The following is a 111,704-nucleotide window of genomic DNA, read 5'->3' as shown; positions in this document are numbered from 1 at the left end:
AAGATTTAGCAACACAATACAATGGATGTTTCCTCACCTTGTTCCATTATATCCATGTGGGCTCCCCTGTACTTGTATACATTCATCTCCAGGTCTTATTTGGCAAAAAAAAAAAAAAAAAAAAAGTCCTTCCCTCGGGATTCAGATGACCTGCATCAAGATCCAGAAGCTTATGTTTGCTATGGCTTCCTTCATTCTCCCTTGTTTGAGTTTTATATCCTAATACCTCTCCATTTTTTTCCCTTCCTTGGGGGATTGAACCAAGGTCAATCATGCTCAGCAAGCTCTTTTCCTCTATGTTACATCCCCAGCCCCTAGTTCTCCCTGTGTTTCTTTTTCTCCAACATCCTTAAGGGTCCCATCCACTGCATTAACTTCTGCTTTTACTTCCAGGCAAGGATTTTAAATCTACACCCTCTCATGTCTTCTTCTAAATTTTAAATTGCATTTTTTTTGGTACTGGGGATTGAACTCAGAGGTACTTAACCACTGAGCCACATCCAGCCCTTTTACTTTTTGAGTCAAGGTCTCAGTAAAGTGCTCAGGGCCTCACTAAATTTCTGAGACTCGCCTTGAACTTAAGATCCTCCTGCCTCAGCCTCCTGAATCACTGAGATTACAGGTATGCACCACTGCACCTGACTGCATTGCAATCTTGATACGTTCAAAACTAATCTTAGCTTCTCTCCACACTGGCTCCTCAAATGTGTTAGTCCAAGATCAATCAGAGAAGCAGAATCAGTAGGGGATAGAGAGCATCAGACCAGCATGTATTTGTTACAGGCAATTTCCTGTATGTAACTGTGGGAGCTGGTTAAGCAGTCTGTGTGTGGCTGTTTTCTCAGAGTCTGTTGCTGGAGTCTGAATCTCATGGGGCAGACAGTAAAGGAGGAAAGACAGATGCAAAGTGGGAAAGATTAAGAACAAACTGGAACCAACAAGCCTGAGCTAGAACTCCATACTATGAGGAAGGACTGGAACTCAGCATGTTATTTCTTCCTCTCTCTGACCTTGCAGAAGTGGGGCTTCTTGTCACAGAGCCAAATGCACACACCTGGCCTAGGACTCAGAGACACTCGAAGAAGATCAGTTGTAGGCGCTGTGGTTGCTTCACACCAATGAGGTGAGTCAGCAGAGCAGCAACATGTGTGAGTTCCAGGATGGCCAGTGTTTCCCTTCCAGCCTCCAAATCTCCCCCAAACCTCCCTGAAATTTCCCCTGTGGCTGATCCTAATTGGAAACAAACAAGAGTGAATTCTGGGAATGTAGCTCAGCCTAGGCAAATTGATACATTACAAAGCCATCAAAATCCACCCCTGGTCAATTTGGCATCCATACACATCTCCTTAAAGTTGACTTACTCCTTGAATAATGATAGTACCAAAGTCGTACTTCTGTTTAACTTTATGCAACTAAGAAAAACATTAACCCTTTCCCCAGAAGAGAATACAAAGCTTTCATTTTGTTTTTTGTTTCTTTGGTAGTGCAGATTAAATCCATTTGGCATTATACCACTGAACTACAGCCCTGGCTTTTTAATTTTTTTAATTTTGAGATAGGGTTTTGCTAAGTTGCTGAGGCTGAGTTTGAATTTGTGATTCTCCTTCCTCAGCCTCCTGAGGCACTGGAATTACAGATGTGCACTACCATGCCCAGCTACAAAGTTTCTTTTTTTTTTTTTTTTTTTACCTAATAGTCAATGATTCTATTCCAAGCTGATTTACATACTTCCTTTAGAATCTCATAACTTCAATTTGCAAATACTGAAATACAAAGTAAACTCTTTTTAAGGCATCTTGTATTAGATGATAAGATGATGAGAAAGGGAAGAAAATAAAAATATCTGGTTAGCATATATACAAACATGATTGTATTGAAATAAGGATGAAATACTCATAACTATTATAGTCCTTATTACTGCAATGGTCAATTTGTCATATCTGATATAAACAACTACCTTCTTCCCATATTCTACCCATTGCTCTTCATTTTGGTACCAGCAAGTACCTCACCTGGTCATATTGCTTTTCTTGGTGAAGTGACACAAAGCTTTATTCTTACAGACTATTGGCTATTAGCAGTCCTGCCTAAATTGGATTATTATAGTTTTCTATTGCTTTTAATCTAAGGCATAGGAGTATTAAGAGGCACATCTGAGGATTTCCTGTATTCAAATATGTTCCTTGTTAAACTCATTGTGCAATAGTTACAACACAATTTCTCCCTGATAGGACCAAACACCCTAGCTAGTTACCTCTCTTTCTGTCTGTTAAATGGAATCATTGTTGTGTTCCCTATTGGAAGAATACCTCCCCTTGGAACTAGGACCCACAGAGCCTATATCACAGGGAAGGAAGCAACATTTTGCTTCTAAATCACTAGAGTCAAGGTCATTGTACTGTCATGTATAACTAATTAAAACAAATTAAAAAATTAAAAAAAAATAATAAATGAATCATGTCAGGGACTAGAAGGAAATTCTCCTTCAAAGAATAGCCTGACAGCCCCCTGGGAGACATCCTTCAGCTACCTATCTCCCTGGAACATCCTGCGGTTATCAGGATCATCAGACATCCTGCAGCTGGCAGTTTTACCACCCACATCCAGCAATTGCTGATTAGAGAGCTTCCCCATCCCCAGCATATAAATACCCCTGTGTGAACAATAAAAATTTGCAGCTTGATCAGAACTCCTGTCTTGCTGTCATCCTTTCGTGTCTCTTGTCCCTTCATTCCTCTCCACCTAGGTTCACTGCCCACATTGATGTGATGTGTCCTGCCGGACGGGACAGAATCACTAGAGTTAATAATGAGTGGTGGTCCTCCCATTTTTTGCTCCTGGCCTCCTGGATCTAAGAATGCTGACTCTAGGAGAAATAATCCCACACGTTGGACTCTGACTTAAAGCATTTGGGAGGACATTGTCCAATCCCAAAAGGTGTTACTACCTAGCTGGTGCCATATCTGTCTGTGTCTTCAAAAGGCCACTCCATTTCTATCAATTCAGCTGCTTCTGGATGATGAGGTTTTTAGTCAGCTTTTGACCAAAAGACCTGACAAGAACAATCTTAGAGGAGAAAAAGTATATTTGGTGCTCATGGGTTTCAGAGGACTCAGTCCATAGACAGATGATTCCATTGCTCTGTGCCTGAAATGAGGCATAACATCATGGCGGAAGGTGTGTGGAGGAGAAAAGCAGCTCAGCCCACGGCAATCAGGAAGCAGAGAGATATCCACTCAACTGGGGCACAATATAAACCCCAAAGCCACACCCCAGTGGTCGGTCTTCTCCAGCTACACCATACCTGCCTGAAGTTACCACCCAGTTAATCCATTCCAGTGGATTAATGCACTGATTAAATAACCCAACAATTTCACTTCTAAACTTCCTTACATTGCCTCATACATGAACTTTAGGGGGACATCTATCTCCTATCTAAATCATAACAATGAGGAATAGAGTAAAACTAGTAAATATCATGAACCTGGCTCTACTGCTGCACTTCATTTACTGTGAAAAGAGTTCTTCATGTGGAGGTGATGCTCTGTGGAATACCATGATGGTGGATAAGGCATTATAAAAGTCCATAGATAGTTGTTTGGGCAGAAGCATTGTGAACAGTGATGGCAAATCCATATCCAATTTAAGTGTCCATTCAAGTAACCAGGTGGACAACTCGTGGTCCTGATCACTGTGAGGATTTCCACACACACACACTTCTCTTTCAAGGATGTCATAGAATAAAGCTGTAGATGCTGCTTGTGTCTGTCTGCCTTTAATTGCTGTGACACAACATACCTGAAAATAACAGCCTGGACAGGAAAAGTTTATTCTGGGCTCATGGTTTCAAAAGTGCAGCCTATAGTAGGATGACGCCATTGCTCTGTGCCCAAAGTCCATCATGGTGGAAGGGCATGGCAGAGGAAAACTGCTCAGCTCATGGCCGCCAGGAAACAGAGAGTACAAGTAAGCCCCAGAGCCAGAGTCAAGATAGCCCCAAAGAAATGCCCCTGTGGACCCACATCCTCCAGCCATGCCCCACCTGCCAACAGTTACCACCTGTACAGTAGTCCTTTCAAATCATTCATCTATCAAATGGATTAATCCCGTGATTAGGTTAAGATCTCATAATCTAATCATTTCACCTCTGAATAGTGCTCCATTGCCTAATAGGAGCTGTTTGGTGAGCAACATCTCATATCCAAACCATACCACTGCTTTGTCTACTTTCAGATGGGGACTTTATGTCATGAAGAACCACCAGTTGGGCTGGGGATATGGCTCAAGCGGTAACACGCTCGCCTGGCATGCACAGGGTGCTGGGTTCAATCCTCAGCACCACATAGAAAAATAAAATAACGATGTTATGTCCACCAAAAACTACAAAATAAATATTAAAAAGTTTCTCTCTCTCTCTCTCTCTCTCTCTCTCTCTCTCTCTCTCTCTCTTAAAAAAAAAAAAAAAAAAAAAAAAAGAACCACCAGTAAAGAGTCCTTAGGTTTTCTTCCTCTGTGAGTTCATTATAGGGAACTGTCCATCAGGTCACTGGTGTGGCCTGGAAGAAGGCATTTGGGCCACCTTTTCATGCAATTTGCTTGTGTCTTCAGGGCCTGCTTGAGACTGATCACATATACACCTCTTCCATTTGATGATGGTGAGATTCTAGGCATACCCAATTCACGGATTGTCCAGTTGAGCTATGATGCTCAGATTACATGGTAACTTGGTGATTCATGGTGTAACACTCAGTGTCTCCTAAGGCCAAGAGACAAGTCAAAACTTGTTTTCGAAGAGTAGTTACCTGCAGAGGATGTCATTGTCCCACAAGGGCTTGCCATACACTTCAAAATGCACCTCTGTCTGTTCCTGGCACTTTAAACACTATTGGATCTCCTGGGTTACATGGCCCAAGGAGCAAAGCAGCTTACACAGTAGCCCAGATGAAAGCCTTCTCTTGTTCTGGGGCCCACGTGGAACTAGCATTTCCTTCATCACATTTATACAGTGTCTAACCAAAGAGGAAAGTAAGAGGGATTCTTTCATCCAGCTTCTGTTTTTAAAATTGCTCACCAGGACTTGCTTCTGACTAGCTTGACTGGGACCTGTGCTTACCCCTGTAATTATAGAGACCTGGGAGCAAAATTCTACTATTGATCCAGCCCAATTCATACAACCACACCTATGACCAAGGTTGGTGGGCTCTTGTGATTGGAGGTGTTCCTCAAATGATGTTCAGTGCCTACTCCTGAGCTTTTGTGGGAAGGTGGGTACTGGAGATTGAACCCAAGGGTGCTCTCACTGAGCTACATTCCCAGCCCTTTTTATTTCTTATTTTTAGACAGGGTCTCACTAAATTGTTCAGGCTGCTCTCGAACTTTTGATCCTCCTGTCTCAGCTTTCCTAGTCACCAGGATTACAGGCATTACAGGCATGCATTACCCCATCAACACGCCTGGCTGGATTAAGTTTTTTTTTTTTTTTAAATTTGTTTGTTTGTTTTGTTTTTTAGTACCAGGAATTGAACCAAGAGGTGCTTAACCACTGAACCACATCCCCAGCCCTTCTTATTTCTTATTTTAATAAAACTAAAAAAAAAAAAATTCTTATTTTAAATAAACTTATGCTAAGTTTCTTAGAGCCTCCCTAAATTGAGGAGGCTGGCCTCAAACTTGTGATCCTCCTGCTTCAGCCTCCTGAGCCATAGCACCTGGCTATCTGAGCATATTTCAAATGATGGATCTTCCTTTCCTCTTACAAGAGCAGGAAGGGACTTTCTTGGACCTTCATCATGAAAATTTGGGAGGATTTTTGAAGGTAAAGTGCACAGTAGTGTGTGGGTCCTGGCTATGCCTCTAGCCACCAGGAGTCTCTCATTCTCATATTATTCCACACTAAGCCTCCAGGAATTTTTCCAATTTGCCATTTAAGTTTATGGCTTCAGCATGTCTTCTGCTTCATATCCCAGCTATGACTCTCTGGACTTGTCTTTCCAGATGGTGAAGGATGGCAATTTGCCCTGAAAACTCAGTTCTCTTTTGAGTTGGAGAAAAGTCATCAATTTTCAGTATGCCCAGCTTTTTCTTGTTGTAAGGACAAGAACGATGCTTCTAAGCTTGTGACAACAGCAACTGAAAGTTGTTAATTTAATTTTTTAATCTTTGCATTCTTATAATTCTCCATCCACCTTATGACCACCTATTCCTAATTTATGAAAGTATTTTCCTTGAATCTTTACTGTAAACACCAAATATTTTCTGAAATTGCCTTTTCTTTTTTTTTTTTGCAGTTTTTTTTTTTTTAATAATAGAGATCTGTTTTCCTTTTAACTTTTAGAGTAAAAATATTCCCTTTTCCTTGTGCTGCAGAATGTTTTTCAATCTGGAGATCTTGGGTTGTTTGATTCTGAATATTTATCCTAGAAATAAAAGAAATCTCTTTAAATCAGAGGATTATAAACAGATACTATTGTTATTCAGTTCTTAGCTTCTTTGATCTTGACCTTGAGTGGTCTGATTTTAACTCTCTTAGAACCAGATTTTTTAAATATTTTTTTAATTGTCAATGGAATATATATATATATATATATATATATATATATATATATATATATATAATCTGAGAGTTGAACCCAGTACCTCACACATGCTAGGCAAGCGCTCTACCACTGAGCCACAGCCCCAGCCCCCTCAGAGCTAGATTTTTTAAAAAAACATTTTTAAGGCAGTATAGGGGATATTGGGGACTGAGCCCATGTCCTTGTGCATGCTAAATTAAACACAGGGGCTGGGGATGTGGCTCAGTGATAAAGTGCTTGCCTGGCATGTGTGAGGCTCTGGATTTAATCCCTAGCACCAAAAAAAGAAAAAAAAAAAAGTTAAGCACAGCCTCTACCATTCACTAAGCTAGATTTTTACTAGACACCAGTGAGCACAAGTTCCAGCCCAACTCACACTACTCATCTGGCATTCATTTAGCATGGTTCCATTAGATTTGCACCAAATCACCTTGTCCTTCTAGTCTTTAGTTCTTGGAAAGTCTGATATAGTCCTTAGTTTGTATGGGTACATTATGTGAAAGACTAAGCCCAGTGTGGTCCCAGGACTGATGTTGCTCTCTGAATTAATACTATCCACCTTAAGATAGGTACAGAAAAGTAGGGAAAGACTTTAGAAATTTTAAAAAAAAATTTTTTTGGTACCAGGGATTGAACCCAGGGGTGCTTAACCACTGAGCAATATCTTCAGCCCTTTTTTGTATTTTATTTAGAGACAGGGTCTCACTGAGTTGCTTAGGACCTTGCTAAGTCGCTGAGGCTAGCTTTGAACTTGCAATCCTCCTGCCTCACACTCCCCAGCCACTGGGATTACAGGTATGTGCCACTGCGCCTGGCAAGACTTTAGAAATTGTTATTGCAATTTGATAGAATAATTTGACACTTGTGGAACTGAATAATAAAACTTTGAGCTTTTATTTTGTATGTCATAGCATTGGGACAATTTGTCTCTCCAATGTATTCACTTTTAAGAATTTGTCCCTGGATATTTATACTAAAACATCCTAAAAAGTCAAAATACCACATTAATTAACAGGAAGCTATTCCGATTATGGAATTAAAGGAAACATTATATTAGTTAACAGGAAATTATTTTGCTACATTCAGTGAAAGGGAATTGAAAGAACTATTTCCCAATCAATCGTGCCACATAAATTTGACCAAATGCACGACAAACTTCTATTATGGTCTTGCACTTTGTTTTACATTTGCTTCAATAGGACCCACAGTTTTGGGTATGCATGTCAAAAGGTGACACAAAAGTTGAGATTATTGTGGTAGACCTGAGAATGTCAGAAGCACAGAGGCTGAATGTCATACAAAACTTATGAATTGGAGTAAATGGTAGATCTAGGTGGAATTATTTATTTCAAAAGAGACAGAAAATTTTATGTAGCATGATCCTGATGAATAACCAATAACAGATTGAGGAGTAGTATCTACAAAAACAAAACCCTGGATTTCCCTTTCCGGAGCATGGCTTTGATATATTTGAATTTTGTGGCTAACATAGGACTCATAAATTTGTTAAGTAATGAGCTGGCCCACCAAGTTGTACGAGATGTAGGTCAAAGTAATATTTGCGTATTTCATGACAAATGTTGTTCAATTGAAGAATCCCTGGAAGAATTTGACTCTTAGGGATAAATTGTTCAATTGATCATGTTTGAATTGATCATGTTTGAAATTGCTGAGGCAGGCTTTGAACTTGTGATCCTCCTGCCTCAGCCTTCCAAGTCACTCAGATTACAGGCGGGCCCCCCTGCACCTGGCAGAGTACTGCTTCCTATAATTCAATCAGATTCAGGTGATAAGAGAGAGCCAGATGTTCTTTTTCAGCCCAATAGAATGTGTACCAGTATTTATGAGACCTTGCTTTAGGGGTGACACAGGAAAGGAAGGCCACTGGACAGCTAACCTGGACCTGGAATTTGGGGTGCCCATTAACCCTTGTTCACAGGCCTAGAAAAATGGTTCTCAACTGGAAGCAATAGTCCCCCTGGGGGACATGTGGCAATATCTGGAGACATTTTTTGGTTGCCACAACTAGGAAGTGAGGAGTTGCTACTGACATCCAGTGGGCATATGCTAGCAATGCTGCTAAACATCCATCAATGCGTAGGGAAGCCCCTTCCCCAGCAAAGAATTCTATGGCCCCCAATGTCACTATTGCCTAGGTGGAGAAACTCAAATTTATCCTCCTCAACACTGCACAATGTTTTACCACTGAACAAGGAGGAACAAAAATATGCATGTAGTCAAGGTCACATCCCTAAGGATTCTGATTTTATTGGTCTGGAGTAGAGTCCGAATATAAAGGTCCCCTGGAGGCCTTTCCAGGATTGAAAACTACTCCCTAGAGAGTCTGGTCTGATAAAAGCCTTCACCTCCCCAACTTTCGTGGGACTTAAAAAGGGCTGTTGGCTCCTTGAGGAGGTATCAGCAAGCAATAGAAAGAATTTCCCCCAGACACTAGCATAAGATGAAAGTTCAAGGCCAGGGGCTTTTGTGAGAATTAGGAAAGGCATCCCTTCTGGATAAACACATTCAAAACCTTCTGTGCTTCCAAGGGCCTTGACCTAGCTAAGGACCCAGACAGCTGTTACAAAGAGAAAGATGTATCTCTACAGTGGATGTGGTCCCTGTCAATGCACCCAAAGGCAGATGGATTTTGGCTCTCTCTTATCCTTTCCTCTTGGAGCCTTTGGGCAGGGCCTGAACTGTATAACTTAATGTAGCAGCCCCCATTGGAATTTGCCTTAGTTAAGGACTCTCTGGCTGGGAGTTGTGGTTTGACTGGGTTGGGGGGGGGGGCTAAGGCAGGAGGATTGCAAATCCAAGGCCAGTTTCAGCAACTTACCTAGACCCTCAGCAAATTTGAGACTCTCTCAAAATATAAATAAATGAATGAATGAATGAATAAATAAATAAATAAATAGAACTGGGGGTGTAGCTCAGTGGTAGAGTACCCCTGGGTTCAATCCCCAATATGAAAAACAAACAAAAATCAAAACAAAAATTATTTCTCTGGGGCAGCAAAGTAGCACAGAACTGCCTTATGGGTTTACCAAAAACACAACAAAAATAAAAACTGTGGAGAGGCTTTCTCAAATGCCTCTAAGAAACCAAATCCATGCTGGGGGCAGCCTAGAAACCCTATCCTGACGCCAGGCCACAGGGTGGAGACTCTGGGCTGGTCCTGATGTCCTTGGGGTGGCTGAGAACAACCCAGGAAATATGGGGGATATGGCTTCGGGATACTGCAGCTGGATCTCTGAGGATGAGACAGGGAACTTTCTGTGCTTTGTACTCTGTCCCATCAGCTGAGCCTGGAAGGAGAGCCTTAGGTCCCATCCTAAACCACAGCTCGGCGGCGCAAACCGAGCCCCGCCTGAGTCATTCCTTTGCAAAAGAGAAGCAAAAAGCCCTGTAGCATCAACTTTGTCGCTGGCCTATCTGCACACCTGGGTTCTAATTCCCGCTCTGCCCATGACAGCAGGAACCTAAGCAAGTTTCTAAGCGGCATTTTCTTTTTGGTACGGTGGGCATAATGACAGCGAACTTGGGGCGTGGTCATTAGGGTTAATCAGCGACCTGGCTGTAGTATCCAGCCTCAGTGGGCCACTATGGACCTCTAGGTTGTTACTTCTCTGTGTGTGTGACTCAGGAAGATTTTTGCGCAGACGGCATCATTCTAGAGTCCCAGGATCTGCGAGGCTGTGGAGTCACCAGTGTATATTGCGGGTAAGGGGGACGTGCAAGTGGAGTAAAGAAAGATACTCTTGGAATATTTTGTTGGTTTGCTGGGGCACGTCCCTGGCGATCTCTGGCTCTGGGGCACAGCCTCCTTTCCAGAAGAATCGCTGACACAAAAGGAGCGGGTAGGTGGGTGGGTCGGAGCCCCAAACTGCGCTGTGTTCCAGGGAGGCGGAGGAAGGAGGGCAGTCCCCAGGCAGGAGGGAGGGGAAAGAGGGAGGGAAAAGAGGCGAGAGGAGGAGTTTTCCAGCCCGGCCTTGGCGGGCTAGCAGCGCAGCCCCCAGGTCTGCTCGGTCTCCTGCCGCCCCCTGGAAGCGCGCTGCGCTGCGCTGCGCTGCGCTGCGCTGCTGAGCCCAGCGAAGCGCCCGCTGGCCATGGGGGTCCCGGTACTCCGGTCCGCGCTGCTGCTGCCGCCCGCGCTGCTCCTTCTGCTCCTGCTGCTTGTCCCGCCGAGCCGCGGCTTTCCAGGTAGGAGCCAGAGGTGGGGCTTTCTCCCCAGCTGGACACCAGGGTCCCCGGATCGGCCGCTGGAACCTTTTACTCCTGATCAGGGAGGTGCGGGGGCCACCCTTTGTTTACTCCCAACTCGTCTGTCATAGCCGGGCTCGCGCCTGGGCACCTGGAAGGGAGAGCAGCCTCTCGCTTCGCCAGGCGCGGGGTGCCCTCGCGGCGCCCGGAGTCCGAGCCCGAGCTCCCTTTGCTTCCAGGGTTCCAAAGTTCAAATCACACCCTTGGTCGCATACGAGGCTTCGAAGAGAAAGTTTGGCTGCAGGCTTACTACTTTCTCATCACCCGGCATTTTGCCCCTCACACGGTTGCACACGGCCAGGACTCCGGGCCTGGCTGCTTGCCTGGAAGAAGTCCCTACTCCCTCCCTCTGGAAGTCCCTGGTCTGGGCAGAGAAAGCGATTCCTGTGGACCTCACGGGCGGAGCCTCCCCCGCATCTCTTAACCCCCCCTGCTGGGGATTCCAAGAAAGTCTGCTCCTCTGAGGGAAAGGTGCCAGCTGAGAGTGGTGACATGTGGCATGCACTTGGTTAGCTCCAGGGAAAAGAGGGAGAAGCGCCTAGCTCTACTGGGCAGGGGGTGCGGCTGCTTGTTGAGGGAGGGCGTGGTCTCCAGCATCTAAGGGAATCCTGGGGTTTACTGGGGGCTCTCAGGATGTAGGTAAAATTCTCTTTGGAAATACCCTTTAAAAAGCTCCAGCTAACTTCTTCAACAGTGAGATTCAGGGGAACAGAGCAACTTGCCATGTACCCCTGTGGCCTTGGAATGAAAAGGAAATCCATGCACGGGCTTTTAATTTAGTATTGATGGGAAAGTGGGTGACATGAACTATGAGGCATGTAAATATTTGGCTTTGCATTCATCAACACTGTGGGGTCTGGATGGCACAGGCCTTAATCTCGGTAACTCAGGAGGCTGAGGCAGAAGGATCACAAGTTTGGGACCAGCCTCATCAATTTAGGGAGGCCCTAAGCAACTTAGCAAGATTGTCTCAAAATAAAAAATAAAATGAAAATGAGCTGGGGATGTAGCTCTGTGGTAAAGCACCTCTGAGTTCCCAGCACCAATAAATATTTTAAAAATAAAGTGGGGCCTGAGAAAGAACCTCTCAAATTCTGATAAAATGAGTAAGGGTTCCCAGGTAGATGCTTAGAAGATGTAGGGGATGGCTGCTGGGAATCCTCTGCGTATTCCAAATGAATGAATGTGTAAAACAAATGTGTAGATTAATAAACAGGAACATTTGGGCTCTGAGCTGATGCTTCTAAGTTTTAAGCTTTTTTGTAGGAACTGATGCGGGACAAAGTGGAAAGGTGATCATCCTCAGTGCCAGGCAACTGTGATTCTCATGGTGTGTTGGTGTCCCCACTCCCACCTGCTTTGGCAGGAGTGAGGATAAAATGAACCTTGAGGGGAAGAGGAGGTCAGTAAGTGGACCAGGAGCAGCTTTTGGGGAGATGAGAAGGTGGAACCTTTCACACTGAATTGGGAGGTACCTGTGAGCCACCCTCAGAATCTCAGCTTCTGGCTGAGCCATTCTCAGGCAGGAGTCTCCTCTCCTTTTCAATCAGACCCTAACCCCCCTTGCTCTGCCCTCCCCATTCCTTTCTTTCAGCTTCTACCCTTATATAGTATAGCTTGCTGCCAAGACCCAGCACCCACAAGATCACACATTTGCCAGTTGGGACACTTACTATTCTTTATGTTTTGGGCCTTGCTCCTGGCTTCCCTGGCTCCCTCTGCCAGTCTGCAGGTCCCCTCCACGAGGAGCCACTGTGTTCCTCTTTGTCACCACTTCCATTGATTCCTAACCTGCCCTCTGAGTCTACTCGGACAACAGATGAACTAAAGCCAGCTGGAGCAGCTTGAAATGCACTCCTCTGGGGTATGTTGGGAAATGAGCTCTGCTGGGGCTTTTGAATCCAAAGGAGTAGATTTCAGTCCAAGCCAGAGGTTTGGGAAGGCTGGGGAGGGAGAACTCTCCAGACCCATGGGTCCAGAGGCAGATCACATCCATTGAGTTTACCCTAAGTGTGGGTGACAGATTTTAAAGATCACTTCAGAGTGTACATCATGTCTCTAGTAAGAGAGAAAGTAAGCAGTTTTGAATCTGGAACATCTAAAAGAGGGAGGTAGTGATCCAGGGCCTCATCAGCACCCCAATTATGTAACCATCTGAGCTTTTATAGCAAATCTGTCAGTGAGAATAAATCATTCCCATTCCCACCCCTGGAAGGTCTCTGGAGTTCTTCCATCTTCGAATTTGATGCAGCTTTTCTGGCTCTCTGATTTATTCTTTGCAGCCTAGCAAAGATGCAGTGTCTACCAAAAAAACACAGGAAGTCTACGGAGATTTCCTAGTAAAATTGTGTGTGTTTTGGGGCTGGGGATGTGGCTCAAGCGGTAGCGCGCTTGCCTGGCATGCATGCGGCCCGGGTTCGATCCTCAGCACCACATACAAACAAGGATGTTGTGTCTGCTGATAACTAAAAATAAATATTAAAAAAATTCTCTCTCTCTCTCTCAAAAAAAAGAATCTTTAAAAAAATTGTGTGTGTTTGATTGTGTTTGTATGCTTATGAGAGATGATGGAGGGTTTTGTTTTGTTTTGTTTTGTTTTTCTCATACTGGGATTGAACCCAGGGTGCTCTATCACTGAGCTACATCCTCAGCCCTTTTTATTTTTTATTTTTTAGTTAATTAATTAATTAATTAATTTCACTTTTTGGTACCAAGGATTGAATCCAGGGAGTTGAACTTCCTCTTTCCCTCTCTTCCTCCCTTCCCCACTACTCCTCCTCTACTCTACTGGTCTCCCTTCTAGTTGCACATGGCAGGCATCCCCCACCCCCAGTCCCCTGCCACCTTTCTCTTCCTTTTTCCTCTCTAGCTCCCACATATGAGAGAAAACACGTGATCTTTGACTTTCTGGGTTTGACTTATGCCTTTAACATAATGGTCTCTAGTTCCATCCATTTTCTTACAAATTACATAATTTAATTTTCCTTTATGGATGAGTAAAACTCCATTGTGTATATACACTCCATTTCCTTTATCCACTCCTCTGTTGATGGACACCTAGGCTGGGTCCATAATTTGGCTCTTGTGAATATTGTTGCTATAAACACGGGTACGAATGTATCACTATAGTATGCTGACTTTTTAATTCTTTAAGATAAATACCAAGGAGTGGTATAGCTGGGTCAAATGGTGGTTCCATTTGGAATCTCTTGGGGAACCTCCATCCTAATTTCCATAATGGTTGTACTAATTTACAATCCCACCAACAGTGTAAAAGTGTTCCTTTTACCCATATCTTCAGCATTTCTTATTGTATGAATTATTATTTTTTATTTTAATTGGTACTAGGGATTGAACCCAGGGGCTCTTAACCACTGAGCCGTATCTCTAACCCTTTTTAAAATATTTTGAGACAGGGTCCGGCTAAGTTGCTTAGGGCCTCGCTAAGTTGCTGAAGCTGGCTTTGAATTCACAATTCTCCTGCCTCAGCCTCCCAAGCCACTGGGATTATAGGCATGCGCCACTGCATGTTGCTGAGATGGGAATTTTTTAGACTTTAATTTGTTATATATGACAGCAGAATGCATTATAATTCATATTACACATATAGAGCACAATTTTTCATATCTCTGGTTGTACACAAAGTAGAGTCACACCATTCATGTCTTCATACATGTACTTAGGAATGATGTCCATCTCATTCCACTGTCTTTCCTATCCCCATGCCCCCTCCCTTCCTCTCCCTCCCTATTGCCCTATCTAGAGTTCATCTAATCCTCCCATGCCCACCTCAACCACATATGAATCAGCATCCTTAAATCAAAGAAAACATTCAGCATTTGGTTTTGGGGGATTGGCTAACTTCACTTAGCACTGTATTCTCCAACTCCATCCATTTACCTGCAAATGGCATGATTTTATTCTCTTTTAATGTTGAATAATATTCTATTGTGTATATATACCACATTTTCTTTATCCATTCATCTACTGATGGGCATTTAGGTTGGTTCCGCAGTTCATCTAATATGAATTGAGCTGCTATAAACATTGATGTGGCTGTGTCCCTGTAGTATGCTGTTTTTAAGTCCTTTGGGTAAAGACTGAGGAGTGGGATAACTGGGTCAAAAGCTATCCCATGGTTCCCTTCCCACTTTACCAAGGATTCTCCATACTGCTTTCCATATTGACTGCTTTCCATATTGGCTGCACCAATTTGCAGTCCCACCAGCAATGTATGAGTGTGCCTTTTTCCCCATATCCTCGCAAACACTTATTGTTGTTTGTGTTCTTTTTTTAATATTTATTTTTTAGTTTTTAGGTGGACACAATATCTTTATTTTACATTTATGTGGTGCCGAGGATCAAACCCAGTGCCTCATGCATGCTAGGCGAGCACTCTACCACTGAGCCATAACCCCAGCCCCATTGTTTGTATTCTTAATAGCTGTCATTCTGACTGGAGTGAGATGAAATCTTAAGAGTAATTTTGATTTGCATTTCTCTAATTGCTAGAGATGTTGAACATTTTTTCATATATTTGTTGATTGATTGTGAGATGGGAATTTTGATTGATTCTATTCCTTACTTACATGTGAGATTTTGGAAATTCACTCCACCTCCATCTGCAGAGCCAAAGATAGGGAATGAGCACTGCAGCCACCTAAAAAAGGCTTTCAGAATATTCTTAGGTGGAGAAAACTGGTAAAGTGGCTTTGCTTCACCAGTGAGAAAAACTGAGCAAGATTTGCAAAACACCAAAGCAAATCGTATCAGCCAAGGCAGTCTTCTGAAATGTCACATTTCGAGATAAGTATTAGGAGCAGAACACCTGGCTCAAGCTATACAATTAAAGTCTCACCAGGAGCAGGCTAGAAATTTCTATTTGGGTTTAAACATGTAATCAGCTGACAAAATTACTCTGCAACAGAAAGGAGATGTGTTAGGGAGTGCAGATCATTTTTGTCTGACATTGTATTCACTGATGACACTTTTGGTACAGTACATTGTTGTTACTACTTCTCATTTCACAGATTTGTGAGCTGAATAAGATTCTAGAAACCATCATTAAAGTGCCAACTTGAAACCTTCCCACCTCATCAGTCCTCACACCATAATCAAGGCACAGCCCTTCTCTTTTATATTATTGCTGTAACATTTTCCTTTTGAGTCTATCACTTGAACTCATTTTTTTTTCCTTTAGCCAGATACTGGTCTTTTAAGAACATTGACTTAGCGCCTTTTTGTTATACATAATATTAAGGTTCATCTGGAAATAATTATACAAGCATGAAATATAATTTGCTCTGATTTAGTCCTCAGTACTTCTTCTTACCCTTTCCTCCTCCCTCCCCCTGTTCCCCTTCATCTGAATCTATTCATCTTGTTAATGGGCACCTCGGTTGCTTATGAGCTTGACATTTGTGGATTGAGCTGCCTTGAACATTGATCCCTATAGTATGCTGATTTTGGAACTTTTGGATAAATACCAAGGAGTCGCTAGCCGTGTCATATGGTGGTTCCATTCCTAGCTTTTGAGGAATCTCCATACTGCTGTCCAGAGTGGTTGTGGTAATTTTCAGTCACACCAACAATGTACAAGTGTACCTTGTCCCCCACATTCTTGCCAACACTTATTATTATTTGTATTCTTGATAATTTTAGCACTATTTGGAAACTCAGAGCAGCAGATCCCTGTCCTCTCTCTGTGTGGTTATCTTGAGGTACATAGTTTGCTTCCAGCCTAATTTTTGAGCCCCTCTCCCCTAATTCCTATAACCCAGCAAAAATAGACTACCTGGTCCTTGCAGAACTTGAGTTACATCTCCTTCTTCTTGTCAGACTCTGTTTCCTATACCTGGAATGCCTCCCCCGACTTGCCACTTGTCTGCCCAAATTCTTCCCATTATCCAGCACCCCACCATACACACACATTCTGATGAAACCCTCCCTTTTTCTGTGATGCTGGGGATCAAACATTGATCTTGGTACATGCTAAGCATGTGCTATACAACTGAGTCACACCCCCCAGTCCCCTGAAACCTTTCTTTTTCTTCTTTTTTTTAAAGAGAGAGAGAGAGAGAGAGAGAGAGAGAGAGAGAGAGTTTTAATATTTAATTTTAGTTATTGGCAGACACAACATCTTTGTTTGTATGTGGTGCTGAGGATCAAACCCGGGCCGCACGCATGCCAGGCGAGCGCACTACCACTTGAGCCACATCCCCAGCCCCTGAAACCTTTCTTTTTCTAAATATTTTTATTAATTATTGATGGTCCTTTATTTATTTATTTGTTTATATGTGGTGCTGAGAGTCTAACCCAGTGCCTCACACATGCTAAGCAAGCACTCTACCACTGAGCTACCATCCCAGTCCCCAAAACCTTTCTTTGATCCCTGAAATGAGAAACCTTCTGCTTTTCTTTAAACACCCACAGCTCTTCATGGTTCTCTGGTGGTATTTATCACATATGCCATGCATTATAATAATCTTTGCACTCCTCTTGCTTCTCATAGATTCTGAGCTTTTAAAAGCAGGGCTGTGGTATGTCTTGCCCTTATTTGTATTTCCCACGATGCCTAGCAGTGCTATCTAGTGCCAAGTGGATATTTGTGCTTATTGAATTAACTATACCCTGCAACTCCAGTGTGGGGCTATTAGATGGGAACAAACCTGAAAGAAATGTGTGCAGGTAAACAGGGCCTTGTGCCACCATGAATCTACATAGACACTATGGCTTGCTGTCTACAGAGGTTCCTTTTAAATCCATGAACACTCTGTTTAAGCAATAACTTTCCCTGTTGGGGGCTGTAAGTTGAGAGACTGAGAGCAGCCACAAGCTGGAGTTTGCATTTATTATTTTTGTTGGACGCTTTGCTCCAGGCCTTTCCAAAGTAGTTGAATGGTTTCCTTAGTAAATGCAAATATGTGTGCTACATCAATTCCCCTTTCAGCGAACACAACTGAAATTGGCAATTGAAAGTGAAGAGAGAGTTTAAACAGAAGAAGGTTTACTTTTGCCAGGCTATAGCATCGGATGAAATTTGTAGCAGCCAAATGATGATTAATATTCAGGCTAAAGATTCACTTCCAAAATAGCAGCGTGAATAATCACCTCTCCCAAGTTCCAGTTTGTAGAGAGATTCTCAAGCCAGCCCCTTAATTCTCAACTGTGTGATTTCTTGACTGCTAACTTTTTTTTCCTGGTACTGGGGATTGAACCCAGGGGTACTTTACCACTGACCTATATTCCCAAATCATTTTATTTTTATTTTGAGGCAGGGTTTTACTAGGTTGCTTAAGGGCCTCACTAAATTGCTGAAGCTGGCCTTGAACTTGTGATTATCCTATGCCAGCCTCCTGATTAGCTGATATTACAGGTATGGATCACCACACCTGGCTTGACTGCTAATTTCTGTGGGCCATTTTTGGGGGGAGAAGAATGTGGTCTTTTAATCCTGCTCCTTCTCTGGGTAACTTAAGTTTTGAAATAGAATCAGTTTCTGTCTTCTCTCATGAAACCTGGGCTCTAGTCAGAGATTAAAAGTGGACATAAATGATGAAATAGTTAATATGGTTGCGATTTGAGGATAAAGAAGGTATATAATTTCTTCTCTTTGATATTTACCTGTCTTATGGGAAAGTAGACACAGAGTTATCTCAGTTGGCAAATGTTATAATACAAATGAGTCAGTTGGCCTTAGTGGTACAAAGAAGAGACACACAGGGATGCTCAACCTGGATACTGAAGTTGATGCCAAGAGATGCTGATGCCCAGATGGCAATGATTAAAGGTTCAAGGAAGGTTAGTTAAATCATCTGTGGGCTTCCCTAAGAATGTTTTCAAATTGAAATGAAAATCTGTGTGGCTGTCCTTTTTCTAGGGAGAAGGATCTTCCCCAATTGAGAAGCACTTATCACTAGATCATCTTCATGAATTCTATGAAAAAACATGTGCATTTCATGGACACAGAAGTCAACAAAGTCAGATGAAATTACCAGAGTAGGAAAATGTTCAATCAATGAGCAGGTGGCCTTTCCAGTTATAGCCAGCTGTACAGTTTCCAGTTCTCATTTAAAAAGCAGCACCAGCTGGGTAATCCCAGCAGCTCAGGAGGCTGTCAGGAGGATTTTGAGTTCAAAGCCAGCCTCAGCAATTGTGAGGCCCTAAACAACTCAGTGAGATCCTGTCTTTAAATAAAATACAAAATAAGGCTGGGGATGTGGCTCAGTGGTTGAGTGTTTCTGAGTTCAATCCCCAGTACCCCCAAATTAAAAAAAAATAATAAAAATAAATAAATAAAAACCAGCACCAAATTGGGAGTGTAGCTCAATGATAGAGTGCATACTTAGCATGTATGAGGCCCTGAGTTCAATCACCAACACCTTAAAAAAAAGGTAATAAATAAATAAATAAATAGCAGTACCCAACAAGACAGATATAATTAGTGATTCTAATTGCTTTCAGGTGTGATCTGGCAACTTATACTTCCCACTCAGGACAATGTCTGGGAGCTGGGGAAGGATCTTGAATCAATATTTGTGGGTTGATTAATTGAAGTAATTGTGAATGGAACCATTCTATTTCAAATATCCCTGCAGAATTTAATGAGAATTTCCAAGATGATACTTCCCAAAGGAAAAGAAATGCAAGATAGCAAAATGTCAGTGGAAATTAACAATGCCCTGAACCAAAGAATCCAACTGGACAGGCAACAAGGCAGGGCAGAGTCAATTGCTGAGACTCTTGGATATCATATCACCCAGGACATTATTCTAAGACATTTAGAAACACCAGGGAATTCTGGGGGTAGGCTTTCCAGACAAAAATTTCAGGGAAAAGCTTGCGCAAGACAAAAGTCATTGGTAGCACTGTTAAACGCCCAAGGTTTCCAGATGATAATTGATTGCACCTGGCTCTTACGGGGAGCATGGCGCACTCTGGCCTCAGAAACCTCTGGAGCACTCATTCCTGAGCTGAATGATTCACTCACCCGTAATCCTTAGCTCATATTGGATGCCTTGTTATGCATTGTTCTCCAGGGAGAAGATAAATGGGTTTGAATATAATGGTTTAGATTATCCCAGAGACTTGAGGTTGTAAATTGCGTATATTGGTTTTAAAACTTTTTTTATGAGTAATAGACAGATCCAAACATAGAAATTGAGGGCAGACTTTCTGCCTTGGCTTTGAAATATCATTGCAATACTTTTTCTGTCCTGCTCTTTTACTGACCTGTAGTATCAGCTTCACGAACCAGTGACTTGTTTTTCCAGCTGTCACTGACTATTTGCAACATCCATCCAGTTGTGCTTCATGAGCACTTTTTCCATGCTAGTTACTCCCCCAGATCCTCTAATGGTTAACCCTGGCCTGCCACTTATGGTGTGGGTGGCTGAGCTGAATGGACCTGCCAATTCCAGACATCCAAGAATGTTCGAAAACACCAGTTAAATTAGGGCCACAGGATGAGAATTGAACCAAGGGTTTGCAGGCATAATGTGGAATGGTGAGGAAGTGGTGGTGTGGCCATGTCCCCCACCTTCAGAAACTTCCCAGAGTGGCCATTCCTTATAGGGACTCTGACAGACATGTTGCCAATGACTCAGCATTTGTCAGGCCAAAGTTACATTTCCTTTCTCTGTCTTCCTTCCTTCCTTCCTTCCTTCCTTCCTTCCTTCCTTCCTTCCTTCCTTCCTTCCTTCCTTTCTTATTGAACCCAGGGTGCTTTACCACTGTGCTATACCCCCCAACCCTTTTTATTTTAATTTGAGACGGGATCTCACTAAGTTGCTCGGCTGTCCTCCAACTTACAGTCCTCCTGCCTCAGCCTCCTGAGTTGTTGGGATTACAGGTGTGCACCACTGGGCCCAGTTTCCAATGTTTTTGATAGCAAACATTGAAATTCTGTTTATACTTAGAGTTTAATTCAGCTTTTCAAGGGGAAAAATTACAGTGTTTCAGTATCAACCACTCATAAATCTGATGCCATATGGGCAGGTTGTAAAGTCTTGTTCCTTTTTTTATCCTCATGACCTAACAGGGAACCTGGTTCCTGGGAGACTCTCCATGGGTATGGGTGGCTTCTGCTGGGGATCATGCCCCTGGCTAGTTCTGAGCCCCTGGGTGGGTGTGTCAGGTCCTGCGCAGATTCCTGTAAAAGTTTCTCTCATCCATACCCAGGCTCTGCTACATGGGTTCCCTAATTCATGGAACTGTGCAGTGTCAGATTAAGAGGATGTCCAAGACAGTAAGATCCTCTGGCCTCAGTGTTTTAGTGAGAAGCCTCTGGTCTCAGTCACTTGAAGGTCACCCAGAGAGTTAGAAGCAGACTGAGCTGTACAGATAGTAGGATCTTCTTGCAGTTCTAGGGGGAAGGCAAAAGGGCGCAGTCTAGTACTTCCTGGAAAAGTATCTGTTGGAGCTAGATTTTACAAGAATAAATCACAGTGCAGCATTAACTGAGCCCCCTGACCAGGGGTCAGCCCAGCATTGTTATTTATGTGGACACTTGGCTGCACTCTCGGGTCTTATATCTGAGGCTGCTTGAATGTTTCTCAACAGTTCTGAGAAGTTGCTGCTCCAAAGCCAGACCTTGCTCCCTTTTGAGGACATCAGGGTCCACAAAGCTTTGTTTCTATTCTACTTGCTTTGAGTTCCTCACCTGATTTGTGATGACATCTTAACAGTTTTATTGGAATATAATTCACATACTACACAATTCACTCATTTAAACTGTATGGTTCAATGGTTTTAGTATATTCCTTGAGTTGTATATCCATTACCACAGTCGATTCTAGAACATTTTCATTACCTTGAAAACAAGCACTGTGTCTCTTAGCCTTCACTGCCCATCCCTCATCACCCCTATCTCTAGGCAACCAATAGTATATTTTCTGTCTCTATAGATTTGTCTGATTTTGACATAATGTTTTCAAGGTTTATCCAAATTGTAACATGCATCAATACTTGATTCCTTCTTATGGTCAAGTATTCCATTCTAAGCCAGGCATGGAGGTGCATATCTGAATTTTCAGCAGCTCAGGAGGCTAAGAAAGGAGGATTGCAAGCTTGAGGCCAGCCTCAGCAAGTTAGTGAGGGGCTCGTCTTTAAATAAATAAATAAATAAATAAATAAGGGTTGGGGATGTGACTCCATGATAAAGCACCCCTGAGTTAAAGCCCCAGCACTGAGAGAGAGAGAGAGAGAGAGAGAGAGAGAGAGAGAGAGAGAGAGAGAGAGAGAGAGAAAACAAACTCCATTCTATGAATATACCACATTTGATTCATACGTTCAGTTAATGGGCATTTGGATTATTTCTACTTTAAGTCTAACAGGAATAACACTTCAATGAAAATTCGTGTACAGGTTTTTATGTGGATATATGTTCTTGTTTCTCTTGGGTATGTACCTAGGAATGGAACTGCTGGGGTTTATGGTAGCTCTAGGTTGACCCGTTTGAGAAACTATTAGACTGTTTTCTAAGAAGTACTAGTCTGCGCCCTTTTACCTTCTCCCTAGAACTGCAAGATGACCCTACTATCTATTCGTTCTCTCCAACCCTTATATTTTCTGTCTTTTTTAAAAATTAAATGAGATCATTTTATCCCAGCTCACTAATAGCTTCCACTCAAGGTTTGAAGATACTTGTATCTTCTCCGCCAACCATGGTGGGATACTGGCAAGAGTCAGCCAGTGGCAATTGCCCCTTCTCACTGCTGAGTTCAGGGACCCTGCTAGCCTATAATGCACCTTTGAGTGAATTAGAAAAGGATTCCCAAGTAGTTCTATGGACACAGGGCTTGGTCAAGAGACAGATTTGGGGCTAGTTAGGAAAATTATGATAGAGGCAGGCCTGGAACTCAAGATTTGGAGAGTGGGAGGGCAAATTAGAGTTGAAACCCTGCTTGCTGTTTTGGTGGGTGTGACAGTGGCTTTTGTGGTGCAGGGACCTCCCTAGACAACCATATTTGCAGTCCTGAATGTCAGTGGTTTGGCCCCAGGCTTTTTGAAGCCTGTGACTATTTATTTATTTATTTGGTTTTGGTACTGGGGATTGAACCCAGGGCTCTTAACCACCAAGCCACATCTCCAGCTCTTTTTAGTTTTTAATTTTGAGATGGGGTCTCACTAAGCTGCTTAGGGGCTCGCTAAATTGCTGAGGCTAGCTTTGAACTCATGATCCTCTGGCCTCAGTCTCCTGAGCTGCTGGGATGATAGGCATGCAGCACCACACTCAGCCACCTTGTGACTATTTAAAAAAAGAACAGAATGAAAAGGTGTGCTTGCATGTCAGCAGGATCCTTGTAGCCTTGGGTCACCTGGTACCAAGTCAGAAATGCAGAAGCTCGGGCCCCACCCAAGACCTACTGAATCAGCATCTTCACTTTAACAAAATCCTGCTGATGATTCCTAGACACAGTGAAATGTAAGCAGTACTAGTCTGATGAAGTGAGTTCAACTGTTTGCCAAGACAGGGTGGCTGGCCTGTTTGTAACTGCCACACAATGTCTCACTTCCCTTTCTCTCCCTTTTCCTGTTGGCTTGCCTTCATCATTGAATCCCCTAGACTTCCTTTCCTAAGTTCCCCCACATTCCTGAGATAAGCACATACAGCCTTTAGGTTTCTTCTCCCTTCCCTAACTCAAAAACAAAACAAACCCTTCAGGGGACCTTGACTTCATCCCTTCTAAGTCCTCATGCCAGAGTGCAGCCCTGCCTGGCCTACCCTTCAGCTGGCTCGGTAACAGGGCCCTTTTTAGGGATTTTCCCTGCAGCTAAGATGTTCCTTGTTAACCTCTGCCTATTAAGAAAACTAGGCGAGTGTGATCAGGGTTCCTCTGCCTTTCTAACCAGACCCTGTCCCAGAGCTGAGCATTGCTGGAACTGAGCACCCGCCAGAGACAGAAGGACTACATATCTTCATATCAGAAGTCAATGCCAAGGGGGTTAAGGAGGAAGCAGGTCCTTAGAGAATGGGTGACAGTGAAACTAGTGGGGAGGTTGGGAGCACATCCAGCCCTTCACATTAAGCCCCCCAGACTCCACAAATTGGCAAATCAGAAAGAGTGAGCTGCTACCAACATTTAAAGGAGAACTGTTGCCTTTTTGGGGGATATGGGAAGAATTAGGGTCACCTGGGGAGTCTAATAAAATGAGGTTTCCAGGGCCCCACTTCTGGATTTTGATTTGATAGATCTGGGATAGGGAATAGTAATCTGGGGGGATAGTAATCTGGGGTGGGTGAGGGGTCTACAAATTAGTCCAGGCAGACAAGATTTGTCCTCCATCTGTTTTTCAGTTTTGTTGTTGGGTGTTTTTTTGGAGGGGGGGTACCAGGGACTGAACTCAGAGGTACTTAACCACTGAGCCACATATCTAGCCCCCCCTTTTTTAAATTTGAGACAGGATCTCGCTAAGTTGCTTATGGCCTTGCTAAATTGATGAGGCTGGCCTCATCATGCAATCCTCCTGCCTCAACCTCCCTACTCTCTGGGATTACCAGCATGTGTCACCACACCCAGCTCCTCCTTCTGTTTTTATATGATCAGTTGAGCTAAGAATGGTTTTAAAAATTTTTAAGTGGTTGAAAAACTGGAGTGAAGAAGACTAGTTTGTGGCACATGAAAATTACATAAAATTCAAATTTCCTTGTCATGGGAACACAGCTGTGTTTATTCATTTCAGTATTTGCCTATGGCTACTTGGTGATATAATAGAATTGAGTAGTTTTGACAGAGACCATATGGCCTATAAAGCTACAAAAAAAAAAAAAATCCCTCTTCTTTACAGAAAAATTCTGCCAACCCCTAACCTGAGGCCTTGTTACTGAAAGTGTGATCCCAGAACTGGCTTCACCTGAAAGCTTTAGAGAAATGTAGAATTTTGAACACGAACTCAGACCTATGAAATCAGAATCTACCTTTTAACAGAAGGCCTGAGTGTTTGGAATTGCTTCTTCCCTAACATGCAGCTCAGCTCAGGATTCACGTTGGAGGTTGAGGCCAGCATGTTGTAACTCACTTATATAATGTACTGTTAATTTATGGGGCACAGAGCTGGGTGTCTCATTCTTCAGGTTTGAGGCTTTTACCATCTGGAGATCTTAAACCCTCTAGAAACTAGGTCCTTGTTTTATTCTTGCCGATCGTTGGCTAAGACCCAGTGTCCTAATCCAAGCTGCAAAGGGACTGGCTTTTGCTGCCTGCTGACAGATTTCCTTAATGCTGCCTGGATTTCTGGAAACAGGCTGGTCCCTCCACATCTGCTTCCCCTGCTAGAATTCTGATACGTGGTATGGCCCATAGCCCTCCACCGCCTTCTATTCACTTCCATGAAGCATTGCTTCTCAGAGAGGTTCATAGATATTCTATGGCCAGCATGATGCATTATATAAAATTCAAATTTTAGAAGGTTGGGAAATGTTGGATGCTATAAATATTGTCTCCTCCAAAACTCCTGTTAAGTTTCTCTTTCTTTCTTTTCCTTTTTCTTTCTTTCCATTTCCTTTTTCTTTTTCTTTTTTTAAGTGGTACTGGGGATTGAACTCAGAGTCACTTGATCATTGAGCTACATCCCAGCCCCTCCTTTATTCTTTATTTTGAGAGAGGGTCTCACTAAGTTGCTGAGGCTGGCCTTTTGCCTGTGATCCTCCAGCCTCAGTCTCCTGAGTTGCTGGGATTACAGGCATGTGCCACTACGCCCAACTCATGTTGAAATTTGATTGCCTATGTGGTGATGTTGGGAGGTGAGACCTTCAAGAGGTGATTAGGTTATTAGGATGGTTTAATGCCTTTCTCATGAGAGTGAGTTCTTGTTCTCACAAGATTGATTAGTCCCTGTTAATAATGGGTTATTATAAAGTGAGGCTACTGTTTTTTTTTTTTTTTTTTTTTTTTTTTTTTTTGTGTGTGTATGTGTGAACACATCCACCCACTTGTCCTTCCTCTCTCCTCACCCTGAGTTATAGCATCATGAGGCCCATACCAGATATGGCTGCCCAGTCTTGAACTTCCCAGGCTCCAGAACCATGAGCCAAAATAAGCCACTTTCCTTTATAAATTGCTATGTCTCAGATGTACAGTTGTAGCAAGACAAAATGGCTAAAGACACTGGATTAAGTAGGTTTTTTAAATTGTACAATACAACTGCTCATAGTCATTGATATGCTAATGTATCTTGTTACTCTCTGAGACAGGACAAGGAGAAATAACGAAGACCACAATCTCTCTCTGTTTCTCCCCGTCTCTCTCTCTCTCTCTCTCTCTCTTTTCGTACCTGGGGATTGAATGCAGGGGTGCTTAGCCACTGAGCCACATCTCCAGCCTTTTTTTTTAAATACTTTTTTTAGTTATTGATAGACCTTTATTTACTTATACACAGTACTAAGAATCAAACCCAGTGCTTCACATATGCCAGGCAAGTGTGCTACTGCTGAGCCCCAGCCCCAGCCCTCCAGTCTTTTTTATTTTTTATTCTGAGACAAGATCTTGCTAAGTTGCTTAGGGTCTCACTTTTGCTGAAGCTGACTTTGAACTTCTGATCCTCCAGCTTCAGCCTCCTGAGCTGCTGGGATTATAGATCTGCACTACTGCATCTGGCTGAAAACTACAGAATTCAAAGTACAGTCCCCAGACCAGTAGCAACGTGGGAACATATTAGATATAAAATGTCCAGGCCTCACCCCAGAGCTACTGAACCAGAAGTAGGGCATAGGGGAACTTGGACCCAGAAATCTGTGTTGTAATCAATCCCCTAAATGATTCTGATGTACACTCAAGTATGAGAACCATTGGTGTAGACATTTCCACATCATTTTCTCAGAGTATCTCATTAGACTAATGTTTTGTGTTTATTGTTTTTAATGAGAACTGTATTTTTAATTTCAGAAGAGAACATTTGGGAACATGACATTGAATTTATCAAAGTATTTAGTGGTGGCAATGACTACTGTGTACTCAAAGGGGGGCAATCTTCGGGTAGAATCATCTGTCCTACATCTGTCCCTCCAAGCAGTTTCTGTGCATACTTGCTGAAGAAAAGTTTCCTCAAGTTGAAAGCCACTAGCCTTTGTTGCAAACATATGTTCTTTAAAATGTGTTTTTGTGTATTAAAATATGAAGAAAGCTGGGGAAGAGCCCTTAGGATATTTCCCTCTTCTCTGCACATTTCTTCCTTTCAGAATACTCTCCTCTCCTCTGAAAATTTCCTCACCCAAATCCCAGACTCATCTTTCTAGGCCAGCCAAGTCCAAATGGCTTTTTGCTGCTATCTTAGCTCACAGTGAGTAACCTTCTTTCTGTGGGAAAGCCCCTGGAGGTATTTATTTATTACTTATTTATTGGCACCAGGGATTGAACCCAGGGGCATTTAACCACTGAGCCACATCCCTTTTAGTTTTTATTTAGAAGCAGGGTCTCACTGAGTTACTAAGGGCCTTGCTAAGTTGTGAGGCTGGCCTCAAACTTGTGTTCCTCCTGCTTCAGCCTCCCAAGCTGCTGGGATTACTGTCCTGAGCCACTGCACCCAGCTTCTGGAAGCATTTAGATTAGAGGTTATGGCTCTCAGCACAGGGGAACAGCTCTTTAATTCTCAGACTTCGTCTCACTACCTCTCATTCCAGAACTTGTCCTTTGCCATTTTTCTCAGGGCTACAGTTGACACAACCTTGGGCCTGCATGTGAACACTTTTCCTTGTTTGCTCTCAGGTTTGTAACTGCTGTGTTGTCACTTAGTTTGAAAGTCTTGGTGACGCTGAGTGTTACAGGTGAGGTAGGAGGAACCACTAAGTTATTCTACCTCCATTATGAGTTGGTGGCTGAGGGCCACAGAGGGGAATGAGGGATGAGAAAACCACCCAGACCTAGATATTCAACAGAAATAGATGAGGCAACTCACAGCCTCCATTTTAACATTTCATTTGGGGAAGAAAATAGAACTCTTATGTTATAGTTTACTTTTCTTGGCCCTGTGATCTGAATAGTTCTGCTTATCTTTAAAATGGTTCATTTGAGTTGGGTGCAGCAGCACATACCTCTAATCCCAGTGAGTTGGGAGATTGAGACAGGAGGATTGCAAGTCCAAGGCCAGTTGGGCAATTTAGTGAGACCTTGTCTTAAAATAAATAAAAAGGGCTTGGAATGGAGCTTAGTGATAGAGCAAAGCTGGGTTCAGTCCCCAGTACTTCAAAAATAAAATAAAATAGCCCTTTTGATGTTTCAGGCAAGCTGGAACTCCCTTTGATGAATGTGCTTTAGTAGTGCTTTTAAAAAATTATAAAAATAGAACATGCTCAGTGTGAAAATATTCAGAGGCATAAAAAGTTAATGTGATGGATTCAAACTAAAAAGTTTCTTCTGAGCAAAAGAAACAATCTGTGAGGTGATTAGAGTGCCTGCATCTTAGGAGCAAATTTTTACCCTTCACACATCAGATAGTCAATTAATCTCTCGGGTAAATAAAGAACTCAAAAAGCTAAACACCAAAAAAACCCAAATAACCCAATCAATAAGTGGGCCAAGGACCTGAACAGACACTTCTTAGAAGATGATATACAATCAATTAACAAATATATGAAAAACTTCTCATCATCTCTAGCAATTAGAGAAATGCAAATCAAAACTATTCTAAGATATCATCTCACTCCAATCAGAATGGCAGCTATTATGCATACAAACAACAATAAGTGTTGGCGAGGATGTTGGGACTGCAAATTGGTGCAGCCAATATGGAAAGCAGTATGGAGATTCCTTGGAAATCTGGGAATGGAACCACCATTTGACCCAGCTATTCCTCTCCTTGGTCTATACCCAAAGGACTTAAAAACAGCATACTACAGGGACACAGCCACATCTGTGTTTATAGCAGCACAATTCACAATAGCTAAACTGTGGAACCAACCTAGATGCCCTACAGTAGATGAATGGATAAAGAAAATGTGGTACATGTACACAATGGAATATTACTCAGCAATAAAAGAGAATAAAATCATGGCATTTGCAGGTAAATGGATGGAGTTAGAGAAGATAATGCTAAGTGAAGTTAGCCAATCCCAAAAAAACAAATGCTGAATGTTTTCTCTAATAAGGAGACAGATGCATAGTGGGGTAGGGAGGGGGAGCATGGGAGGAATAGATGAACTCTAGATAGGGCAGAGGGGTGGGTGGGGAAGGGAGGGGGTTAGAAATGATGGTGGAATGAGATGATCATTATTATCCAAAGTACAGGTATGAAGACAGGAAATGGTGTGAATATAATTTGTATACAACCAGAGATATGAAAATTGTGCTCTATATGTGTAATATGAATTGTAATGCATTCTGCTGTCATATATTAAATAAATCAATTTAAAAAATGATAGGAAAAAAGTTAAAGGCAGGCCCACCCCTCATTTTTCTCCTGACTCCATTCTCTTTTTTGGAAGTTGCCACTATTAGTCATTTGATATAAATGTCAAGATATTTTTCTATATGTGTGATTTTAATTTTAACTTAATTTATTTATTTGGTACTGGGAACTGAACCCAAGGTGCTTAACCCCAGCTCTTTTTATTTATTTATTTATTATTTTGAGACAGGATCTCATTAAGTTGCTTAGAGCTTCACTAACTTGCTGAGGCTGGCCTCCAACTAGCGATCCTCCCATCTCAGTCTCCCAAATTGCTGGGATTACAGGCATGTGCTACCATGCCTGGTGATGTGTATGATTTTTAAAGAAATAACAAGTGGAAAGGTATGTGTTTCCACATGCAGCAACAATGATGAATCTCACACACATATAGTTCAGTGGAAGAATCCAGACATAAAAAAATACACATGACACTTCCATTTAGTTGAAGTTCAAGACCAATATGGAAAACTAGTTCATAATGTTAGAAGTCAAAATAGCAGTTGTCTTGGGGGGAGGGGCCAAAGGAGAACTTCTAGAGTGCTGGAAGAGTCCTATATCTTTTTTTTTTTTAATACCAGGGATTGAACTCAGGGGCACTTGACCACTGAGCCCCATCCCCAGCCCTTTTTTGTATTTTATTTAGAGACAGGGTTTCTCTGAGTTGCTTAGAGCCTCGCTGTTGCTGAGGATGGCTTTGAACTCATGATCCTCCTGCCTCAGCCTCCCCAGCCACTGGGATTACAGGCATGTGCCACGGCACCCTGCTAGAAATTTCCTATATAAAAACACATTGAGGCTGGGGCTGTGGCTCACTGGTAGAGCGCTCGGCTAGCACATGCGAGGCCCTGGGTTCGATCCTCAGCACCACATAAAAATAAATAAATAAAGGTATTGTGTCCAACTACAACTAAAAAATAAATACTTTAAAAAAACACACATTGAGCTATATACGCTTAAGATGTTTGCACTGAACTGTATATGTTTAACTATACTATAGAGAAAAAAGATGAGCAGGGGATGTAGCTCAGTGGTAGAGAACTTGCCTAGCATGCATGAGGCCCAGGGGTCCCTCCCCAGCAACACACACACATACACACGTGCCCAAAAATATGCGTGGACAAGGCATAAATGGGCTTAAGAAAGTTCTGCAACTTCCATGCCATCACCAGTCTTCCAGGGGACATTTGGAAATATGTGGTGGTGATTTTGGTTACCACAATGATGGGAGAAGGGCCCTCCTGGCATTTAGTGGGCACAGGCTAAGGGTGCTGAACACCTTAAAATGTGTGAGAAAGACCTGCACAATGAAGACCTGGCCCCCTCAAAATGCCCTTAGCACACATTGATTTTTAATATTCAGAGTGTTCTGCTGTACAGATGTTCATAACAGAGGTATACCTTTCAAGTAGTTTTGTCTAGATCTTTGCTCTGTCGTTGTTTAAATGGAGATGAAGCCTCAAGAGCTCATGTAGATGAGTGGATTCTTGATTTGCTTTTGCCTTCTGAATAGAAATGTGAAAAAGTGAAATCACCTCATTTGTCAGGAAAGAGAGACAATTCGACAGTCCTCAAATGTGAAGATGGTACAAAAGAGAGCTCTTTTCTAGTTCAGCATCTCCCTCCAATATCTTGGCTCTCAGGGGCCACCATCCTCCACTTTGGCCTGAGGTCCTCCTGCTGAAGGCCCTGCGGCATGTTCCCTTCCTTTCTGGAATTTTCAGTACATCCCAGGTGATCTCTGTGGAGGACAGTTCGGACTTTTGAGGACCATATGCCACATCACAAAATTGCTTTTGTTCCGCTATCTAGTTTTATTTCAAAGGCAAATCCTCTTTTTTGTCTGTGTTGAATGAGGACAGTCAAACTCCAAGTCTTTGGAGATGCCCCATAGTGGGAACACGAATTAGCATTTGTTGGGGACCCCTGCTTTGAACTGACCTTCTCAGATTGAGATGACTTTTTAAGTGTGTGTAGTCCTGGGGATTGAACCTCAGAGGCACCCACCACTGAGCTATGTCCCCAACCCTTTTATTTATTTTATTTTACTTTGGGACAGAGTCTCAGTAAGTTGCTGAGGCTGACCTTGAATTTGTGATCCTCCTGCCTCATCCTCCTGAGTAACTGGGATTAGAGTCATGAGCCCCCACATGCAGCTAGATACCTGTCTTTTTCCTGTTTTCTCAGCTCTATCCAATGAGTAGGGACATACTTTAGCCCTTCATAATATTAAAGGATAGAAGGAGACTAAATTGGAAAAATATTCTTTTTCCTTTGGACCAGAATAATGCTTTCATTTTAGCCTTTTAACTTTTTTTTGTTAGCTCTGTAAAATATGGCCACAATTAACATTTCACAAGCTACATGCTGCCTTCATTTTCTTTGCTAATTAAAGGCAGAGTGCCTGTGGACTGTGGGTGCCATCCACTCTGCCTAGAGTCTTCCTTTTAAGCTCTTGTGCAGAAGAGTTGGGGTAGAGGGTTGTCTTAGATGAAGCAGCTATGGAGGCAAACTGACCCTGAGAGCTCATGTCTGACAGGAATCAACAGCCCACTCTACTGCCATATTTCTCTGGAGGAAATCAAGTTAAAAATAGATATTTAAGAGTATCCTTAATGGAGAAAGAAGTCACATTGTTGTAGGGACAAATGAGGCAAGGCACCGAAAGATAGCAGGAAACAGTTTTATTTGGCGGTAGCCAGGTTCAGAGGGTACAGCCTTTGCTGTAATCAATCAATCCCCTGAACCCCAGGTTCAGGGAGTTTCAGAGTTTTATACCTAGCATGTAAGGGGAGGGGCTCAGAAGTTCACAGTCTGCAGAAGTTCACATAAAAGCATCTTTTTCTTTCACTGTTCTGGGCAAGTTAACTCTTTAAGGACAACACCTGAAAAGGGGAGAGCCTCTTCTCCCCTTTATTTCTTCCCCCTGCCAGCTGTTACCATGGAGCCCAATTTGTAACTTATCTTAAAAAGGTAGATATCTCTGTGAAGGCCCAGCTCAAGGCCAGAGGCCTTGTTTGCACATTTCTTCAAAGTACTATACTGGATTCGTTTGTGAAAAACTAGTAAGGGAGTGTCCAGCACCTGGAGTGCTGGTATCTTCTCAGCCAGTGGCCAAGTAAACAGGGTGACATGAAAATAGGAAGTTTATCTACAATGGACTCTTTTGCTGACAGTCCTAAAATCAGCCATGGTGAAGAGGGCTTTTCTGTGGAGAAAGGGGGTGCCACTTCAACATAAGGGTAGTGGTTGGCTGTAAGAGAGGGAAGAGGAGTCCCCAATAAGGTGACCCACAGCAATGGTCCAGTAAGAAGTGACCACATTGTCTTTCCTTCCTTCTCTATTTCTCTTCTCCAATCCATCACTGTGTTCCTGGGCTCACCTCCCAAATGAACTACTGTACCTTATCTTAGGGCCTGCTTTGGGGGGAGCTCACATAGATGATGACTAAACTGGAACTTAACTCAAAAATTTGGTTTCCCATTTGAAGTTCTTTCTACTGATAAATTGGTTCTTGCTGAGTAGAGCTATCTGGGTTGGTCAGTGAACTATAAGAGGAGCTTCTATGATGTAAACTTGGAAATTGTTTTACTTATGTAGTGTTTTACTTATGTATTGTAAGAAACTACCCCAAAACTTTGTGATTTAAATAAGCAACTACATATTTGCTCATGATTCCATAGTTTGGGCAGGGCTCTGTGGCAACAGCTCATTTCTGATCCACGTGATATCCTTGGTGAGGGTGGCTCATTTGGGGCTACAGGATCCAAGATGGCTCCACTCACATGTTTGGCATTTCATCTGCAATGACTGAATGGCTGAGATGGCCAGGCCTCTCTCTCCAAGTTTTTGTAGTCTCCATTGTCTATATTTTCTATATCTGTCCATGTTGTCTTTCTGTCCATTAGGGTAAATGGGCATCTTTCCATGAAGCTACCTTCCCAGTGGATGAAAACCAAAGCTGCCCAAATGCTTAAGGCATAAACCCAGAACTGTCACAGCATTACTCCTCTCAAATCTATTATTTAAAGCAAATCACAAGGTAGGCCCAGATTTGGGCTGGGGGTGGTAATTCAGATTCTGCTCTTCGTGGGAGGAGTGGTTTGCATGTGCAAAGTAGCAGGAAATGATGGTGGTCAACTTTGCAGGTCATCCACTCCAGGGCTGATTTGGGAGGACATATTAGACATATGAGTTTAATTTCCTAGAATGTTTTCTGGATGCATTCTGATTAAATGTTGGACCCCTGGCTAGCTATTCAAGTGTATTAGGCAATTTATCTATGGAATGTGGCATGCCCATGTTCGTTGAAAGTCCATAGAATTGAGGCAATCTACAGCCTTGGAAATGTCTGAGGTTCATTTCCCATTGTTTTCTGGTATTGGTGCCTCCTCTCTTCCCCACTCCCTGACTTCTCTGTCATCCTTAATCAAAAGCAAATACTCTATTAAATGAAAATTAACTCAAAATTGATCATAGACCTAAATATAAAACCTATAAGTATAAAACTTCTGGAGGATAACATGAGAGAGAACCTTTGTGAACTTAAGATAGGCAAAGATTTCTTAGATATGACATCAAAAACTCGGTCTGTGGAATGTATAATTGATGAATTGTACTTTATCCAAATTTAAAACTTTTGCTCTTTAAAATATACTCTTAAAGGGCTGGGGTGGTGGCTTAGTGGTAGCACACTTGCCTGGCATGTGTGAGACACTGGGTTCAATTCTCAGCACTTCATATAAATAAATAATATAAAGGTCTATCAATAACTAAAAATTTTTTAAAAAAATATACTGTTAAGAGAATGAAAAGACAGACCACAGACTGGAGAAAATATTTGCAAATGAAATATCTGATAAAGGACTTTTTCCAGAATATATTATAAAGAACTCTCTAAAGTCAATTACAAGAAAATAAGTAATCCAATTTTTAAGGCAGGCAAAAATGGTTGGACAGACATTTAAACCAAAGAAGACACATGGCAAGATGCTCACCATTGTTATCCACCTGCTAGCTGGATGAACTTGGCCATCTTCTCTTTTCATCTACCAAATATGAACAAAGCCACCTGCTCTCCTAGGGAGGTGATTTGTAATGTACAGTGCAAATATAAGTTATGACTATTACTCCCCCCTCCAAAGCAAGTTACACACATTTATGATCCTCTGAGAGGGCTGACTAGCCATTTTCTCTGTTTCTCTTACTGGACTTTATGTGACACACATCCACAAATTGCTAGCCATGACCACTGGCCACTAGCAATTTGAGGCAGATCATTTACGGTAAGTTCAACTGAACGTGGGTGTCTCCCATCATGCTTTTCCAAGCTAGTCTGGTTGTTAGGGCTCCCTTAAAAATCTCCCACTGCCTACTTTCTGCCCTCAAGTATCCTAATGTCCTTTCATTTCAAGGAACTTGCATCATTTGGGTTCCATAACAAAGGGCTTTAGTGTTCTTGGTACTACTGATACATAAGAGATTTGCTTTGACCTTGATTTTTTCTTTGAATTCATTTGTAATCAGTGGTAAAGCCTGAGATATTTTATATTTTCATGTTATTTTTCTTTAGGACTTAATGTTAAATTCAATGTTGAGTGTTTAATAAGAATACCGAATATGTGAAGAGTAAGTAACAGAATATTTTTCATCTAGTTTCTAAATTTGGAACCAGAAACTTGGATGAACATCTGCAATGTCCCAAATAATTTTCCATTTCTGTGAATCCTAAAGGCTCCTCTTCATGTATTTAACATTCCTGAAATTATTGGAATCAAAAAATGTGAGGAGAACCCACAGGGGTTTTAAAAAACAGCTTTATACTTGAGGTATACTTGGCATGTAATAAACTCCATGAAATTATCTTTATAACTTTTTCAAAAATTAATTGGCAGTCTTTTGGGTAGATCTGTTTCTTGTTCTTTATTCTGATCCATTGATCCATGTACCCAGCCTCTTGCCAACACCAATAATGTCATGATCATTGTAGCTTTGTAATAAGTCTTAAAACTAGACAGTGTGATTCTTCCAACTTTATTTTTTTTCCAGAATTGTTTTAGTTATAAATTCCATATAAATTTTAGAGTTGGGTTTGTCTATATCTTCAAAATATTCCTGCTTAGATTCTTTTTTAAAAATAAATGCCATTTACATGCTTAAGTACTTTTTAAAAAAATACCTTTGTTTTATTCATTTATTTATTTTTTTGTGGTGCAGAGGATTGAACCCAGTGCCTCACATGTGCTAAGAAAGGGTTTTACTGCTAAGCCACAATCCCAGCACCCCCACCAGTCCCGCTCAGTTTCTGATTGTAATTATTTTAAATCTATTGGTAAATGTGGAGAAAATTGCTGTTTTTACTATTTAAATCTTCCAACCCATGAACACAGTATAGCTCTCCATTTATTTAGGTCTTATTTGATTTCTTTTATCAACATTTTGTAGTTTTTGGTGTACATACCCAGTACATGTTTTGTTAGATTTATGACTATTATGTTTTCTGGCACTATTAGAAGTGTGTGCGTGTGTGTGTGTGTGTGTGTGTGCGCACGCACATGCAAAATCCACTCTACTGGTTCATTGCTAGCATATAGAAATTAGTTGATTTTCATGGTTTGACTTCTTAACTTTTCATTCCAGTTGTTATTTTGTACATTCTTTAGGATTTTCTGCATAGACAATCATGTCTTGCATAAGTAAGGACAGGATTATTTATTCCTTTGCAATCTTTATGTCTTTTTTTTCTTATGTTATCATGCTGGCTGGGACTACCAGTATAATGCTAAATAGGAGTAGGGAAAGTGGTTGTCATTGTGTTATTCCCATTCTTAGGGGGAAAGCACCTTAGTCTTTCACCATGAAGTATTATACCAATTTTAGGTTTTCTATAGATCCCTTTCATCAGGTGAGAAGTCCTCTATGTTTTTATCATTTTGGCTGGATATTACATTTTATAAAATGCTTTTCCTGTACCAATTGATATGGTCATGTGAATTTGCTTGTTCAGACCATTAATGTTGTAGATTACTTTGAAATTATTGAGTTTTGAATATTAAGCCAGCCTTACATCTTCAGGGTATATACCATTTGGTACTTGTATGCTCTTATTTTTATATATTCCTGGGTTTTATTGGTGGTGTTTTGTGAAAGGCTTTTGCATATGTGCTCTTGATATATATTTTTCCATAGTTCTATTTTCATGAAATGTCTTTGTGTAATTTTGGCATCAGAGTAATGCTGGACTCATAGAATAACTTGGGACATATTCTCTCCACTTCTATTTTGTGAAAACAATTCTATAGAACTGATGTTATTTCTTCTTTAAAGTTTTGGTAGAATTAGAAAAAAAAAGACTTGGTAGAATTCACCAGTGAAGTCATCTGAGCCTGGAGTTTTTTGTTTGTTTGTTTTGGCATTCATTATATCTGTACTTTATAACAAATAAAAGTGGAAACAATAAGCAAATGAGATAACGGTTAAATAAATATTACATCAGGTTGATAAAATATTATGTAACCATTAACATAAACTAGAAAGAACAGATAACATGGGGAAATTTTATAATATATTAATATTTTTTTCAATATAATCTTGTGTTATACTTTATTTGTCAAAAAGTGTAATACATGGAAATTCCTTTTTGGGGGGAAGGATTTATTTTTTTTAATTTTTATTTTGAGACAGGGTCTTGCTAAGTTGCTAGGACCTCACTAAGTTGCTAAGGCTGGCTTTGAACTCACTATCCTCCTGCCTCAGCCTCCTGAGCCACAGGGATTACAAGCATGTGCCATCGCACCAGGATCTTATGATTTTTATTATTTATTTATTTGTTTAGCAGTGCTGGGGATGGAACCCAGGGCCTCATGCATGCTTAGGCAAGGGCTCTATCACTGAACCATATCCCCAGGACACTTTTTCTTAACTATGGTAACATGTATACTGTTAGACTTTGATAAATAACTTTTGGCTTGATTATGTTTTAGATGGTAAAAAGTCTGTTTTTTTGTTTATGATATTAGGATTGGAACCCAGGACTTTGCACATGCTAGGCAAGCACTCTACTAGTGAGGTGTATTTGCAGAACCTGATGAAAAGTTGTTTGCATGAGGTTTTATAATATTAAAATTTAGAGAAATGTTTGGGATGCTTATCATTAGAAAACTCTGTTTTTCAAAGATATATCTACTAGAATGGGAGAAGGAAAATTCACAATCTAAAAAGTGAGGAATAAGCTAGATGTGGTGGCACACACCTGTAATCCCAGCAACTCAGGAGGCTGAAGCTGGAGGATCCCAAGTTCAAAGCCAGCCTGGGCAACTTAGAGAGGCCCTAAGCAACTTAGCAATACCCTTTCTCAAAATCTAAAAAAAAATAAATAGAAAGGATTAGGGATGTAACTCAGTGGAAAAGTACCCTTGGGTTCAATCCTGAGTTCCACTCTCCCCCCCAAAAAAGTCAGGAATAATGATTTTTGGAGTCGCCCTGAAAGTTCAGGAGGATGATATATTTGTACCCAGCACAGATTCAAGTTACCTCTGTTCTTTGAAGTAAACCCAGTCCCACCCAAAGTCTTTTATTTTATGAGGAAATGTCAATAAATACATGTTAATAATGAAAGGAACATAACCATGTACACGACTATGCATCAAATGCTATATGTCCATCTTATTTATTGGCTTACCTGACCAAGTAATGATGAACAATACCGCCTTGTAGCCTGAGAAATGGAAATCATGAAATCAGAAGAGATTCAGTAAAAGATGCTCTTCTGTTCTACGCACAGAGGAATTGTGAGTTGCTTCCTTCCTGGTACAGTCACGAGATGCTACTTCTTGCAGCAGACCCATGAGCCATGTGGATCATGTGATAAGTGGCCCTAATTCAGGTGTTTGGCTCGATTTCCTGCTCCACCCAAGCCATTCTTTCCTTCCTTTTGGTGGTTCCGGGAATTGAACCCAAGGCCTCAAGCATGCTAGGCAAATATTCTACCACTGGACTTCCATCTCCCATTCAAGCTATTTCTACTCACAGATGAACTAGCCATACCTCCTTATTTTGAGCAGATATCTGAACTTGACTTCAGCTTAATTCCAGTGACAGCTGAGGTTTGGAAAACAACTTTTGTGTTAACATCCAAGTTCTAGTCAAATCATCAATATAAGTTAAATTCCCCAATTTAATAGGCTCCTTTGAAGTCTTCTCTTTTGAAACAACATAGCTGACATGTAATTCATCATAAGCTCATAAAAACACTTCGGGAATATGAACCAGCACTGAGGTTTAAAATGGAGTCCTACTGCTGTAAGTAGAGCATCTAACCTTGGCATCTGAGACCTTCTGTCCTTTTCTCCAGCCGCTCTGTCATTTCATCAATTTTAGCTCCATCCTCATGTGATCCTGCTCATACTCTTGGTATCCAGTCTTTCCCTCTGATACAATGCCTTTTTCTCAGTTTAAAAATCTTTAATAGAATACACCAATTTTGTATTTAAACAGGCAGAAACTAAGCTTCCTGAGAGATGGTAGGGCTGGCCAAAGCAACAAAACCAACTAGTAGGTGAGCTAGATAAGAATTCTTAGCATTCCACTACATTGTTTTACTCCTATTCTTCTAGAAAGACTCTTGCTGGTCCCAGAGTCTCACTTTTTAAAAAAAATGTTATGGACTTTATTTATATGTGGTGCTGAGAATTGAACCCCATGCCTCACACATGCTAGGCAAGCACTCCACCACTGAGATACAGCTCCAGCCCCCACAGATTCTCACTTCTGAAGATAGCACAGAGCTTTTAATCCACTCACAATATTTTTTTTTCCCAATACATTAAAGGTATATGAAAAAAAGCCAACTTGCCATGTTAGAAATAAAGATGGTAGCAGAGTTCTGGTCATGTTCTGTTTCTTGATCTGAGTGCTGTCACATTGTGTGTGTTTAGTATGTGGCAATTCGTTGAACTGTGTTTTGGGAAACAATCAAGTGTTTATTCAAAGTACAGAAAAGAGAAATAACTTCAGTAGAGGATAGATTGGGAAATGTTGGGAAGAGAGGAGACAAATAGTTTATGGCATATCCCTGTTTTTTGCTTGGCCTCTGCAACTTAATATTCTACTGATGCCCTTCATTATGTAACAAGTCACCTCTCTCCTCCCTCTTAACAATGCATTTTCTTCTTAAAACCCTTTTATTCTGCTCTCCAGGGTGCTTTTGCTTCCTGGCGCCTGCATAATGTTTGTATCATCCGTTGTGCAGAATCCTACTTAAAAAGAGGCATTTGCCACAGCCCAGATCCACGATGATAATCATGCAGTGATCTTGGCCCCCACCCCAGGGTGCTTCTTGTTTAATATTTGCCGCGAGTTATTCTAACAAGCCAGGGCACATCTGTATCCATAGTTTCCCTGCATGTCTGTGCTGTGATCCTCCAACAAGATGTGTGATAAAGTCTGCAGCTTATTTTCTAAATGACAGCACTGAAACCACTTGTTTTTCTCTCTTTCTGTCAAACCTGAGACACATGAAATCAGACATATGAAATCTCTGAGGCTTCTCTTTTTACCCTCCCCATCTTTCTTTTATAGTAGGGGAAGGGCAGGAGCCCAAGTGTGTAACCAATAGTGGATTGGGAGAGCCTTCCCTCCTCCCTGGAGGTGAGGAAATGACCTTTGGGGGGCATCCATCACTCTGCCTTTTTATTATTTCTCTCTCTTAAAGAGTTTCAGAATCTAGTTTCATCCCTATCTCCATCTTTCTGTCTGCCACTTCTTTCTCAAAGGTTGAAGGGCATGCCTTCCCCATGCTGACTGTATAGTTTAGTGTGGGGAAAAAAATACAAGACTTCCTGTTTATAATCTCAAGTAAATTCTTTCTTATATGTTTCAAACCAATTACCACCTACAAGGATTTGTTCATCTGTTATTTTCGCCCATCTCTAGTGAACACTGTTGATACCCTGCACAATCTTCCCTCAGCCCACCTCTTGTGAGTAGATATTTCCCACACATACTGACTGCCCCTCACCCCAGATGTCTGCATGTCTCAGAAGCTTTGCCTCCAGGCTTTCTCCAGTGCTGTGGGAGCTTGCTCAGCAGAAAGTTCTGGAAGATGGGTTATTTACCACCCAGGGGCCAAACTTCAGTCAAGAAGGGGCAGGGATCAGTGGATAAAATCCTCAGCTTCCATGTCCCTGGACTGCATTTCCCCAGAGTTTTCCCAGTGGGAATAAGTCCAGGTTGTCCCCAGAAATAACCTGCTCATGAGCACAATTTTATGGACTTTTTCCATTCTCACTTTCTGTACCCCTTACTTCTGGGGATCACCTCACAAATGAACCATGTGCACTCATGTCCTTGTCTCAGGAAGGGTATGTTTTGAGAGAATCCAAACTAAGATTCTGTCCACCTTCGGCTTTGTTCTGCAGATTTATTCTTAATTCTTTCACTCATGGAACTACACAGAGACCTACACTTTTCAAGAGGACATTTCCTGTTAATGGGTTGTGAAAGTCATTTAATGGATCATGAAGAACACTTTATTCAAAATGAAAATGGGAGAGAATAGGAAATATGGAAAGGCATCACACTTTCAGTGTTGTTCTGTGAAACTTATATTTCATTTTTTTCATATAATATGCTTTTTAACACAATGCCTTTATTTTTTTATGTGGTGGTGAGAATCGAACCCAGGTCCCGCCCGTGCTAGGCAAGCACTCTACCGCTGAGCCACAATCCCAGCCCAGAAACTTATATTTCAGTTATACAAATGTATGTGTGTACCGAGTCATGAAATAAAACTTTTTCCTTATTGTAGGTTGTGACCAAGAAAGTTGAGAAATCACTGATCTCCATAAATCAGCACTTTTTAAAAATCACTGTGGCTTTATGCACACTAAATGTGCTAGAATGTAAGAGTCATTCTCTTGAGTAAACTCAGGAAACGAGGTTAATTTGCTCTGATTTGTTCTTTGTTTGAACCAATACTGATTCCAAATTATATCACCACTCTAAAAATATCTTTCTATTTTTGCTGGTTAATAATATGTTCTAAAATTAAAGCTGAGAGTAGAATTGAGAATAGAATTGAAAATGTTCATGTCTATGGTTTCCATACTTTGTGTTTTTATAGGTTTGAAAATTGCCCATTTATAGACTTTGACACTTCCTTTGTTTCTTTTGGGATCTGGAATGTCCCTCAAAGGTCCATGTGTTAAAGGCTTGGTCCCAGCTAAGGTTGGGCCTACTTGGAAGAAGCAGGCCACTGGGGATGTGCCCTTGAAGGGCATATTAGGACCCCTGCCCCTTCCTGCCTGCCCTCTCTTTCCCTTCTTCCCTTCCTCCCTTCTGTCTGCCATAATGTGAGCCACATTAATCTTCCACCTACTCCCCACCATAACATTCTGTCTTACCATGAGCCCTGAAGCATTGGAGTTAGGTAACCATGGACTGAAACCTCTGAAATTGTGGGCCAAAATAGTTTTCTCGTTTAAGTTGTTTGCCTCAGGTATTTTGTCACAGTGATAAAAAGCTGACTCACACAGTTTCCCTGAATTTTTCAGTGGATGAGTAATTGCACTATCTGTCCTCTATATTCTTTTAGATCCTGAGATATGGTTTCCTTGGATCTGGAAGATTTGACCTCAGGTAAAGCAGCCAGCTGCTCTTGAGTTTCAAGCCACTCTTCCTTATTAGTGACATTTCCTACCATGCATATTAAAGCAAGAAAGATTTTAGGTAGAACTTAAGGAAGAACTTTTGTCTGTCTTGGAGGTATGATGTTGAGAATAGCTTGAGAGTAGCCTGGGATGGCTGTTATTTCCAAACTGTGGGTTTTCACTGGGACACTCTCAGTCCTTGAAGCTTGTGCCTGCATCAGATGATCTTCCAAAAGCAATTCCAGATCTAAGGCTCTCTAATTTTATTGGCAAAACATGCCTTTTAGTTGGAGTCCCAAATGGTTCTTCTTAAGAACTTCTAGAATAAACAAGTTCTGATAATTGCAAACAAATGAGAGACAAACCTAACAAACAAACTCTTTACATCAAAAACAAATTAATTGCTGTGGCTTAATTTTAAAAAATTAAACCTTGAATAGAGCAGAACAATATTTATATGATATGGATCAAGTAGAAAATACAACAAATTCTACTGAGCTTACCTGCCAGTTTAATAAGAACATTGTACAAAAAGAACACATATATTACCCTGAGGACCTTGCTATTCCCCTCCTGCATTATATCTCTTTCCCTGTTTCCTCAGAGGTAACTAATACCCTAAATTCTCTGCTTACCATTCTTCTGATTTTTGTTATGGTACTATTGAATATGTTCATATTTCTAATAACACATTACTTACTTTTCCATGCTTTTGACCTTGGTATAAGCGGGCTTGTACTGAATGTATTCCTCTGCAACTTGCTTCTTTTCATTCGACTTGAGATTCATTCATATTGTTGCATGGGGTTGTGGCTTAAACAAACCACATATACATTATTTCTAGGATTCTATGGTGTAAATATATCATAGTTCACCCATTCAACTCTTGATGCTGGGTTGTTGCTAGTTTTATATTATTAAAAACAGTGCTGTTGGTAAGATTCTTGTCCATTTCCTTGGAACAACATGCAGAAGTTTCTCTAGAATAAGCCTATGAGTGGGTTTGCTGGATCATAGTGTATGCATATCTTTGACTCTGTTTAGATTTATTTATTTATTTTTTTTATTTTTGAGAAGAGACTTGCTAAATTGCTGAGGCTAGTCTTGAACTTGTCACTTTCTTGCTTCATCCTCCTGAGTTGCTGGGATTACAGGCATGCACCACCGCACCTGACCTTGACTTTGTTTAGTAATGCCAAATTGTTTACTAAAGAGGTTACAAAAATTTGAAATTGGACTACCAATATGTGTTTCTATTGCTCAATAACACTTGATCCTGTTAGATTTTTTAAATATTTATTTATTTGTTTGTTTATTTATTTATTTTTATGTAGTGCTTGGGATAGAACCTAGTGCCTCACACGTGATAGGTAGGCAAGCACTCTACCGCTGAGCTATAAGCCTAGTCTCTCTTGTTAGATTTTTAGACTTTTTTCAAACTAATAGGTGGGAAACAATGATATCATTAGGGTTTTAGTTTATTATTAATGAGATTTTTGTAATAATGCAATTGAATAATAATATGATTATGAATTCCCAAGGGAGGGTTTTGTCATCTTCCGATTGGTGCCAGGGTACAAGATAAGAACTTTTCTTTGTAATTCCCATACAAGGGGTGGATTTATTTCCAGTTCACCATACACTGAAAGTGTATGGTAGAAGTGTATTTTATGGTTGGGGGTGAGAAGAGGGGGGAGGCCTTTTCTAAAACTGCTGATCTTGAGTGGTCCCTGGAGTTTGTCTTCTATAATCCAGACCTAACCAGTATGTGGAAATCAAAGTGCAGTTTTGGCAGCTGTCCTTAGAATGAAAGGCAAGCCTCAATATCTGCTTACCTGGCCAGCATCCTGCTTTTGCAGAGGTTTTGGCTCTGAACATTCTGAACATTGCTTTTCTGCAAGCTCACAGTAAATTTTGAAATCTTTAAAAACATGTTTCATCCAGAGTTTTTGAGTTGATTTTCATGTGAGCACAGTCAGGCCAAATGGCTTACCATACTGCCTAAAATAGAACCCTAATTGCTTGATTTTGAAAGTGATTCCCTTTCAACCTATCGTTACTTTTCAGTGCATTTTGGGGAACTGGGCTGGAGCAATCTAGTAATTTGATGAGTCGAAGTGATACTGGTTTTGGAAATCTTGTTCCCTTGGTGTTGAAGATTAAACATCTGAGAAATGCTGAGGCAAGCATAGAAAGCACGTTTTATTTAAGAAAGAGAACTGAGATAGCAGACTTCTCCAGAGAGAAGTCGGGGCCCAGAGTTGGGTGCCCATGGGCGGGAGGTATGTCTTGCCCTTTTATAAATCTCAGATTTTCTCTCCTTCCCCACTTCCTTTTTCCTAAGGGCAGGAAGGAGCAGCCCAGGGGATAACATTAGCAGCAGCTTGTGCTAGGAAGTTCTCCAGAGGTGTTAGCAACCTGTTTTCTTTTCTTTGATAATCAGCCCTGTCTTTCCAACCCAATCATTTACTATCAAAGCTGACTGCCTATCCGCTCCTTCACCCCTGTCTCAGAGGGACACAGGAACCTCCTCAAACTGCCCTCCTTAGATTCACAAATCAGAAAATTCTCGGGGGGGGGGGGCGGGATAGTGGCTCAGTGGTAGAGCACTTGCCTAGCATGCGCAGGGCCCTGGGTTCGATCCTCAGCACTACATAAAAATAAATGAATGGAATAAAGATATTGTGCTAAAAATATATATATATAAAAAGAAAATTCTCAGGGGACATAGCTAACTCAGAACTTCTTTGAGATTTTACAATAAAACAAAAAAATGATATTTGCTAATACTTGAGAGTTTTGTGTGTATGTTCACCAAGGGAAGCGGAAAGAAGCCTGCTTAGGATGTTTGCCATTTACTGCCTGCGTTAGTTTTTCATTTACAACTACTTGCTCAGCATTTCATTGAAGAGGGGTAGTTGTAGGGCACATCAGCATTCAGGCTCTGAAAATGTCCAGTTTTTACTTTCCTGATGCATCCTTAACAAAGAAGAAACTCCCACACCCTATTGGATTGCAGCTGTGTCAATTTGAGTGTGACCTGACTAGATACACCCAAAACAACATTCAGAGACCCATACCAGCAAAAAGTCACTGACAATTCTTGTAAGGGGTGCAAAACAGCTTGTATGCATGTCCTCTTCTTTTTAGATAGGTTTTGCATGAATACACTGATTAATTTACCTAATTTATGTAAATCATCCAAGGCATTGCCTGGAGTAGTGTATGTTACTGAATAGTAGGTCCTTCTTCTTCCTCCCTTGCAAGTTATAAACACCTGTGTTGGGACTCACTGGTGTCGATTTTGGCCAACAAGGCCTAATAAGGTGGTTTTGCACAAAACTGCTCCTGGGTGGTGACAGGCTGAAGAAATAGCTGTCAGTTCATTTCATTTGCCCTTTCCTTTGCTTTCTTTTTCTTCCTCTGCTTCTCTCTCTCTCTCTCTCTCTCTCTCTCTCTCTCTCTCTCTCCCCCTTTCAGCAAATGAAAGAGAATCGAAAAAGAAAAGGAGACAGACCTCAACAGATTAGCTCTACTTTATTAACCAGTGGAGGGGCTCATTCTCAAGAGGAAAATGCCAGCTGGCTACAACAAAGATCTGAGTTTTATAGGGTTTAGCAGGACCACATCATGGAAGGAGTTGGGGCAATGTCATCCTATCTAGCTACTTCCTGTTGGAGAGGGGTGGAGTAGGGATTTCCCTATCAGAGATATGGAAGAGGATAAGGATGTGGGAGGTATTTTAGACTCCTATACAGTCCTGGAAGTTGTGGTTTGAGTGGGGTGTAAAGGGAGGGAACTTTGATGTCCTTGTGGGTGATTCATTCCTTATGGAGCTCAGGAGAGTCAGGTTGTGAGTGAAGGAAGTAAATAGCTTTTGCATGTTCTTGGGAGGTGGTCTAGGTTAGATGGGTCACCTTGTCAAGAAGTTGTTTCTGTATAAAATTAAGAAAACAGAGAAGAAAGGTTATTACAAGAAACAATGAGTATTAGAGGGGTTAAAAGAGGGAGAAGCCAGGAAGTCCATCATTTTATGTCTCCCAATGAGGCCCACCAGGCCCACCACTAATTGGCTTATTCTTGTCTCTGTTGTTCCATTCAGTTCTGTAGTTGCTTAACCTGTCCCTTACCAGTCTTGACTGATTGACCTAGAAGTGACATTCTTCCCTGAGGAAGAGGCAGAGGCCACTTTGTTTGGCAGTAAAGAGATCTAGGCCCTGATGATTTTGCAAGACAACCGATGCCAGGGATCCAATTGATTTTGTAAAGTCAGCACCGAATCAGTGACCTGTTGGATATCTTCAATAACCTGTTCTGACAACTTTTTAGAGTAATGAATAGAGGTTCCTAATCCTACTGCTCCTGTGCTAATCCTGGTGGATATCTCTAGCCGTATGAGTAAGGGAAGAACTTGTCCCTTTTTGTAGGTAGGTAGATCTCCACAGGTAGGAGACAATGTTACAGATGTTTATCAAAGACTATTAGATTTAAACTGTTAGAAATTTTTTAAAAAGCCTATCAAACATGTACATTATGGCTTAAATATATGGCAGGCCTGTACAGTTGGAAATATTAGGTGTAAAGTCCAACAGTCATGGTGGACACCGAAATCAAAGGTTTCAGATGGCTACTTGTCCTCAATGGCTATCAGATTTATCCCCAACACCACCATGACTATGTCCTTCTTAGGATTTTGTAAAAGGAGATTTTCTAATGTATTTGAGAGTTAATCCTTGAAAATTGGCTTATGAACAAAGACAGAGTGTAAAAATCTCTATAGTTCGATAATATAAGACAGATCAGAAAAAGGTATTAATTTAGGTGTACAGGATCAAATGTGATTTCACCATAAAACCATGAGCTCAAAAATATAGAAAAAGGGGGGGGGGGCAAAAAAAGAAAAGAAACAGTCATAATTACTCTAGTAAAGGAGCATGCAGAACATCTTTATCATCTCAGAGTGCATTTTTGGGTCATATTAGAGTCAGTCCAGATATTTAAAGAATGTGAGAGTCCTGAAATCCTCAGGTAAAGAGTCTCAAGGTAAAGAAGACATGTATATATGAGTTCATCCCACTTTTCCTTTCCTGGACTGTACCATTTATGGAGAAACGTGTTAAGAAAGCAGAGTGGTAGAGTGCAAGAGCAGATAAGATACCCAGCCATTTGGGTCTCACAGCAGCTTTAAAAGTGACACAGGTTTTTTGATAGGCAGGGGAACTTTGGTAGATAAGGGAAATTGATTTACATAAATTAGGTAAATTAATCAATGTATTCATATGAATCCTATCTAAAAAGTCACTTTAAAAATGACAGTTTTTTTTTTTTTTGTCTTAAAGTCTTAAACCAGTTTTGGGCAATTGCCTCTGCAAGACTTGTAAGTTTTGCAAGCTCTACAAGCTCTGTAAGCTTTGGAGAGAGAGATCTGGCAGAAGCTAGATAAGGGAAGCTGCTGTTTTGAGCAAAACATCATGCATAGGGCATTTTAACCATTTTTCATTTCCCCAGTTGGTAATCAGGCCAGGTTTGGATACAGAAAATTATTAGACATCTCCTTTAGCTCAACTGTGATTAGGTCATCCCCAACTATTATTTTTGAGGACAAGGCTCCCCTCTGAACAACAATTTTTGAAAAATTAAAGAGAACAGAACATGGGGGCCTGTGCCAAGAAAACTGTCTCTTTGGCTAGGCAACATCTCCCTGATCCCAGAGCCTCTAGCAGTCAGCAGTTTCTGCCTTTCCTTCCATGACCTCTGGTTCGGGCCTTACTTAGGCTTAAGGATAACTAACTTCTTGATGGCTAGTTGTGCCCTTAAAATTTCTTTCATGTTCCCTTTGTCCTTTTGGGTCCTCATACTCACAGGACCATGACTTCATTTTATGTTCTTCAATGTGAAGTGGGAAGCAAGCCTGTTAGTGCTCTGAGTGATGTCTGCACTAGAAAAATAAATAATTTGGATTCTTAAACTAGGACAGATAAACTCTAATTAAGTGAGACAGATTTTCTGGTCTTTTCCTGCCAGAAGAGGGGAGTACAGAAAAAAAATGAGTCTTATGAGAGACTAGAGAAGGTAGTCTAATTTTAAAGCTAGGGGAGCTCTATCTTGACAATCTCTCATAATGAGTCCCTGTTTAAGAAGCATTATGGGACAATATGGACAGAATTGGGGTAGAAGCATTTCTGAAAAGGGAGAGAATTCTTGGCTCATGCTTTGGGAATTAATGGAAATGTTATGGAGCTGGAGCCTTCCAAGAAAGTGAGGCACCATGAAGACACTCTCTTCAAACCCCTATTCTTGTGATCAAGTCAGAAAGATTTCAGACATGTCACTCAGAGTAACAGGGATGAGTTTATTGAAGGGACAGGGAAAAGGGAAAGGGGACATTCTCAAGGGAGAGAGTGGGTTTTCTCAGAGAGGAGAGGGACAACGGGCCTCTCCTGCACTTCAGTTTTATTGGGGATCCTAGAGAAGTTACCAGAGAATCCAGCCCAGGTCCATCTCTTGACTTTTGACTGAAAGCAGAGTGACATCAGACTTTCAAGTCCCCACTGTCATGGCAACTCTAGGTCACCTTGGCCCATGCTGACTGGTTCTAATTGGATTCCTAACCATACATTCTTACAGATTTTATGGCTAGGAGGAATAATCCTTATCTTCCAAAGTTTCAGGATCTGGTCACAAAAGTCTCCTCCTTCAAGGTAACTTGTGTTCCTCTTATCAATATTATTTTGGGCCTGAGTTTCTCCTGCAGTGAACAGGTAGTTTGCTAAGGAATGTGACATATCCTGTCCACAGAGGCCAGGCAGGGCTGCAGGTAAATTTCTTCTTGGAAAAGAAAGCATGTGAGGGTCAGCACAGTAAGCCCATTTGATAGAATTATTATACTCAACATTTAGATTTTTTAATGTCACAGATGTCCTCATAAGCTGGAGTTAAGATGTCTAATGCCATTTAATTTTTGCAAAATACGTTTCTTTTGGCATTATCTTTGTGTTTAGTAGAGATCCCTTTGTGTCAGTTAGGGCTTTCTTGGTCCACATTACATCTTTTAGAACAATATGAGGTAAATATTGGGGCTAGATAATCATACTAGCAACCACAGAATCACAGATCAAGCCTACCTATATGGGAGGTTAGGAAGATCTGTAGGTCTCAATTTGACTCAGAAAGAAGCTTGTGACTCTGACAGTCTCTTTTGATAGTTATCAGGCACTCCTGTCTATAAAACTTTCCTTTATAGCCTCCAACTTTACTTACTTGTGGTGAGGACTCATCTGCTATTTGGAGGGCAGTAAATGAAGAAGAGGGTTGGGGGTCAGAACATTATCTAGGGAGCTTATGGAGTGGGGAGCCAGTGAGAATTAATTATAGATCAGACCAAAGTTGGCATAATGGGAGCCTTGAGTGAAGGTAAAAGAAAACTTGGAGGTAAGGAACCTCAGGTCATTTTTCCATTTCATTGGAGGAAGTCTTGGAGGATTTGGGGGCCAAGGATCCCAAATTTCAAATTTGGGCTATTAACCTAGGTTATCTAATTTATATTGAGCCATCTGAGTACTCAGCCTAATAATGTGTTTACTTTTGAGATTGGATTGGAAATGGAGGATATTAAAATTTTTTGATGAGACAACATAAGGGCAAGTCCATGGGATGGACTGGTTAACTCCCATATTGGAGAGGTTTGACCAGGGTGGTGGTCAAGATCAAAATGTCCCTGGATATCTTTTGTCACCAGATAGAATAGTTTCACTGAGATGAGAGGGTGTCCCCTTCTACAATCCCTATGGTGGAGAAGCCCCAGGGTCCAGACAAGCCAAATGGCAGAAGGTCTAGGGCAGGGTGCCTTTGTGAGAGATTAGAAGAGATCTTACTTCTCAGAAGATTGAGGAGATTGGTGTTGCATGCAGGAACAAAATGGCAGAAAGTGGCCCCTGATCTAGAGGTCTCAGTGTATAGGAAAGGAAAATAATTGAACGAGGTAAGGTTAGAAGGAGTTTGCCATCAAAACCAATAAAGGACCTGATACAGGTTTTTGCTCCATCCACATAAAAGTGAGGCACCAAAACTCCAGCCCAGAAATGGGGTCGATTTCAGGTCACATACTGGCCAACCTTTAGTGGACTCTGGAGGGTTTTAAGGGTCTCCCTCTATTATGAGAAAAGAAGGAAAGAAGAAAAGGTGCCTTCCTTTTAAGAGAGGAGAACTAAAAGATGACAGAGGTTTGTTAGGACAGGAAGGGTGGGAAGCCCCAAACCCTGTCCTGGGTTTCAGCACCAATTGAAAGAGAATACAAAAAGAAAAGAAATGGAAACAGACCTCAATGAATCAGCACTGCTTTATTAAGCAGCGGCGGGGCACATTTTCAAGAGGAAAATGGCAGCTAACTACAACAAGGATCTGAGTTTTATAGGGTTTAGCAGGGCCACATCATGGGAGGAGTTTGTCACATACTTTTGGTGAGCTGACTTTTGGCAGGCAGGAGATCTTTGGCAGAAGTTGCAAAAGGGAAATTGCAAAAAGTCAGAGTCCTCAGTTTCCTTTTATCCCCAAGGTTTATAAGTATCGACCTCCTTCACTTTCTTCCTTTTGAAAGGAAAGCAAGGAACTAGGAGACAGGCAAGTGAGAAATGAAAGATGGAGACCAGACAGAGATACACATAAGAGCTTATTTGTCAGAACTGACAAATAAAGGCACATCTCTCCATAGATGGAGAGAGGCAAAACAGACTTGGGGTTCAGGACTTTTATGGGGCAGGCTCAGGGATTAGAGCAGGGTGGGTCCTAATGAGGGCTGTGAAGGGTGGGGTTGGTATGAGTTAGTGGTGAGCCTTTCTCAGAAAGGCCCTTGGGTGGGAAAGAGAAACTTTTTCCTTAAAATGGTGGCTGTCATTTAAGATGGCCATCCAGATGCTAAGCAAGGACCTTACATTCCCCCCATTTTTGTTTGTTATTGGGCCCCTTAAGGGACAGGGGTGTAGATCAGTCTTCTGTAGCTTCTTCCTGCTGGGAAGGGGTAGCATCTGGACCCTTGTTAGGGGCGCAGGGTGTCATTGAGGCAATGGTGATGTCCAGGAGGTGCTGGGCAATGCTGACTCTGGATGACCCAATTTTGGTGAGGGGTTGGAAGTTCTATAACATAAGCTGGTTCATGATTTGGTTAGAGATCCTTTGAATTTGGTCTTGAATAAATCTAATGACACGGGGACAAGCATTAGCAAAAGGCCTATGACAGGGAGAGAGGTCAGGAAAAGAAGTGCCTACTGGAGAAGGGGGTTACTGCTGCCATCTTTCAGTTCCATGGCAGAGGGAAGCTTTGAGGCCTGAAGGAGATCAGAAATAAAGGGGGCATTTGTAATTAAAGGTCCCATGGTGGTAAGGAATCCATGCTCCTTCCAAATAGCAGAGTGGGAGAGAAATATGTAGAAAGCTTGTTTAGAGTCAGTGTAGACATTGAGGGAGGCTCCCTTTGCCAAAGTGAAGGCTCTGATGAGGGTAACAAGTTCAGCCTGCTGACTGGATGTATTACTCAGGAGGAGAACTGAGCCATTTCCAAAACTGAGGTTAGAGAGACTACAGCATACCCTGCCCAACCAATTCCCTCCTGAAGGAAGGAGGAGCCATCTGTGAACCCTGTGTATGTTGCCTGGAGCAAGGGGCCTTCCTGGATGTAGGAGGGATGTGGAAGAAGCTCCTCCAGAGTTTCAATGCATGAATGGGTAACAGGAGAAGAGGTGAACACCTGTGGAAAGTAAGACTGGGATCTCCCACCAGAGAAACCTGTGGAGATAAAAGGTGACAGGGGATAAGGAATGGAAGCTCTTTTGGTGAGGAGTTCCTTTATGGGATGGGGAGCCAGGATGGGGAGTGGAGCCCCAAAGATGAGTTTCTTTGACTCATTAATGAGAGGCTGTGGCCAATGTTTGTAGGCAAGGGGCCCATCCCTGAACAGTAGGGTCAAGACCCTTTTATAGATAAGCCACAGGGGCAAAGGTTAGCCCCAACATGTGTCTGAAGACCGGTAGAGCAAATCCCTGCTTTTCACCCACATAAAGGTGAAATGGGAGGGCATGTGAGATCAGGGAGATAGAAAGTTTTGAGTCATTCTTCTGTGTAGAAGGGAAAAGGTAAATTGACACTTTTTTTTCCTTAGGCCTCTTATCAAGCCTGCTGAGTCTGTCCTTTGTATTTCAATGTTAGCTTCAGTGTGGCCTTGGCCAGGGAGATTGCTGCCTAGAGCTTTACAATGTATGAGAGTTCTGGGTCTCTTGTTTGTCTGGAAGTAGGGTCTCTGGAGGAATCCAGAGCTATAGTGGCAAGTAGAAGCTGGGTGGGGGAGCAAGAGGAGCAAAGGGAAGGCTTAGAATGGAGAAAGGAGAAAGCCTACACATAAGGGATTTTCTTCCATTTTCTGAGTGCTCACAAAAGTTATGAAGATTGGAAGGTTGAATTGGTCAATGGGCCTTTAGATCAGGAGCCAAATGGAGTGGGGCTAAGTGGGCAAGGAGGCAACCAAGAGGTGAGTCAGATGGGATTTGGGAGTTCCTTATGGTGAATTGGAGTCTGGGACTAAGAGAAGGGAGTCACCTGCTACTTCCCTAGTCCTGGGTTTTGCCCTTAGAGAGTCTTGGTTGCCTGGCCAGGGCTTTCATGAGCTCTGCTGAGGAGCGAAGAACCAAGACCTGAGAGTGAACTCACCAAGGGGAAGGGATTGGGAGTTTCCCATGGCGAGTTGGAGTGAACTCGCCAAGGGGAAGCTATGGGCAAGAATCTTGATGCTGGGCCAAGATCTAAGTTCTAGAGAGAAGAATAGTCACTGCCATCTCTCAAGTGTAGACTTGTGAGGAGGAGGGGAGAGGAAGGGTGAAGTCACTTGCCCAAATGACGCCTGAGTGTGGATGAAGAAGAAGAGCGCTAGGTGAATGGAAGAAGATGTGTGGTCATTGTCCTGGGTCCTTAGACCAGGATCCCAAGGCAGCTCAAATCTCCAGAGGGGAGAGCAAAGCTGATGGGAGAATGTGATGAGTCACTGGCATCAATGGAAGAAAAGTGGTGCAGGACTAATCACACACCCCTGGGATAAGAAGCAGGTTTATTGTCAGGAGCCTGACAAGGCTGCTCTGCAAAAAGACAGGGACAGCAGCAGCAAGGAGGGAGAGCAGGTATTGTGATTGGGCCAGAAAATGGAGGGGGTCTTTAAGATGGATATAAATGGCCTTGTGGTGTGAGGTGATAGAAGGACTGGAAACATCCCAGACAGTAGGGTCCACCTCAGAAGGGGGGAATGGGAAGGCACTGGCATACGGAATAGGGGATGGTCCTAAGGTAAGGGTGAGGATCAGGGCAGCAGCAGGGGAGTCTGGATGGAAGTGTATATGAGGGGAGAAGGAAAGCGTAGCCCCCAACTTTGTGAGGATGTCCCTTCCCATAAGGGGAACAGGGCACTGTGGAATGACCAAAAAGGAATGAGTAAAAATTAGAAAGGCAAAAGCTCAAACAAGGCTAGATGTCTGTAAGGGCTGGTAGGGTTTACCCTCTACCCCAACAATAGAGGTCATAGAATGAGTAATAGGCCCCCAGAACTCCTTGAGGACTGAGCATGTAGCCCTGGTGTCTAGGAGGAGGGAGACAGGCCTACCTGAAATACACAGAGTTATCCTGGGTCCCCGTGGAGTGATGGTAGTGGTCGAGTGATGGGGACCTGGGCCTCATCAGTCCTCTGAAGCCAGTCCTAAGAGTTAGAAAAGGGAACCAGAAGGGCTGGATGGCTGGGGGCCATGATAGCCTGGGGACAGTCTGTTAGCCAGTGTCCCTTCTGATGGCATTTAGGACAAGATTCTGGAGGCTTGCGAGGCTTAGGACATACACAAACCCAGTGACCCATCTGACCACATTTAAAACACGGTCCAGGAGATCCTGAGGGACCCTTCCACAGGCCAGTGGGACCAGAGACAGATGCTAACGCCAGATGGACAGCTTGAGTGAGCATCTGATATTTCTGCCTCCAGGCCTTCTGGTCTCTCTTGTTATACACCTTAAAGGCCACTTCCAGAACCTCAGCTTGGGGAGTTAGGGGCCCCCTCTCCAGGTGCCTTAGTTTGGCCTTAATATCAGGGAAACTCTGGGAGAAAAAGTAGGTCATTAGTAGTTGTCTCCCATCTGGAGTGTCAGGGTCCAGATTAATATATTGTAATACAGCCTTGGTCAGGTGGTCTAGAAATGTTGAAGGGTTTTCATTCTTATCTTGGAAGATTTCCTGGAGCCTTATGGGCTGCCTTTCTAAGTCCTGCCATGAGGCAAGTAATGAATTAGTTTCTACTAGTTACTCCTCCAGGCGAATTATAATCCCATTTGGGGTCCTGATCAGGGACTGCTTCAGTGCCAATCAGATGGGCAGGGATGGCTGATGTACCTCATCAGCATAATTTCTAGCTTGCTCCCAAACTCACCTATGCTCCTCGGACAGGAGGGTGTTAGACAAGATCATATGGACATCATGGAAGGTCAAATCATATGGTTGGGTCAGATATTGAAACTCTTGATATAGGTGGTGGGGCTTGAAGTATAGGACCCAAGCCGATTTTCTATCTGTGAAACATCTGACAAAGAGAAAGGCACATGAACCCAGCCATCCACCCCAGCCACCTCACGTAGAGGACACAGCAGCAGCAGCCCATGTGTGTGTGGCAGGAGGAGAGACGGGTGAAGGGGCCAAGGGGACAGTTGCTGTGGAGGCTTCATTAGAAAGAGAATTGTGCTATGGCGGGGGCTCATCTGCTGGGTGGGTAGGATCTTCTGTGCCTCCCCATAGGGGAGGTGAGAGCTAAGAGGACTTGTGTGGGAGAGCAAAAGTTGCAGAGATAGGGCTTAGAACAGAGAGAGAGGAGAAGGCCTGAACATATGATATCTCTTTTCATTTTCCCAAACTCTCACAATAGTTGAAAAGATCCCTGATAATATTGGGATCTAGAATGCTGTTAAGCGACCATTTAGAGTCATTATCCAAAGGATATTGAGGCCAGATCTGATTGCACAAATGGATAACTTTTGGGGGTTTTAGGTTTGGGGTGAGAGACAACCTAGGTGAGCCAGGAGGCAGCCTAGGGGACTATGGGAGGGAATGGATGAGGAGCTGCCCATGGTGAGACATATGAGGTGAGTTTAGAGGTGGGGTGTCCCCCAGTCTCTAGTATCACCCAGTCAAGAGGATGATTATGCTCAGGGGGTCGTCACCACCTCTTGGTAAGCATCATGGCAGAAGCCTGTAGAGACACTTGGGCATCTGGCCGGGACTATGTAGTAGGGGCAGAAGCTCATAGATGGGGCAGAAGCCCATAGAGATTATCCCACGGCCAAGAGGTAGTGTCACAAGGAACAACTCCCAATCATCCTGGGTGGTTTTTCTCAAAACCCAGTATCCAAGTAAAAGACCACCTATAGACCAAGTGGACAGTAGGGATCAGCTGTAGCTGTGAAAGCCGCGGCTGCAGGTACCCCTGGCCACATGGTAACCCTGGGAGTGCTGGACGATCCACAGTCACTTCCTGGAAACCATAGGTCATTTATGTCAACCGGAGACAGGGGTCTTACCTGGAATGCCCAGTGGTGGGTGCAGAGAGGGCATTTGGCAGAATGGAGGACCTGGTCCCACAATGGAATTCGGATTGGGACCCGGGGATGCTCAGTGACCCTCAAAGAGGGGAGCAGGCACACTGGGGAACCCAATCCCGGGTTTTGGCACCAATGAAAGGAAAGCAAGAAACCAGGAGATGGCTGAGTGAGAAATGAAAGATGGAGACCAGGCAGAGTTACACACGAGAGTTTATTTTTCAGAGCTGACAGATAAAGGCCATTTCTCCATAGATGGAGAGAGGCAACACAGGTTTGGGGTTCAAGACTTTTATGGAGCAGCCTCAGGGATTAGAGCCAGTTGGGTCCTAATGCAGTGGTTAAGGATGGGGTTGGTACGAGGTAGTGGTCAGAAAGGCTCTTGGGTGGGAAATTGAAATTTTTCTTAAAATGGCAGCTGTCACTTAAAATGGCCGTCCAGATGGCAAGGACCTTACACCTTTCCTTTCTTTCTTGGTACTAGGGATTAAACCCAGGAGCACTCTACTACTGAGCTACCTCCCCAGTCCTTTTCATTTTCTTGTTTTGAGACAGGGTCTCCCTAAATTGCCCAGGCTGGCCACAAACTTTTGACCCTCCTGCGTAGCTAGATTATCAGCATGCACCACTGTGCTAGGCTTTCTATGCTTTTTTCCTTTTTTCTTTTTCTTTTTGGCTTTTTTCTTCATACCTTCCACTTTTATCTGCTCACCAAGATGCTGGAAAATTGCTCACAAAGACTTGACTCTGGCAAAGTTCCCTTAAAAGCATATACTTTCTTTTTCACTGGCCCATAGTTTAAGAATGGGCCTCATCTCTGCAAATGGGCACTTCACTAGCCCCACCAATCCCCTCCATGCAAGCACTCTTGTCTTGGCCTTGAGGATTACCAATGGATTGCTGGAGAAAAGACAAAGGGAGCTTGTCATGGAGGGCCCTTCTCCAGTGAGGGGGCTGGGAGGAGTCAGCATGCCTGTAGGCTCCTATATTAACAAGTTGTAGAGCATCCCTTTTTTTTTTTTTTTTTTTTTTTTGGTACCCAGGGGTGCTCAACCACTGAACAACATCCCCAGCCCTTTTTATTTTTTATTTAGAGACAAGGTTTCACTAAGTTGCTTAGGGCCTAGCTAAGTTGCTGAGGCTTTGAACTTGCAATCCAACCTCCTGCCTCAGCCTCCTGAGCCATTGGGATTACAGGCATGTGCCATCACACCTAGGATGTTATTCTTTGTTTGTTTTGTTATAGATTTATGGTTGTACATAGTAGTTGGGTAGTTGGGTTCATCTCAAGAAATTCATACATGCTGAGGCTGGCTTTGAACTCAGGATCCTCTTGCTTCGGCCTCCCAAACTGCTGGGATTACAGGCATGTGCCATTGTGACTGGCAAGTTGCAGCATCCATTTTTCACTTGAGAGCAGTGGATTTTTTTAAAAAAGGTAATTTGTTTCCGCATCATTTCTGAGCTTCAAAATCTTGGCTCACAGGACTCTCAATAAGAAAAACCATGACACACACATAAGAACCCATATCCATATTACACTCTTTGTCAGACTATAGGTCAGCAGATCAAGACTGATAACTAGTAGGATGATTATACTGGAAATAGTATGTACCCTATTGTTGTGTCCTGGGGCAGGGGGCAGCAGGCTTGGGAGGGAGGAGAAAGTCCTCTCCTTTTAGTGCACACAGAACACCCCAAGGCATTATCTAGAGTTCAGCTACTTTATGGCTTGTAACAACTTTACTGAATTCTCCAGAGTACCTGATCACCACTGATAATATGGTTTTTAAGGTGTGTTAGTTAGCTTTCTGCCATTGTGACAGATACTCTAGATAAATCAACTTAAAATAAGAATTTATTTTGGCTCACAGTTTCTGAAGTTTCAGTCCATGGTCACTTGGTCCTGCTGTTTTGGGTCTCTTATGGCACAGTGCATCATAGCAAGAGCATGTGGCAGAGGAAGCTCTTAACTCATAGTGGCAAAGAGAGAGAAAGGGGCCTGGGACCCAATATCCTCTTCAAGGACACACCTCCAATGACCTAACTTCCTTCTACTAAACCCTGCCTCTTAAAGGCTCTACTACCTCCCAAATGTACCACAGGCTGATGACGAAGCCCTTAACAGCCTTTGAAAGATACTTCCAAACCATAGCACAAGGAAAAGTGCATTTCAGGTTACAAGCAACAAATTGGAAGTACACAAAGGCACTGCCATCTGTAACTGGGAGGCTACCTGACAACCCTGTCATCATCGTCCTGATATCCTGGCAGGATTGCCAACAATCCTATACACCCTGTGGGCCTCTCTTTGGCTGGGCAGAGGGCCACGTGTGAATAATGTCAGAAGCCTATAGATCTAACATGAGGATTCCCCATAAGATTCAAGAGGTTTCCATAATGAGATGGAAGCCATTTTGGGGACCCTGAATATTTAGTTGTGTTAAGGTGATGTAGGACAGATGAAGCTGGACACCTGAGAAATTTTCAGGTATCAGGTTTAATTTAGCTGCAGTGGTCCAGAGGGGCTAATGCTTAAAAATCTGGAAATTCTTTAAATTTTATACTCAGTGGGGTGGTTACATGTCAGTGCATGGGCATATAACAGTTAGTCTTTGTCCCATATTCTTAGGCTAGACAGAGGTTTTACAAGTTTTTGCCAAGAAAACAGAGATAGTATCTTTTGCATAGCAACAAGCTCTCTTTGAGACAGACTGTATCACACCTATTGTCTGCAAATCTGGCACTTACAAGAAAGAGGAAGCTTCAAACCACAATGCCCTCTTCAGACATCCTGCTGATAGTCTTTGTAAAAATCTTTCTTGACAAGAGGAGAAGCTTAATTATAGCAAGGGTCTTTTGTTTGGATGGGGGGGGGGGTCCCCTGGAGAAGCTTATATGTTACAAATGTGGTGGGGGGGTCTCTTTGGTGGGGGTACCTGGTCTACTTCAAAGCATTATATAAAATATGAGAGTGGATAAATGCCTTACTTGATATGTAGTAGTCTATGGAAAAGACTATTCTGATTATCAAATTGAGATCCCTAGATCAGTTATGCAATACATTTGTTTTCAAACTCATTGCTAGCTACCTGCAGTAAAAAAAATCTTTTACATTACAATCCAGAACACACGCATCCAGACACACAGTATGTCATTAAATGAAGACTCCCATCAGTGGTGATTTGTTAGAGTTTTACTATTATTTTAGGTATCATTAAGAAAGAGTAGTGCCAATTAAATTATGCTATTCCATTGATTATAGAGCTCATCCTGAGTACAGAGAAATTAAAATGTAAAAAGGGTATTTTTATGGTCAATGAAATATAATGTGTGTGTACATTTATAAATGAAACAAGAGTTCATGAAACAACATGATCATTGTTTTACTGTGTAAAAGGTCAGTGTGTTAACTTGACTATGTACAGTGTGTTATAAGTATTTACTGTGTTTTTCCAATTCAAACTGAATGCATTCTCTTATTAATAAAACTGATCTCACTAAATTTATGGAATAGCTCTCTAATGTATTTTTAAATCTGAGCTACAGTGTGGCTTTAAAATATAGAGAATTGAAGGTGATACACCAAGACTGATTTCTTATCTCAAGCCAGATGCCATGCTATATATTTTAGTCATTCATTTCATTCAAATGTGAATTGAGAGTCTGCTATTTGAGACAGAACTCTTGATGGCACATGACAGGAATTGATCTTAAACTAGCTCTGGAAAACTTGGGGGAAGATTTTATTGTTTTATGGCAGAGGTATGCTAGTGGGGCCAAAGAATACTGGGGCCAAGAGCTAAAATATTATGGGATATCTTTTTCACTTTTTCTGTTTTGTCTTTGCTTTTATTTGATAGTTTCATTTTTTTCACATCTCTGAGATGTGACCTTTGTCACTGACAACTTTAGGCCTCACATCTTCCTTGATTTACCACCAGAGAAAATCCTCTGAAGGATCTGATTGTCCCAGCTTGGTTCACATGATCATCCCTGTGGTCAAGGGACAAGATAAACTCATCTCCACAGGAACCACATAGGTGACATGAGGAGTAATGAAGTTCTCCAAAAGTAGGAGAAATAAGGAAAACAATTTCATTTACAATAGCCTTAAAAAATAAAATACCTATGAATAATTCAAACCAAGGTGTTGAAAGACCTCTACAATGGAAATTATAGAACACTGAAGAAAAAAATTAAAGAAAACCTTAGAAGATGTAAGGACCTCCTATGTTCATGCATGGGCAGAATTAATGTTTTTAAAATGGTTATACTACCAAAAGGATCAACAAGTTTAGCACAGTCCCAGTCAAAATACCAATGACATTCTTCACAGAACTGGAAAAGCTAGTCTTAAAATTCATTTGGAAGAATAAAAGACTCAGAATAGCCAAAACAATTCTAACCCCTCCACACACACAAAAAGCAATGCTAGAGACAACACAATACCTCACTTCAAATTTCACTGTAGAGCTACAGTAACCAAAGCTGCAGGATACTAGCATAAAAACAGACACATAGACCAATGGTATAGAATAGAAGTGTTACGGTTTAAATATTAGGTGTCCCCCGAAAGCTCATGTGTGAGACAATGCAAGAAAGTTTAGAGGTGAAATGATTGGGTTGTGAGAGCCTTAACCTAATCATTGTGTTGATCCCCTGATAGGGATTAATTGAGTGGTGACTGTAGGCTGGTAGACTGTGGCTGGAGGAGGTGGGTCATTAGGGTATACATTTGGTGAGCTGATCTTACTCTCTGCTTCCTGGTGCCATGTTAGCAGTTGCTTTCCTTCATCACACCCTTCTGTCATAATGTTCTGCCTCCCCTCCAGCCCAGAGAAACAGATTTGGCCATTTATGGACTGAGACCTGAAATCGTGAGCTCCCAAAATAAACTTTCTATCCTCTAAAATTGTTCTTGTCAGGTCTTTTGGTGATAGCAGTGAAAAAGCTAACTAAAACAAGACACAAAGATAAACCCAAACAGATACAGTCATCTGATCCTTGACAACAGTATGAAAAACATATGTTGGAGAAAAGACAGCCATTTTAATAAATGGTGCTGGAAAACCATATATCCATATATAGAAGAATGAAACTAGACCCTTATCTCTCCTTTATCCCTGCATAAAAGACAACTCAAAATGGATCAAAGACCTAGGAATTAGACTAGAAATTTTGCAACTACATAAAGAAAATATAGGGTCGACACTCCAAAATATAAGCTCAGGCAGTGACTTCCTCAGTAGAATCTCTAAAGCTCAGGAAATAATGCCAAAAGTTAATAAATGAGAGGGCATCAAATTTTAAAACTTCTGTATAGCAAAGGAAACAAGAATGTGAAAAGAGAATCTACAGAATAGGAGAAAATCTTTGATAGCTGCTTTTCTAACACAGGATTAATATTCAGAATATATAAAGAACTTAAAAAAAACAAATAACCCAATTAATGGGCAAATGAATGAAACAAACACTTTTCAAAAGAAGAACTTCAAATAGTCAACAAATATATGAAAATATCTTCAACATTGTTAGCAGATAAAATGCAGATAAAAACTACACTGAGATTTCCTCTCACTCCAATCAGAATGGCAGCCATCAAGAATTCGTACAATAAAACTGGGCATAGTGGTACATGCCTGTAATCCCAGTGGCTGGGGAGGCTGAGGCAGGAGGGCTACAAGTTCAAAGCCAGCCTCAGCAACTTAGTGAGGCCCTAAGCAACTTTGTGAGACCCTGTCTCAAATAAAATATGTATTTTAAAAAGGTCTGGAGATGTGGCTTAATGATTAAGAGCCCCTGTGTTCAATCCCTGGTACCAAAAAGTTCATACAATAAATGCTGGAGAAGACATGGGTAAAAGGGTAAAAGGAACACTTTTACACTGTTGGTGGGATTATAAATTAGTACAACCATTATGGAAATCAGGATGGAGGTTCCCCAAGAGATTCCAAATGGAACCACCATATGACCCAGCTGTACCACTCCTTGGTATTTATCTTAAAGAATTAAAAAGTAGATAAAGGAAATGTAGTATATATACATAATGGAGTTTTACTCATCCATAAAGGAAAATTAAATTAAGTCATTTGCAAGAAAATGGATGGAACTAGAGACCATTATGTTAAAGGCATAAGTCAAACTCAGAAAGTCAAAGATCACGTGTTTTCTCTCATATGTGGGAGCTAGAGAGGAAAAAGGAAGAAAAAGGTGGCAGGGGACTGGGGGTGGGGGGATGCCTGCCATGTGCAACTAGAAGGGAGACCAGAAGAGTAGAGGAAGAGGAGTGGGTAAGGGAGGAAGAGAGGGAAAGAGGAGATACCGAGGAATGAAACTGACCAAATTATACTGTTATATAATGTGCATGTATGAATATGTAATAATGAATCCCACTGTTACCTGTAATTATAATATACCAATAAACATGAAAAAAAGAAAAGAAAAAACACAGGAGTCATTTTCCCCTGAAAACACAATAGATGCCAATCACACTTAGAAAGTGGTGGCACCAGGCATTGTGTGCTTCCTCAACAGGTATTGTACAAGGCCTGCAGATTATCATTTTGAAAACCAGAATTGCCATCAGTTCAGTTCCACCGTCCTCTTCCCCCAGAACTTGAGCCTCCCAGTGAAGATCATAACTGACAGCAGCCAGTGTGTGACTGTCAGTTTGAGAGCACTGAATGGAAAATGGATGCTTCCAAAACAGTGAGGCTGGGCTGGGGCTGTGGCTCAGTGGTAGAACACTTGCCTAGCATGTGTGAGGCACTGGGTTCGATCCTCAGCACCACATAAAAATTAAAATAAATAAAATGAAGGTATTGCATCCATCTACAACTAAAAAAAATTCTTAAAAAAAGAGTGAAGCTACACAAATTGGTGTGAATATACTTTGTATACAATCAGAGATATGAAAAATTGTGCTTTATATGTGTAGTAAGAATTGTAATGCTTTCCACTGTCAGAAAGAAAGAAAGAAAGAAAGAAAAAAGAGTGAAGCAACCCAGCAAAGAAACCATTCTACCCTCTTCCACAGGCAAAGTCAACAAGACAAAAACAAAAACAAACCAACAAACAAAAACTGAAAACCCCAAAACAAAGAAAATTAAACCTCTGTGAAAGACTTTAAGCAAACTTTAAATTTTTGTCCTTGGATGCTGGTGTTCTGTCCTCTATTGGGGAATCAGAGAATGTTCCAGAAGGCAGAAACTCTAGGTTTCAGCTAAACAGGCTGCAACCTGTCACTGATGAAACCTGACATTTCATGATGTTCATTTCAGGGCTGTTTTCTGGAAGTATTCTTTCCTTACAATCTCTTCTTATTCTCTGTCATTTAATCTACTGTATTAAAATATTCTGTAGGTGGCAATTAAAGATTTGCTGCCTACCATCTCAGTACACTGTGTGATGATTTTCTTTTCTTTGTACCTCTCTTTTTTTGAATCCAGTTATTCTCAGTTTTGCTATCATGTGCCAGAATTTTGTAAATTATACCACTGGTTGACTGCCAAGAACTATGTATCCATCACCATTTTATTTGGGCAGTTTTTTTTGAACCTTAAATACAGTATCTGTTTCTGTAAGTACAGCCTTCACAAGGAGGGAGAGGTATGTCCCATTTTTGACACTGGGGAAACAGCTTGAGCAGATGAGCAGATTAAAGTCTCAAGGAGAGAAGAATCCTTGTGAAGGCTTCTTAGGGAGAGAGACACTTTGTTGGTTTCAGCAGGGCAATAGAGGAAACAAACCCCCATCGTATTCCCAGAAGAGTTTGCTAAGGCAGAACTTCCAAGGCAGAACCTACACACATTTGAAACGACTTCTGAAAATCCAAAACAACATGAGTACAATGCAAAAAACCTAAACAGAGCACATCAAAGTGAATGGAATTTAAAATGACTAGAAGAGAGACTAAAGGATCTGGGCTTTGAAATACCTTTTAAAACACGAACAGAACTGCAAAAGCTTAAAGATAGAAATAAGTTCGTACAATGGGGTTATGTTCAGATAAGTCCATTGTAAGTTGAAAATATCGTAAGTTTAAAACGCATTTAATCCTCCTAACCTACCAACCATCCCAGCTTAGCAACACAGCATAATGTAGAATGTCTGTTATTTCCCCCTTGTGACTGTATGGCTGAGCAGGAGCTGTGTGGTCTCCGCTGCCCAGCATCCAGAGACAGGATTTGACTGCATATTGCTAGCCCAGGAGAAGACCCAAATTCGACATCTGGATTTCCATTTCTACCAAATGCATGCATATCACTTTAAAATATATATATATATATATATATAATTTTTAGTTGTAGATGGACACAATACCTTTATTTTATTTATTTATTTTTATGTGGTGCTGAGGATCAAACCCAGTGCTCACACATGCTAGGCAAGCGCTCTACCACTGAGCCACAACACCAGTCCCACATGCATATTACTTTTCCACCATGATAAAGTTAAAAAATGGTAAGTAGAACCATCATTAGTCAGGAACCATTTGTAGCTGTGAAATTGCATGAGATTTAGGGTCAGAAGAGTTCAATTCTTGTTTCCTCTGTGATTGCTATTTTATTCTCTGAACTGAGAGTATAGTCGTGAACATAGTAGCAAACTGCTCTTCTCTGGTTTACTTGCATCTAGTTACTGAATGATACCTATCGAGTGAATGGAGTTAAAGAGGACTTACAGAGGCAATGGAAATTAAAGAACCTGATGGATTTAAAAGTCATCGCCATGCTAATTATTTATTGCTAATTGGAGAAGGAGGAGGGCCAGTTGATTTGCCTGAGTACCATTATCACAACTAGAGTTTGAAGATTAGAGTGTTCTGGGCTGGGGCTGTAGCTCAGTGCAGAAAAATAGTTTCTTCAGTCAGAATCATACACTTAATGGTGGAGCAGGAACTTAATGAATCCAAGGGCTCATAGAATTGCATCCTACCAGAGGGGACAACCAAGAGTAGTTGAGAAAACTCTGTACCTGCTTGGCATTTCATGGGATGTAACATCTATGTCCTGAACAAATCAGGGGAAAAGGAAAACTTCCACCTTCAAGCACCACCCCCAAGGCCTTTCTCCGATCCTCAGATTTCCTTCATGTTGAGGGAAGAAGCAAAAAATTAACTAGACAAATCTATAGGTTTCAAAGTGTTCTAAGTTACTCTGCTTCTAGAATTTTTTTTTGTTCTTGTTTGATTTTGTACCAGGGATTAAACCCAGGGTGTTAACCCCTGAACCACATCCCCAGTCCTTTTTGTATTTTATTTAGAGACAGGGTCTCACTGAGTTGCTTAGGGCCTCACTAAGTTGCTGAGGCTGGCTTTAAACTTGCGTTCCTCCTGCCTCAGTCTCCCTAGCTCCCAGCTCTAGTTCTTTTGACTAAGACTCACATGGAGAAATACACACCACTGTGAACTGTTATTATAGTGAATATATTATTTATTATCCAAATCAGGAAAATTTTGAGTGTGAAAGTACTCATAGTCATAATGGTGAATAACAACCATGTGACATAATGGACATGCTAATTAGCTTGATTGTGGTGATTATTTTACAGTGTGTACCGGTATCAAAACGCTACTTTGGGGCTGGGGATGTGGCTCAAGCGGTAGCGCGCTCACCTGGCATGCGTGCAGCCCGGGTTTGATCCTCAGCACCACATACAAACAAAGATGTTGTGTCCGCCGAAAACTAAAAAATAAATATTAAAAATTCTCTCTCTCTCTCTCTCTCTCTCTCGCTCGCTCTCTCTTTAAAAAACAAAACAACAACAACAAAAAAACGCTACTCTGCACATCATAAATATTTACAGTTTTTGTTTATACCTTGGTAAAACTGGGAAAAATAATAATTCTGGGACAATAGGCATAAGATTATACTGTGCCGTGAAAACTGGGACCCTCCTGCACACAACACATACACCTATAGAATTGAAACAAAAACTGCACCAAGTAGTATTTATCCCTACTAGATGCAGTGCACCCTGACATTTTCAGATCCCATTCAAAACACTGTTCATGATCCACTAAATTGGGCTAATAGTTTGAAATGTTGATTGTTGACTCATGTAGGGGCTTTGAGATGGTGGCAGAGAAGAAGAGGCATCTAAACTTGTCCCATCAGAAGATTCTGAATCTTCTCTCCCAAATAAAACTTGGTAGTAAACATTTTCTTCAATCTCTTCCACATGATTAACAGAAGACTTAGATCAGTCTTCCTGGCTCTTTTTATTCCACTTGAAATAGGAGGTCTTTCTTACCTTAGGTCATCATCTGTTACTCTGCCACTAATTTTGAAAAGTGTCTCATTAATAGTTTCTGCTTTTCTGCATACCTGTTCTGAGCCTACATCTTCAAGTTGAAGACATAGTTCCTACCACCGAGTGATTTATACACATGATTTATCTCCCTATAGGATATCTTTTTTGTTTGTTTATTTGTTTTGGATACTAGGGACTGAACCCAGGGGCGCTTTACCATTGAGTCCCCCCAGCCCCCCTACACCCCCAGCCTCCCCCCCCCTTTTCTCTTTAAATTTTGAGACAGAGTCTTGCTAAGTTGTTGAAGGTCTTGCTAATGGCTGAGACTGGTCTTGAAATTACAATCCTCCTGCCTCAGCCTCCCAAGTAGCTGGGATTACAGGCATGTACCATTGCACCCAGAATGAATCTGAGTTTCTGCTTTCTTAGCCAAAGTATAAATTGTATTTGTGTGGAGAAAGCACTAAAGCGTTCTTTCTAAAGAGTGGTAATGTGAACCATATGCAGGCTGATTAATAGTTATATCATAATAAAACCTCAATTAACAGAATCCTAAAGGAATGATGGCTTTTTGTAAATAGAGCTATACTAGGAAACTTCTCTTTCTCCGTCTTCCACCTTTCTATTTTTCTTCCTTTTTAATTTTAATCCTCTGGAAAATCTTTTGGTAACATACATGAATTTGTTTGCTCCTTTAGTAAGTGCAACCTATTGAACATAGTAAGTCTGTCTGATCTTATTGTATCCTTCAGGATGTCTATTTTTTAGATCAGTCATTTTTTTAGAAGTGATGTATATGTTCAGGTTGGATATAAACTGGAAATTTCCTGGGAGTGGCAACTAATACCCTTTTATTTTCTTTCTGCTTTTAAAAAAAAATCTCCTATTCATAATAAGCAGGAAAGTTTCCATTCATTTGTATATCCCTTTGGATGCATTCAGCTGAAAGTAACAACCAGTGCTATTCTAAAACTGAAGGGATACTTAGTGTTGACCTAACAACTATGGAGGTGAGAAGTCTAAAGTTAACCTAGTAGCCAAAGACTCCAGATTATTTTTATCCATGCACTCTACCATCTTCACCCGAAAATATTTAGTCCTGAGACCTCTTACCTCATGCTTGCAAAATGGCTACTACAGTTTCAAGTGTTCCTCTTTACACCATAGTCTCCAAAGCAGGAAGAGAGGAAAGAGAGAAGATTTTTCTCCTTTTACAGTTCTCTCTTTTGTCAGGGAGAAAGATCCTTCTGGTGAGACCCCCCTTCTCCAAAGCAACTTATTTTCATTTGTCAAATTCTGGATGATATGCCTATTCCTGATACAATTATTGGAAAGGGGGGATTAAGTTTTGATTTAGCGCCATTATGGTTCATCTCCTGGAAAGGGGCAGATTGTAGCTGAACCTAATCTGACATATTTTATTAAGAAGAGAGAGGGCTTGGGTTGTGGCTCAGTGATAGAGTGCTTGCCTAGCATATGTGAGGCCCTGGGTTCAATTCTCAGCAATGCATATGAAAAAAAAATAAAGGTCCATTGACAATTTCAAAAATCAAAAAAAAAAAGAAGAAGAAAGGAGAGAATGGCAGCTGGATAGGCAATCTGCAGCTTCTACCACACAGATTCTTCCCTTTGCTTTGGTGAGGCCCATTTTGGCATACCAATTGAAGAGGCCATTTGCTGTTTGCTTATCAATAATCCCAAAGCCTATTATCTCATTTGTGTGAAAATGCAGAAGGAGAAGGCAGTAAGTTCTAGGGAAAAGAACATGATAGATTTGGAGATCAGGCAGACTGGATTTGAATCCCTGATTTACCACTTAACCATTTACCAAGTGACATAACCTTGGACAAGTAGTTTAAGACCTTTTAGACTTGTTTTCCCTACTAGTAAATCCAAAATAATGACATTGACCTGCCTGGGTTATTATATAGATAACAGGAGATAATGCATAGAAGTTGTCTAGTGTAGTGTATATCATAGGTACTCAGTGTGTGTTATTTCCTATCCAGGTGGATTCCATTGCTCAGAAATCAACATGCTATTAAGTGAGGAGATAGACTAATTAGGAAAAAGACATTTGGCAGTTTTTCTTTTCCTTATTCTTCCATATGCATGCACAATGCTTTCTCCCATCTTCAAAAAACTTACAGATAGATAACAGTGTGGCCTGTGTTAGGGTAGTGTCCAGTTAGTAAGAGAAAGCTGCTGTGTTAGATTTCTGTCCCTGTGACAAAGTACCTAAGAAAAATAAACTTAAAAGAGAAAATGTTCTGGGCTGGGGATGTGGCTCAAGCGGTGGCGCGCTCGTCTGGCATGCATGTGGCCCGGGTTCGATCTTCAGCACCACATACAGACAAAGATGTTGTGTCTGCCGAGAACTAAAAAATAAAAATATTAAAAAAACTCTCTCTCTCTCTCTTTAAAAAAAAAGAGAAAATGTTAAATTTGGATCATGATTTCAGAAGTTTCTATCCATGGCTCCATTGCTTTTGGGGCCTGTGACAAGGCAAAACATCATAGTGGGGAGGGCATGGCAGAGGAGGCTGCTCGCCTGGGGGCAGCCAAAAAACAGGGAGATAGAGATAGAGACAGAGACAGAGAGACAGAGGGACAGAGGGAGAAAGAGGGGCCAGGGTTTCAGTATCCCCTTCAAGGGCACATGCTAAAAGACCTAACTTCCTTCCACTAGGCCCCACCTCATATAGGTTCCACCACCACCACACTGGGGACCAAGCTTTCAACACATGAGCCTTGGGACAATATTTCAGATTCAAACTATAGCAGCTAATAAAATCATATACTAGCTTACTAATTGATTTGCTTAAGTATCTGTTCAGTTTTAATATAAGAAACAGAATTCCCTCTAGGTATTTTAGGGTAAAGGGTGTGTGTGTGTGTGTGTGTGTGTGTGTGTGTGTGTGGTGGGGATTGAACCCAGGGCCTTGGGCATACAAGGCAAGCACTCTACCAACTGAGCTATATCCCCAGCCCAGTAAAAGGGATTTAATGCAGGAAATAAGGCACTTACAAACACTTACAAAATCAGAAGGGCTGGAGCAATGGAAGATCAACACAGTTTCAATCCAGATTCTAGAAATTACTTCTGTCATTTAGAGGTTAGGAAACTGTTGCTGCTGTGACTTACTGCCACTGACAGTGCCACATCCTTTCTACCCAACAAAGCTGGTGAGGGGACATTGGGCTTGGCTTCCCACTGCTGCCAACACACTCATTAAAACGTACAAGACTATGAAAGAGAATAGTGCCTTCCCTTTCATCTTCCAAATCTTTAATGAATCCTCCACAAGCTAGGGATAAGGGAGTCCTAGGAACTATACTTTCCAACCTTCCAGACTCCAAAATAAAGAAACAAGGATACAGAAGATACTGAAAATAGGTGCCTATAGATAACATTTAGAATAGCTCATTTATTCATAGATACTTACATATAGGATCCTTTTTCACAAACAATCTTTGGTTGAAAGCTGTCTACTATATTGTTTGACATGCCTGTTTGTGTGGGTGGTGTTCTTTGTTTTTGTTTTGTTTCAGGAACCAGGGATTGAACCTGGGGTGCTTAACCACTGAGTCACATCCCCAGCCTTTTTATTTTTTTATTTTGAGACAAGGTCTCACAAGGTTGCTAGGTTGCCCACTAGGAGGCTAGCTTTGAACCTGCCATCCTCCTGCCTCACCCTCCTGATCCACTGGGATTACAGGTATGCGCCACTGCAACAAGTCAGACAATCAATCTTAAGTGTCGTGGACAGTGACGCTACAATGCTCAGGGAAAGATGAGATTGCTAGGGAACTAAGGCTGCACTCATAAGACAGCACTCACAGACAGCCTGACAATTGAGAATCTTGGCACATTGGTTACTTTGTTTCATTATAGAAAAGTTGGCACTGCAGGCCCACTCTGACCATAGACTTCCAAGATTGCCCAAGACAGCTGCCACTTCCATACTGTGCATCTACCCTTATGCAGAGTATGTGCAAAGACCTCAGGTGTGGGGAACTCTGGGTCCTAGGGGGAGGAATAGTCCATTGTAAGTACCTTGGGATTTATGCTTTCATTTCTGTTTACTTCAAGTGCATAAAAACACTGCCATTGTTTTTATAGTGCCTCAGAGCCACTTGAAACATACTATATTTCTACTAAAATTAATTTAGAAATAGATGACACTTGGAACAATGAACACATGTATTTCTAATCTTTTCTGGAGGTTTCCTGCCTATCAGCTATAAGTAATGACAATTCCTGAGAGGCAATACAATACGAGACAATGACAATAAGAGGCATCCTGCCAACCAAAGGCTGGAGAAGTACAACCTGAGTCTAATGTCCCTAAGTGCTACTGATTTAGTGAACCAGTAAGTTCTATAGAATTTCAGAGGAGGAATGAGTTTTGGAGTTTTAATATTTCTTGCTCTCCAACTTTGGAGAAATTTGTATAGAGATTTTTTTAATCAACTTTTATCTTTAGTTTTAGATTTATATAACAGCTGAGAATATAGTGGAGAGAGTTCCCATACTTCTGTTATTAATATCTTACATTAGCATGGCACATTTGTCACAATTAATGCACCAATGCATTATTATTATTATTATTAATTATTATTATTAATGCATTATTATTAACCGAAATCCATGCTTTATTTAGAATTCCTTTTCCTTTTGCAGGATATTGCATGGAAATTCAGTGATCATGTCTCTTTATTCTCTTCTTGACCGTTGACAGTTTCTCATAATTTCCTCTTTTTTCTTTCTTTCTTTTTTTTTTTTTTTTTGGTACCAGGGATTGAACCAGGGGTGCTTAACCACTGATCCATATCCTCACTCCTTTTTGTTTTTTATTTGGAGACAGTGTCTTGTTAAGTTGCATGAGGTCACACTAAGTTGCTGAGGTTGGCCTCGAACTTGCCATCCTCCTACTTCAGCTGTTCAAATCACTGCAATTACAGTCCTGCACCATTGCATCCAGCCTATTTTCCTTGTTTTTGATGAGCTTGACAGTTTTGAGGAACACTGGTCATATATTTTGTAGAATGGCCCTCAGTTGGAATTTGTCTATTTTTTTTTTTCATGATTAGACTGGGGTTATATGTCTTGGGGAGGAAAACCACATAAATAAAGTGTCATTCTTATTATTACATACTGTCAGCATGACCAATCACTATTGATGTTGATTTTGATTACCTGGCTAAGGTGTTTGTCAGGTTTAAGTTACTCTCCGCCACTGCTCCCATTTCCAAATTCTACTATATGGAAGGAAGTCACTATGTGCAACCCAACTTAATGGGTAGGGAGTTAAGCTCCTCCCCCTTGAAGATGGAATATCTACATAAATTATTTGTAAGTCTTCTGCATGGAAGATTTGTCTGTTCTCTACTTGCTTATTCACTTGAGTATGGATTCATGGACAGTTATTTTATATTTTGGGTTATAGTCCAATACTACTTAATTTTGTGGCTCAAATGTTTAGGTTTTGGCCAGTAGGTTCCTGTGTCCTTTTGACATATCCCCATCATCATGTGTATATTTATGTGTGTATTTAATGCAGTACTTCTTTATTTTATGTTTTATAATTCTTATTTAGGCTATAAACTCCAGGAAATAACTGAGTTAAAGGCCTTCATATTTAAAAGAATTTGATGCTTGGCTGTAAGTTCTTTTATATAGAATGAATCTATCAATTCATATACACTTAAATATAAGAGTGCTTATTTTAGCAGGGAATGGTGGTGCATGCCTGAAATCCTAGTGGCTTGGGAGGCTGAGGCAGGGGGATTGTGAGTTCAAAGCCGGCCTCAGCAAAAGCGAGGTGCTAAGCAACTCAGTGAGACCCTGTCTCTAAATAAAATACAAAATAGGGCTGGGGATGTGGCTCGGTCAGTGGTCACGTGCCCCTGACTTCAATCCTCAGTACTAGGAAAAAAAGTGCTTATTTTATCAACCATTCAACAGCAGCAATGTTCTAATTTTATTTTTAATTTGATAGCATGATAGGTTTACATGATTGTGTTTCAGTGATTTTAATTTACACTTTATTTTTGAGTTTGAACATTTTTTCATTTGGAACTTGATCTTTTTGCCATTTGTTGATTTTAAATTTTGATAAGCTTTAATGTTTGGGATCAGGAAAGTTATCATTGAAATGAGACTTGAAAGACAGATTTGGAAAGCAAAGGAAAGGTCATTCTGAGGGAAGAACATGGTGCAATGACCCAGAAACACCATCAGAAACAATATCATATCATGGGGTATTTGGAGAGCAAGTCGGCTGGATTGGGGCCGGACTGAGTGTACCTTAAGTGTGATATTGAGGACTACATTTAATTCTTTAGACATGGGCAAACACAAAAGGTATTTGCATAAGTGAATTATATGATTTGAGTTTTAAAAACTAACTCCCAAGGTAATGTAATTTCAAGGATATCGTGTGTGTGTGTGTGTGTGTGTGTGTGTTTGGAAGGAGGTGGTATTAGGAGTGTGAACAGAGACTAGCAGTGAGAGATTGAGTAGGAGGCTATTGCAAAAGTCTTATTGAAACTGCTAACCTGCAATGGGTAGAAAGTTGGAATTAGGGGTTAGGTTGTGGCTCAGTGGTAGAGCATTTGCCTAGCACGAGTGAGGCACTGGGTTCAATTATCAGCACCACATATAAATAAATTAAATAAAGATCCATGGATAACTAAAAAATATTATCAAAGATAAAGTTGGAGTTAGATAAGAGTAATAAGTTCCAGTGTTCTATCAATAGTAGAGTGATTATAGTTAACAATAATGTATATTTCAAAGTCCCTATAAGAGAGGATTTTGAATGTGTTCACCACAAAGAGATGATGAATGTTTGAAGTGATGGATATGCTAATTTCCCTGATTTGACCATTACACAATGTGTACTTCTATGAAAACAACATGTTGTATTCTAAATATATATAATTATTATGTGCCCATTAAAAAATAAAACAAACCAAAGAAAAAAGACTATTGACTTGAAGTAAGATAGTGGCATTTAAAATGGAGAGCTGGAAGTGAATTTGACTGGGGTAGATTTGAAAGGTTTAGGCCATGCAGAATATAATATATGAAGAAGATAGGAGAATAAAAAGCTGGGATTTTTACATGTGGCAGATTAGCTTGAAGGTGATGTTAACTGATGTAATAAATGGGAAACAGTTTGGGGATGCACAGATTTGGTGGTGAAGAAAGGAATCTGGTTTTTAACAGGTTGAGTATGAGTATGGAAATAGCCAGAAAACAGTTGAAAATTCTAGACTGACTTTTAGGGAAAAAAAAGTTCAAGGCTAGAAATAATGACTCTGTCCTCAGTACAAGGAGTGTATTTGAGTCAACTATATGGGTAGGATAGCCCAGGAAAATAGTCTTGAGATATGTAAAGGACCAAGACTGGACCTCTGAGAAATATTTATATAAAAATAGCAGGCTGATGAAGAGGTGCTCTGCAGGGCTGGGTGGGGTGCCTCACGCTTGTAATCCCAGCAGCTCAGGAGGCTGAGGCAGGAGGACTGAGAGTTCAAACCAGCCTCAGCAAGTTAGTGAGGCCCTAAGTAACTCAGTGAGACCCTAAATAAAAAATAAAAAGGGCTGGGGATGTGGCTCAGGGGTTAAGTGCCCCCCAAAAGAGGTGCTGTGTAGAGAGTTTGTTTAGAAAAAAGGAAGAGAATAAGGAAGGCGTTGTTGTTTGGAATCCAGTGCAGAAGAAAGCTTCATGGAATAGACGGATGGTTATTCATACTAAATGCTGTAGACAGGTTAACCAGGATGATAACTGATGGAAAGTGTGTGTGTGTCTGTGAGAGAGAGTGAGTTTGGTGCTCATGCATCTGATGTGTGTGTGTGGGGGGGGCACACACACACACGCACACGCACCCATGCATGCTTAATTTGGATAACTGAAGATTCACATGCAGTTCTATTGTTTCCTTGGCATAGATTCCCAGCAGCGGAGTGACTTGGATCAAGGGGTTTGAGCACAGGCTTTTGATTCACATTTCTGGGTTTTATGTTCACTTTTTAAAAAATATGGGACAATGAATAGTCTGTAATTTTGTACATGCTTGGGTGGCCAGAGACCAGGTGAGGAAATCTGCAACAATGCAAAATGCAGAACAGGGTTTCTCTAGTTGGGGAGTCTTTTCCAAATGGACATGGTCCAGCTGTCATCACCTCTTCACTTTCAATTTCCACACTCTATATCTCTCATCCAGAATACCAGTGGAATGGGGACCGTTGCTTATTAGTTCATCCTGCCTGGGGATTTGAATAACTTCATAGAAGAGAGTTTTTCTGTTACAATTTTCTTTTCTGTTACAATTGCTGGTACCTGTAGGCAAATGTGTGGTCAATATGGTGTTAACTTGAGGGTTGGTGATCAGACTCTGAAATTTAGAGGGAGGTTCTCTAAAGTTCAGATTGCTGTTTTGAAATTTAGAAATTGCTACCACCTCGAGGATTAAAGATCCACTGATCCCTGGAATTCAATACTTTTTTTGGGGGGAGGTACCGGGGATTGAATTCAGAGGCACTTAACCTCTAAGCCACGTCCCCAGACCTGTTTTGTATTTTATTTAGAGACATGGTCTCACTGAGTTGCTTAGTACCTCGCTTTTGCTGAGGCTGGCTTTGAACTCACAAAAGCCTCTTGAGCCACTGGGATTAAAGGCGTGCGCCACCACGCCAGGCTGAAATTCAATACTTAATATTGCAAAAACAATTCAGGTTCGACTTCCAAGTGAGTTCATTTCAAAATAATACACAGACTTTCTCCCTGGGACTTTGGTTATTTGGAGAAGTACAAAGACTCATTATAATATTTTTTATTTTATCCATGGCTTGGTGAGAGGTTCTGAATAAACATCTAGATCATCTGCTTCAGACCTTATTTCCTAGAAATATACCAAAGAAGATTTGAATTATTTTTTTGACATTTAGATAAGACATTTGACTTATCACCTTATCACTCACCCAAATTCATTTCACAAGAACCAGTTTTCAGATGCCAAAAACACGTGATCCTATTGAGTTTCCTTTTCTCCTGGAGAAACTGTGGGTTGTATCTGAGTCACACATTTTACTGCATCTTCCCTGGCATGAGATTCATATACACTGGCATCTTCTCAGAGTGAAGTTGACTCCCTCTCATTCCTTATTCCAGAATTTCAGTTGGCATATGGTGATTCCAAAATGGTTCAAGGCTCATTTTAAATGGCTTTGGCAATCTCCGCCCAGCCAGGTTCACTCTGAGAGGTCCCCTGTCCCTTCATGAATGGCAGCAGAAACTTTTGCTCTCCGCTCTGCGTTCTAATAGCACCTCTTGCATGGACTAAGCCCAGACAATGCTTTGAAATACATGTCCATACCTTGTGGCTTTTCTTGCTGCAGTTTCTGTTCTTTTTTTTTATTGTAGGATCGGGAGACTCACCGCTAGAAGACGATGAAGTCGGGTATTCACACGCTAGATATAAAGGTGAATGCTTTGCTTATGTGCTAATGATGATCCGCTGATGCCAGGAGAACTTTCCATTTTGCCCTGTGGAGTAGACTGTAATAAAGTGACCAGACGATGTGTTTAAGTTCTAATTCACTGTCCAAGGGGAAAAAATTAAAAATAAGCGCACATGTGCTCCCATTAAAAAAGAAAAAAAATGCCAAATAAAGAGAACAAAAAAGCGCATTTGGAAATCTCCTATGTATTACCCATCAGTACCTAATGGTCATTTTATTCTCCTAAGTTTCTTTACTGTCCTCACTCTGCAAAGGCAAGCTCTAGCTGACAAAAGTGAAAATCAAGCCCTGAGTTCTGCCTGATTCATACATTACAGCCAGAATCATCCAGAGTAAACCCTCCAAGGTCAAGTCTGGACCCAGTGCTGCTAATGTACTGAGCTGAATGGGGAATGAGAAAACTTGATTTTCATAAGCTCCTTTCATCATGCTCTTTCTGAGCCCAGCATGGCTCCTAAAATGATAAGTAAAGTGTGTCACTCAAATGAGACTTAATGATAAAGGCCTCCATCTCTATACATTTCCAACAATCCACCCCCAGCAGGTATAAAAAGCCTAATCAAGACCCTTCTATGCAGGCTCAGGTAAGTATGTTCACAAATATTTCTACTGATGAAACATTGCTCTTAGACCTGGAGAGCCCTGGGGAAAATAAAGGTAAATTTAGATTCTCTCTCTTTCTCTCTCTCTCTGAAACTGGTTCCTCTTACCTCTTACAGTGGAGGGAGAATTTGAAGAAAATTGGTTAATAAAGTTATATTGTGGCATTTTTCCCAGGAAATTTGTCCCCATTTTTGCAAAAGGACCCTGCCCTTCTCTGTTGTGATATGTCTGAGACATAGGAGAGCCAGGGCAGTATGGTCAGCCTAAAGAGCATCCTTCAGGAAAATAACTTCTGTTATTTTCCACAGAAGTGAGCAATCTTTCTAAATAGTGCCTATGTGCAGGAATGCTGCCCACTGTAACCATGTTTCCTTAGACTTCTGAATGCAGAAGTTGTTCCTATTTGTAGCTCCTATCTTCATAGCTTCTGGAATTAACCAGTCAAGTACAAATATGTCAATCAGATATGTGGGGTAAGGAGATGCTCTGCTTCATACAACTTTTTAAAAATTCAGGGTTTTTAAAATAAAACTTTTTTTGAATTGCTTGTTGAAAAATCTTCCTACAATACACACAGTGAACCTTCACATATACAAAACAGGTTAACTATAACCTCAGATCATTGTTCCCAGTATCCACCCTAACTTTATAGCATTGCAAAGTGGAAGGTAGACCACATAGCTAGCATATGTCCCTGTCCTAGAGCCTGCCCTCTGTATGTTAGGAATAAATCCTTTTTGAGAAACTGTTTCCATTTTCAGTAAAATTGTTTATCTGTAGTGATCATTTCACTATGTATATGTACATCAAAAAATCATGGTGTACACTTTAAATTTATACAATAAAATCTTTACATTTTTTTTCAGTGCTGGGGATGGAACCCTGGGTCTCATGAATGCTAAGCAAACACTCTACTACTGAGCTACACCCCCAACCCTTAAAGTCTTCTAGTTTTAAAAGTTAGAGATGGCGTGGCGGAAGGCACATGCCTAAAATTCCAGCACTTGAGAGCCTGAAGTAAGAGAATTGCAAGTTCAAGGCCAGTTTGGGCATATTAGCAAAATAAGAAAATCAAAAGGGCTGGGATGTAGCTCAGTAGTAGAGCACCCTGGGTTCAATCCCCAGAACTGTTAAAAAAAAAAAATAGATGTGAACCTTTATTAGCTCTAGACTCTCAGGTCCCTGCACAGTGCCTGGCACAGAGTATATGCTCAGTAAGTGTTTTCAAGTTAAATTAAAGTAAAAGAAGAAAGAAAGAGAAATTTAACTGCCACTTATTGGGTTCCCAGTATGTGGCAAACATCACTTTTGATTCTTTTTTAAAAAAAAAAATATTTATTTTTTAGTTTTAGGTGGACAAATATCTTTATTTTACATTTATGTGGTGCTGGGGATCAAACCAAGTGCCCTGTGCATGCTAGGCAAGAGCTCTATCACTGAGCCACAACCCCAGCCCACTTTTGATTCTTTTACTTGAAATCTCATCATATATTCATACTAATTGAGGGAAGGGGGAGGTATGTAGATATGTCAGTATTATCCCATTTACAGATGAAGAACCAAGGACATAGAGAGTGGGTGACTTGTCAGAGTCACACAGCTAGCCAACATTACACTTGGGTCTGAAAAGGTGTTTTGGTTCACAGCCAGAGTCAGCTAGTAGCTCATTAGACTGCTACATGACATTGCCTACCTCCTGAACTCCATTTAGCTAGAGTGCTTTCTTTCCACATTGGCCCAGGGGGTTGAAAAGGCTTTCTAGAATAATCGATTTATATTCTACTTAGTAAACCCCATCTTAACTAAAGCAGCACAAGAGCTTTCTTTTTCTAAACCTCTGTGTTGAACATTTTGTTAATTCCCATTAATTCATGCTGCTTGCAGGCACTTTGAATTCAAGTCATTCACTGACATTTTAATTACTATCACTGCAGAGCTGTTGAACTGTCAAAATATCTTCCAAAGATTTGTCTTGGAAAGTAACCCAAAAGAAATTTCTTTTGCAAATAAATGAAAACAAGATTCCCTGCCCGGCCCCCACCATGTTGACAACACTACAGCTTTCTTGGCCAGCGCTGCTAGGAGAATTTGAAGACTCAGAATAGGAGGCAAAATTGGCTAATTGCATGTGAATTTGTGATGTGTGTATATGCTGCTTATATTTGCATGTATCACAGATATATGTAGTACATATACAGACTATATGCATAAAACCCTTAGAGGAAGGAAACTGTTTAAGGAAGTCTGCAGAACTGGTGTGAGCTTCCTCGAGTTTATATCCACATGAATTTAATCAGCTCTCAGGGCAAGCTGTCAGAATATCACTTTAAATCAGAAAATCCAGGGAATATTACTCAAGTCCTGAGCTTAGGACCTTCTTGAAAACTGTCTGCAAAACATTATATGATAAAAGTATTAGTCAAAGGAAATATGAAAGCACAAACGTTAAAAAGTGATGCATGCCTAAGACCTAGACAGGACCTTTTTTTTTAAATATTTATTTTTAGGTGTAGATGGACTTATTTCTTTTGTTGATTTTTTTGTAGTTGTACACAATAACTTTATTTTTCATTTATTTATTTTTATGTGGTGCTGAGGATCAAATCCCAGGCCTTGCATGTGCAAGGCGAGCACTCTACCGCTGAGCCACAACCCCAGCCCCAACAATGGCTTTATTTCTATAAGGTGTTGAAGTCCCGCTCGTGCTAGGCAAGCGATCTAACGCTAAGCATAATCCGGGCCCTAGACAAGACCTTTGTTTTTTGTGGTTGACAAGCGGTGACAAGCTCAGTAAAATCCTGGGAAGGTGAACTGCGGCCTATCCTCCTTCCTGGCCACACGATGGCAGACTTACCCCACTCACTGACAGCTCAGGTGCTGTGGCAGTGGGACAAGACAAGCGCTGTATGGTAGGGGCTCTTGTTCACATTCAATGTGTCTGGCAGAGTTAAGGGAGATTGTCACAGGCCCCTATGGATTGTGGGAACTTCTGCACCAAGAAGCTAGTCTTGCCCTTGTGTTTAATGGCTTTCAAAGAGCCAAGGGACAAGTTCTGATTTATTAGTGTCATTCTAGGTGTGCTCTGGGCAACAATAAGACTGAAATCAAAACACCCTGCAACTTTGCCATCTGGAAAAGTGTCACTGTCTTACCTAAATGGGGCATAATTAGGGACATCTGAAAAGGGAAGTTGCTTCCCTATGAGGAGCAATTGTTCTGTGGCTTGAAGCCAAAATTATATGCTGTTGCAAACACCTGGAAATTGTAACTTAAATCAAATTAACAGAAAACATTGTATGTGATTTTTTTATAGTGATATGTATATTACTGACACCCTCACATACACTATGGCTAGGGTTAGAGTTCACAATCATATCAATGGACCCTGAAGAGATTTATGTTTCCAGTTAAGGGAAATACTAGAAAGACAAAGCATTTATTGAACATTTACTATGTGCTAGGCACTGTGGTCAGTGATGAACAGACATTTTTAAAATTTAGTCCTTCTAACAGCCCTATTGGCTATAGGCATAGGTTAGAGAGGTAGGGTAACTTGTCCAAGATCACACAGCTAGGTTTTAAGGAACTTGGAATCACATTCAGCTCTGTCTGACCCCTAGATCATACTCTCCTTGTCCAGAGACATCCACAGTAACTGGGTGCTACTGGAGGTCCAACATTTGGAATGTAAACAGGTTGGGACTGCAGGAGTGAGAGGATGCGTTTTCTGAATATGTTACTTCCTATTTTCCCCTCCTTTGTTTCTGCTACCTGTAGACACTCCTTGGTGCTCCCCCATCAAGGTGAAGTACGGGGATGTGTACTGCAGAGCCCCTCAAGGAGGATACTACAAAACAGCCCTGGGAACCAGGTGTGACATTCGCTGTCAGAAGGGATATGAGCTACATGGCTCTTCCCAGCTCATCTGCCAGTCAAACAAGCGGTGGTCCGACAAGGTCATCTGCAAACGTGAGTAACCCAGTCCTGTGCCTGGTCCTCAGGGACAATCAGAGTCAGAAGTTTTTTTTTGTCTGAGATAAGGGCTTTTCAATGAATGTTGATGAGCAAAGCTCCCCTTGTGAGTGGCAGCCAGTGGGTTTCTAAGACATGCTGGACTTGACAGGGCTCCTTTCAGAAAGGGTGCTGTCTGGGGAAAGGACAGAAGAGAGTGTGGCAAATAGTTGATGTTTGTTCAGTAAATTCTGGGTCCTAAAGAGATGTTGGGATTGAGAAAAAAAATGACACACAGAGGCTAAGAAAGCTGTTTGTGGTACAGCATTGTTGAGGCACATTTTAGATGCCCTGGTTACTCAAAGCAGCCACCACTTACTGAACACGTAGTGTTTGCCTAGCATTTCACAAACATTCAAATTTTGCAATGATCCCTAGAAACAAGGGTGCCAGTCTTTGTTGGGGAAACTGATACTCAGGGCTGCAGCCAGTTGATCCAGGCCATGCAGATTATGCAACTGGGTGACTGCAGTGGACACTTACCAATGTTTCACCCAAATCTCCCCAGTGCGTTTTTACCAGGCTGGTTCACCTGTTCCCCAACTTCTGAGCACCTTGCCCTTAAAGATTTGCTCAGAACCAAGAGCAGTGGTGCACGCCTATAATCCCAGCAGCTTGGGAGGCTGAGGCAGCAGGATCATGAGTTCAAAGCCAGGCTTAGCAAAAACGAGGTGCTAAGCAACTCAATGAGACCCTATCTCTAAATAAAATACATAATAGGGCTGGGGATGTGGCTTAGTGGTCGAGTGCCCCTGAGTTCGATCTCTGGAACTCCCCGCAAAAAAAAAAAAAGATTTGCTCGGTCCACCTTGTTGCTCTTTCAGAGGACTCCTCTCTGTTTTTTCTTACAAGGGAAAGCATCCCCCACAGGCAGAGAGCTGCGCAATGTCTGAGTGGTAAAGGATTAACAAAGGCCAGCCTCCTTGCCTGGAGTCAGACAGGCTCAGAGCTATCAATCACCCTGCAGGCTGATATTGACTATGCTGGGGATCACCCCCTGCTTGGCTTCCTCCCCTTCCCTGTCCTGCTTTCCCCTTCTCTTCACCGGTCTCCCCTGGGAGCACTTTCTTACTAAGCCACTCACAGTCAAATCCTCGTCTGAGACTTTTCTGGGAAATAGCCTCTGACAGTGGCTTGGCTGAGATGCCAACCTAAGCCAGTCTGGCCTGAAACTTTGTATCTCTTCTGTGTGACATATAGCCAGCCATTGCTTCTCTACTTCCATCTGTTCCATTTCAATGAACTTTTCACTGTATGCTTATAAAAGTTTCTGGATTCTGAAACACTATGGACAAAAATGAAAAAATACTGAAGATCTGATTTTCCTTTTCAGAAAAGCGATGCCCTACCCTTGCTATGCCAGCAAATGGAGGGTTTAAGTGTGTTGATGGTGCCTACTTTAACTCCCGGTGTGAGTACTATTGTTCACCAGGATACACATTGAAAGGGGAACGGACAGTCACATGTATGGACAACAAGGCCTGGAGCGGCCGGCCAGCCTCCTGTGTGGGTAAGAAAATTCCATAGTCCCCAGGAAACACATGCTTGGGGAGGAGCAGAGGGTGTTCAGATAGTGGATTTTAAAGGCAGCATCAATATTGCATGAGTGAAGTGTAAGCACCAACTTTGCTTAGTAGCTTTCTTTATCCCGGGCTTGCTCGCCTTAGACTTAACCCTGGTCTCTGTCTTAAGACTGACTTCAAGACTGATGGCTTCCATGTGACTTTTGTCTCTTTTCTGGCTGGCTATTCAGGCAGCTACTGGCGAGCAGAGGTGTGGTACACTCCTACCAAGATAGTCCAGGGTCCTATAGCATTGAGCAGAGTTTCCAGGGACAGTCATAAACATTTACAGAGATAGTCCTGCAGAGAGCATGTCCTGAAATGCAAATTCTCACACCCCCTTTATCTGCTGAATTGAAAAATCTGGGGCACTGAAGTTTTTTGAAGTTCCTTCAAGTGGATGAGAACCACTGTTCCAGGGGATCATTTACAGAGATGAAATGATTAGCTTATGAAAGTTTCAACCTAATCAGTGGATTAATCCACTGATATGGATTAACTGGACAGTAACTGTAGGCAGGTAAGGTGTGGCTGGAGGAAGTAGGTCACTGGGGGTGTGCCTTTTGGGGTTATGTTTTGTTCTTGGTGAGTGAAGCTTTCTTTCTGCTTACTGGTTGCCATGTCCTAAGCTACATTCCTCCACCAGACTTTCTGCCATGATGTTCTGCCTCATCTCAGGCATAGAGCTATGGAGTCCACTGACCATGGACTGAACATCTGAAACCATGAGCCAAAATAAACTTTTTCTCCTCTGCGTTTTTCTTGCTGAGTCTTTTGGTCACAGCTTTGAAAAAGCTAACTAAAACATAAACCCTGAGAGCTACCAGGAACTCCCTTAGAGAACATTCTCATTCCATTCCCCATTCTACAGATGAGGCCTGAGAGATGGATTGACTTGCTTGAGGTCACACAGATCCCAGCCTGGGACTACATCTCCAGGCTCTCAGGCCTAAAGTCCCTGAATCCAGAGATAGCTCAGGTCCTAAGACCAGATAGATCTGACCTAAAGGATCAGAGTGAGGGAGGAGGGGTGGGCAAATCAGCTGGCCTTAGAAGCCTGGCTCCTGGGTACTTTGTGTTTGCTTGTTGTCCAAAGAACAGTTTAGTTCAGTCTGCTAATGTGCTTTACCCCCAAAGACTCCTTCCTGACTACTCAGTGTCTGGGGCAGTTACTTCAACAGTAAGACCAAAATCTGATGTTATCCTCTAGGGGCCAGCATGAGACAACTTCCCTGGCCTGGCTTGGGTTGGCATCAGCCATTCTCACTCTGAAATTATGTGCAACCAAACTCTTCTATATCCAAGTCACAGCCTAGATTGTGTCTTGAATTCATTTGACAAAAGCAAAGAGTCCAAATAAAATATCTAATAAAAGTAGAAGGGAGATTGTTGAGAGCCACAGCTGGAAGTTTGCTGGGGCCCCTTCTGGCTGTGGCCCCCAGCAAACTTCCAGCTGCCAGCAAACTTCCAGCTGCCAGCTGATGATTGGCTCACAGCGGCCCCAGCAACTTCTAGCTGTGGCTCTCAACAGGAGATCTTAGGGTAAAGGAAGAGGATTAGGGCAAGTGAGGTATTTGGAAATGGAATTGATCAAATTATGTTATATGCATGTACAGATATGCCACAATGGAACCTACCATTCCGTGTAATTTATATATATATATATATATATATATATATATATATATATAAAATTCAGGTAACTGACTCAGATTTATTCTAGGCTTCTCTTCTGGCATTTAAGTGGGCACTTCTATTGGTCAGTAATCAGGGCAACAGAAACCACTTTAGATATTTCAAACAGAGGAATTTTATATAGGGACTGGAGCAAAATTGCACAAATCCTGTTATCAGCAATTAGTTAGATAAGGAAGCCACTACTGACCACAGCTGTAGGAGCAGAAGTAGGATCATAGTGTCACCCAAAAGTCCATAAGCCTACCTTGATGCTGACATTTCTGTAACTGACATCATTACTGATGAAAAGGAAGTCAGGAGCCCAGGAAACACTCATTGAATCTACTACTACCGGAAACACTGTGGCTCCTACCTCTTTCCCGCTTCTAATCCATGAGAGTGTCTCCTACTGGCAAGCCTACATGGCACCCAGCTGGCAAAGAACTCTGCAGGAGCCGGGTATGGTGGCACATGCCTGTAATCCAAGTGGCTCAAGAGGCTGAGGCAGGAGAATCACGAGTTCAAAGTCAGCCTCAGCAATTTAGAGAGGACCTAGCAATTCCAGGAGACCCTGTCTCTAAATAAAATACAAAAAACGGGCTGGGGATGTGGCTCAGTGGTTAAGCACCCCTGGGTTCAATTCCCAGTATCAAAAAAAGAAAAAGAAAAAGAACGAAAGAAAGAAATCTGCAGCAATATCATTGTGATACTCTCCGCGCGCTGTCAGTACAGAGACATTAAAGCAAAACTAAGTACCAACAGAATGTTTGGCCTGGTCACCCTCCTCTGAGGATTTCAACTTTTCTTCTTGAGTCTCATCATGCTCAGTGAAAATAAAACTGCAGAGCAGTCCTGCTCAAGGGGTACAGGTGGAGTGTGCTGCAGGGGTGCGCTTTGGACGTGCGCTTCTTAGGAGACATAGCCTAAGGCTAGATGTTCAGATCATAAGGACACCTGACAGATGTTGCTTTTAGTATCTCCCTGAGCTTTGTACGTGCAAGTTAATTCTTGAAAACAAACCAAAGGGGGAAACATGAATCTCTGTTCCCTCCTTTTGAAAGGGGCAAATGTCATGGTGGGAGGAGAGGAGAAACTCAAAAATCTTTGGGTTAAGCAAGCTTTGGCAGAGCCTGCTAGGGACCATACTGTTCAGATTTCCAGATTGTGTGCAACAATGGAAAGAAAATGCTGGTTGTTCTCAAAAAGCAACAAGCATGTCTAAAGCTGGACCAGATGATCCTGGAACTTTCCCAGAGGGAGAAAGAAGAAACTAAGAAATGAACCCCAATTTCAGGAGATTTATTGTACAATTTGCCAGTATAAGGTTCAGGCATATTTGGGGAAAGAGCATTGTGCATGCAATTAGATGGCCAAAGCGGGCACAGGGAGCCACGGGAAAGCTTGGAGCTCCCAGGAAAAAGAAAAACAGGGAAAGCAAGCCGGCAGTGCTTTCTTTGATTTGAGTACCAGACATGTTGGAGCTTGTCCCCAGCGAATTTTACCCCAAAGGTATCATTTACTTCTCTGGCTTTAAAAGTATTAAATTAGCTTAATAAGTTTGTTTGTGTGTTGGCAGGGATAAGGGTTCCTTGAGCATAACTTAGAGCCTCAGCCTGTTTTAGCAGCTGACCCATGGGGGCTGAGTAGTTCCCAGGTTTCCACACAACCTTGAACCAGAATATCTTGGCCAGAACTGTGCTGAGTGCTGAGAAAGTTGCTCCAATTCTCTTCCAGAACAGTCTGGAAGAGGGAAGTCTGGGCTTTCTTTGACTCTGAGGTGGTCAGTCCTGTGGTCTGGCTAATTTGAAAGTGCCACAAGTTAAAATTAATTCTCTTATTCAGACTTATTCAGACTCTACTCTGGCAGTGGACTCAAATTCATGGTTATTACAGAAATAGATATAGATAATTCAATGTAGGAGAAAAAATATATTGTAAATTGCAGAATCTCCACAACCTCCACTGATATATTTTTAAAAATCCTTTAGAATGTAACCACTATTGTTTTGGGGGGTATTTTTTTTCTGTCTCTTTCTATTTTCAGTTAGTTTTGGTTACATTGAACAATGGATCGTTGGAATTACATCAAGTTCTCATTTAGAGACCAGATTTTCAGTAGACACATGATCTCTCTTTTAGACTAACACATCTTCCAAGGCCAAAACAGGAGAAAAAAATTGATAGATTTAAAATCATGGACAAAGAAAACCCAGCAAATGTCTTTCAACATGTAGAAGGCACCCATTTAATTGTTTTACTAAAGGACGGGGTAAAAGTCAACATGGCTTTTGGAATTGCTCACTTATTGTTTTATGTTTCTTATAGAGTAGAACATATAGATATTCATTAACACAAAGGAAATTCTGGGGAAAAAAAAACTCTAACACTTAAGATATGCAAATTGATAGCACATTTTTCTCGCTTCCCAACTGTCTGACAGTTTGATTTACCCAATGACCCATAGGAACATTTTCAGGGCTGAACTGATAAAAACAGTTGATAAAAACATCAGTGGACTAAGAACAAATGTGTCAGTACATTGTTGCAGGGCCCTTCAATGATGCTAATTTTTTCATGGATTGACAAATACATATTCTTTCCGAATTTTCAGGAATCCAATTTCAGTTTTAAAACCATTTGATCAATTGAGGTATTGATCTAGTTTTTACTTCTATGGCTTGCCAGTGCAAACTGAATAGGTACACTTTGAGGGGCCCAGTCTAATTTTACGGTATGACCAATGAAATTTTAGCTGGGCATCTCAGGTAAAGATGGTGACTATTAATTGCAGACTTCATTGCTCCCCTTCGTTGTTTCTGGAATGTTCTCTGAAGTCTTAGAATGCCAAAGAAATGGAACACTTCCCAGAGCCATCTACAGGGACTGTGCTCTGGTTAGGGGAAACAAACAATTGAGAGAATCATCAAAGGGCAGGTTCTGCTGTGCCTTGTGCAGTCACTGACTTCCTAAGCCTCCACAAAATGAACTCTTCTTTCTTCCATCACCAACCACAAACTGATATTTGTATCAGTGATCTATTCCTCTACAATAGACCACCCAAAACTTAGTGATTTCAAACAACTATGTTATTGCTTAACATAGTTGAGCAATGGTTGGAAATTTGGGCAGGATTTCATTGGGATAGCTCATGTCTACTGTTCATGGTAATAGTTGAGATGACTAGGGATAGAAGATCCAAAATGGCTTCCCTCACATTTCTTGCATCCCAGCTGGGGGAAGCTATACAGGCTGGGGTCTGACTGAATTAGCCCCCCCCCCACACACACACACATACACACACCTTCTCTACATGGTCTTTCTAGTCCATCACTTTAGATGGCTTCCAAGCCAGTGAAAGCAGAAAGTGCCAGACTTATGAAGAGCTTAGGTCTGTAATTGGCATAGGGTTACTTTCTTTGCATTTTATTTTTAGTTGGTGAACAAGTGATTGTCCTTTTGAAACTCTTCCTTATTTCTGCCACCTACAAGGTTGGACATGTTAAGGATTTCCAAGTAAATAGTTAAGCTGCAGTAGTTGAAACACTGTAATATATTACTTCTCCTCTTTTATATTTTTTAGTTGTGCATTTTTCAGGCAAAGATGGTGACTTTTAATTGTGGATTTCATTGCTCCACTTCTTGGCTTTTTTCATTCTTTCTGGAGAGTTCTCTGAAAACTTATGGCACCAAAGAAACTGGAACACAAAGAAGGGAGATGGTTTGTCAGATGTCTCCAATGAATGAGACAGAGAGCAGAGGACAGGATTTTTACTAAGGCTTCAGGGTTTCCACACAATAACTGGCTCTTCAGGCATCCTGACTCAACAAGGAATAGTAATTATGTTTCTATAGTAACTTTGTTCATTTCATTCATGGAAATTTATCATAACTTATAAGAAGCTATGGTGACCCAGGGCTGGGGAATAACAGGCTTAGGTCTTTAGAGCATCGGCTGATGGGCAGGCCAGCTGGTCTTATCAGCTGAGAGGGATGGCAGCTGTTTGAGGATGAATTAGAATTGAGTCCTGCTGTTGCTCTTCAAGGTTTTATAAGGAGACGGTGGCAGGCAATCCCAAAAGAATATGTATGCAAAGGTTGGAAGAAAACACCAGGCCAACAGCCAACAAACTCACAGAAGTGTTTGGCTTATTAAAATAAATTTAAAATATGTAATGGTGCCTTAAGATCCCGGACCACAAAGAAATCCTCCAAGAGAAGAAATGCTTCCCAGGCTATAAATGGGAATGTTATTAGCACTGCTTAGTCTAATGGGTGGTTGTTGGAATTCAATTCAATGAAATAATGCAGGGGGAGTGCTTAGCATGCGGTGGGCATATAGGAAGGGTTCAGGAAATATTAGCTATTATTTGTAGTGACTTATTTATTCTTTTTCTGGTTTGGAAGAATGCTACTTCTGAAAAACTAGGCCAGTTTCCATTGGTCATTGTTAACGGGACATAAGCTGGCTGTGGGAGGCTCTGACACTACTTAGATGACATACTTTGGAGTGCGTTTGCTCACACTGTCACTACATAGAGTTGTTATAGGACAAAACCCCAGTGTATCGTCCAAACGTTTAGTTTACCTGGCACAGACTAAGAGTCTGTCTTCCTTCTGACAATTATCTCTCCAAGAAAATATGGTAACATGATATGATTCTATATGGAAATCTATATCCTCTCCTTGCTCCTCTTGTTTTGCTTTACATTTTTTCATAAATAGATTTCCTATACAGCAAGTGCTGGCTCTCTCTGACCAGCAGGTGGCAGACATTGTATACTTGTCTTTCTGATCACCCACAGCTGTGAAATATTCATATGTCTTCTATCACCTATCATGGTTAAAAAAAAAAAAAAAAAGGATTTTTAAGCTTAGAAAATAGACTCCTCAAATGCATTTAAATCATCTTTCATAGAAGATTTATATACTTTATAAGTGCTAAGAGGCATTTTTTTTTACATTTTAATATCACTGAAATTGGAATGCATGGCACAATAAGTAGTGACTTAGATTCAATAAAATATGGTAGTTGTTCAATTTAGGATTAGTATATTAAAGCTGTAAATGCATGCTCCATTGAAGCATGACATAGAATGAAAATGAATCCAGATAGCTAAAGGTAAAATTGTTTAACAAACTATTCATAGTTTCTTACCCCCAAATAAAATGAGCAGTTATAAGACACAGAGGAAATATAGGAAGAATTTTACTTGATGCATGTAATTTTCAAAGACCTTTGCAATTCAGGATCAAAAGGACATTTAATTTTCTTTCAGATTGTAATAGTATTTAGATAATTATTGATTGATATGTAAAGCAATACAAAGCTGAATGTCCTGTGCTCTCTTTAAATACATTCTCTACCTGCTCAGAATCATCAAGTAGAACTTGCAAAAGTTCAAACTGCCTCTTGTGATTTCACTTCAGCTATCAGATGAAATATAACCCAGTGCAGAATTGGCATCTCCTTTATTTCTTGACTTCATTATCAAACCATCTGGAAAGTAAGGGGACAGAACTTCTATAGCCAGGTAGAGAGACTGGTTTGGGGAAATTTGGGAGGCCTTTAGAAGCTATAGCAAAGGTAAAACTGCTGTCCCAGAACACAAAACCACAGGTATGATGTAGTGGAAGTTGGAGGGAAGAGTGGGCCCAGACAGACCATTGCCTGTTTTAAGATACTGAATGCTGCTGGGCTCAGTGGCACACACCTGTAAATCCCAGCAGCTCAGGAGGCTGAGACGGGAGGATGACAAGTTCAAAGCCAGCCTCAGTAACTTAACAAGGCCCTGAGCAACTCAGCGAGACCCCGTTTCTATATAAAATACAAAAAAAAAAAAAAAAAGAGCTGGGGATGTGGCTCAGTGGTTAAGTGCCTCTAGGTTTGATCCCTGGTACAAAAAAAAAAAAAAAAAGAAAGAAAGAAAAGTATAGAAAAGAAAAAGATACGAATGCTATGTTGGGACTAGACATATCAGCAAGAGAGGGAGCTTGCTCTAGTGATAAGTGCATCTTGCAATGTCATTCACACTGCCATTACTTATATGCATGGTCTTAAATAAATCACCCAAGCTCTCTGAGCCTCAGTTTGCACATCTAAAAAATGAAAGACTTGGGTGGCTCCTTTGCACCTCCATAGTATTCACTTTTACCCTGGCTGGGTTAGTGCCATTTTCCACCTTGTGTTATATTTCATGCATGGTGACATAATCCCCCTAGAACACTTTAAACTGACAAGTCAGGAGCACTAATTCTCTCACACCTCCTACCACAGTTGGAACGAAGCCTTGGGTAAGTTAGGCACTCATGAAAGATCTGTTGCCTTGAATTGAATCAGATTAGATGACAGGTAGGGTACCTTTGCTAGTATTTTCTATCATTGCCTTTAAAGGAGGAGGGGCTCACTAAAGCCAAATGACTTTTAGCTTTAGCTGGATAACTGCGATGTTGCCAAGTCAGCTGGCAGAGTTTAGAAGCGTGGAGAGGAGCTGGAGCTAATGCATTGCCTCATGGGACACTTAGCAAGGCCAGATGATTGCAGGTTTAGTTCTGTGCGTTTGATTACCCACACTATCTCCAAAACTCAGCAGGAGAGAAAGAGTAATGAAAAGAGGGAAGAGAAATACAGGGAGTGAAGAAACTCTTCAAAAATATGTGTAGAAGTCTTGGTACCTCAAGTGAGTGTCGAGCCCCAATTTGACAAGATATTTCTTGATGACGGTGAGAATATTTGGGTTATATTTTCAGATATAGAACCTCCTAGAATCAAGTGCCCAAGTGTGAAGGAACGCATTGCTGAACCCAACAAGCTAACGGTACGCGTGTCCTGGGAGACACCAGAAGGAAGAGATACAGCAGATGGCATTCTTACTGAGTAAGTGAAACTTGGAATCTGAAATGAGGTTGTCTTTCTTGCTCTTTTCTTGTTGAGGTACTAAAGATGGAACCCAGGGCCTCACACATGCTCTGTGAATGCTCTACCACTGAGCTATGTCCCCAGCCCAGGTTATCTCTTTTATGTGAGACATTTACAACTCAGAGTGGGAGACTGTGTCTATAATGGGCTACTTGTGCTTTCAGGTGTGGCCTGCCCCTGGGGCCACCATCTAACATACTATATGTTTTAGTACTATGTTTGTTTATTGTCTATCTCCAGTACAGTATGTTCACAGCCATATCCCAATGGCCAGAATTGTGTCTGGCACACACAGTAAGTACTCAGTAGCTATTTGTAAGAAGGGGTGGAGGAAAGAAAGGAAGAGGAAGAACAGAAGGAGAAAGAGGAAGCCAACTGGTTAATTCTAGGATAGAATCCGCTTCATTGCCTGCCCAGAAGGCTTCCATTCATGTGTGCAGGCCTTACCAGGCCTCCAACTACACTAGGAAGTCCCCTGAGTCTCCCAGGACCAGCTAGGTGCTATCCTCTTGTGTTCTGTGGGTATAGTTTAGCACAAAACTCTTCCACCCCTTGGTTTGGAGGCTGCATCCACTTCTTTCCAAACATTTGATTTTTAATTTATTTTTTTAAACTTTTGACCACATCCACACACTTACAGAAGCTTATAAAGAAAGCAAAAGTGTCCTCTGCCTTCTTGCCACCTTGACCTTATTCTGCTTGACCTGTTCATTCATTGCATTAGTAGTTTGATGTTCCTCTGAGATGCTTTTAAAAGTGGGTGGTTCTCTTTGGTGAAGTTCAGCACGTGTTGTTCTAATCTGTTATTTGGGTCTGTACCCAGGCAGCATGTTCCCTGGAGGCCACTACTTTACTTCAGCATGCTCACATCTGTGCCTTAATGTACTTGACTCGATTAGGCCACTCCAGAGAATTTTCATCTGTGGATAAAAGGTTGCCTCCAACGTATCCCCTGGTGAACCATGAAGCGGGAAACACTTTCTAGAATCCTATCAATCTAGGCTGTGCAAGATAGAACATTTTTACACAATTATTAGCAATAACAGAACATTTCCCAGTAAGAAGAGGTTGAGTCTCTCACCCCTAAAGGATATTTTATTTATATATCCAGATAATCTCCCTCCAGTGCCTCATCTAGTTTAAATAGTACTAGTTGTGTTTCCCATTGTAACTTCTCAAAGATAAAGTCTGACTCTTTGTTGGGCATGGTGTCATTGCTTGTAATCCCATCTATTTAGGAGGCTCAGGCAGGAGGATCTAGAGTTGGAGGCCAGCCTGGTGACTTCGAGAGAACTTGCCTCAAAATAAATTTATTTGCTGTCACATACACATGTACATAAAGCCCTTAGGAGAAACTTTAGGGGATTGGGATTGAAATGTAAGGGGAGAGAGAGAGAGAGAGAGAGAGAGAGAGAGAGAGAGAGAGAGAGAGAATAGAAAAAAAGTCACAGTTGACATAATTGGGGATTGGCTTTTATTTATCTTTGACTCTTCAGGATCTAGAACAATGCCTGGTCCAGCCCCTAGCATATAGTAGTTTCTTAGATTTCTGCAACTATAACTGCTATTGAAATCCTTTATAATAAACATACAATATTAAATCACCAGATGCACCCCCTGCTTTGACTAAAAGCTTTGCCTTGGGATTTTTATGGGTAACCTGTGTATTATGGTTATAAATGTGACATTTATTTATTTATTTTTGGTACTGGGGGCACTTTACCACTGAGCTACATTCCCAGCCCTTTTTATTTTGAGACAGGGTCTTGATAAGTTGCTGAGGCTGGCTTTGAACTCATGATCTTCCTGTCTCAGCCTCAAAAGCCTCTGGGCATGTGCCATCTACCTGGTGAAATGTGACTTTTGTGTGTGTGTGTGGGGGGGGGCGGCTGGGGATCAAACCCAGGGCCTTGTGCATGCAAGGCAAGCACTCTACCAACTAAGCTATAGCCCCAGCCAGAAATGTGACATTTTAAAAGAGCATCTTAGTAGCCCCTGCCCCTCTGTCCAGCACAGCTGTCTGCTTCCAGAGTTCTCCAGCCCCAGGCTCACACAGGCTTGGAGCAGGATTCTGTGGGGAAGGCGCTCCAGCAGGATGAACAGTGAGAGAAGGCTGGCTGTCCTGTCCCCGTTTCAGCTCTTGCTTGGCTCCTTGCTTCCCTGACATTTCTCCCGTGACTCCCTCCTCCCATGTCCTTTCCAAGCCACCATTACATAGTTTGCTTCTAAGAGGAAAGGTTGTAGTGTCAAGTTCTGAGACAAGTGTTTCCTTTGAGTTTCTCTTTTGACCCCTGTTATTTGCATGTCACAGATGAAATGGAGTCTCAGAGAGGTTAGCAGCTCCTCGTATTCAAAAGATCACTCCCTTCAGAATTATGTGAATTTTTAACCTGCTTCCTAAGGATCTTAAAGCATCTAAAGCCCAAACTGACATATCTCTAAATGGTGGTATTTGTGACACTTTGCCAGGAGGTCTCACTTCATACCTTGTGAACAGCTACTTCACCCACCTATGTGTAAGGCTTTCCTCAATGGTGACAGTGATAATTCCACATATCTATTATTAGCAAATATCATCATTTTTCCCAAGAACTACAGAGAGCAGGGAATTATCTGTATATTGCAAAATAAACAAAAGCTGGCATTTGATTATGTTGTGGTTATTGGTGCTCTCATCAGATAGCTAAGAACAAATATGCTGGAGTCACCCTAGCTGTGTGATCTTGGGCACAACTTCAGTCCTCAACTTCCTCATCTGTAAAATGTAGAGTATTACCTACCTGATAGGGTTTTGTAAGATTAAAGAAACTAATATGTAAAAAGTCTAGAACTGTGCCTGGTGTGTGTAAGATTTATGTAAGTAAATGCAGAGAGAAATTATTGTTATTACCATTATTGTTATTATTATTATTATATTACAATAACAAAGGACTCACAGAGAATTTGCCTTTTTGTTCAGGAAAGTTCTCTACTGATCCAGAGTCTGAGGCAGGAGGATCATGAGTTCAAAGCCAGTCTCAGCAATTTAGCGAGGCCCTAAGTAACTCAGTGAGACCCTGTCTCTAAGTAAAATAGAAAAAAGGCTCAGTGGTTAAGCACCCCTGAGTTCAATCCTTGGTACAAAAAAAAAAAAAAGTGAATAAATTTCTTGTGCTCCCTGCATGGCCAAATGGCCAAATTGTCAATGACTCCTTGGACTATACTTTTAAATGATTTTCCTCACAAAATATTCCCTAGGCCTCCCAATAGGGAGGCCATTCAGGTCCACTCCAGAACAAGGGTAAGACTGGAGAGTCTCCACCCTCTGTTCTATCCTTCAGCATGAAAATATAATCTAAACTTTCCAGTCTTTGGGGCCTTGTTTTCAGATCTCAAACTGCTCTTCCAAAATAGAACACAGCTCAGAAGATCCTATTCTTCAAGAAACTTTTGTTCTGATCAAAGTGGTTCAGTGATGGCCCTTCAGTCTCCCTAAATCCTGGGCAGAGTAGGAGCTCAACAACTGCTTTTTAGGTCTATAAGAATCACCTTTGGGGGCTAGGGTTGTGGCTCAGCGGTAGAGCGCTCGCCTAGCATGTGGGAGGCCCTGGGTTCCATCCCGAGCACCATATAAAAAAAATAAATTAAAAAAATGTATTGTGTCCAACTATAACTAAATATTTTAAAAAATCATCTTTGGTGTTTTTGTTTTCGTTTTTTTTCTCCAAAGTGTTATTCTAAAAGGACTCCCCCCAGGCTCGCATTTTCCAGAAGGAGACCACAAGATCCAGTATACAGTTTATGACAGAGCTGAGAATAAGGGCACCTGCAAATTTCGAGTTAAAGTAAGAGGTAAGAATACTGTTTAGGGGCTCTCCCCACCCCACCCTATAGGAAAGCAAATGGGAAAGAGAAAGAGGCCTTTGAACAAGACTTCTCTGAGTGCCCATGTGGAAGGGAGGCGTGCCAGCTTTGGAGTAGCCTCTGATGAGTCTGGGTGAAGTATCCCATTTTAATGTCTGGATTTCAGTGATGGAATTCAGTGCTGGCAGCTTATTTAAGATTCTACAGATCTGGTGTCACAGGGGTCCACAGCTGGCTGTCCGAGTAGAATATTACTTGATAACTTTTCCATCCCTGTGAGTGGGTAACCAGCTAAAACCTACAAGTTCTTCTATAACCAGGGTGGTTAGGAGCCCCTAGTTTGAGCCACTGGGAAACCATGTTCTTGGTGTTTTAGACCTTTTATCAACCTGAAAAAAAATGTTTTTAAGGATTATTTTGTGCTTCATGGTTTGGGCAGCTAATAACTAACCATCTTTACCCTTTACTCTTCTGGGCTCAACCTCTTGTAACACTAGGGGCTGAAACAGTTGATCTCAGTGGTATCAAGGGTATGGATGGTCACCATTCCAAGGCCCACCCACTGAACAAATAGTCATCTTTGTCCCCTCACTTATGCCACAAACTTATATAGAAGCCTCTTTGCAAATTTGGGGCCTCTGAGTCCTCACTGTCCCCCGTTATTGTGTGGAAAGGATCTCAGCACTGAGACCCCTCTGGTTCTGGGTCCTTACAGTCAGACGCTGCGGCAAACTCAATGCCCCAGAGAATGGTTACATGAAGTGCTCCAGTGACGGTGACAATTATGGAGCCACGTGTGAGTTCTCCTGCATCGGTGGCTACGAGCTCCAGGGTAGCCCCGCCCGAGTATGTCAATCCAACCTGGCTTGGTCTGGCACGGAGCCCACCTGTACAGGTATGTGTACAGCCCTCTCTTTGCTCGGCAGCAGAATCTGAAGAGACCTTGGTTCTAGATTCCAGTACAGAGAAAGAAAGTTTCATTTCATATATTTTGTAAAGTGCATCACTGTCCCTTATCATCTGAGTGGGTGAACATAGTCCCTAAGTCCCTGCTCCAACTCACCTTACCTGCCCTCCTCCTTTTGCCTCTGGTGTCCGTTTTATGACTTTTAAGAAAGAAGCTGAGGTGGAAACCCAGGGCCAGTCTTTGGTGATGATATGAATCAGCAAAGTCTGTTCTAGTTACTCTAGTTCCTATCTTCTATAAATGTAGGATCCTGCTTATAAAGTCACTGTGCTGTCACACATAAGCATTGCAGTACCTCCTTTGCCGTAGTGGTTTGAACACCATTAGCACTTGTTTTTCAACCTAGAGGTGGTGCTACAAATATTCTCAGAAACTGGTTGGAAAGAGATACAAACCACTAGGCAATAAACTGGTAACTAGCTATGAGCTTGTGGGACACATCATGCTGAACAAGGTCTTTACTTGACCTAAACCGATTTCAAAATCTTAGTACAGAAACGAAGAGCTTTCTACTGTCATGTATAACTGATTAAAACTAATAAATAACTAATAAAGATAAAAGAAAAAGCAGATATTTTCAAATAAAAAATCTTAGTACAAATCAAATATAAAGAATCTCTACCTTTTATGTTGATTACATGTTGAGATGAAATATTTGGGATATATTGGGTTAAATCAATACATTAAAATTATTTTCATTTATTTCTTTGTACTTTTTCAAGGAGGCTACTAGAAAATTTAAGATTATGCAATACCTTCCATTATATTTCTATTGGCCAGGGCTTTCCTAGACTCAGCCTTTGAGGTATGGAGAGGGGCAAGAACTCTGCATTACTCAGTATGATATCCCAGCGCCTGGCATAGAGGTTGGCACATAACAGGCACTCACTGTATGCTGCATGAATGAATGAATATGCAAATGAACAAATACCTCAATGCAAATCTCCAGCTTGAAACACAAGCACCAAGATTGTAAACCATACATGGAATTTCCTCGATTTTTTCATATTATTTCTTTTCTAGGGCCAGACCTGTTTGCTGACCTATGTGTTGAGCATCCTTCATTGATCTTGAACAGCCAATCATCTGCGATTTGTTGTCATTTATTTGCTAAATTGGCAGACCTGTTGTTAATCTTCCTCATCCCATGTCCTCCGTGTTGCTTGTTCTGTGGCTCTCTGTGCCCTACATTCCTTTGTCCTTTCTGCACCAAAGAGGCAGACTTCTGAGGTTCTGAGCCACTCTAAAGCCAGCCTGTCCATTGCCTACTTTTCTCACCCTTCTGCTTCCCCCTGCAGATACTGTGGTGCTTGGCCCATGTGCCTTTGACATTCCCATCTATAATCAGAAGGCTGCCTACTGCAATTACCCAGATCTCTCTGTCTGAGGGTTTTCCTGGCTATGAGGGTGTTATGTGTCCATGCACAAGACTAGCTGCAAGTGGCAAAGAATTAGTCTCCCCACAAAGTGGCCATCAACCAATGATAGAGCAGTTGATGTATAAATTATCCAGTTATTTCATTCCTCCAGTAGGATAACTCTGAAGTATGTGGTGTACTGTCTCCCAGAGTTACCTAGTAGAATTTAGCTCCAGAGTCCATAGCAGTAAGTGGCTTGATAACCCACTCTGTATGGCTTTCTTTCCTTCCCTGACTCATTTTCCAAGGCAGGCAGAATAATGGTCCCCAAAGATGCCCACATCCTAATCTTCCAAACCTGTGAATATATTACCTTACATGGAGAAGGGACATTGCAACATTGCAGGTGTGATTAAGTTAAGGATTTTGAGATGGGGAGAGTACCCTGGGTTATCCAATGGGCCCCAATGTTACCACAGGGGTCCTTATATAAGGCAGACAGAACTGCTAAAATAGTCACTGTGTTATTTTTTTCCTTTTTGTGACTAAAATACCTGACCAGAACAACCGAGGAAGAAACCTTATTTTTGAGTTCACGATTTCAGAGATTCAGTCCATGATCAGCCAACTCCATCACTCAAGGCCTGAAGTGAGCTGGAGCATCATGGCAGAAGGGCATGGTACAGAAAGCCAGGAAGCAGAGAGAAAGCAGGAGGAACCAGGGACAAAATATATCATCCTTAAGACATGTCCCCAGTGACCCACTTTCTCCAGCCACACCCCACCACACCCAGTAATCCATTCAAATTATCAATTTATCAAATGGCTTAAATCACCAATTAGGTTACAGCTCTCATAATCTGATCATTTCATCTCCTGTGTTAGCACAGGAGCTTTTGGGGGTCACTCATCAAAACTGTAACTGTTACAAAGAGATGGTGGAAGGAGAGGGCAGAAAGAAGACAGATTTGAAGAAGCTACACTGCTCTTTGGAGATGGAGGAAGAACCCAATAGCCAAGGAGTGAAGGTGGCCTCTAGATCCTGAAAAGGACAAGGAAACAGATTCACCCCCTCCCCATACATCAAAGCCTGCTGATACCTTTATTTTAGCCCAGTGAAACTCATTTTGAATTTCTGATTTCAAGGAACAAATAGAATAGATTTGTGTTTTATTAGGCCACTAAGTTTAAGGCGATTTGTTATAGCAGCAGGAGGAAACTAATACACTTTCCCACTCCTCTACCAGTGCTTCTTTGCACCATCTCCCAAATAAACTACTTATACTCAAATCCTTATCTCAGGGTCTGCTTCTTATATATATGGTTCTGTATCATTACAGGCCATGTCAAGCATAGAGCACACAGGATTATGGCTTACGTGGCTATTTTCTATTTACAGCCATGAATGTCAACGTGGGTGTCAGAACAGCAGCTGCACTTCTGGATCAGTTTTATGAGAAAAGGAGACTCCTTATTGTGTCCACACCCACAGCCCGAAACCTCCTCTACAGGCTACAACTGGGAATGCTACAGGTGAGACTTTGAGGCAGGGTCAAACTGGGGAAGGGAGACCTCTAACAGGAAGGGCCTAGGCAGTTCACTAAAAGCAAAGGCCAGATTCACTGCCTAATCCATTTAGGGTCAGTTTCAGGAACCAGCACTTTAAAGTTACCCATTCATTTCTGGTGCTGAAGCATAACCTGATTAACATTGACTCCCCAGAGCTAACCCAATCGTTTTCTAACTAATGAGGTTTGTCTGTCTTCACTAATAAGCCTAATTGACGTACTGTCCGGGCCCTGGAACAATTGTCTTTGCTGAGCCTGCCCAGGATCTGCTTGAGCTGAAAGCAATCAATCCATCAGTTTGTCTGCTCAAAAGGCTGGCCCAGGAGATGATGGGAGTCCAGGAGCCCTTAGGCTCCCTCCCCAGAGAATTTCAATGACACTCTTGGAGCTCCTCAGAGAGTGTCTCAGAATAGTAGTTCACAAAATGTGATCAGTGGACCAGCAGTATTAGCATCCTCTGGAACTTATTAGAAATGTAAATTCTCAGGCCCCACCCCAGACGTGCTTTATTAGAAGCAGGGTCAAAGCAGGTGTTTTAACAATATACCTTGGTGATTTCTAAGTACTTTAAACTTTGAGGAGCACTTCTCCAGGAACTCTTCCCTTCTTGGCTATGTAAAAGAGAGGTGTAAGCTTGCATTTTCTGAAGATCAAGTCCCTGAGACAAGGGGATACAGTGGGAGATAAGGTGGCTAATAAATGAGGTAACCAGCATCTTGGGCCCTGGTGGAGGGGGGTTGGGGGGGGCTAGAAACTGTAAGGATCATACTAGAAATTCCTTGTTTTGTTTTTTGTTGTTGTTTCTGTTTTGTACCAGGGATTGAACCCAGGGGTGCTTAACCATGAGCCACAGCCCCTTTTATTTTTTTTATAGCTTTATTTTATTTTATGTGGTGCTATGGATCGATCCCAGTGCCTCAGGCATGCTAGGTGAGCGCTCTACATCTGAGTCACAACCCCAGCCCCCCCTTTTATTTTTTTTATTTTTGAAACAGGGTCTTGCTGAGTTGCTTAGGGCCTCGCTAAGTTGCTGAGGCTGGCTTTGAACACACGATCCTCCTGCTTCAGTCTCACAGTGGCTGGGATTACAGGCCTGCAATACCTTGCCTAGCCAAGTTGCTTTATTTTTGTCCTGAAGTTGATTTACAATAAGAATGACCAACCTGGAGCTGGGATTGTAGCTCAGTGGCAGAGCACTTGCCTAGCATGTGTGAGGCACTGTTTTGATCCTCAGCACCACATAAAAATAAATATATAAAATAAAGGTATTGTGAACATCTACACCTAAAAAAAAATGAATGACCAATCTGACTGAACACTAAAGAGACAGTATATGTGCTATGTCATGGACACAGTGGTGCTTCACATTTTTTGAGAATATTTTATTCATTTATTACTGTGATTAGGACTAAGTGTTTAGAATAATCTTGGTTTAATCAAAAGCTACAATTTACCACTCATGGCGCACTAATACAATGAATAATAAATCTTCTTCACTATTCCCATATACTTGACCAACTGCCTCTAAAGAGCTGTATGAAAAATTTTTAAGCTTCCTTTATAAGAGCCAAATTTATACATCTGTATCCCCCAGTCCCTGCCACCTTATCTCCCATTGTATCCCCTTGTCTCAGGGACTTGATCTTCAGAAAATGTAAGCTTACACCTCTTTTTTGTGGGAAATTGGCAAGCAGCCTATATTCCATGGCCAGACATTCCCTGGCCTCTTCTTACTCCATAGAAAGATGAAGAAGCCAAACAACTTGCTTTTCCTCTATATGAGCAAACTAATGGCATGCTGGACCAGATTTGGGCCCTTGCTGGGTTTTGTAATTAAATTTTATTTGACGCAGCCACATTCATTGATTTGTGTTTTGTTTCTGGCTGCTTTTGCACTCTAATGGCAGAGTTGAACACTTAGGCTAGAGGCCATCCAATCTCTGGAAGCCTAAGATATTTACTATCCAGCTCTTTGCAGAAAACATTTGCTGTCATCTGCCTTCACCTATCTCTGTTCCTTCAGATACTCACTAAATTACTAATCAACTTGTTGCAGACCATATTTTGGATCAAGATGTTTTTGTATGTGATCTCTCTTCCCACCAACATACTTAACATTTGCATTTAACCAGAGCCTTTAAGAAAGGTTTGATTGACTTAGGCATTTCAGTTAGAATAATAAAAAAGTCTATTTCTATTTTTGCTAACTTCTCTACCAATTCTGTCACTCCATATATTGTTTTAGTGGAATTTTGGCAAAAATCATTGGGCATTCTAATAATTCAAGACTTGAAATTTTCTTTTGCCATTAGGCAGATTAGACTTATGTTAATTTTTGTCCCTTATTGCCACTGCTGTTCCTGGTGAGACTTCCTGGCACATGGAGGTCTGAGCCACATTCTCAAGGCTCTTGTTAAGGGCCAGCTCAGAGATCTGGAACCTTTCGTCCTTGTTTCCTCCTGGGTTTGGGTTGGGGGGGCATAGAACAGGGGGATGTGAGGGGTGGAAACAAGGACTAAGAAGGGAACTCTGGAAATATTCTTCTCTCCCTGCAAAGTTAGAATCCTCTGGGGTGGTCTTGGACACTTTTTAGGAAATTTGACTCATGTAAGGTCTCACCCTGTCTGGAAATACCATAGACTGCCATTTTGCTTAGGTTTTCAAAATCCCATTGCCAAGCCATTTCTTAATGATGCCACTAGGAAGGTATTTAGATTTTATAGCCATCCGTTTACTCCAGTTTCTCACCGTTTTCAGGATAGTTTGGAGTGGACAGATAAATTTCCCCAAACAGACCATTGCTGTTTCTGTCAGTCTGCAGTTTTGACATGGAGGTCTCTTTCCTTAGCCATACTCACCCCCACCCCATTGGTTCCCCCTTCCCCAGCAAGCACAGTGTGGCCTGGATCTTCGACACATCACCGTGGTGGAGCTGGTGGGCGTGTTCCCAACCCTGATCGGCAGAATAGGAACCAAGATTATGCCTCCCCACCTGGCTCTGCAGCTCAGGTAGGGGAAAATTTGGTCTTTCAATTTGATCCCCTGTGAATGCACTTGTATCTGATTAGGTTCCCTGATTTCTTTCTATTCAGTATTGAGTTCAGGCAAACTTCAACGGTTAATTGCTTTTTATTCGAGGAGTATTATGACCGTGCTAATTGGCATGTTGCTACTTGTCCAAGTAAATTATGCAGTGGGTAATTACCAGTGTTCTTTTCTTTCCCCCTACATCCAAGTGTTTTTGCTGTGTGTGAGTGTGTGTGTGTGTGTGTGTGTGTGTGTACGTGTGTGTTGGGTTGGCAGGGGAAGAGGATCTGAATAAAAGGACCTAAGCAATCCTTGCTTTATTAGTGAGCAGGCATCCAATTAGTATTTCCAACCTTGACCTCTTTTTTCTCCATGCTTCCGGAGTACTTGTCCATACCTTTTTTTTTTTTTTTAACAATTATATTTTATTTTGGTCAAACTTATAAAGCTAGAGCCATGGTGTTCAGACTCTGAGTAATAACAGATTAAAGAACAGGATTCAACAGCCTCAAGGCAATTTCAGAATAACCCAAATTTTTACTTGAATCTCCTGACCACTGTGAAATAGATAATTAAACTACAGTAATACTCCTTTAAAGTCCTTCTTTCTTGCCTAGCTTTTTTTTGTCACACACTGCAGGGCAAAGTGCAGATCTCTCTTCTCAGGGTCCCAGGTGGCTCCGTAGCTTTCAGGGTCCCAGATGGCTATATCATCCTGTACATCAACATCCAGAACATATGCTTCCAGGTTTTTGCAAAAGAGGAAGAAGGAGAGTAAGATTAAACTATACTATATTAGTCAGCATTTTGTTACTGTTAGAAAATGCCAGAGGTAATTAACTTATAAAGAGAAAAGATTCATTTAGCTCATGTTTCTGAAGTTTGCAGTCCAAGATCAGGCAACCCCATTGCTTTGGGTCACTGGTGAGGGTGATACATCAAAGAGGGAAGACATGGCAGAGCAAACTGCTATATCAAGAAGCAGAGAGAGACTGAGAGACCAGTTTCTTTATAGTGTATACCCTCAAATAACCTAAGGACCTCACACTGGGCCCCACCTCTAAGAGGGTCTGCCACCTCCCAATAATGCCATCCCAGAAACCAAGCCTTTAATTCATAGGCCTTTGGAAGATGTTCAACATCCAATCCATAGCACACATCCACTCTTCTATGGTTCACCTAGGAAGTATCATACATTGATCCTTCTTCCAGTCTATTGGCCAGGACTGGTCACATGATTGCAATTGAATTTCAAAGGAGGCTGGGAAATGCAGTTTTTCTGTATTCTCAGGAAGAAAATGAAATGGTATTTAGTGAACCCTATCACAGGTATTCAGAGAGGTTCATAGAAATTCTTTGAGAGGCCATACAATAGAAACATAGTCTTAATAAATGATGTTATAAGTAGAGATAGTAGCTTCTTTCTCTAATTTTCCTATTGTACAGCTGCATTTGACCCCTTCTGTGTTTGATTTATACTTCTCTCCAGCCAAAAAGAGTTTGCCCCCTTCTTACCAAGGACAAAAATTCAACCTACTAGGGAAAAAAATAAGAAGAGTTGTGAGTTCTCTTAGACAGTTGGCTGATGACAAAAGAAAGCTGGGTACACTCCTAAACATTTGTATTTTTTCTATGCTACTGCATTTGCATCTAGTACCACCCAGAATGTAACACTTGAGGTCAGTGCCATATTTTTTCCCCAAGTATTTCCTACTCAGTACCTAACACAGTGCCTGGCCCCACATTGGTGCTAAGTAAGTGGAGTAGATGATACCAAATTTCATGGAAATAGCTTACTTATCTCCAGGGGTGATAGTAGTCTTGAAAAGTGTATTTGTAATATTAATACCTTGAGTTGAAGTCTGTAAAAGTCAAGATAGAGGAATATGTTGATATCTAAAAATCTGTAATGAGCATTCTCAAAGTAGAAGAATGAAGCTGTTGCTTATTTAGAATTACATGCTCAAACCATGTTGATGATTTAAAAAAAAAAAAACCTGTTGCAAAATTTGCTAACTTGTCTGCTTTGGATAGCAGATATGTATACATCTATATCATATATTATATATATATATATATATATATATATATATATATATATATATATGATCATATGTATCAGATGTATGTATATATATACATGATCACTTATATATACATGTATATATATTTAAACATATATATGTCTTCATAAAATCTTGATGTGATTGTAAACTCATCTAGCTTGAGGAACAGCAAAATCTGACTTAAGAAACAAAACCTCTATCATTCAGGTTGTATATGTTTGGGTAACTATAGACCTCTGTAGGCAGAGAATGATTTGAATAACCAATAAAGTTGCTTAAATGAATTATGCAGTGGTTCTCAAATTCTAGCCTGCATCAGAATTCCCTGGGGGAAGCTTGTTGAAACACATTGCTGGGTTCTACCTCCATAGTTTTCAGTTTGAGGAGTTTTAGGGTGGGGTCTGAAAATCTGTATTTCCAGCAAGTTCCCAAGGGATCACACTATGAGAACAACTGACCTAGTGTTTTATCAAGGGTGTCGAAGTTTTGAAGCAGAAATTTTGCCAAGTAGCTTTTAAAGAAGAGGATCAGTCTTTATTGTATAGTTAGAACATGGTCCAGGAAAAGTCACTCCAAGACAATCGCTTAGGCCCATCAGCTAAGGGATCCCATGTCAGGCCACTTATCTGACATATAAGTGAGGCACAAACAGGGAAGATGTTGTCTTCTTTTTCCCTATGAATTCCAGTCCAGGGTCTACTGTGGGATGAAGGGAATGATTTAGGTAGAACATGGAACACAGGAGAAAAGAGAAGGTGAAGCAGATTGCCTAGATAATCCAAAAATGCTCTTGTCTGGTTTGAAAGCTATTTTCAAATAGCTGAGACCATGATGAAACTGCTGAAGGGACTCAGCAGAAAGGGGAAGCTGGGTGCCTGTATTACAGGGTTGCCACCTGCCTTCTTTCTGCTCCTCATTTCTTTTTCTTTTTCTTTTTTTTATAGAAGATCATAAAGGGTTCACTTAATAATGAAGTGGAAGTAAAGTTCCAAAGTCTATGGAGCCAACTTGCCTCCAAGAGAGGAAATTACCTGGGGCTTCACACCTGGAGAGATTTTATATTTGGTTTGGGAATCTCTCTTCTCTTGCATTATGGATTTGGTGCCATTACTATAGTTTTCTGCCATGGTTTAGTGCGCCAGCACCCATTTTGCCACAATGGAAAATTTTCCAACATAGATCTGGCCCTCATTTCTTTTAGATCTGGATGTCTGAGCTAATGAATGCTCCTTAGGGTGATTTTTTCCACCAATCCCAAAGATGACAGGGGCAAAGAAAGCCACAATTTTAACCCTCACATTATTATTTGAGTCCCCAGGTTTGCCTAGAAGATTCTCCAGGAAAAAAAAAAAAAAAAAAAAAAACTCCTTCCAATCAGATGACAAGCATTTGTGTAACTCAGACATGCTGGCCCCATCATCCCTCTGAGGTGTTGAGTCATTTCTGAGCTTTCATGGCCTCAGTGCTAGTGGTTCCATCCTAGCCTCTTAAGCACTGTAAAACCAAATGCTTCAATGTCTCATGGGTCACCTTTCCACTGGCTCCACATTGTTTGGCCCTTTTCTCCCTCCTAACATTCCTGCCCCTCTATTTTCCTGAAACCGCCCTGTGTTAGGATTTCTCCCCAGAAATTTGGTACACTCCTCTTAAAGATATAGAGCAATTTAGTTCTCCATTCCCACCTTACCTATGCCTACATTGAAGTGTTCAGACTCAATAATGCACTTGGCTAAGACATCTGCTCCCAAGCTCTTCTCTTAGTGCCATAGGACACCTGGTAGAGGCTGAGTAATTTTATCTTTCTTTCATTTCTAGTCCCTAAAAGTGAACTAGCAATTTAGCTTCCCACTGCAATAAAATATAAATTATCCTTTTCTTCCCTGAAACTCCACACACAAAAAAGTGCAGTTTGTATTTTATGTAATGGTTTTTTAAAAACTTAGATCCATTTGTATGAGAAAAAAATGCTTCACTTTAAATCCAGATGGCAGTTTACTTTGTGCCTCACACAATCTCAAGATATCTCAACTGAAAAAGACAAAAAACAGAGGAGACAGAGTGGGGTCATTATTTTATTGGACTTAATTTATCTGTTTGTTTGATTTCTCTGGCTTTTCATATCTAAACATGTTGGTATTGATATAAAACATCAATAAGGATGAAATTCTAATGTAGTAGAGTGGAAAAAACATCAGACATGTAAAATCATGTCAAATCCCTGTTTGGAATTACTTGGGGTACAAATTATAATTAACAAAGTCAGAATATGTGGGGTGTAGACCAACATCATTCCTTTCCATTGATGCAGTTCTGAGTTGGCCACTGAACAGGACACAATTATATTTGGAAAGTTATTTCAATTAGGTTTACCTCGTCCAGGGTTTCTCAGCCTTGGCCCTTTGGAGAGTTGGGGGATGGATTTATTTGGCAGAGAGGCGGTGTTGTGCATTGTATGATGTTTAGCAGCATCCTTGACATCTACCCACTAGACAGTAGCATCTTCACTCCCCATTGTGATGACCAAAATGTGTTTAGACATGGCTAAATGCCCCCAGAGGGATAAAAATCACCCCCACTGATAAACACCCATGTAATTCTAGCATATATAGGGTCATGCAAAACCAGTCTTCAAACTCTAATGTCCCAAAAGTCTCTTAGCCTTGTCAAACATGCCTCGTAGCAACTATTGGTGCATAGCCCTATTGCAGGTCTGAAGTCCTCCTGACCATACTCTAAAGCAGAGCTGCTTAACCTTTCATGGCCATATCCATCATCTGGGGGATCTCATTAATAATGCAGATTCTAATTTGGTAGGTTTTGAGTGAGATGTGAGTCTTCTTTTCAAACAAATTCTCATGTGATGCTGCTGGTCCAAGGACCACACTTTGAGTAGCAAAGGTCTAAAGGATGATTCAGGTCCTTCATGGTATCAAGCCTTTCTCAGTATACAGTGTCTACGGTTCTGGTTGGCCCACTATAACCATTGGAAGTTAAGGTTTAATCCAGTTTCTCTTTTCTTTGTTTGCCCCAGGCTGTTGCTACGAATCCCACTCTACTCCTTCAGTATGGTGCTAGTGGATAAGCATGGCATGGACAAGGAACGCTATGTTTCCCTGGTGACACCTGTGGCCCTCTTCAACCTGATTGACACTTTCCCCTTGAGAAAAGAGGAGATGGTCCTGCAAGCGGAAATGGGCCAGACCTGTAACACCTGATGTGATGATGTTCCTTTCTTACTGGTCCCTCTTCTCTTTCTACACAGTGCCGTGCACATGAGAAGGCCTTAAAAATATCCTTGATGTACAGATTTTTATTTGTAATTTTTAAAGTCTATTTTATTATGAGCTTTCTTTCCCTTAAAAATTGGCACAATGCTTTTTTTTTTACTTCAAAATAGTTCAAAAAACTATATGAACATATATATTTACTCTCTTTATTCCATCATGGCTGGTAAATTTTGTAGAGAAATTAGAAACCACAACCATAAACACGATTTCAATGTGTTATTCAGTATGACACATCGCTGTCTTCTATTTTGTCCATATGAAACTTTTATTAATAAAATATTTTGGAGCAAATTTATTAAAATTCATTTTGTTTATCAAGCACCAGCCATACTTGCTCAGTATGGCCAATGGTTTTAGTGCTGTGATTCTTTGTGGTATTTTGGGAATAGAAAAATGCAGTCTTCCCAGGAGCTCACCTGAGCTGGGAGACAGCAGAGCTCTCAGGTGGCATAGTAGGCAATTAAAGCAATAAGCCACAAATGAAAGTTAAGCCTTTAATTATGTTCCATTGTTCTATATATAGGTTCACCTATAAATACTTAAATGGAACAATTGTAAAGGTCTTTATAGGTGTCCTATATATAGGATGATGGGAACATAAGAGTCTTAAACTAGAGAAAGCACCAACTCTCCCTGTTCCATTTTTTTCCCATGAAATAGTGCACTGGTGTGTCAAGAGTCAGGTGGAAAATGCAGATTTGGAGCCATCTCACTCCACAAACAAAAGGTTCTGGTGGTCTCATAGACTCTGGATTTGGGCATATAGCTAGGCATGGAAAAATATTGAATACTGAGTATTCCGAGTGGGGAAAAATGTCTTCCAAGTTTCCCTTCCCTCTCCCAACTGCACAAAAAGATCTCAGCAGCGGCACTTGAAGAAAACTTCTGCCCAAGGCCTCAAATAGATAAGACTAGAAATGAAGACACCAGATCCCAGAATGCAAATACAGTCATCCCTCCTTATCTATGGGTTCTGTACCTGTAGATTCAACCAACCTGGGATTGAAAATATTCAGAACAAAAAGATGGCGGCAGTGCTGAACATACACAGACTTCTTTTTCTTGTTGTTCCCCAAACAATGCAGAAAACTATTTACATAGCCCTTACCTTATATTAGGTACTATAAGATATCCACAGATGTTTTAACGTATATGAGAAGATGTGTATAGGTTTATAGGCAAATACTATGCCATTTTATATAAGGGACTTGAGTAGCCAGATTTTGATATCCTCAGGGGTTCTAGAACCAATCATCCATGGAGAATGTGGATGAAAGAGCAAGATTGGCCAAGGGGCCCTAAATCCTTGACTATAACTCTGCACAAATAGTTCAATTCACTGGCTGTGCTTCTCTGTGGGAGGGCAACTTTCCCTGTGAGGCCTGCCTCTGCAATTGCTAGTGATGGGGCCTGAAAAAATCACACATTGGTGTTTAACCAGGAGCCGGACTTTTCCTCCATTTTCAGAATATCAGTTTGTCCCATAATCTATTCCTAAACAAACCAAATAACAAAACAAGTGGTGGAAAGGCCAAATTCCAATATCTAAGATTTAAAGCAGGAAGCTCTGCCAGGCATGGTGGTGGATTGTAGGTGCACCTATAATCCCAGTTACTCAGGAGGCTGAAGGAGGAGGATCTTGAGTTCAAAGCCAGCCTCAGCAACAGCGAGGTTGAGTGCCCCTGAGTTCAATCCCCAGTACCAAAATAAATAAATGAATGAATAAATAAAAAGTAGATTTGACACTATTTTGATATTATTCTTTTGAAGATCAGGCAGTGATTTCTCAACTGCAAAAAGATTTATGCTCCATTTACAAATATGATTTTGTTCACCAAGCATACTAGAAACCACTCTGACTTCTGTCTCCTTCAGACATATCAGATAAAGTTCAATGGCATGGCTAGAAGAGGAATGTCAAATGGTGACTAGCTTGACAAGCCAGCCAGAGCCCTTTGCCCCATAGCCTGAGAGTTCCAAGCCTTGAAGATAAGCTGACATTTAAGGAACTGCTCTGACTCCTTCAAACCAGTCTTCCTGATAAACTTAAAATATTACAGTCACTTTACCTAACGAGATACACAGATTACTTGAATATAAATGAATGAATATGCTGTGGTATTTTTTTTAAAAAGATACCCTAAGCCAGGTGCAGTGGCACATGCTTGTAATTCCAGTGGCTTGGGAGGCTGAGACAGGAGGATCGCGAGTTCAAAGCCAGCCTCAGCAACTCAGCGAGGCCCTAAGCAACTCAGTGAGACCCTCTCTCTAAATAAAGTACAAAATAGGGCTGAGGGTGTGGCTCAGTGGTCAAGTGCCCCTGAGTTCAATCCCTGGTACACACACACACACACACACACACACACACACGACACCCTATAACAAAACTTGGGAGGCATTTTTATAGTCTTATTAGTAGGTTGTCTTTAGAAAGCTGATTTCTCACTGGAAATCTCTCAGGACTTTTCTATGTAGATTTTGGACCCCATGGGGGGGGGTCTCCAGTTTGGCTTGGCTTGTTCACACTGATACAGCAGATCTCTCTCTCTCTCTCTCTCTCTCTCTCTGTCTCTCTCTCTCCTCCCCCCACCTATCTGTCTCTCTCCCCCCCTACCTGTCTGTCTGTCTCTCTCTCTCTCTCTTTCTCTCTTCCCCTCTCTTCTCTCCCTCCCTCTCTCTCCTGCTCCTCACCCCGTGTGTGTAGGAAGGAGTAGGCACTTTTTAATGGGTCAAACTCAATTGGAAAACCATCTCCACTTAGCTGAACTCTCAGTGCAGTTCTTTTAACCTTAGCTGGACTGCTTGGAATCTGCCCCAATTCCCAGCCTGCAAATGCATGGTTCAGTGACCTGTCACAAACTTAGGCAGCTTCTGTACAGAATCTGAGACTCCTCCTGCCTTGCTTTCTCTTTTCTGAGATGTCCCTCTTCACTTTTCAGTTGCTGTGTTTGTCCCTATTCTCTCCTCTGCTTCTTCCAAGTAATAAAAATGCAGTTTTCCCAGCTTCATTAAGCCTTCTTTCATCCCCACCCCGAGGGTGGTACATATTGTAACCTGCCCTTAGACAACACTCTCCCCCCACACTGATGACTCATCAAGTTTATTTGCTTCAAGTGATGGCTGTCTTCCAGTACCTGCCTGCCTTTTGGGTTTTCTCCAAAGTTTTCAGGTAGCTTTTGAAAATATGGCATGATATTTTATCCAGATATAGTTGTTTTCTGTGGTTGAATGGTCCAGTGGAGCTTCTTGGCCTTTCTCAGAAAGCTAATGAAGAGTGAACCAGGCAGTGGAGAGATCTAGGTCATTCCTGTAGAATTGCAAATGGGACCTCTACAAGCATTAACTCTTGAGTTTGAGCTTAGATCATTGGGGTGGGTGATGAAGAAGCAGAAAGGCAGTATGATCATCCAAAGCACATTGAAGGAAGGTCTGCGATGTTGATACTTGTACTAGTTATCTTTCCTGCAATAAGATTACCCCAAAACTTAGTGGCTTAAAACAACAACAAACACTAGATTATCTCTTACGATTGCTGGGGGTTAGGGATTTGGAAGCAGCTTCACTGGCCAATTCTGTCTTAAAGTCTGTCATGAAGTTGCAATCATAATGCCAGCTGGGACTACATTCATCTGAAGGCTTCTCTCAAGCTAAAGAGTCTACTCTCGTGGTGGCTCACTCACATGACTGGCAAGTTGGTGCTGGTTGTTGGGAGTGGCCTCTGTTCTTCCCCACATGGACTTCTCCACATAGTATTGCATCAGTGTTCTCGGAACATGGAAGTTGGCTCCTTCTTGTGGAAATAATCCAAAAGAGAACAAAGTGGAAGTGACAGTAAATTTTATGACAGTTTCAGAATATACTCAATGTTACTTCTATAGTATCCCTCTGGCCATACAGGTCAGTCCTTTTCAATGTAGGAGGGGACTACACTATGGCATGGCTACAAAGAGGTAAGCATCACTTTAGGAGGCCATTTTGAAGGACAACTTCCATTGGGCGCCATACCTGGTAGCAACTTCTTAATAAGGGCCATAGCTTCTTATGGTAGCAAACATGGAGTGGCTTTGGAACAAGTAAATATAATTGTGGCTTTCCGATTTGATAGGCCAATTCTTGATTTCACAGCTTCTTGGCAGTTTCCTTGGTAGTTCCAGGTGTTTTAGGAAGTTCTTGAAAATTCACTATGAAGTCTATTTCTTCAGCCTTCCATCACCAGATCAGAAGAAAATCCTTCCTTAAAAAAAAAAAAAAGGTGGAATCAATTCTGTGCACAGTCATTAATTCCAGAATGATACAGACAGCAAAATTGAAAATGTGGTCTTCAAACACAGATTTCTTAGATTTTTCTTCCTTGTAATTCTATAGTTAACAGATATTCAAATACCTCTTGGAGAAATATCTTATAAGTCATGATGAAATCAATCAGCATGACTGACCATTTTTGTCACGCAGGTTGAGGAAGAAAGAAGGCATATTGAAGGACTAATCCAGGGGTGGATGGTTATAGTAAAGGTGTGATAGCAGAACAAATCTGAGGGAGCTGATTATAGCATTGAGAAAATGGATCATGTGATGACCCACAGGACCAGGGTCAGTCTGAAAGGAAATTAGGACAGTAGTGAGTGGGCTGGTATACTGCAAGAATATGGGGAAGGGCTAGTGATCCTAATATGGTTGAAGAGTGAGTAAAATGAATATAAAAATAGGAGGTATTTGGAAGAGAAGAAGAACACATCATGGTGACAGGGAATTGATGAGGTTGTCCACATGGATGATGAGACTTCCCAAGGTACTGGCAAGACTTGAGGCAGAAGAGATAAGTGAGAGTCAAAGTTCAAAGGCATTTATCAGAGTGGAAGAGAGAACTGAATATAAATAGGTATCTGTAAGGGGGAATGGTAGCCAGTGAGATGGTAGGTGGAAGGAATCTCAGAAAGGGTCTTTGGCATAGACTAGGAAAGAATGGTCAATAGAAGGGGCAGTGGGGAATCGGGAGGATGTGGCCACTACCTCTCAACCAAGAGACTGTGGAAACAAGGAAACCTTCTGGAAGGAAAGTGCAATTCTCCTCAGAGTATAGTCTTCCTTCTGGCTGCTGGTCCCTAGAACATTTATTAATGTAAATCAATAATGTCATTAAATACATTATTTAGTCCAGTGGGGTTTGTTTATTTGTTTGTTTTTCTGTTTTTTGATACTGGAGATTGAACCCAGGGGCACTTAACCACTGAGCAACATCCCAACCCTTTTTATTTGAGACAGAGTCTCACAAAGTTGCTCAGGACCTTGCTAAGATGCTGAGGCTGGCCTCAAACTTGTGATCCTCTTGCCTCAGCCTCCTGAGTCACTCAGGAGGTATGTACCACCATGTCCAGCTCAGCTGTTACATTTGGATAGCAAAACTTTCTCAGTGAAGGAAAGAGCACATTTTTTTTTTTTTTTACATTCTGATGTAAAAATGATGACGAAGGCCAGAGGTAAGATACTTATCTCTCTGTCTCTATCAGGACAAATAGGGAATTAGAAATTAGGAAAGAAAATGCATTCAAGTTTTTC

At 41.4% G+C, this 111,704-nt stretch overlaps 1 protein-coding gene across 1 annotated transcript; it reads left to right on the top strand.

The window, feature by feature from the left end:
• Positions 1–10,582: 10,582 nt before the first annotated feature.
• On the top strand, positions 10,583–106,429 carry Srpx (sushi repeat containing protein X-linked). Its single transcript, XM_071606005.1, has 10 exons — positions 10,583–10,778; positions 75,166–75,225; positions 79,644–79,835; positions 81,211–81,387; positions 89,864–89,990; positions 93,742–93,863; positions 94,591–94,770; positions 97,600–97,733; positions 100,656–100,777; positions 105,893–106,429. Exons 1-10 carry the CDS (start codon positions 10,685–10,687, stop codon positions 106,074–106,076), a joined length of 1,392 nt encoding a protein of 463 aa, XP_071462106.1. The 5' UTR covers positions 10,583–10,684; the 3' UTR covers positions 106,077–106,429.
• Positions 106,430–111,704: the final 5,275 nt, after the last annotated feature.

Source organism: Marmota flaviventris, chromosome X, assembly GCF_047511675.1.
Source record: "Marmota flaviventris isolate mMarFla1 chromosome X, mMarFla1.hap1, whole genome shotgun sequence".
Lineage (NCBI taxonomy): Eukaryota > Metazoa > Chordata > Mammalia > Rodentia > Sciuridae > Marmota > Marmota flaviventris.
The sequence above is the reverse complement of the archived record's forward strand: the minus strand, read 5'-3'. Positions and strand labels throughout refer to the sequence as shown.

Coding starts and splice junctions, on each gene's coding strand:
- Srpx (XM_071606005.1), top strand. CDS start 10,685: ATGGGGGTCCCGGTACTCCGGTCCGCGCTGCTGCTGCCGCCCGCGCTG. Junction 81,388..89,863: donor CCGGCCAGCCTCCTGTGTGG/GTAAGAAAATTC, acceptor TTATATTTTCAG/ATATAGAACCTCCTAGAATC. Junction 100,778..105,892: donor CACCTGGCTCTGCAGCTCAG/GTAGGGGAAAAT, acceptor TGTTTGCCCCAG/GCTGTTGCTACGAATCCCAC.